This window comes from Dermacentor variabilis, chromosome 9, assembly GCF_050947875.1.
Source record: "Dermacentor variabilis isolate Ectoservices chromosome 9, ASM5094787v1, whole genome shotgun sequence".
Taxonomy (NCBI): domain Eukaryota; kingdom Metazoa; phylum Arthropoda; class Arachnida; order Ixodida; family Ixodidae; genus Dermacentor; species Dermacentor variabilis.
The window spans coordinates 28,998,666-29,142,844 of record NC_134576.1 but is presented as its reverse complement, the minus strand read 5'-3'; the positions used below and the strand labels follow the sequence as shown (position 1 = coordinate 29,142,844).

Sequence of the window (144,179 nt, the reverse complement as noted above, 5' to 3'; positions counted from 1 at the left end):
GGCGGTTTTCCACCCCTCGGCTCTCGTTAGCTGACCCGGCGAAATTTCTTCGCCATCGACCTCAATTCTCATAGCGGTCGACATATTGGGTCACTGTCCGCTTGTCAAATTACCGATTGGTCGGTAATAGACTGCGGCTCGATGCGGCCTGAGAGCAGGCCTACCGCTTCCCTTGGCCGAAGCCAAGGCCGGTGGGCACTTTTCTTGGGTCACAAAATCGGCTCTAATTACCGAAGAAATGGGCCCCTAGCTCGGAATTGGGTATTCCGGTGGTCCACGTAGGTTCATACATCCGATCGATGCACTTTCATGAAGATCCGCGTTGAGTAATCGGCGCATTTAGTGAAAATTCAGAGAGCTGACGTGGAACACGTTCATTCAGCAACGAAATGGCTCATAGTCTCCTCATGGGGCTCAAAGCACGAAAATGGAAAATGATGGTTTGCAGAATGAGACATCAATGTGCGATATATATCAAGAGCGTAATCAAAATAACAAAAGCTGGCAAGAGTATTGCATAATTTTTTTTCACTAAGAATGAACTTCTTGATCAATGAAATTAGGCATGTAACGCTCTCACACTTTACAAAGAAGTCATCATTACTTTCATCGCACCAAAAACACAAAGGCCACAAAACAATAGAAATCTAGAGTGTGTTACGTCTACGGTTTTTGTTATTATGACATTATGTAGCCACAGAAACTAGCACAAGCAAAATATGGTAAGTCGGGCCAACTGTTTCTATCTTGATCTCCTGCTCGAATTTACATCAGATAGCGACTCTGTTGCGAAACTCTTCTTTCTGGGCATAAACGAGCCCTACGAAAAACCTGCTTTCAAATTTTGATATCATGCAATCATTCCACAAGGTAGAAAACCAAGCAATGCCGCATAGGTTAACCGTTAAGTACTTTCGACTTTTGATTTCACCTTTACAGTATGTGTGTATTCATGACTTGTATTGAATGCTCGAATTCAAGTGTTTTCTTCTAGGGTAAAATAATATTGGTGCTGCTTTTCATATTGGCGCTGGGCCTCTTGGATATCAACCTCTTTCGCACTTTACGCAGTTACAAGATCATAAGTGTGTTTAGTGTGTCGAAGAGGTCGCAGAAAACACCTCTCTTCCACGGTGCGTGAACTACTTCGCGGCATGTTGAAGTCATTAGTGCTAGGTGTTCCTAGGCGATTACTATCCCACCGCTATTCCCCGGTTCAGCATTCGCAGTAGGACTGATGTACTCCACATATCACATGGCCAATAGAAACGTATTCTCCAGTCACACACTGCTGACGGGAACTTCAAGGTCAACTAATGCCAGACAATCTATATTTTTACTTTTCATATGTTGTTTCAGCAGAGGGTACCTTCATTTCTTGTGCGTTCAGTACATTACAGCTAGGTATCGACGTCGAAATGAAATTTTATAGTTTGAATAAATATGGCAGTTTTCCCCCTTACTATTTAGCCATGCACCTAATAAAAGACTTTATTGATGGCTAGATGTTCCATCACTCGAAATGAAAATATTTGCGCAGATTTGTTGTACGCAGCGAACTGAAGCATAAAATAGGAGAGCTCTGTTTCCCCCGAGCCTTTCAGTGAACTTGTATTTCTTTGGATATTCGCTTTGAACACTGCCTTCGTTCGAGCACTACAGTTTTTCAGTATCCAGTTTACTGCGACTTTAACACTACAATAGAAATGGTTGCTTTGGCCTTGCAACTCTCGGTTCTACCGCCATCAAAGAGTGGGTTTAGTAGCGTATATGTGTTGGCAGGTAAATGGAGACAAATACCGCAGTAAATCTTTCGCGTTAGGCGTGGAATAGTTTTCATAGCCTGTCAGAAAGGCAGCATCCTGTTCAGGTTCGACCAAGTGTGTCTCTATGCACTATGTCCTGCTGCGGAATGTATTAAGGCCCGCAGCTGCTTCTCCGCAGGGGCGCATTATGTGCATGTCGTAGCTGGTGGCAAGCCATCAAGTTTGTGAATTTTACTGCTGAATGCTCCTCATCCGGTGTGATGTAGGTGTACCTGAGTAATGCATAAAAAGAAAGTGGGAGCAATGCCACCCCAAAACTTCTTCGTAGTGCAATATGAAAAACACAAACGCGATCCATACTGAGCGCAATATTCTAGGAAATATAATAATTAGGGTTATAAAATTCTGTAAAGGCTGTTTATTGTGCAGTTCTGATAAACTGACCAAACTTTTCGCTGCTGCGGGATTGCTTGTTGCGTCGTAAAGCTATTCCTGCACATTGAACTTTCGTTTTAACGCCTTCCGCTGAATTAAAAATTAATAATACCCACGCTAAAGCTTTGCGCCAGAATGACACTAGCCACAACGGTGTTTAAACGCACTTGTATGTATTTTCAGGTATTCTGTAATCTGAAGCTTGCATCATAAATATATTGCCAATAGCTCTGAAATCCAGAAGGTAGTCTGCTGCCTTAGTCTGGAAACCATGGAAAGACTCATAAAAGAAACAACCAGAACGACGCGGGTTGTCATTTTTTTGCTTTCTGGTGCGAAGTATGCAAATATCCCAACTCGTGAAGTATTATAATCTTGCTATAATATCACTCGATCTAAAGGACTGGTATGTAGAGGCTCGTTAGAATGTTTCTTTTGCGTTGCGTTTTGAAAACAAGTGAATATACGCCTACGCTCTCCCTTTCGAATTTTATTGGTCTCATCTGCTCATGCGCTTTTTTTTTTCCTAGTATAGAATAAGTGTACTTTTTTTCCGAACGCCGATCACCATTTTCTCTGACAGAACAACACAAATGACGGTGCCACTGTACTTACGTTTGGCGACGAACAAGGCTGTAATCCGGACATGTTCGTCTGTGAGGCTGAGATCTTAAGCACCGCTAAAGAGACAACAAAAATATGGGAAACAGGATTAACGACCATAGCTCTTATGTATATTCTTGCCTACTTATGGCTACTTAGGGTCTTAACGCGGTTCGCGGGAAACATGGCAAAAATTACCCCTATTTTACAAGCACATTTCTCAATGGCGTGGCATTCGTCAAAACCTATTCCGGTTGAGAGCGGTGCTGCGTAGTGCAGCAGTGTTCTCGGTCAAGAGAGAGGTGCAGAAAATGTTAAATCAATGGCAAGCAGGTTATCCAGGACTGAGCTACACTTGGGGAGGGGAAAATGGAGGGAAATATTAAGAGGAAGCTTTAGCTCTGGTGCTCCTATCTAAATACATGTAAACGGAGAATTCGTGTATCTTCGCAACCACTGCACCCAATTTCACGAGGTTTGGTGATTCTAAAAGTAAAACTTAAATCTAGTGACTGCTATTTTCGAATTTTTGAGTTAGGTCATCAATTTCTTATTAAAAATTGGCAAGAATTGAAAATTTTCAAAAGATAAACTATCAAGCTTACAACTCCTTAACTTGACAACGAACTATGATAATACAATTCCGTGAATTGCATCTAGTAGTACATCTAAAGCGGACAAAATTGATATGTTACACACGAATATCAAGGAACTGAGTATTATGTAATTACAGCTTTTTCCGAACCCTGGTAAACTACGTAACAAATTCACGTAAGATGTAAAATTACATATCGAATTTGCCCGCTATTAATGATCTAATGGATGCCGTTTACAGAACCGGGATATCTGTTTTGATGCAGAGATATAAATTTGTAAACTTCGCGCTTCTATTTTTTGAACTGCCGAATATTTCAAAATCTTTTTAACAAAATTTTGGCTCTAAATCCAAATTCCGCTTGCAACAGTCACTAGAATTTAGCTTTCTCTCTCAAATGCAAATAATTTCATTAATATCGGTCCAGGGGTTATCTCAGAGAGCCGTTTTTGCCTTTAACATGTATTTGAATAGGCAGCGTCGCAGTTAGGTCCGCGCTAAAGGTTCCTCTTAAGAGAAAGTCTAGTGCGGAAATCGCCGACAAGGTAACAGCTTTCTGCTTTATAACACTGACGGCCACTCATTCCGGATAACAGAGGGTCGCTAAATCATGTAGCTTTCAAAAATAGGAGCAGCGCTTTTGTACCCTTTTGTAGCTGCGATAATGTTTTTTTCATAGTTGTGGTCCTAATGGCTTTTAATTATTTGAAAGAAAAAAAGACAGCAATTTTATTATCACACACAAATTCAGTTACTCATCAAATTTATAGTGATAGGGCAAGCATGAAAGCGAATACGCAATTATGCGAAGGAAACCACTGGGGTGATGAGTTGAGGTGAAAGTATAATTGTCGAAAGTATGGAGGAAAAGGAAATGAAAGGAAAGTCAACTTATTGTTGGTGGGAGACAAACCCACAACTTTCTCGTTGCGCGTGCATTGGATTATTAATTCTAACAAGTGTGCTGCAGGGACGACCATCAACTCGTCCACAAGCTTGGGTATTCATGTATGCTATGTCGAAACTTCGGAGCGTTAGACGGCGACACTCAGGGCCATGACAGCCGAATTAGAAGTGTTCGTTTATGTACGATGGCGCCAGGTAACACAGTAACTTAGAAGAGCAGGCACAGGCTAATAAGTTCTAATATCTTACCCATAATGGTATCGAGATATTTCAACTCTAACCAAAGCTAATTACCACTATGCTTTCTTCGGCTTCCTTGCTCGCTGGCTTACATGGTCAAAATAGTTAAAAATCTAGCCCCCCCCCCCGTTTACTTTCTTCTTGTTCATACATAGCGAGGGTGTGAATAATAATTACATACCGATATTCTGAAGCCCGGTTTGTTTATATACGTAAAATGGATTGCCAGTCATCATCATCAGCCTGGTTACGCCCACTGCAGCACAAAGTCCTCTCCCATACTTCTCCAACTATCCCGGTCATGTACTAATTGTGGCCATGTCGTCCCTGCAAACTTCTTAATCTCATCCGCCCACCTAACTTTCTGCCACCCCAAGCTACGCTTCTCTTCACTTGGAATCCAATTCGTAACCCTTAATGACCATCGGATATCTTCCCTCCTGAGAACATATCGTGCCCATGCCCATTTCTTTTTTTGATTTCAACTAAGCTGTCATTAACTCGCGTTTGTTCCATCACCCAATCTGCTCTTTTCTTATCCCTTAACGTTACACCCATCATTCTTCTTTCCATCGCTCGTTGCGTCGTCCTCAATTTAAGTAGAACCCTTTTTGTAAGCCCCCAGCTTCCTGCCCCGTAGGTGAGTACTGGTAAGACACACCTATTACACACTCTTCTCTTGAGGGATAATGGCAAACTGCTGTTCATGACCTGAGAATGTCTGCCAAACGCACCCCAGCCCATTCTTATTCTTCTCATTATTGCCGTCTCATGATCCGGATCCACCGTCACTACCTGCCCTAAGTAGATGTATTCCCTCACCACTTCCAGTACCTCGCTGCCTATCGCAAACTGCTGTTCTCTTCCGAGACTGTTAGACATTATTTTAGCTTTCTGAAGATTAATTTTTAGACCCACCCTTCTGCTTTGCCTCTCCAGGTCAGTGAGCATGCTTTCCAATTGGTCCCCTGAGTTGCTAAGCAAGGCAATGTCGTCAGCGAATCGCAAGTTACTAAGGTATTCTCTATTACCTCTTATCCCATATTCTTCGGCATCAAGTTCTCTGCATTGCCAGTGGAGTAACGTAATTCAAATGCTAGCCTTATCAGTTCCTGTACAGGATGTTCAAACGCATTACCTGGTGATTGTTAGTGTAGTCTCCTTTTGCAGCAATAAGTTCTTATTGTTCTACGAATGGCATGACACGCGACAAACAGCAGACTGCTCGGTGAAGCGGCTTCCGCATGATAATCTGGGATTCATCAAGGTCAATAACAGAATTTAATCGCGAGGCACATACTCCCAGGCACACGTACTATGCACCATATCGGCGACTCAAATGACGTCCCATGTCTTCTGTCGTGGCTGTGCGTGACGCTGACATTAAAAACGCTAAATTCAGCACACATATACAAGCGCCAGAGAAAGCAGACTAGCGTAGTAGTTCGATGAACACGTACAGCGTCGCAGTAGCACGCGTAATAGGGAAGACTCTCGTTCGTCTATCACCTTTGTGTAGTTGTGTTCCCATCCAGTTTTGCATCCGTTTTCCTAGTTTTTTCTGCATTTCACTCACAAAGAGTGAATTAGGCTAATGTTGTCTTGTGACTTATTGTCGCTGTATGCAACTGAAATCAAGCGCCTTTGTTACCTTGATTTTACTGGCTCATAGCAGTCACCATGCGCAAGATGATTTTCCGTGACTCTATTCTCTCACCACCAAAGCCAACGTAAGCAAGAACATGAGTAAGTGTCTTAAAACCTTATTTCAGACTACTCAAACGGCTTGTAAGACACTACCAGCAGAAACACTTCGAAAACAAAAGCCTGTCCACGACTGTGGACGCAATTTGTCGACACATTTTACGAGCTGCTCCAACTAATTTTTTTTACTGCCGCTTCAACCGAGATATGGTACCGTCGTTTTGAAGCGGGGTAAACCATGTTGCAGGCTGACAAACTCGGTTGATTTGCATGCCTCACAATTTCTCACTGAGACTTACTTGGCTTCAGAAAAAGAGCACACAAATCTGGGCACTTCTAGCTACCTGGGGATTTGCGGCCGAACCTTGCTCCTATTCATACTTCTGTTCTTCACCCTTAGCTGACGGAACGACTGTGCCGTGGACGCCAATCTACACGGATTTGCTGACTGCGGACCGTTCGTGGCAGCTACCTGCCGCCACGTGTTCACTAGGATCACTGCCGGATCACCAGTTCACCGCCCGTTCATCAACTGATCGCATGTGTTAAACAGTCCACAGCGCAAGCGCCATCGCTGCCAGTGGTCGCACCCCCTCCCGGAATCGCTATAAGAAGGACCGAACATCAGCTGCCGAGTGGGATTTGCGGCCGAACCTTGCTCCTATTCATACTTCTGTTCTTCACCCTTAGGTGAGTGTGACGCAAATACATAGCTACTGTAAAAAAAAATGTGTCTTGGCCGCAAATCCCAACTGTAGTTTTCTGAGCTGTCAATTCTGTTCTGATGGGTGTTGATATTTGCACATTCCGCGTCCAAATAGGTTGTTTTGTGCCATTTGGGAGGGACACTGTATCATGTTCACCATTATGGTTTCGTCCAGGCTGTGCTGCCACTAGGATATGCGTAGGCGCTCGACTGACTTTAGCTGTGTCTTGTATATGGCTCCTGCTAATCTGTGCTGGTGACGTTGAGACAAATCCCGGCCCAGCTAAATCTGATCAAGTTCTCGCTGCAATTAAAGAAATGAGATTAGTCAGTGAAAATTTTCAAAAAGAAGTTCTTGGAAAAATGAAAGATGTACAGCTGAGCATTACAGAAATCAAACGGCGCTTATCTAAGCTAGAAGACAGCTCGGCCGCTGTCACTGACATCTCTAAGGAAGTCAACACCTTGGGCGCGATGCTGAAAGAAACTCAAGACAGGCTTCAAAGCATAGAAACAACTCAAACGCGACAGTCTAGCAAGCTTGTTGGTGACCTCAATAATAGAATGCGTAGAAATAACTTGATCTTCAAAGGCATTGCTGAGCAGACAACGGAAACATGGAAAGATACCGAAGATGTGGTGACAAAATTTGTAACCACGAACTTGGTGATGTCAATTAGCGAAATCGAACGAGCCCATAGAATAGGAGAACGAAGGGAGAACAACACCCGCCCAATAATTGTGAAATTCTTAAATTTCAAAGACAAGACCTGCATTCTCAAAAATGCCCACAAACTGAAAGATCTTAAATCTGCTTCCGTTTGGATAGAAGAGGACTTTTCACCTAGAATGCAATTTATTAGGAAGCAGCTTAGAGACTTTGCTCGAAAGAACAGACATCCTGGTGAGCAATATAAACTCTTCTTCGATAAACTTCTTCTTAATGGTACCCTGTATTCATTCAACTGCACCACTAGAGAAGTGACTGTTCTTCCCAAACGCCACTATACAGGTAGGGCTGCTTTTTCAAAAAACGGTATAAAAGAAATGACTACTCCCCATGAAGGCGATGCGACCTCTCAGGACAACTGACTAAAAAATAAAGGGATAAATTCAACGTTGTCAATTTTGGTGACAAATTTCCGTAGCCTCCTTCCAAAGCAAGATCATTTCTGTTCTTATGTCGAAGCATGCTCAGCTGACCTGGTGTTAGGATCAGAGACTTGGTTATCTCCCGATGTTAATAATTCCGAACTATGCTTGTCCAGCCAGTTTTTATTATTTAGGAAAGACCGCATAACTTCACGCGGTGGTGGGGTAATAATCGCTGTAAGGAAAAGCTTGGAAGCGTTTGTTATTGATACGGAATCGTGCCTGGAAATTTTGTGGATTGCATTACGTCTGTCACCGTCTGTAACTTGTGCCGTTGGGGTGTGTTATCGCCCACCTGATTCACCCGAGGAATTCCCTGAACACCTGAATGAATCTTTAACTCACATTCAGAACAAATTTCCACGCGCACCAGTATTCCTGGCCGGCGATTTCAATTATCCGAATATTGATTGGAAAACATGCAGGCCTCTCCACGGCACAAGAAAGCGTGAATGCCAGAATTTTCTGGATGTGTTAACACTTTTCAATCGGCTCCAAATAGTTTCCACACCTACGCGTGGTCATTCGCTTTTAGATCTTGCACTGACAACGGAACCGGAGAAGACATCTGTACACGTTTTAGATGGCATCAGTGACCACATGATACTGCAGTGCGATTATACAGTAGTCAGGAATAAACCATAAAAACAGAAAAAAGTTATATTTGATTATACAAGAGCAAATGTTGACGCTCTTCTTGATGAACTATCATTATTCTGTACAGATATTTTTCACTTTTTCAATATGCGAGATGCAAATGAGAACTGGTTCCTAATTCGTGATAAACTAACTCTGCTGAAAGATAAACACGTGCCTAAGGTCACCATTACCACATCTACAGAAAGCACATGGTTCACAAGACATGTGAAACAATGCATAAACAAAAAGAAACGGTTGTACGCAAAAGCTAAACTGACAGCATCTGAACACGATTGGAACAAGTACCGCACACATGAGCAACTGTGCAAAAGTGAAATTGAATCAGCAAAGGACAAGTTTTATAACAGTGACCTTTCACACATGTTAAAAAACAATCCTAAAAATTTTGGCGGGTTGTTAATCCAAATTACAGTTCAAACTCCTCAGTATCCCTAAATAAAGAAGGTAATCTTCTTACTTCCCTTGAAGTAGCAGAGGAATTTAACCAATTTTTCTGCTCAGTATTCACCCATGAAGGCCCCTTACCTACTGACATACAATTTCCAACGCTGTGCCAAACTATGCGTGACATAACTGTCACGCCAGAAGGCATATATTCTGCCATAGACCGTCTCCCTATTAACTCGGCACCTGGCCCCGGTGGAATATGTCCTAAATTGCTAAAAATAACAAAGCCTGTAATATGCCCAATCTTAGCCGCAATTTTTCAGCAATCTATAGATACGGGCTGTGTTACTAGAACACATAATCTCATCAGCCATCATGAGCTATCTGACGAAGCATAACTTCTTTTTTGCGAATCAGCACGGCTTTCTTCACGGTCGATCTTGCGAAACACAACTGTTCGAATTAATTACTGACCTTCATCGTGCTGTTCATGCTCACTCTAAAATAGACGCCGTATTTGTAGATTTCGCCAAAGCGTTCGACAAAGATCCACACAAACGTCTAATTAAAAAACTTGACAATCTGAACATTAATTCGAAGGTTATTTTTTGGATTAACAATTTTTTGGCCAATCGCTACCAATCAGTCTTTGTTAATGGTCATTCATCAACCCTCTCCCACGTTAAATCTGGAGTACCACAAGGGTCTGTACTTGGACCTATCTTATTCTTAGTTTATATTAATGACATAAGCAATAACCTGAGTTCTACGGTCAGATTGTTTGCAGATGATTGCGTGATATACAGGCAAATAATTGAACCTTCTGGTTCACTTCAACTACAATCGGACTTAGACAAGATTAACGATTGGTGCACACAATGGCAAATGGAAATGAATACCTCGAAAACAAAAGTCGTGACATTTACCACAAAAACTGACCCAGAACCTTGCCATTACATTCTAAACGGCATGACTGTAGAATCGGTGCCGGTCATAAAATATTTGGGGATCCATTTAGCATCCGACCTTTCATGGAACATTCACATAGATACGGTCATTAACAAGGCTTCTAAAACACTCGGATTTCTCAGACGAAATCTGCGTTCAGCTAATGCAGACACTAAGTGTTTAGCATACACTACATTAGTGCCGGACAGGCCGCCATTAGTCCGGACAGGCCGCCATTGGAATCTGAACCTGGCAACGTTTAACGTTAAAACGCTATCTAGCGAGGCGAGTCGAGCAGTGTTATTGGAGGAACTAGAGGGTAGTAAATGGGATATAATAGGGCTCAGTGAGGTTAGGAGGACAAAAGAAGCATATACAGTGCTAAAAAGCGGGCATGTACTGTGTTACCGGGGCTTAGCAGAGAGACGAGAACTAGGAGTCGGATTCCTGATTAATAAGGAAATAGCTGGTGACATACCGGAATTCTATAGCATTAACGAGAGGGTGGCAGGTCTTGTTGTGAAGCTTAATAAGAGGTACAAATTGAAGGTGGTACAAGTCTATGCCCCTACATGCAGTCATGATGACCAGGAAGTCGAAAGCTCTTATGAAGACGTGGAATCGGCGATGGGTAAAGTCAAAACAAAATACACTATACTGATGGGCGACTTCAACGCCAGGGTAGGCAAGAAGCAGGCTGGAGACAAGTCAGTGGGGGAATATGGCATAGGCTCTAGGAAAAGCAGAGGAGAAATATTAGTAGAGTTTGCAGAACAGAATAATATGCGGATAATGAACACATTTTTCCGCAAGCGCGTTAGCCGAAAGTGGACGTGGAGGAGCCCGAATGGTGAGACTAGAAATGAAATCGACTTCATACTCTGCGCGAACCCTGGCATCATACAAGATGTAGACGTGCTCGCCAAGGTACGCTGCAGTGACCATAGAATGGTAAGAACTCTGATTAGCCTAGACTTGAGGAGGGAACGGAAGAAACTGGTACACAAGAAGCCAATCAATGAGTTAGCGGTAAGAGGGAAACTAGAGGAATTCCGGATCAAGCTACAGAACAGGTACTCGGCTTTAACTCAGGAAGAGGACCTTAGTGTTGCAGCAATGCACGACAATATCATGGGCATCATTAAGGAGTGCGCAATAGAAGTCGGTGGTAACGCCGTTATACAGGAAACCAGTAAGCTATCGCAGGAGACGAAAGATCTGATCAAGAAACGCCAATGTATGAAAGCCTCTAACCCTACAGCTAGAATAGAACTTGCAGAACTTTCTAAGTTAATCAACAAGCGTAAGACAGCGGACATCAGAAACTATAATATGGATAGAATTGAACAGGCTCTCAGGAACGGAGGAAGCCTAAAAACAGTGAAGAAGAAACTAGGAATAGGCAAGAATCAGACGTGTGCGTTAAGATACAAAGCCGGCAATATCGTTACCAATATGAATGAGATAGTTCAAGTGGCTGAGGAGTTCTATAGAGATTTATACAGTACCAGTGGTACCCACGACGATAGTGGAAGAGAGAATAGCCTAGAGGAATTCGAAATCCCACAGGTAACGCCAGAAGAAGTAGAGAAAGCCTTAGGAGCTATGCAAAGGGGGAAGGCAGCTGGGGAGGATCAGGTAACAGCAGATTTGTTGAAGGATGGTGGTCAGATTCTTCTAGAGAAACTGGCCACCCTGTATACGCAATGCCTCATAACCTGGAGCGTACCGGAATCTTGGAAGAACGCTAACATAATCCTAATCCATAAGAAAGAGGACGCCAAAGACTTGAAAAATTATAGACCGATCAGCTTACTGTCCGTTGCCTACAAAGTATTTACTAAGGTAATCGCAAATAGAATCAGGAACACCTTAGACTTCTGTCAACCAAAGGACCAGGCCGGATTCCGTAAAGGCTACTCAACAATAGACCATATTCACACTGTCAATCAAGTGATAGAGAAATGTGCAGAATATAACCAACCCTTATATATAGCTTTCATTGATTACGAGAAAGCGTTTGATTCAGTCGAAACCTCAGCAGTCATGGAGGCATTACGGAATCAGGGTGTAGATGAGCCATATGTAAAAATACTGGAAGATATCTGTAGCGGCTCCACAGCCACCGTAGTCCTCCACAAAGAAAGTAACAAAATCCCTATAAAGAAAGGCGTCAGACAGGGAGATACGATATCTCCAATGCTATTCACAGCATGTTTACAGGAGGTATTCAGAGCCCTGGAGTGGGAAGAATTGGGGATAAAAGTTGATGGAGAATACCTTAGCAACTTGCGATTCGCTGATGATATTGCCTTGCTTAGTAACTCAGGAGACCAATTGCAACGCATGCTCACTGACCTGGAGAGGCAAAGCAGAAGGGTGGGTCTGAAAATTAATTTGCAGAAAACTAAAGTATTGTTTAACAGTCTCGGAAGAGAACAGCAGTTTACGATAGGTAGCGAAGCACTGGAAGTGGTAAGGGAATACATCTACTTAGGGCAGGTAGTGACCACGGATCCAGATCATGAGACTGAAATAACCAGAAGAATAAGAATGGGTTGGGGTGCGTTTGGCAGGCATTCTCAAATCATGAACAGCAGGTTGCCACTATCCCTCAAAAGGAAAGTGTATAACAGCTGTGTGTTACCAGTACTCACATATGGGGCAGAAACCTGGAGGCTTACGAAAAGGGTTCTGCTGAAATTGAGGACGACGCAACGAGCTATGGAAAGAAGAATGGTGGGTGTAACGTTAAGGGATAAGAAAAGAGCAGATTGGGTGAGGCAACAAACGCGGGTAAACGACCTCTTAGTTGAAATCAAGAAAAAGAAATGGGCATGGGCAGGACATGTTATGAGGAGGGAAGATAACCGATGGTCATTAAGGGTTACGGACTGGATTCCAAGGGAAGGAAAGCGTAGCAGGGGGCGGCAGAAAGTTAGGTGGGCGGATGAAATTAAGATGTTTGCAGGGACAACATGGCCACAATTAGTACATGACCGGGGTAGTTGGAGAAGTATGGGAGAGGCCTTTGCCCTGCAGTGGGCGTAACTAGGCTGATGATGATGATGATGATGATGATGATGATGATGATGGTGACATTAGTGCGCTCGCAGTTGGATTACGCCTCTTTGATTTGGAACCCATACCAAGCATACTTAATAACAAAATTAGAATCTCTTCAAAATAAAGCCTCTCCATTCATATCGAAGAACTACTCGCGTACGGCAAGCGTCACTGAAATAAAGAAAGCTCTCAAGTTACCTCCTCTTGAAAGACGTAGAATGCTTTTCCTACTGTCCTTTTTCCACAAATTGTATCACAGCCACTCTTCCTTTGCTATATCTCGTCTCACGCCAGCGCATGGCATATTCCCACGCATTGACCACCATTTCAAAGTCGAACCCATCTTTGCTGGCCCAAACCTTTTCTTTCATTCGGCGCTCGTTCTAGCCATCCGTCAATGGAATCTTCTGCCTGGCACCATTGCATCTGTCATTGATTACGAAGCGTTTGTAACCAGCCTGAAATGTCACCTTGAGCTGTAACCTTCATTCTTCCCCTCTCCTCACTTCATACATGAGTGTATATATAGAACGCTACTCTCTGTAACAATTGAATGTTTGTTGATATGTATTTTTATATTTGGTTTTTCTCTTCAACATGCTGTTAATGGTGAGCGACTTCTGTACACATCATAGTTCTGCGTTGCTTTGTACTAACTGTTGTTCCCCCCTTATGTAATGCCTGTTGGGCCTTTAGGGTATTTGAATAAAACAGGAAAATATGTGAAAACGCTCGTAGCCATCATTTCCTTCTTTTTTTACGTCCGCATCAGCCAAGATACAATTTCCCCGTATGAAAGATGTGTAAACAATGTCCAGACTGTGAAGTTTGCGCAAGTGTAATGTTTGACGGCCTTTCGCTCAGGAGTAGCTGGCTTTAGAAAAGTGCCCACTAATATGGACTACCACGACTAATGTGGTGCGAAAGACGCATCGCGGCAGAGCAGACGACGCGCGGCGCGGGACAAAAGAGGCGACTGCAGCTGCGGCTGCATGAGAACAAGTAGTTCTCATGTTCTGAAGTTCCCTGTTCCTTTCTGCTCTATTTTGCTTCAGTTTTGGCTAGTTTGTTTACATTGTGCCTGGTCTTCATTGCTCTGGAATTCAGGGAGAAGAAGTGTAGCGACCTACGGGCGCACTGAAGCCAGGTACGAAGACATCTTTGCCTTTTCCCTAGGAGTGTCTGAAACCGCTACGGCGGTCGGCAGTCGAGAACGGCGGCACGAGCTCTATGACCGCCAGCGTTTTTTGAGGCACATGAGTGCATCGCAGGAACGCGTCCATGATTCTGCCAACACACACCATGCGCACGACATCATCAGCCGGCACGGTTAGTCCTTGCACATGAAGGCGCTGACGGCCCGCCTCCGGTTACCATGGTGGAACCTAGCGAAGGTGAGCGCAAGAGATCTCGTCTTGATGAGGCGCCCAAACAGTGGAATGAGCGTACTTCAAACAATGACATAAGCGATTATGAAACCATTGAGTGGGATGAAGAACCTTTCAAATTCGTTACCTACAAAAAGAAAAGAGGTGAAGGAACTCCGGTGGTGCGCCAACCATCAGAATAAGAGCACATTTTTTGACAAGTAAATATAATTCATGCTGCATCAGAAATTGTCTCAGCGGCAAAGGAAAAAGTTCAAACCTTCCACGTAAACAGAGACGGCAGTTTTTCAGTGACTGTTACCGCAATGGCATCTGCGAAAACCTCCTTTTACTGCACGAACTCGCAAGACTAAGAGTTAAGCCCTGCAGTCCGTCTTCGTACACTCTAAATGTCGGAAAGAATCGTCATGTGCCACTTCAGTACACTGAAGGGAAAGTGCTTGAATTTTTGAAAGATTTGTAGTAAGATCAGCCCGCCGACAAGCAAGATACTACCACCTGGTGGATGGTACAGTTGAATTGCGCTCTTTGCACAGTGTAATCCTTCACTTCAGAGATGATAAGCTGATGCCTCAGACAATCAACTGGAGCTTCACCAGCCACCGGGTAGAATATTACCTTGGTCCTACCTTGAGGTATTATAACTGTCATAGGTTTGTACGCCTGGCAAAAAACGGTCTTCAGACACGTCGATGTAAAATCTGCTCTGAGAACTATGAGCTTGCTGAATGCAAGTCTGTGAGACAGCCTAAATGTGCAAATTGTGGGATTAATCATACGGTTTCTTTCTTAGGATTTCCTTATAAAAGGGCGGCATCCATGCTACTCAAACATGAATCATTTCATGGAATGCAACCACGACTCAAGGAGCCTATTCCGAATCTCGATACAGGGAGCCCAGCTAATAATCGCGCTAATATAAAACTAAAAAGAGGACTAATAATAGTCCTCTGAGGCTTACATTAACGCAACGAAGAGCAAAAGAACAATAGTATTCGTCGGTAGTAAAGCAGCAAGCTGCGTAAGGGCCTCAGAGACAGCGAAGTCATCATTCTGCTATGGCCACTGAAGACCACACATCACAACAATATCAGCGACCTAACATAGGACAACCTCAATAAGCTTCCCAGAACACCCCTCAGCGATCACCTCAGATGGCGACTGGAACCTCGGTATTCCAGGATAACACCGCGCCAATCAGTGTTGGACAAACGATTCTACCCATGCTGTTTGCTGCAGTTAGAGCAGTTATCACAGCTGTACCTCAGGCGAACAAACTGCCGGAGGTAAAGGCACTGCTGTCTATGGAGCCATTAAAGGGTCAGCTGTCCACATCAGCGCTGCCGGATGGCAATCATGCATAGTCGTTACGAATATGTCGCAATATTTCAGTGGAACCCTAATAGCCTTTGATCCAAATCTGCTGATTTGCGCAAGTTAGTTGCACAATACAGCTTCCCTGGACTGTGCACGCAAGAGGCAGGAGTACGTGATGATTTCCGTCTTGCTAATTACGTAATATATAAATCCTCTCGTCCAGCGGGAACCAGTAGAACAATGCTCTGCGTTCGAAGAGATTTGCCCTCTCTCCTCATTTAATGAAGCTGTTCAGATTTTCCTGAATATGTAGCCTGCAAAGTATATCTCGCAAAACCACGTGTAACCGTCTTAAGCATATACCTGCAAGCATCGAGACCTAATACGAATGTTAATTTTGTAAATATTTTTAGCATCACAGTGTCAAACATTATCATGTGTGGGGACTTCAACGCACACAATGTAACATGGGGAAGTAATCACTGTGATGCACGCGGGAATGTCGTTCAATGCGCCGCGGAAAGATGCAATTTTTCAGTATTGAATGATGGATCTGTCATTTTTATGCTGGGACATCGTTACTCCCATTGCATAGACATGACACTGCGCTCTAATGATCTTATTAACGAAGCTGGGTGGACAACCGATGCAGAAATACGTGAAAGCGATCACTTCCCAATTCTTATATCACATCTGCATCTAAAAAGTGCTGCGAAACGAAGACACATGAATATAACAATCTGGCAGCTCTTTCATCAACAGTTGTACAGTGGAGTGGATTGTGAAGCTGACGTAGAAAAACTGACATCAGTGATAAAAGAAACAATGAATATGTGTACAAAACATGTGCCCATTCCTGACGAGTGCACACAAGTTGATGGAGAATATGAACATTTGAGAGCTGTAAGAAGAAGAGCGGGAAGAGCTTATCGCTGGAGTAAAAATATAGAAGTATATAGAAATTCACAGCAAATCCACTCAGTCATGCGGAGACGACTGCAAAATTTAGGGGCAAAAGAGGGCGTGAAATTTCCAATACGTTGTCTCCCCTGACCTCAGTTCCATGAGTATGGATGGCTATTTGTACATTAAGCGGCCGTGTTGTTCAAACACAACCATTTCGTGCTCTCGCAATAGCCAAGGATACTTCAGAATTATTGATTGCTGAGGAATTCTGCAAAGTTTCAACTAGAACAACAGTATCTATTACTAATGCTAAGTTTCAATGTATGGTTAAAATGGCAAAATAAAAAGTTCCTGCGTGTTTTCAGTCGTGGCATGTACAATTAAATTAGACTACGAATTCTCTATGATGGAGCTGAAATTTGCGCTTGTGTATTGTAAGACAGAGACTGCTGCAGGTCCAGATTTCATTACGTGCGGTATTTTGCGAAACATGGGACCTAAAGGTCGATTGGCACTTTTCGACTTACTAAATGACTTGTGGAAAAAGGTGTGTCCCTGGCTCTTGGAAAACGGCCCGTGTGATACATACATTGAAGCCTGGTAAAACACTTCCTTCTCTTGAATCTTTGCGTCCTCTGAGTCTGAGGAGCTATGTATGCAAGGTTATGAAGGAAATTGTCGACACTATGCTGCAATGGTGGTGTGAGCTAACAGAACTTCCCGATCACATGACAGGATTCCGAAGGCGGCGATGCACCATGGATGCAATTTGGGATATTGTTACGTATGCTGAACACAAACGAGCTAAGAAAACTGTCACAATAGCGGTTTTTCAGGCATTAAACAAACCTTCGACACAGTCAGCCTTGTTCATATTGTATGTAGCCTGCTATAACTGGGAGTTTCTGGTAGGGCGCAATGGTGGATATCCCACCTCTTGAACGGCAGGTGAATATTCATTCAAAAATGTGAAGGAAAATGTTCGTCTCATAAGATTATTGAAGGAGTCCCACAAGGCAGTGTCTTAAGTCGGTTTCTCTTTAATTGTGCGATGGCGGATTTACCGTGGAGATTTCCATCTCCACTACAGTGCTCTATATATGCGGATGATGTTTGCATTTGGGCCTCTTGTTCAAGTACCAGTCTTGTTCAATCAACACTGCAGGAAGGTCGAAACATTGTGGAGAAATTGTTTAAGGAAAGAGAAATGGAACTGTCTTACAGTAGGGCGGTGGTGTTGCCTTTCACCAGAGGACATCTAAAGGATTTTCAGCTGGGCCGTCAGGGACATCTTTTAGACATAGTCAAACAACACAAATTTCTGAGGGGTTATACTAGACAGGCAACTGTCTTGGAATTGTCACATTAAAACCCTCGAAGAACAAATAAACTCGCTAATAAATGTTGTTCGCCGGATAGCAAACACGTGGGGATGGTCAGTTTCATCCTTACTAAAAGTACCTAATGCACCTAAAAGCTTATTATAGCACATTCTTCACCTGTTCTGCATGGAATCTCCCGTTCATCTAAAGAGAGACTCCGGCGATCAATAGCTAGAACCTTATGAGTATGCTTAGGCGTTCCTCAAGCAACCTCAAGATCCTTAGTAATTGCTGAGGCACGTCATCCTCCATTTTCTGTTCTGAGCACGGTTGAAACCTGTCGACACTACTTTCGCGTTTCGGGGCAGCTCAAAAAGCATCCACTATAATGTTCACTAATTCAGAGAGACAGTGCGAACATTCTTTCTGTGATTCAGGTGCAGAAATATCTACGACTACATCACGAATTTTGGTTATCAGCTATCTCTTACCCTCCATGGCTACTCCTAGCTTCAGAAATGGAACTTTCGGTTGAGGGAATTATTCGCAAACGAGATATGTTTATGCTAGCAGCAGAACCATTGGAGTTATACCAAACATACGTTGAAGACCCTGGCTATATTCAAGCGTATACAAATGGTTCTTACCAAACAAATTCTTCTACAGCTGGCTTTGTGATTCCAGCATGGAACCGAATACAAATATTTAAGCTATCTCACGCGACGTCATCAACAACAGCAGAGCTTTTTGCAATATTGCCTTTGCTATGATAAATAAGCTCAATGCTAAAAGGGAAACAATGGGTCATCCTTTGTGACTCACAGGCAGCTCTGTCTTCACTTCACATTGACATCAGCCATCAGCTATTCATAAAACATGGTATTAGTTAACGAGATACTTATGGAACTCACAAAACCAAGTGAAGAAAATCGCACAGTTACGTTCGAATGGATACCTGGCCGCTGCAAAATCCCTGGGAATGTCAAGACAGATAAGGCAGCTGGACAAGCGCATATCAATAACGCCACACGTGGTCTGCCTCTAACACAAAGCACATTGATCCGCATAAAGTGGCATGGTTTGATCAGAACACGAAATCTTCCGATTTATTTCACATTGACCCATCTTTTCAATTTCGAATCCCGCCTACACAAAATAAAACCAAAGCCTCTGAAACGCTGATTAACCATCTGTGTCTCGGTACCACGTATACGAAACACTTTTACGTAAAATTTCAAGAGCTGATAGTGCGGAATGTGCTTGTGGCCACGCTGATGAAGATGTACAGTATATTCTGCTAGGATGTCCACGACACAACAAACACAGACAACGCTTAGCACTTGTTTTGCTGGGCTTAGATCACAGGTCCTTCAGCTTCAGGAAGATTTTAGGTTTTTGGCCAACATACTCATAGCAAAGACGAGCGGTACTGGCCCTTCGAAGATTTCTAGAAGCCAGGGACATTCTCGGAAAATATTGAATAGGGTGTTTAAATGTGATAGCGCATTCTATGTTTTTCTTTTACTCGACTTTCGCCATTCGAATGCCTAATTTTTTGTAACTTCATGAGACTTTAATCTGTCATTTCGTCTGTGCCATTGTTTCAGTCCAGCTAAGTGGCCAGCCTTGGTGCTTACTTAATTGCACATGTGTGACTAAACTCTGTGTTGCTCTGGTACCGAATTGACCTTTGTTTTAGTGTGGAATTAGTCTACTTACGTGACTGTACTTCGTGTTTTTGTGATTTGGAGTTGTCTTTCGGTTATTATGTGACATTACTGCACTTATGATGCCGGAATTAGTATTGTTATGATTTAATCCTTTCTTTAAATATCTTTGTAAAAAGGAGTACCCGGCGCCAATTAAAGACGACATCATCTCCTATATACCATATGATAAAAGAAATGTGAACATTGGTAGCGAAGAGGATATCTTCCTACACAAGAATGTGAGGAAGACCAAAAAGCTCGACAGAAAAAATTTGGCGGCCTATCAAGCTTCCCCATTTACCCGCCACCGCAAGACGACGAGGATTAAGACGCCTTCATAGGAATAATAAGCGCAGAAGACTTCGGTGAACCCAAACGAGTAGACCCAGAGTTAAAAAGCCTTGACAAATAATTGGAAGGGAGCACTGACGTTGTCCCTAGTGCATTTGAGCGAGGATTGTCTGCCGACGTCGCCCGTTACGTGAAGACATGCCGAGACTGTCAGCGACGCAAGACACCAGCGCAAAGATCAGCAGGATTACTGCAGCCGATCGCGTCTCTTTGTCGGCTATTTGAGCCGGTCGGGATGGATTTGCTGGGACATTTTCCAATGTTAGCATCCACAAACAAGTGGATCGTTGTGGAGACGGACTATCTCACCCGCTTCGGTAAAACGAAAGCTCCGCCGAAAGGTAGCAAGCCAAAATGGCGAAATTCTTCTTCGAGAACAACCTGTTCCGGCATGGCACCCCACAAGTCCTCATCACCGACATAGGAACGGCCTCTAGAGTGGAGCTTACCCGAGTGAATCTGCAGTACAGCCGGAGAAGTCATTGCAGAACAACTGCCTACCAGCCGCAGACAAATGGTCTCACGGAGCGCCTGAACACGACCTTCGCCGACATGATGGCAATGTACGTCGATGTCGAACACGACATCTGGGATGCCACCCTGCCGTACGTAACCTACATTTACAGTACGGCGGTGCAAGAAAGAACACAGACAAGGCCGTTCAAGTTGGTTTCAAACTCGATGAAGACTCTCAATGCCATGCTGCCGCAGGTCACCGACGAAACCAATCTTGACGTCGTCACCTATCTCCAGCGCGCTGAAGAAGCCCCACAGCTCGCCCATTTGCGGATCAAGAACGAGCACTGGACCGGCAGCCGACAGTACAACTTTCAAGGACGTTACGTCGAGTACCAGCCCGGTGACCATGTTTGGGTTCGGACCCCAAATCGCCGAGGACGGCTTAGCCAGAAGCTTTTACGCCGCCACTGCAGATCCCACAAGATCATCCGACGCATTGGCGCACTCCACTATTAGGGCCTGCCAGAAGGCATTTCGCTATCACAGCGGCGCCGATCACGACGTGAAGTAGTCCATGTTGTGCGACTTAAGCCGCTCCAAGCGCTTATGAACTTTGGGGCTCCACATTGCTGACATTTGAAATTTCTTTTTTCGGACTGTGCTATTTGGAAATTGTCTCTTCATTGTTTTGTTATTTTTTGTTGAATAAGTTCCTTTTTATTTGTCCATGTTACCCCTGAAGGACCTCACGGGGAGGGTTATTACATGGGGGGGGGGTGGCGATGCAGTCATTAACAACGCTGTGCATATTACAAAGAGCAACAACAATACATAGAGCATTATAAAAATAGCAATAAAAATGTAAAGCATGATACGTAAGGAAAGGATGAACAAAAAACAATGAACAAAATATTACACATTTTCAGAACAGAGAAGTAAATCTTCAATTTTTTCGTTTCTGTTTGTGTGGCGATGTGCGACGTAAAATGGTTACACTGAATGATAGTGCGAGGAATGAATGAGTTGGCATGAGAGGATAAACGTCAATTTACGCGTTAACCTTTGAAGGAATGATCACGTCGTTGAAACAAGGCACTGGGTGACTGAAAGAAATCGTCGTCAAGAAATGGATGGTGATAAAGCTTATGCAAAAGTGTTAAACAAGCAAGTTTACGGAGATACGATAGATCTTACAGTTGGGCACGCTTTTTTAGTTCTGAGAAGCTTGTAAAGAATAAATAGTCTGAAAAAATAAAACAAACAGCACGGCTCTGCAAGGATTCGATGTAGAGTTAACGTAGGCCTGATCGGGGTCTCAAATCGACGCAGCATATTCAATATTAGGGCGTATTATAGTAACGTAAGCAAGTTTTTTACGTGAATACGAGCATGTTTAAGGTAAGGTTTAAGAAGACCAATTGAGCGGTTAGCAGGCGCAAGGGTGAGGTCGAGATGGTGGTGCCATGTTAAGTCTCACTGAAGGTGCACCCCAAGGTACTTATAAGCTGTTAGTTCTATAGTACTGATATTGAAGATGTAAATTGTTGGAATATGAGCTGTACGACGAGTGAAACACATATTCTTCGTTTTATAAACGTTGAGGGTCATTAACCAGTTTGAGCACCACGTGCTTATTGCATTGAGGTCAGTGCCATTGCGTAATTTACCGTAACGTTAGCAATCATCATAAAAAAGTCGAACTCTGGACTCTACACAGTAAGGCAAATCATTAATATAGATTATAAACAGTAAACGACCGAGTACGCTTCCTTGGGGTACACGAGATATCACATGAGCTGAAGATGAGTTTGAATTTTTAACAGAAGTGAACTGAGTTCTTGACATAGAAAGTCTTTGATCCAGGTGAGGGCTACAGGGTGGATGTTAGGCTGTGCCAATTTAAGTAGAAATCTGTGATGAGGGGCCCGATAAAATGCCTTTGAAAAATCTAGAAATACTGTGTCGACCTGAGAGCCCGGGTCAAGTGATAAATGTAAGTCGTTAAAGGCAGCGAGTTGAGTGTCAGATGAAAAGCCCTTGCGGCAGCCGTGCTGATATTTGAATATAATGTTACGATCTTTGAGGTAGCTAATACTTGGCCATGAATTACATGCTCAAGAAGTTTGCAAATGATGCTGGTTAGTGAGATGGGTCAATAGTTAAGAGGGGAAAAACGCTCACCTGACTTGAATATAGGTATTACCTTGGCTACGCGTCAGTCATTGGGAATTAGCCCGCTTAATAATGATTGTGAAAACATACAGGACAAGACCGAAGAAATGATATATGATGTACTCTTAAGTATCTTACTGTTAAAACCAAGGTAGTCCGAAATACTAGTACTTTTATGGTTGTTTAACAACGCTAAAATACCTGCATCACGAATAACTACTTCACGCATGCCAATGTCAGGAAATATATTTAATTCTGGAGTTGAACTAATATCTTTGTTGGTAAAAACTAATGACCAGGTTTCATTGAAAATCTGAACACATTCAGATTCATTGGTTACGACGCCGTTACTGTCAGTAAGGAAAATTGCGGGATGAAAGCTAGGGTTTATGATGCGCAAGAATTTACGAGGGTTGTTGGTTAACAGAGATACCAAGTTACGATTGAAAAAGAGACATGGAGTGAATTTTAGGAGTGATTGGTAGTCTTTATCAAATTTCTTGTACTTTTTCCACGCGCTCAAACGAGCATTTTCTAATGCCTGTTGATAAAACCGCTTTTCTTGCTGTTCATGCGCCGAAACTTCTGACTGAACCACGGTGCACTGCTGTTACATTTGATGGACATGACAGGCACAAATAAATAAAAGTGTTAATAAATGTATTTTAAACAAACTCAAATTTTGCTCAACGGTTCGTAAGGAATACTGATTCAAGAACTCAGCAGAGAAACAATCCAATTCATAACTAACTTTATCATACTTGCTCTGTTGTAACATCTGATTTGTTTAATAGTAGATTTCTTTTCATTAAAGAAAACTACAATGCGTCCTGTTATTACGTCATGATTGAAAATGCGCTCTAAGTGAATTATGTCTGCACAAATGTCAAGATTATTTATTAGTATTAGGGTTATAAAGTTGGCGGTGCTCGATGGGCGACGCGTGGGATCAGTAACCAGTTGCGATAGCAAGAAATCAAGACATGATTGATGAAGTATATCAACTTCGCTTTCACTATCCGTAACGGATTGTTTACACTAGGGAAATTGAAATCACCGAATATGAGTAGAGTAGAGGTTGGGAAACGTGTACATATTTCACACACAACTTGATGAAATTCTGCACAAAAGTAATCATTCATATTAGGAGGGCGGTAGATAGCACCAATAAATACATCAATAGAACAGCACTTTATAGAAACCCATAGACATTCGAGAAATGAACTATAAAATAGCGGCACAGTCAGCAAATCACCTTTTATTGCCAAGAGAAAACCACCTCTTCTATGGTTTGATCTATCACATGCAAAAATATTGAAACGTGTTTCGCCGATGAAAATTGTGTTCTCTGGTAGAACAACAGTGAGCCATGTTTCAGTTAGTGCTATTAACGACGAGGAACATGAGTCGATTAGTGAGGATGTTTCACACTCTTTGGTATGACAGTTCTGATGTTAACGTAAAGGAAAAAAAAACTTTTTATCGTTATTATACATTGAGATTTGAGAAGGATGGGAAACTGGGGTGTGATCTCAGATAAAAACAGGAGCACGTCATACGTCTGTGGATCGCTGATATACGTAAATTATGCATCCAGCTTCACTGTCCCACGCATACGCATCATTATTATTGTGAAAGTAATAAATGACGAAGCGAATGTGGTCTCCGTCTTTCTTCACGGATTTGGCGTACTGCCACAGGTGACAGCGCTTCACTCGGATGGCCTCGGAATAATCACGAGCGATGCTGAAGCCTCTGTTCCTGAGCCTGGAGCCGTTTCCTATCACAGATTCAACTTCTTTATCATTGTAGAAGATAGCAGTATGGCCTCCTCGTACTCGTCGGAAAGCAGCCCAAACGATGCACTCTCACGATGGAGGTCCCCACGGCACGAAATTTATTAGAACAAGAGCCGTGTGCGAGGTTCTTCGAAGCCGCCCGAGTTTATTCGACTGTATCAGGAACGCAAAAAAAAGGAACATTCGAGCGTCTAGACCGATTTTTTAGATCGTCGACTTTGTTATGCATTCTTTTCTATGTTAGGTGTTAACTGAGACTGTGTAGATGTTGGCAATTCAATTTTCTATTGTAAATCAACAACACGATTTCTTATCGAATAGAAGTCATGCCTGGGTCAAGTGATCATTTTCTTTTAGTGCCTCTTTTTTTCATCTTGTTGTAGTGTATCTTAATCACCGCATTACTTTTTTATTTTTGGAACCTAATATTCGCTTTGTTCTTTGCTTTTTCATTATGAGTCCTGGTAATCATTGTGCTTTATGTACTTTTTTTTTCACATGTCACATGCGACATCTGCAATGTGCCTGTGTCTGACGTGGCTGCGTGCAACGTGGCTGTGTGCTTTTGTGTCGGCGTATAATAATCTATTTTTCACTTACACGAATGAAAACCTGCAATTTTTATGCTTGTTCTTTCTTCTGTACACCCCCCCCCCCCACTCTAATGCATGAAGTGGCGCTGTGGGGACTAAATAAATAAATAAATGAGGCTAATATGAACGTTAAGGACCTTAATGATTCCACGACTGCAGTGTTGCTAGTTTCCAAACATTTGACCACAAGAGTCAAATTGTATATCTTGTCCTTATGTGTCTTGGTCACGGGACCGGGATTTGATTCAACGTCGCCAGCAAGAAGTTGAGTTAGAGGCGCCAAAGGTACACTAGAGCAGCGCGAGCCCTTTTGAGATAATTGAACAATACTATGGCCACGGCCCCGTAAAATGACAAACATCATCGTCACTGTAAGAACATGTTTCGTGCAGATAAAGCTAGACAAACATCAACCGTGAGCGGGACATCGTAACTGCGACGCCGTAGCCCGGTGCATCGATGCAATTGGCGCGTTTCTGAGCTGCTAGGTCAACTAGGATGGTTGCTAGGGCTAGTTGGAAAGTCATGATAAAGAACACGTACAGCGTCAAGGACAAGGACTGCGGGAGACGACATACGCTGCGCTTACTTCCAACAATATTTTATTGCGTTAGAATGATTTGCTGCTAGAACACCCCTAGTGGCTGCCTTTCCTATCCTGCGCATGCCCCCCCCCCCCACCCGTTGTTTATATACACATGATGCGGCAACTCAATAAAATATTGTTGGAAGTAAGCGCAATGTATGTCGTCTCTCGCTGTCGTTGTCCTTCGCGCTGTACGTCGTTTTATCTGCTAGGTCAGCTGATGCCATTTCATGTTTCCAGACTGAGCACGTTGAAGCCTCCAGAGCCGGCGGTGTGAAACGCGGTGCACTTGATGGCGCTTCGCACTTCGCTAGCAATCCGGCCGTACAATTCCTCGTGGCTTTAGGACACCAAGAGGCTTTTGGCGTGACCAGCCGCAGTGGTGTCGGCGTAGGAGGAGACAGCTGGCACAAGAAAAGCAGCAGCACCTAGAAGAACATTAACGGTGAGCGTGACATTGTAACTGTGGTGCCATAGCCTAGTGCATCAATGAAATGGGCGCGTTTAGGAGCTGCTAGGTCAGCTGATGCCGTTTCATGTTGCCAGACTCAGCACGCTGAAACGTCCAGAACCAGTGGTCGGACATGCGGTGCACTTGATGACGCTTCGCACTTCGCTGGCGATCCGGCCGTATAATTCCTCGCGGCTTCAGGACACCAAGAGGCTTGTGGCATGACCAGCCTCAGTGGTGTCGGCGTAACAGGCTACAAACAGAAAAGCAGCAGCGCCTGGAAGAACATCAACGGTGAGCACTACATCGTAATTAACTGCAGTGCCTCTTAACTCTCCTGTTATCTCTAGCATCGGGTTGATGCTTTTTCAAAGGGGGGGCATTGACACGTGGTATTGTTTATGTTTTACGGTTAGCGCTTTTCACCGTCTAACTAATGTTATCGCTCAGCGCGGGACGCACTCGCATGTATCGGAAGTTTCTCTAATGGTATCGATGATTCTGTTGTTACCGAAGGTAACAACAGAATACTACTGACTACTACGAATACAATGACAATGAATACAATGACTACTACGTGACCTCCACCAGAGGTCACGTAGTAGTCACGCTGAAGAAAGCGGTAACACTGTGAATAATGAAACTTTTATTTTTATTGCGTTTTATTAGGCCAAGCTGCCCACTCAAAACAGGCAACTCTCAGAGAACAATGGTAGCGTCGAATACAGTCGGAGATCATCGCAAATCTGATAAGCGGGTCAAGCGCGTCGGCATTTTATATGAGTCATCGAATGCGCCAGAGTAATCGCTGGTGCCCACGTGTCTTCTACAAAGTACTACATAATTGGCATCGGGCAAAGAATCAGATTACAAAAGGCTCGGGAACAACAGACAGCTGATAGAACCATCGATAACATTCGAGAAACTTCACACACATGCAGGCGCTTCCTGCGCTGAGCGATAACATTTGTAACCCGTCGAAACGCGGCCACCCGATAAAGATAAGCCAGTATACGTGTCGATATATGACGCCACTGAATCAACAAGTCCTGAAGAGAACACTCTAATGCCGTCTGCCTGTCTAGCACTCCCTTGGACATGCCACCCCAAAGTGACCAACCTGACAACGCCTTTTTAGGAGCAGTAAGTGCAGATGACTTGAACCAGCAGCAGCGCGCGAACCGGAGCTCAGAACCCTTGCTAAGTACTTGCAAGATCACGCCGTCTTTCGCTGGACTATTTAGGCGCGGACTGGCTTCGTTTTCATTTCGGAACGACGCCCTAGTGAAAAAAATTTTCGCCAGCCCGCGCAAACTGCGTTCTCGTTGTGCCCACAACACTCCGGTCAGATGTTCTGCCCGCCCTACACGATGATAAGACAGCTAGGCAGCTAGGGTTTTCCCTTACGCTCGCAAGATTACAAGAAATGTCCTGACCGCCGACGTCATCCATTACGTCAAGACATATCGAGACTACCAGCCACGCAAGACACCAACAACAACGATGGTAGGATTACTACAGCCGATCGAGCATCTTTGTCAACCGCTTCATCACATCGGGATGGATATGTTGCGGCCCTTTCCGTCAACATCCGGAAACAAATCGATCATCATGGCTACCAACTACTTTACCCGCTACATCGAAACGAAAGCTCTGCTTAAAGGTAGTGCGGTCAAAGTCACTGAATTCTTCGTTGAGAACATCCTGCTGCGACATGGTGACCCAGAAGCCCTCATCCACGACAGGGGAACGTCCTTCACTGCAGAGCTCAACAAAACCATCTTGCAACAAAGTCAGGCAAGCCACAGGAGGACACCAGCCTACCACCCACAGACGAATGGCCTTACAAAGTGGCTCAATAACACCCTCAATGCGAGCTTGCAATGCACGTCGACGTCGAGTACTCTAAGCGGGATGCCGTTCTTGCACACGTAACCTTCGCTTACAAAAAGGTGGTGCAAGAAACATGAAGATCACGCTGTTTAAGCTGTTTTACGACAGAAATCTGACTGCGACTATCGACAGCATGCTACCGCATGTCACCAATGGAGAGAATCTTGACGTCGCCGCCCATCTCCAGTGCAACGAGGAAGTACGACGGCTCTCCTCCCTGCGCATCAAATACCAGCAGAGGACCATCAGCCTACACTGCAATCCTTGACGATGCTAGGTCGAGTACCAGCCCGGCGACCATCTTTGGGTTTTGACTCCGATACTCCGACGTGGACTTAGCGAAAAACATTTACGACGCTATTTCAGACTCTACGAGATCATCTGATGTTTTGGCGTACTACACTAAGGTCGTGTCAGGCGGTATTTCTCAATAGCAGCGGCGCCATGTGCGACCTGAAGTCCTCCACGTGGTTCCTCTTAAGTCTTTCTATGCCCGCTGACGTACTTGAGGACTTAGTTTCTTTGTTGCTTTGTTATTATTGTTTCTTTAATATGCGTGGTCTTGTTTTTGCTTTAGCGCTTGTATTAACGGGACGATGCTTTTATGAGGGAGGGTAGATAGACAGGTGATAGATAGCTAGACACGCGTACTTGTTTATCTTGCAATTTGTCAGCGCAGGACGTGCCTGCATGCTTGGAAAGTATCTCAAATGCTTTCGATGGTTCTGTTCTCTGTCTGTTGTCACCTAACCTTTGGTAGTCTGGTTGCACGTACGTGCGACGCAAGTAGCGTAGACAGAAGAAACGCGGGCACCAGCGAATATTCCGTAACCTTCCATGAGTAATGTAAAAAACCCGATGTGCTTGCCCCACAGATCAGATTTTTGACGAACGCCGACTGTGTTCACCCATTTATTTATTTATTTAATATACAGAATACTGCAGGCCCGAAAGAGGGCCCAAACAGGAGGGGCAAAAGTACATAAAAATATATCCGAACAACGCGCCAAAATATTAGCGTATAACAAGATCATACACCTAGCAATAAAGAGGAGTAATAATTGTAAAAGCAGAAAAATTAAAAGAAAAAGGCGCGAGGAAGAGGAGGAATGAACGCTTATTGTAAGAAACAGCAAGAAAGTGTTCTTTCTTCGCCCTAGGTGGGCAGCTCTTTTAGTCCAGAAGGCCGTTGGCTCATGCCGCAGCCCGGGCCCGGTCCATTAGTCTTCCCTGATCTTCCTGGCTCTGTGCCTCTAACATTGCTTCCCACGTTTTTTCGATCGCTTGCAGCTGTTCTGAGGCATCATCTTGACTATTTTTCTCGCGGTCAGCACCATGCGTTGGAGCGTGTCTGGTACATTACAATATCGGCATGGGTATCAGAATTTGGTGGGGTGCATTCGGCGCATGATAATTCCCCGTACATGCGTATTCGCTTGTAGTCTGCGGAGGGCGGTGGCTTCTTCCTTGCTTAATTTTGGATCTGGTAGAGGATATTCTCTTCTTTTCAGTCGGTAATGTTGCAATATTACGGCGTGGTTGATGAGCATGTCCTCCACCCTCGTCGCTTTCCGGAGACTGTGCGGCAGGAAATCCCGGCTGGTATGCTATCGGGCGACAGCATGTGCTGCTTCGTTTCCTGCCAGGTGTTCGGGCCTGGGGTCCACGCGTCGTATTTTTCGGGTAGTTCTTGGCGTCTTGTTATTTCTTTTAGAATCTTCACTACTGCAGCAGAAATTCCGTCTTTTCGTAGGTTTCTACATGCCGTTTGTGAGTCGCTCAAGATGATTGCTGTGTCTTTGCATTTGGCGATGCCGAGGGCGATGGCCACTTCCTCCGCCCTTTCTGTATTTCTGGCCGGCATGGTGGCAGCAATTAGCTCCTTCCCTTGGTTGTTGGTCACGGTAATTGCGTATGCTCTTCCACCTGGGTATTTTGCCTCATCTGTATATCTCGTGTTGGGATTCTTTAAGTATTTCTTCCTAAGCGCTCTAACTCTTGCTTGTCTTTTCTCTTTGTGGTATGCTGCATGCATGTTGCGAGGTACTGGAGCAACTGAGATAGAGTCACGAAGAAGTGGTGGCAATCGGGCTTTCGCGTGTGGGTCTGCTGTGAAGTTTTTGTTCTATACCAGTTTGCGAAGTACTTGTAGCAAGCATATGACGCCGCCTCAGGCATAATTTTCGTTCACCCCCAGACTCGGTGGCCTGCTAAGCTCGGCAGGCAACATGGGTCACCGTACCGCAATAAATACCGACAAGCACGGCTACTCGGCGGTCATTCATCGTTCAGCACCACCACGCTACACAGCGTCCGTCTAACGGAGGGTGCCTCGATTCCTCCCTCGTTCACGAACACGGGTGGATCGTCACACTGGCGACGAAGAAGGGATACTCGTCGCACTGGCGACGAGGATGGTATACTCGTGACACTGGCGGCGAGGCCCACGGATTGTCCCACGCCGCCGCGAGCGGCGAAACACCGCCCCCTGTTGTTGCCGCCATGCTGCTGTGCGGAAGGCTCGAGCTATTCGAGGGAGATGGGTCCGCCCGGCAAATTTACGAGGCACAAGTCCACGTGTTCTTCAGAGCAAAAAAAAACACCCGAGGCCAAACAGCGGGACATTTTCCTGGCCAGCTGGGGGACCCGCGTCTTCAGCCTCTTGCTCGACCTTCTCAAGCCAGCCACGCCGCACATTAAGACGCTGGGCGAGCTGCTCACCATACTGCGCTTGCATTTCAACCCATTACCGTCCACACTAATGCAGTGTTTCCGCTTCAACTACCGGAGCTGCCGGAAAGGAGAGACCCTCGGGCAGTTCGTTACTGCATCGTCATCATCATCAGCAGCAGCAGCAGTAGCAGCAGCAGCATGGTAACGCCCGCTGCAGGGCAAAGGCCTCCCATACTTCTCCAACAAACCCGTCATGTACTAATTGTGGCCATGTCGTCCCTGCAAACTTCTTAATCTCATCCGTCCACCTAAATTTCTGCCGCCCCTTGCTGCGCTTCCCTTCCCTTGGAATCCAGTCCGTACCCCTTAATGGCCATCGGTTATCTTCCCTCCTGATTACATGTCCTGCCCATGCCCATTTCGTTTTCTTGATTTTTACTAAGATGTCATTAACTCGCGTTTGTTCCTTCACCCAATCTGCTCTGTTCTTATCCCTCAACGTTACTCATCATTCTTCTTTCCATAGCTCGTTGCGTCGTCCTCAATTTAAGTAGAACCCTTTTCGCAAGCCTCCAGGTTTGTGCCCCATAGGTGAGTACCGGTAAGACACAGCTATTGTACACTTTTCTCTTGAGAGATAATGGCAACCTGCTGTTGATGATCTGAGAATGCCTGCCAAAAGCACCCCAGCCCATTCTTATTCTTCTGATTATTTCCGTCACATGATCCGGATTCGCCGTCACTACCTGCCCTTAGTAGATGTACTCCCTTACCACTTCCAGTGCCTCGCTGCCTATTGTAAATTGCTGTTGTCTTCCAAGACTGTTAAACATTACTTTAGTTTTCTGCAGAATAATTTTTAGACCCACTCTTCTGCTTTCCTTCTCCAGGTCAGTGAGCATGCATTGCAATTGTTCCCCTGAGTTACTAAGCAAGGCAATATCATCAGCGAATCGCAAGTTACAAAGGTATTCTCCATTAACTTTTATCCCCAATTATTCCCAATCCAGGTCTCTGAATACCTCCTGTAAACACGCTGTGAATAGCATTGGAGAGATCGTATCTCCCTGCCTAACGCCTTTCTTTATAGGGATTTTGTTACTTCCTTTATGGAAGAATATATTGGCTGTGGAGCCGCTATAGATATGTTTGAGTATTTTTACATACGACTCGTCTACACCCTGATTCCGTAATGCCTCCATGACTGCTGAGGTTTCGACAGAATCAAGCGCTGCCTCGTAATCAATGAAAGTTATATAGAGGGTTGGTTATATTCCGCACATTTCTCTATCACCTGATTGATAGTTAGAATACGGTCTATTATTGAGTAGCCTTTACGGAATCCTGCCTGGTCCGTTGCTTGACAGAAGTCTAAGGTGTTCCTGATTCTATTTGCGATTACCTTAGTTAATACTTTGTAGGCAACTGACAGTAAGCTGATCAGTCTATTATTTTTGAAGTCTTTGTCGTCCGCTTTCTTATGGATTAGGGTTATGTTAGCGTTCTTCCAAGATTCCGGTACGCTCGACGTCATGAGGCATCGCGTATACAGGGTGGCCAGCTTCTCTAGAACAATCCGCCCACCATCCTCCAACAAATCTGCTGTTACCTGATCCTGCCCAGCTGTCTTCCCCATTTGCATAGCTCCCAAGGCTTTCTTTACTTCTTCCGCCGTTACCTGTGGGATTTCGAATTCCTCTAGACTATTCTCTTTTCTATTATCCTCGTGGGTGCCACTAGTACTGTATAAATCTCTATAGAACTTCCCAGCCACTTGTACTATCTCATCCATATTAGTAATGATATGACCGGCTATATCTCTTAACGCACACATCTGATCCTTGCCAATTCCTACTTTCTTCTTCAGTGCTTTTATGCTTCCTCCGTTCCTGAGAGCATGTTCAATTCTATCCATATTATACTTCCTCATGTCAGCTGTCTTGCGCTTGTTGATTAACTTTGAAAGTTCTGCCAGTTCTATTCTAGCTGTAGGGTTAGAGGCTTTCATACACTGGCGTTTCTTGATCAGATCTTTCATCTCCTGCGATAGTTTATTGGTATCCTGCCTAACGGAGTTACCACCAACTTCCATTGCACACTCCTTAATGATGCCCACAAGATTATCGTTCATTGCTTCAACACTAAGGTTCTCTTTCTGAGGTAAAGCCGAATACTTGCTCTTTAGCTTGATCCGGAATTCCTCTAGTTTGCCTGTTACCACTAACTCGTTGATTGGCTTCTTATGTACCAGGTTCTTCCGTTTTCTCCTCAAGTTTAGGCTAATTCGAGTTCTTACAATCCTATGGTCACTGCAGCGCACCTTGCCGAGCGCGTTCACATATTTTATGAAGCCAGCGTTAGCGCCGAGTATGAAGTCTATTTCATTTCTAGTCTCGCCACTCGCACTCCTCCACGTCCACTTTCGGCTATCCCGCTTGTGGAAGAAGCTATTCATTATCCGTATATTATTCTGTTCTGAAAACTCTACTAATAACTCGCCCCTGCTATACTTGGAGCCTATACGATTTTCCCCCAATGACTTGTCTCCAGCCTGCTTCTTGCCTACCTTGGCATTGAAGTCGCCCATTATTATAGTGTATTTTCGTTTGACTTTAGGCATCTCCGATTCTACGTCTTCATAGAAGCTTTCGTCTTCCTGGTCATCATGACTGGATGTAGGGGCGCAGACCTGTACAACTTTCATTTTGTACCGCTTATTAAGTTTGAAAACAAGACCTACCACCCTCTCGTTAATGCTATGGAATTACTGCATGTTACGTGCTGTATTCTTATTAATCAGGACTCCGACTCCTAGTTCTAGCCTCTCCGCTAAGCCCCGGTAGCGCAGGACATGCCTGCTTTTTCGCACTGTATATGCTTCTTTTTGCCCCCTAACTACACTGAGCCCAATTATAACCCATTTACTTCCGTCTGATTCCTCCAATAGCACTGCTAGGCTCGCCTCACTAGGTAATGTTCTAGCGTTAAAGTTTTCCAGATTCATATTCCAATGGCGGCCAGGGATTCTTAGCACCCTCTGCTGCGTCGCTGGTCTGACCGCCGCCGTGGTCAGTTGCTTCGCAGCTGCTGGGGACTGAGGGCCGGGGTTTGATTGTTGTGTTCCTATAGGAGGTTGTCAAGTACTGCACCAGGGTGGCCAATCTTGCTCTGGTGAGGGAGTGCGTTACCGGTTCTGGTCACTGGGATCAGGCCACACTCCAGGCCTGTTTATGCAATTTTATCAACACGCGGATCTTTTCTTTAATGCGGTGCAAAATTGCGCGGAACGGGATTCGAACCACGGACCTCTTTCACGCGAGACGGGTGTTCAACCTCTACGCCACCGCTGCACTTACTGCGCTACGAGGGTTAGCGATTGCCTGCGTTTTCGCAGACCTGCTGAACTCGCTGCTCCGGGGCTGTTTCGTCTGCGGCAACAACTACGCCATGCAGACGCGGCTCCTGGAGCTTCCCGACCTCTCGCTGGACGACGCCTTGAAGGCAGCGCTGACAATGGAAGCTGCCGCCAAGGACGCCGGAGAGATTTCCCGTGCGACTGGCGCACCGTCGTCGGAAGCGACGATAAACAAGCTGGCAACAATGGGCAGTACCTGTGGTCGCTGTGGTCGTGCCCACTCCCCCTCACAGTTCCAGTTCTCTCAAGCACAATGCTTCACGTGCAGAAAAACCGGGCACCTGACATGTGTATGCCGAAGGGGGAGGACGAACAGCAAACAGCAGCAGCAGCCTGATTCAAGCCCAGGTACCACACAAGCCCGCGGCTAGGGTAGCCGTGCGGCAACAGGCTGAAGTTCTTCAGCGGCCGGGCTCCACGTCGTGGCCGAGAACCCGCCGATTTTCGACATGTGGCACACAGGCTTTGTACGGTCGTCTGTGCCGCCGTACATGCTGACCGTCGAAATCTGCGGGCACCCCATTTCCATGGAGCTGGACACAGGGGCCAGCGTGTCAGTAATAGCCGGGAAACTCTTCAAGCGTACTATCCCCGGCGTGTCCGTCGAGGCTTCGGGCGTGATGCTGCACAGCTACTCCGGGCAACTCTCCCAGGTCCAGGGTCAGGCACAGGTCAGCGTTCGCTTTGGCGACAGGGAGGGAACCCTTCCCCTTAACGAAGGGGTCGTCGCCGATGCTGCTGGGCTGAAACTGGATTCATGCACTGGGCGGTTTTCTACCAGAGTACCAGAAAGCCAGCGTGCATGTGGTGAAATACATCCCCAGCCTTCTCACCGAGTGCAAGTCCCTCTTCAAGCCAAGGGTGGGCACATTTGCCAGCACGACGGATGGCATCTATGTACCTGAGTTAGCCCGGTCACGTCGTTTTCAAGCCTCGCCCACGGCCTTACGCCCTGAACGACGGGGTCACCCAGGAGCTGCAACGGTTACAGCGTGAGGGCATCCTGGTACCTCTCAATACATCTAAATGGGCCGCTCCCATCATACCAGTCCTTAAGCGAGACGGCAGTTTCAGGTTCTGCGGGGATTTCAAGGTTACCATCAACCCGGTCGCTACCGTCGAGAAGTACCCGCTGCCCCGTATTGAAGATCTCTGGTCAACATTTTCCGGTGGAGAGAAGTTTACCAAGCTCGACCTCAGAGATCGTTACCAGCGGCTGGTGCTCCAGGATGCCTTCCGAAAGTGTGTAACAATGTCGACAACTTTGGGACTCTTTCAGTCCACGCGCTTTCCGTTTGGCGTGGCCTCGGCCCCAGCCATATTCCAGAGGGAGATGCACAACCTCTTCGGGGGCATGAGGCACGTGGCCGTGTGCGTGGACGACACCCTGGTTACTCGCAGCGACGACGGGGACCACCTGCAGAACCTGTACAACGTCCTGGCATGACTGCAGGACCCCGGCCTCACGCTCAAGCTGGAAAAGTGCGTTTTCCTAGACCCCAGCGTTGAGTACTTGGGACATGTCATTTCCTAGGCAGGCCTAGCCCCGGCTCCCCGCAAGGTTAATGTTGTGCTCCAGGCACCTATTCCCCAGAACAACAAGGAGCTTCAGAGCTACCTCGGCCTCATCAACTTCTACGGGAGTTTTCTGCCGAACCTGACGGAGCATCTACAGCCGCTCCATATTCTGCTTCGAGATGGTCAGAAATGGGTCTGGAAGAGGAACAGGACCGGGCCTTCAAGCGCAGCAAGGAGCTAATCACCAAGGCTCCAGTGCTCGTGCACTTCGATCCTGCTAAACCTGTCGTCCTTACCGTTGATGCGTCGCCGTACAGTGTGGGAGCCGTCCAGGCACATCAGGACAAAGATGGCCAGGAACGTCCTGTGTCGTTTGCTTCTCGACGGCTTCATGTTGCAGAGCAACGTTACAGCCAGCTGGTCAAGGGAGGTTCGGCCCTCATGTTCGGTGTCGAACGCTTCCACCAGTATCTGTGTGGCCGGAAGTTCGAGGTGGTCACGGACCACAAGCCGCTGTTGGGGCTGCTGAGGCCTGACAAGGCAGTTCCTGTGCAGGCATCACCTCGAGTAGTACGCTGCGCCTTGAGGCTGGCAGTTTACAGTTACCAGCTGGTTTACCGTCCGGGAAAGAACCTGGGACCCGCTGATTCCCTGAGCCGCCTGCCCCTGCCAGAGGTGCCTGATGCTGTGCTAGAACCTGCTGAAGTGTTCATGCTGCAATACGCGTACCCGGAGGTGCTTTCCAGATCTGCGGTATCTCAAGCGACCAGCCGGGATCCAGTCCCGTCTCAGGTGTTCACGGCGGTGTCCCGTGAAGAGCAATTGGTGCAGAAGGCCTATAGCCACAAGGCCGCTGAGCTGAGCTTGCAGCAGGGCTGCATATTGTGGGGTTCTAGGGTGGTGATCCCAGAAAGTCTCCGGTCCAGGGTCCTGCAGTTGCTGCACGCATGTCATCCTGGCCTAGAAAAGACCAAGATGGTGGCCCGGCCCCGTGTTTGGTGGCCTTGCCTGGACCAGGGCATCGGTCACTTGTTAGTGTGGAAATCATTCCCTGGCCGTTCTCACAAGGACCCTGGTCCCGCCTACATGTGCATTTCGGGGACCCTTTAAGGGCCATTACTTCCTGGTGGTGGCGGATGCTTTTTCGAAGTGGGTCGAGGTTCTACCTGTCACCACTCTATCAGCAGGCGCGACGATTGCAGCGCTACGACAGGTCTTCGCCACCCAGGGGCGGCCGGATGTCATAGTATCCGACAATGGTGCTGCTTTCGGCAGCACAGAGTACCTGGCCTGGCTGACGAAGAACGAAATCCGCCGGAATATGGTTCCGTCTTATCACCCTGCTTTAAAAGGTGCAGCTGAGCGGGTGATGCAAACCATCAAAGAGAAGCTCAAGAAGAGCAAGACTAGGGATTTCCGGACGCAGATTGCCCGGATACCAGTTCAGTACCGGACTACGATGTCACTGGCAGCGCCCCCTGTGAGCTCCTGCTAGGTCGGATGGTCAAGACACCCTTGGACGTCTTGCATACGGACCTCCGATCCACAGTGCTCTTGAAGCAGCTGAAGGAGAAGCTGGCTGCTGGCCAAGGGTGCCGTCCTGGGCCATTGCCAGAGTCGTGAGCTCCAGTTTTCACCAGGAACTTCCGTCCTAGCCCAAGCTGGTCTGCCGGACAGGTGGACTCCTGCAAGCGCCTCAACGCTGCACGTCCGCATGCCAGGCGGGGCCATGTGGCACAGACACGCCGACCATGCCAGGCCTTGCCTCGGCACCTGGCCAGCACCCTCGACTGCCACTTCTGAGTTCCAGCCCACAGGAGGACTAGCGGCAGCACCAGTCGCTTCCAGCGGAGCACCACCCACCTCGGAGGCGGTAACCGTTGCCAGTGGTGTGGCACCCGTTGGACCGGTGTTAAGCACGGCACCACTCACAAGGCCAACCACTACGGATCCTCCGGATGGAGCCAGGCTGGCTCAGGCAGCACCCGGCGTTGCCAAACCCGACCCATCAACACCGGTGCCCAGGCGGAGTACTCGACGACGGAGGCCACCGGACCATTACTCGCCTGGCTAGCAGGCAGCGTCCACTCAGCTAGTGTGCAGGCAGAGCCTCGTTTTTTGAACATGGACGTTTGTTTCTTTTCTTTAACAAACAAATTCGGAGTAAGAAGGTGTAGCAAGCATGTAACGCCCCCTCAGGCATAATGGTCGTTCGCCGCCAGGCTCGGTGGCCTGCTAAGCACGGCAGGCAACATAGGTCACCGCACCGCAATAAACACCGACGAGCACGGCTGCTCGACGGTCAGTCATCGTTCAGCACCACCACGCTACGGAGCGTCCGTCTAATGGAGGGAGCCTCGAGCACTCCCTTGTTCACGAACCCGGGTGGATCGTGACACTGGCGACGAAGATGGGATACTCGGGACAGTACTGATCTGCCTGTTTGAGTCAGTGTAAGGCGTTCTAGCTGGCTGGCTCTGTCGCTTCACTCATTTCTTCCCAAGTGTTATGGAGGCCAAGTTTGGGGAGTGTCGTGGTTGAGGTCGTACTGGGGAGCCCTAGTGCACTCGTGAGTGCTTTTCTGATGATGATGCTGAGTTTTTCAATTTCAGCTTTCGGGTGGAGTAGATACGGGGTGCCATATGTGACCCTGTTTATAAGGATTGCTTGGAGTAATTGGATGGTTTCTTGCTCTTTTAGTACTCTTCTTTGGGTGGTTATACGCCGAATGAGATGGGTTACTTCCGTTAGTGTCTTGTAGCTGCGACAGAACCTTCTTTATGTACTTGAGGCCAAGGACGCGGAGGGAGCCAACTTGAGGGATATTGATTCCATTGAGTCTGACGTTGGGATCTGGAGCGACGTAGTCTGGTAGTCTTCCCCGGCTCCTTGCCTTGAGTTTAAGTAGCTCTGATGTTTTAGGGGCGCACTGGGTACCGCATATTGAGAAGTGCTGTTTTATCTGATCGATTGCCTAGAGGGTAATTTGCTGTTGGCCGGTTGTGGACGCTTTTGTCCATAATGTTATGGCATTGGCGTATATTGCATGGCTTAAATCTTCGATGGCATAGAGTTGTTGCGGGAGCTTAATCATGATGACATTGAACAGCAAAGGTGAAATGACTGACCCTTGTGGAGTTCCCTTGTTGCGCATTTCGAACTTGTCGCTTCAAATGTTGCCGATACCCACCGTACCCGTGCGATCTTTGAGAAAGTCGTGTACGTACTGGCAGGTCCGGACTCTGCAGTTTGAGTTTTTGATACTTTGGAGGATTGCTTCATGCTTCACATTATCGAAAGCTCCTTTTAAATCTATTGTTAAAATAAAAAAAACTTTTTTGGCGTTCTAAGCAGTCCAAGAAGTCTTTCTTGAGCTGTAGTAAGATATCTTGTGCTGCGAGGAGCTGTCGGAAGCCAAACATTGTGTCGGGCATGAGTCCCTAGTCTTGGAGGTGTGCGTTGAGGCGATCGTGAACCATGTGTTCGAGAAGCTTTCCAATGCAGCAAGTAAGGGAGATGGGCCGTAGGTTGCTGATTTGTACCGGCTTGTTGTGTTTTGGGATCATGACTTTTGCGTGCTTCCATTCTGCCGGGAGCGTAGCTTTTTCTTAGCAGTTATTCATGTATACGAGAAGTCCATTTATGGCCTTGCCTGGGAGGCTTCGTAGGATCTTGTTGGTCACCTTGTCATTTCCTGGCGATGTGTTACGGGCCAATTTGGCAAGGGTGGCATGGAGTTCAGGAAGCGTGAAAAGAATGTCGCGGGTGAGGTATGGCTCGCCTTTGTATGGTCGGGGATCGGTAACCTTGGGGGCATTGTCTCCGACAAATTTACGCTTTATTTCTTCCAGAATTTGTTTCTCAGTTTCTGGATGGGAGCTAATAATTTTCTTGACGTCATGTCATTGCTTCTTGGTTCTGGTGGTAGCTAGAAGGGCTAGCCGTGTGCCTTGAAGTTGGTCGCACTGCTTAGGCTAGGTGTGCCTGATGAGTTGATCTCCATATTCTTCTGCTTGCTTTGTTATGTGACTGATCCGTTTCTGCAGTTTGCGGTCAAGTTTCATCTTTTTCCACCGCCTCAGTAGTCCTCTTCTGGCATCCCAAAGATGTAGGAGGTGAGAGTCCACGGCCGCCGTGTCCATCGTGAGTTGGATGACTTTAGTGTGCTTCTCAGCCTTCTTGACCACTTCGGTGAGCCACTCTACAATATTTTCGATGTTTGCTTCTATATCATATTCTCGGAAGGCCTTCCATGTTCTCGGAAGGCCTTGCCGTTCCGGTTCTGCTCGACTTCTTATGGTACTGGATTTGAAGCTCAAGGATGTGGTTGGTGGTCGCTGCCGAGATTTCGTTCCAGTCGGTTCCATTCCATCTTGCATGTTCCTATTGTAAAGGCGAGGTCGGGACTTTATCCCTGGACACACTATTGCGTATTCGAGTCGTTAGTTTAGGATTATTCCAGAGGGTGAGGTGATTCTGTTGCGCTGAATCGTGCACTCGCGCTCCTTTCTTGGTCAGGTGCTAGTAATCCCATGCAGTGAGTGTGGGGGGCATTAAAATCCCCTATTATTACGAGTGTATGACCTTTAGATAGTTTTCTGGCTTGCGTGATGAAGTTTACAAAGCCGGACAACGGATCCCTGGGTGGATATATAAGCATAGTACGTATAGTCTTTGGTGTGTCTTCTTCTCAAGTACCACTTCCACTAGGGTGCGTTCCACGGTTGTTCCCTGCATTGTGCCATCTTCCGTGGTGAGATTTTGCTTCGTCAGTATGGCTGCTCTCTGAGATGCGGTGTGTGTATCATATGCTGTTTGCGCAGTTTGGTGTGATGAGTTTCTTGGATAGCGGCGATATCTGGTTGTTCCAGTTTGGTCAGTTCTTGGAGGTTTGTTATTTTGGTTCCGATAGAGCGACAGTTCCATTGCCACAGCTTCATTGGGAGGTGTTTCTTTCTCTTCTTGGTATTACTCACCATATTGTTCGATATCATTTTCTTCGCACCGGGCCATGGATTCTCATTTGGCTGCATTGGGGAGGTCTTTACGTGCTTTCTTGCGCGCCCTGTGGGTGTTGTTAGGCAGCTTTTCTGCTGTGGCTTTCGTTACGTGGTTCTGCTTGGCATAGGACATGAAGTTACTGAGGTCTTGGAGGGTATCATGGATAGGCCCAGCTCCGTGGCCGCACTCCTTACCGCGTCACGGTCAACCAGTCAGAGTGCTCCGCAGTCGCCTATGAAACCCAAAATCTATGTTGGTACCATCGCAAGTTCAGCAATGCTGCACGCAAATGCGTACCACCCTGCGAGCTCTCGGGAGACGCCCCGGGCAGGCGCTGAGGGAAACCAGCGTTTCCGCCACGCAAGACCGTTGCTTATCAGTCTTTTTCTTAACCGACCGCAAGAGCGGTTTCTGCTTCCTCGTCGACACAGGCGCCGAAGTGAACGTACTTCCAGCACAGCCCGCGGACCGAAAGCGCCCGAACACATCGCCTTTGCAAGCAGTCAACAACACGGCCATCGCCAAGTATGGAAACCGCTCTCTAACCGTCAGTATGGGCCTGCAGAGGACGCTACGACGGCTTTTCATAGTCGCCGACGTGAAATTCGCCATTCTCTGGGCGGAGTTTCTGCGCCACTTCGGACTGTTAGTCGACGTGTGTAACCGGAGGTTACAAAACCCTGTGTCACAAAGCGATTTAAAAGGCAAGCCTTCAAGACATACGCCGTTCAGCCTACGCTGACCAAGCCAGCAGGCCCTGTTCGTTTCACTTCCATACTGAGTGAACTTTCTGACCTGACACACCAGCGCCAAGGGGGATCCGCCGTAAAACGCGTGTTTCACCACATTACTACTACTGGACCACCGGTTCACGCTCGACCACGTCGATTGTCGGCCGAGAAACTGGTGGTGGCACGACAGGAATTCCACAATATGTTTGAGTTGGGTATCATCCAACCTTCTCCTAGTCCTTGGGCATCTCCCCTTCATATGGTTCCTAAGCGATCACCGGGTGACTGGCGTCCTTGCGGGGACAATCGAGCGCTGAACTGTGTCACAACGTCCGACAGGTACCCCTTGCCACATATTCACGACATATGGGCAGGCGTGCATGGCGGCAAACTTTTTTCAAAAATTTATCTCGTGCGAGCATACCACCAAACACCTGTTTCACCGGAAGACGTCCCTAAGACTGCTATCACTACACCCTTTGGTCTATTCGAATGCCTACGCATGCCATTCGGCCTTCGCAACGCGGGTCAAACGTTCCAAAGGTGTATCGACAGTGTTCTACGGGGCCTCATATTTTGTCATGCCTACCTGGACGACTTGCTTATCGCGAGCACCACCCGAGAAGAACATGAAGAGCACCTGCGAATTGTTTTTCGGCGCCTATCTGAGCACAGCGTTGTCGTCAATGCGGCCGAGAGTGAACTCGGCGCGGGGGGGGGGGGGGGGGGTGAGGGGACACTCCCCGGTTTCGGTGGCACAGGAAATTGGCGCCATCTCTGTAATGGGCGAACGCAACAATCCGTTTCCCTTGGGCTCGTAGATGGCCTCGCGCGCACGCGCGCCGATCCAGGTGGCCAAGCCCTTCCCCCTCTTCAACTCCTCTCCCTACGCCCTCTCTCGTAACGCCCTCGCAACTCCCTCACCTTCGGCTGTCTACGCGCCCGCGCCGCCGTGCCGTCCCCGCCGGCCCGGTGGGTGCTTAGTCCGCTACGTAACGCTTTTTTGTTATCTACTGTCATCGAGATGCGTGCGCCGCTGTGCGTTGACCGACGTGGCTAGTTTCGTCAGTTCGGTGGTCCTCGGTAGCTGTGTGCTCATGCTCCGTGATGTTTCACCCGTTTCACGACTCGTACCACTCGTGCATCGTGCAGTGGTGCACAAATACCACATAAACAATTCCTGCAATGTTGTTCCGAATGCCTAAAGACAACAGGTGAGCGCTCAGACCCAAGGACATCAGAAGGCGCATGTACACGAACACAGCCCTGTCCATTTGTGTGCTCCATGAGTCTCCGGACCTCGTTGCGCCTTGATTGTGCTACACTTGCCTCTTCCCGGTAGAGAAAGCTGACAAATAGATGTTCCTCCTCATCGTCACCTGTTCTGTGACTGATGTTTTTCTGCGCCAAGTCTCATTCTGCAACTTCAGTAACTTGCCCAGCTTTCCATACCGCCCTCAGTGCTTTTTCTGTGTATCACGTTCTACAAACCTACTAACAGCTGAAAAGTTACTGTTAGTGTTTGTGTACTATCTCAGTAACGCCCGATGGGAAAACCACGCGGACAACCTTCATGTGTATGCATGATACGCTTTTTTTTCTTGTGGAAAGCATGAGCATTGCAAGTGTCCTACATGCAGATTTTTGCAGTTCGTGTTTATTATACAAAGGAGAGCCCAGTAGGTACGACTTAGTGCCTTAAGTGACGTAATTTTATTGCTAATCATTGCATTCGGGTAGAAAGAAAAGTCGTGTTGGCTTGTTTTACATGGTCTTTCATTGAGGAATAAGCATTTCTACGAATGTTTTCTATGTGCTGCTGCAAAAGCCGACTACCTTCTGTTCCCCTTGCCACCGTTACTTAAGTTGTGGCCAAGTGCGAAATAATGTGCTAACGTGTGTTTCAGTTTTTAGCGCAGTGTTATTTTTTCTGCCATGTTTTTTTCAATTTGTTCAGCAGTAATGAACATGTCACGCATTTCATATACTTTCGTGCAGAGTTATAAGTAAGCTTTCTTTTGGTATGGCTCTCAATCAAACAATGTTAGTATTTTATTCTATCTTTCAGGTATTTTGCGTGTCATTGTTTTTGCCATTACCAGTGAGTTTTCCCCTTTTTATAGTTGTCATGACTATGTCATACACGTCAGCCAATTTTGTGCAATCTTAGTGCACCATATCAGGATCTCGTCTACATTTAGGTCTTGAGGACGTTATATAAAAATCTTGTTTTTTTATGTGTGTACATGAAACGGCCTTCGCGTTTTCTAGAGCTTTCTTTTGTTATTTCACCATCTGTGAACTTTTGTCTTTAGTACTCTTGTATATGTCATGCACCTTTCACTTTTGCTCACTTTTTGAGCATGTATCACACCACATTGTAGATATAGGAGACATAATGCTTAAAATAGTGGCGGCCCTTTATAGGAACTGCCTATCCCCTTTAAGAGTCACAGAGAACTGGAAGAATGTCAATATTATACTAATTCACAAAAAGAGAGACGTTTAAAAATTCAAGAATTAGAGGCCCTTTGGTATACTTTCAGTATTGTATAAAATATGAACGAAGGTAAATTCCAATAGAATGGTAATACTGGTCGTCAGTCGACCAAGGGAACAGGCTGGCTCAGAAAGGTATCTCCACAATGGACCACATCCATGTAATCAATCAGGTAATCAAGAAATCTGCCGGGTCGAATCAAACTCTCTATATCGCTTTCGTAGCTTGTGAAAAGCCACTTGATTGAGAAGAGATACCAGCAGTCATAGAGGTATTAATCAAGGAGCACAGCACGTCAAGGAGCACAGCACGTCATATACCTTGGAAAATATTTGCGGAGTTGGCGCAGCTACGTTAATTATTCACAAGAAAAGAAGATACCTACAAAGAATAGGGTCAGACAAGTAGACAAAATCTCTCCAATGCTCTTCATTGCGTGCTTAGAAGTATTCAAGCTGTTAAATTGGAAAGGCTTAGGAGTGAGGATCAATGGCATATAGCTCAGCAACCTTCTGTTTGCAGATAACATTGTCCAGTTCAGCAACACTGGGGACTAGTTACAAGAAATGATTGAGAACCTTAACAGAGAGAGTGTCAGAGTGAGGTTGAAGATTATTATGCAGAAGACAAACATATTGATTGATAGCCGGGAAAGAAAACAAGAGTTCGAGATGGCCAGTCAGCCTCGATAGTATGCGAAGGAATACGTTTACCAAGGCCAATCACTCCCAGGGAACCCTGATCATCAGAATGAAATTTACAGAACGAAAATGGGCTGGACCGCATACGGCAGATAATGCCAGCTCCTGACTGGAAGCTTACCATTATTATTGAAAAGAAAGGTGTACAATCAGTGAATTTTACCGGGGCTGAAACTTGGAGCCTGACCAAGATGCTTGAGAACTAGTTAACGACCGCATAAAGAGCGATATAACGAAAAGTGTTAGGCAGAAATTTAAGGGACAGAAAGAAAGTGGTTTGGAGCAGAGAGCAAACGGGTATAGCCGATATGCTAATTGACATTAGGAGAAAAAAATTGCGCCGGGCAGGTCACGTAATGCGCAGTTTACATAACCGGTGGACCATTAGGGTTACAGAATGGGCGCCAAGAAAAGGGAAGCGCAGGCGAGGGCGGCAGAAGACTAAGTGAGGCGATGACAATAGGAAATAGGAAGTAGATGCTGATTGAAATCGGTTAGCGCAGGACAGCGGTAATTGGAGATCGCAGAGAAAGTCCCTCGTCCTGCAGTGGACATAAAATAGGCTGATGATAATGATAATGACGATTTATCTGTTGTAAATCTACAGTTGTAACATAAAACGAAATACACGTATTTAAATATCGCAGTGCTATGTTCTCCATACATTGAACTACACCTTACAGCACCGTGATAGCAACAGCACAAGCCCGTTACCTTTCCTCCCATTCGAGCGTATACTAAGCCACTGACAGCTTCGCAAGACAGGCTGGCATACATACGTGAGCTGGAAAATTGTGGTGTATATTGAAAATTGCTTTAATGCGGTGGTAGATAACGGCTGGGTGCAGGTCGCGTGGACCACTCTGAAATCCGACACAGTTTATGGCAACAGCTGTTTCATTCCGCACCCAAGGCAATCAAGAACACAGCCATGCCTTGTTTCAGTGCGCGGCATTGCGCTATATTTCATATAAAATCAAAATGGAGGCGTCGGTGAAAGATTTGTTCCTGGTTTTGGATTCAGTGTTACTATTTAACACCCGCATTTTCGAAAGAACCTAGCCTCGAACCTCTTTTCCTCCTCCACCAAGTTAACCACAGCTGTAGATCCACATCTAGACTAATGAAGACGCTACACTTCTCAAGAATTATCTGGATGAACATGAATAACAATGGCCCCTTCTGTCTACAGGTGGCCTTGCTATCCACTTCATTGGAGTCTAGGTAATGTGTTCAGTGGAGGAACGTTAAAGGATACGGTGACAAATCTTCATAAAGCGTGCACTGAAGGAATCACAATCACATCGCCTTAGTATTGCACATTAAAAAAATGATTGCCCGACACAAACGGCTAAGCAGTGCGGATTGCTGTATTGCGGAAATTTGCCGAATGATGTCTGAAAATCTTGTAATGAAAGTGGAAACTGCTTCTAAAGGCGAAGAAGTTTATTATGTAGCTCCATGCATTTTCATCCACTACATTAGATGTTGTTTTGTCAAGTTCACGGTTTCTAGGAAGCGTGGTATTTTATCAAAACTGTTAACCGAACCACTCGAGAGGTTGAAAGTGACCGCATCGCACGGCTTCTACTGCGGATGCGATGGCGCGAGATTGCAAAAAAAAGAAATCTGAGGTAATGTGCATCACTTTCACATAAAGTAAAATTGATATCGAAGCCAATTCTGATTGCTCTTATGAAATCATAACAAACCTCATCAATGCAATTGCAATACTGCCACCCCACCGATTTGAATGAAATTAGTTGCATATGAGTGAAAAGGTTAAATTCTAGCAAAACTTCTAAGCAAGTATTTCATTTTGGACCTTGGACATTTTTTAGATGCCAAATACTCATAACCTAAAAAATCAAACAGGAAGTTCAAATATCGGTTACTTTCTAGAAAACAGATATGGCAGTTCTGTAGAATACAACTATTACAGCATCTCAAGCGGAAAATTGCGAATTGTGATTTTACAACTGGCGTGAGCAAGTTACAATTTCCAGGAGAGTTTTACAAAAGCACGACTCAGCATTTTGTGACATATTTAGGAAGGGTGTAGGATACATCAGTTGTGCCCACTTTTGTAGGATTAGTAGGCGCAGCTTACAAAAAAAAATGTTATGTCGTTTGGTTGCTTTGTTGCTGAGCTGCTACTTTATACTTGAGATTTCTGAAATTCTTTAACTTCCAAAATACAACAAGAAATGTCTAACATAAGGGTTCCTACAGGTACTACATTTTACCATCGTTAAAATGCAACAAATTTAATCAAAATTCGTGTTGTTACAAAAAATACAAGGATTTCTCCGTTCCCATGAATTTGGATATAAGGTCCGGAGCGATAGCTTCATCTATAAAAGCGCAGTGAACTAGGAAGCCGCAGCAAACTAGGCAACGGCATTCTTGGGATTCTGCGAAGCATTGGTGTGGAACAGTTCTTTTAGCTGCAGAAAAGATGCCATTTCCTCAGCTGTGTCATCGTTCTTCATTTCCTCAACGTCGTCATCAATGGGCTCCTGCCAAAGAAAAAAAAATCAGTGCTCTAGTTTTAACAAATAGCCAACACCCGCCCCTGAAAAAAATTCTAATTTGCCATTATAAATAATATTTATATACCAGATGCAGTTTCTTCACTCCAGGTCCAAAATTAAAAGAGTACGCCAACAGACCAGCGTTGTATGCTAATAAATGCATAAATTGAATGCACTTCTTTGGAAATTAATTTATTGGAACTGGTGATGCCGAGAAAATTCGTTCCAAGTGGAGCCACCTTGCGAACTGAGTGGACATAATTCGTCGAATGACATGTGTTGTGTAAAGTACATAATTAAAAGTTAATTAGCATAATTATGTAAATTATTCAATTCAACGTTTTTCCCGTCTCGGATAAGTAATCGCCTTCTCATAGAATAATTTAGAACAAAGGTTAGAATGGTGATATCTGTGAAAGGCAATCTTTAAAAATTGGGTGCAGCTAAATGAAAAACGGTTCTTTTTATATAGGCACTCCCAGGGTTAGCACGATTTTCTATGCGTCATCCGAGGTCCTGCATCTCCCTTTATATATATATATATATATATATATATATATATATGGATGCTGCCGCGGAGATTAGAGTAACCTAAGAGGATAGGAAATTGTAGTTACGGAATATACACAGAGAGAGGCGGCTGCAGGCTAGTTAGCAGAACAACAACACGAGCACTACTCTGGTCGTCGTCTTCACCATATTTCTGGCGCATTCTTCTATGCTCTGCAGGATGCGTGCTTTAGTGCGCGGGAATAACAGATAACCTAGAACTCCCGCCGGCGCTCTCGCCGTCTCGGCGCTTAAGCAGCAGTAGGATCGAGTCCGGGAACATAAGGCTTAAGCCGGGAGACGTGCACAATATCAGTGGCGGATGCAGCCGATGATTCACTGTCCAATGAAGCGAACTCGTACGTGACGTTAGTGATCTGGCGGAGGACCTGGCAAGGCCCAGAGTAGCCGGAAAGAAGCTTGGACGACAAGCCAACGTGGCGGCAAGGCGTCCAGAGGAGGACCAAAGAACCCAGAGAGTAATTAACGAATCTGTGATGGCAATCGTAGCGGTCCTTCTGGGACACCTGGGAGGCATAAAGACGATCCCTTGCCATCTGACGAGCCGTTGCAGCCCGAGAAGCGGGCGTAGTCTCTAACAAGGTGCAGAGTAACAGGGTGCACAGGGTGCACCGTCACTAACAGAAGCGGGCCTTGCGGACGTTGTATGTAACAGGGTGCACAGGTGATGGTAAAAGAGTCTCGAATGGCAACGTAGGATGGCGGCCAAACCAGAGATAGACGGTAGAAAACCGAATGGTTTCATGGCGTGACGAGTTGAAAATAAATGTCACATAAGGCAAGGTGCTCTCGCAATCAGGGTCGTCTTAGGAAATGTATGTACATGGAGAGCTTGGTGGTCAGCGTGTGGTTGAGCCGCTCGAGTAAGCCCATTGGTTTGCGGATGGTAGGCAGTGGTTAGCTTGTCACGTATGGAACACGAGTAAAGAATGTCGTCGACGACTTGGGACAGAAATCAGTGACCACGGATGGTCAGGAGCTGTCGAGGAGCGCCATAGTTAAGAATAACGTCGTAAATTGTAAATTCCGCAACGTCAGTGGCACAGCTTGTCGGCAGTGCCCGCGCGATAGCGTATCGTGCCGCGTACTTCGTAGCTACGGCAATTCACTTGTTCCCAGTCAGAGATGTTGGGAATGGCCCGAAGAGAACAAGGCCGACGCGGTAGAACGGGACAACGGGAATATGTATGGGTTGAAGAGGACCAGCCGGCGACAAGGCTGGATGCATGTGGCGCTGGCAGGATTCACAAGCGGCAACGTATCGGTGCACAGAGCGGTGGAGGCCTGGCCAGAATAATCGACGCCGAACGCGATCGTACGCGCGCGTTTCTCGGAGATGTCTAGCGGTTGGGGCACCCCGAAGTTATTCGAGAACAGTGGAACGGAGTGTTTCGGCAACAACCAGTTGAACTTCTGGGCCATCGGAGCTGGTGTTGCGCGTGTATAAGATTGCGTCACGAAGCACAAATAATTGTAGGCACGGGGCAGAGCGATGACAGGGTTGACGGTGGATAATTGACCGCAAATTGGCAGGGTGAAGCTGTTCGCTGCGTATGTCGGTTAAATCGGATATCGCGGAGACACGCGTCCGAATCGTGCGCTGACAAGTCGGGAAGGTCCACTGGATGACGGGATAGGCAGTCCGCGTCCAGGCGCCGTCCGCCAGACTTGTAAGTGACGTCACAGCTGTATTCTTGTAGTTTCATTGCGCAGCGACCAAGTTGTACATCGGTATCTTTGAGGAAAGACAACCAGGAAAGCACATGATGTTTTGTGACGGCCGAAAACGTTCGACCGAACAAGTGTGGCCGAACTTGCCGACAGCCCAAACTAGTGCAAGACACTCGTGCCAGTGATCGAAAATTTGCACTCTGAAGAAGAAAGAAGGCGAGTGGCATCGGCGATGATGCGGTCTCGTCCTTGTTGCTGCTGGGCCAGAACAACCGATGCCATTTCCACTGGCGTCGGTGCAGAGCTCAGTGGGGGCTGACGGGTCAATATGGGCCAATATGGATGGTGACGTAAGTAATGTCATGAGCGTGTGAAACGCAGTGGCCTGTTCAGAACCCCAAGAAAAAGACGTGTCCTTCTTCAAAAGTTGCGTGAGTGGACGGGCAACGTCGGCGAAGTTCCTGACAAAACGTCGAAAATAGGAGCGCAAGCTGACGAAGGTCCGTACGTCCTAAGTGCAACGCAACATAGGGAAGACTTTGACAACGCGAATATTTTCTGGGTCAGGTTGCATGCCTTCAGCACTCACATGGTGGCCAGCACAGTGATTTATGGGGGGCCAAAACAGCATTTGGCAGGGTTGAGCTGAAGGCCTGCTTGCCAGAAAACTGCAAGAGCTGCCGACAAGCGGCTGAGGTTGCTTTCAAATGTCGGTGAGAAGACGATGACATGGTCAACGTAACAGAGGCACGTTCACCACTTGTATCCGCGAAGGAGGCAGTCCACCATCCTTTCAAATGCGGGTGCGGTATTACACAGTCCAAACAGCATTACCTCAATCTGGTGACGCCCATCGGTTGTAACAAATGCGGTCTTTTCATGGTTATTTATCGTCGACGGATATCTACCAGTATCCTGACCTGAGGAAGAGAAGAAGGCAGAGCCGTGTACACAGTCGAGAGCGTTTTCCATCCGCGACCGAGGCTAGACGTCCTTGCGCGTTACTTTGCTCAAGTGACAGTAGTCTACGCAGAAGTACTACCAGCTGCCATCTTTGTTCTTGACTAGGACCACGGGTGATGCCCATGGACTGCATGAAGGTTAAATGACATCCTTGATGAGCATCTTCTCGACTTCACGCTTTATTACTTTTCGCTCGGCATAGGAGACGCGATAAGGACGTCGTCTCATTGGGCTGGTGTCCCCAGTATTGGTCTTATGAGTGGTCACAGTTGTCTGTCCCAAAGACGGTCATTAAAGTCAAAAATGTAGTTGTAGGACCTAAATATCCGCCGCATATCTGCTCTTTGAGTAGGAATGAGGTCAGACGCTATCTTTTCAAAATCACAGTCCACGAGAACGTGTGAGGAAGGTGAAGGGGCAGAGGACAAAGAAGCGTTGGTGACGAATACAGAAACGTCACGCCCATCGATAGAAGTGATGTGGGGTATAGCCATGCCACCTGGGATAAGTTACGTGCAGCAGCTGAAGTTCAATATGGGTAGATACGTTCGATTATCCGTAACTCTAATAAGGGTGTGAGGAAGAGCGACGTTTTTGGCGGATAAGACGTCAACAATCGGGATCAAGATGTAATCACCAGCGCGATCGGGCGAAAAATACCGCAAAATCAGAAGTATAAAGGCTTGAGGTGGTAGACGAACGGAATACACTGAGCACAAGCGCAGTTGGCGTACAGTAGGAGCGTCATGGTAGCACGGTAGATCTAGTTGAAGCAAGCCGGTTCCACGGTCAATAAGGGCAGAATGGGCAGACAGGAAATCCACACCAAGGATAAGTTCATGGGTGCATTTCTCGAGCGCAGCAAGTAGCACACTGTCGATCAGTCAGCAACACTTATTCGAACGGAGCACATCCCTAGCACGAGAAAGGTTCCGCCAACGGCGACGCGAATGAACGGTACTGTGGGTGGTGTTAGGACCTTCTTAAGGTGACGACGAAGCTCCGAATTCATTACTGAAATTTGTGCCCCAGTATCCACTAGGGCAACTGTATTTGCGTCATCCTGTTTAATGTCTATCAGGTTTTTTTTCTCTTCTGGAGTGTGGCCAGAGGATTTGGCAGGCGAGTCGTCGATGCAGCATCGCCTGTGGGAGCTGCATCATCTCGTTTTCCCGAGGGAGTCGTTAAATCGGTGACATAGGGCTGCGCAATCGGCGCGAGCGCAATAATTAGCGACGAGACAACGGCCAACGGCAATGTTGACCACGTGGGGATGGTGAAAGATGATACGGCATGGAAGGAGCGTCTTCACCGGTCATTTGAGGAGGCCCGCGGCAGGGCTGAAATCGGCCATGATCCATGTCGAGGCGGCGGCGGCATCCATCGGGCAACTGATGCCAATCCCACAGGCTCTTACAATGCCGGGCAACATGTTCAATACGACGGCAGTTGAATCAAATGGGATGGTCATCAGCAGTCCTCCACTCGGCTGGATTGCAAGTACGGAACGGCGGCCTTTGGCCTTGGGCGTGCGAAAGTGAAGAACAGCGATCGATCGGCTGGCAAGGAACTGCGGCACACGCAGAGTCAAGGCCAGCATTGGAAAACGCCTGACGAACGATAGCTTGTGCTAGTGGCATCATCTTGGAGACATGGTCCCATGTACGGTCACACGTAGAAAGAGGAGACACAGGGTCAAGTTCATGTCGCATGATCGTCTTCACGTGTTCTATTGTGAGCGGCGCCGACGGCTCAGGTACGTCTTCGCACGACCACGTCGCTGCCGTGTTCGGAAGCCGAGCGAAATGACGGGCAATGCGCCGACTTCTGGCGGCCTGAATGGGCTTGCACTCTTGAATGATGACATCGACGGTGTCGCAGTCTTCGCAGATTAGCAGATTGAAGGCATCATCTGCTATGTCCTCTAACACGTGGCCTACTTTCTCAGAGTCCGTCATGCCGTCGGCTTTGCGGCAAAGGGCAAGCACGTCTTGTATGTAGGTCAGGGATGGCTCTGGCACTATCTGGGCACGAGATTCGAGCTCCTTCTTTGCTGCTGCCTTCCTTCTTGCAGACTTGCCGACCAAGGAATACAACTCTTCCTTTCATGCATCCCAGCTCCCCATTTCGTCTTCGTTATTCTTAAACGACACCTTCGCTGTTCATTTCAGGTAAAATATGTTTGCCAACATGATCTTCTCATCCGAGTGATTGCAAGCACGTACAGGGATAGCCAGTCCTCCACGTCGATATTGTCAGTCCCGCATAGTGTGCCTAGGTCTTTTATCTGAGTTAGGACGACCGTTGTCGTTGCACTCGCCTCAGTGGTTGCCCCGCCCTAAAGCGCCATCGTGGAGAAAGCCGAGCGTCGGCCGCTGCGGAGCTCCGTTTTACCGTGGGGGTACCCCGCACCTCCCACCAAAATACCATGGGGATGAGAATAGCCAAAAGGGATAGGACATTGTATTTAGAGCATATATACAAAGAGAGGCGGCTGGGGGCAGGCTAGATGGTCGAACAACACGAGCGCTAATTTGATCGACTTCACAGTCGTTCAGGCGCTTTCTTTCATGCTCGGCAGGATGCGTACTTCATTGTGCGGGAATAGGGCGTTACGATATATATACATATATATATATATGTATATATATATATATATATATATATATATATATATATATATATATATATATATATATATATATATATATATATATATATATATATATATATATATATATATATATATATATATGCACATTTAGACGCATGCATATCTGAGAAATCTTGCGCTGTACAATGCGACAGGTTCGTGCGGACAATGTAGCTACGTGATCTGCTACATGATCCGCCACAATGGCTTAGTGTCTATGGTGTTGCGCTGCTAAGCGCTAGGTAACGCGATCAAATGCCGGCCGCGGTGGTCGCATTTCAATGGGGGCGAAACGCACAATCGCGCAACTCCGGTGCATTGGAATCACGTAAAACATCCCCTGCTGGTGAAAATTAATACCGAGTCGCCTGCAACAGCGTGCCTCATGATGAAATTGTGATTTTGGTGTGCAAAACGCCAGACTTCAAGGTTTGTGAAGATTTTGAAAACGCCGGTCCTCGGCCGAAACGTCGTAATGAACTCGTTATTTTGATAGAGTATTGCTGAAACACCAATACAGTTATGTCTTTGTGTATGTGTGTACCCAATACTTACATGTGGGTGTCTGTGCGTGTGTGCTTGTGTTTATGGGTGCACCTACGTGTGTGTGCGACTTCCTGGATTTCAGCACATAAAATAATATCTGTCTGCCGAGACATAAAATAAAACATGACCTATAATTGAGAATGAAAAATCTTGTATCACATTATGGCAGAGAAGTCGGCATATTCGACTGAGGCCACGACTTTTCTCCGTCTAGGAAAACAATTTATAGTGACCTTTAACTTCGTAAACGCCGGTGACGCGCAAGCGCATCGGTGGGGTTGGGTACTTGACGCTATCGGCCCTCGAGGCTCAGCACGCCTGCACTATCCTAATCGCAGATCGTATTTGATACAGGGTTTGCACAGCTGCGCCGTACGCAGCAGGCGATGGAGTAGAACGCCCCCTTCTAAACAATCGCTTACTAAGTAAATTAACTAGCATGGTGTCAGCGCGCACAAGTAGACATGAGCATTTCACTCCCGATCATCGCGGACTCTCGCTGTCGTGAGGAACAGACGCTGGCGTGAGGAATCGCGGCACCAGCAGTGGGCGAAGTGACACTTCAACGGAAACTGAGGGGTAAGAACACTGCGGACGCAAAGCTACGAGCCGTCGGCCCACGTACACTATGCCACAAAGCAGATTGATTTCAAGTTAAAGCACGTGCGACCGCGTGCGGCCGAAGTACAACACCCTGCCTCACTGTCCTCCCTCGGTGTCATGCGCGCGACTGAATATGACACGCTTTTCCCCTTGCCCATGTGATATTGAGCCACCATCGTCGGCTCACCATCGCACGATTTAAGTCGAACACACAGCGTACGGCGTGCGAGGACGATGTTATTCCAGTACGCCTGCATCGCAAGCAATACCTGTAGCAACTGCCTGAGGAGGCCAACCCGGCTTGCCTCTGCTCACCTTCATCCTCCGTGCCGCCTCGCCTGGTTTCTCCAGCCCCACTTACTTCATCGTTACCTACACTTCCCTCTAGGCGGCATTACTTCGCCGCGCAGTCACGCTTATTCGTGCTTTCCCCGCAGCGCAATTTTCTTCACGCCGAGGCGCTTTTCTCGTTGGCTCGCTTTGCGGTTTCAGACAGACACCGCCGATTTGAACAGCTGGACAGTTACGCTTGCGCCTAATACTTCACATACAACGTATCTAAATTTTTATATTGAAACCTTCAAGCGTCTCCACTTCGCTGTGCGGCTAACGAGCAGGCTTCACAATAGGCAGCAGCGGGAGGCGACGTTGCTCTTGACTACATACTACTTTAATAATAACTTAGTTTATTACAAAATGGAAGATTGGCAGCCCACGTGCTCGCACATACAGTCAACTTGCCCGGCATTCCGATAACTATCCCCATCTTAGACTCGTCCACGAAACACATCTGCCACGCACCTGAGCTCTTCACACCATCCAAAAGCAGTCTCCATCTGATTGATTTCTGCTACCTGCTTTTGTATTCTCAGCCACGCTTGATTGCAGAAAGAAGAAACATCACGTGACCAAAGTGTCACCAAGGCAGCAGTAATGTATGCAGCCGCATGCGGTGTTGGCTGCCAGTCGACGTTCGGGAGAGCAGTGAAATATCTTGGCAAGCCTGCCATACTGTCCCACTCCAAAAAGGAGGTGGCTTTTGAACTGAGCTTTCACGCTCTAGTCACTACAGACGAAGACGAGGTACAATATAATTCTTCGATCGCCGTTTTTTTATACATGCGGCTCTGAACGAAGCTTGCGTCAGCTTGACAGCAGCGCCAATTTGCAAAATAGAGTTTCACAAAATAATTATTAGAGGGAACTCGGGTGTTCATGTCCAAGGGAGCTGCAAGCGGGTCGGTTCAGCCAGCATGGGAATGATGGGCAGTACATGGATTTGCCTAAACTACGTCCTTCTGGGTGTGAACGGCTTTGTGACTTAATTATCTTCAGGTACGTACTGCGTAATTAACCATTATTAACAATTTTAATGATGGAATTAACACTTTAACCGATGGGAGACGACACTCAAACACAGTAACTCTGGTACAGAAGCCCGATATTGAAACCATTGCTCCACAGACGCATGCATGGGCAAGCGGCATAGAACGCCCTTGTGAATTTCTCGCTAGTAAGCCAGTGCGTTGAGATGCTTGACAGGTTTCCATTTCGCAACCTCGACAGGCTAAACCACTGTAATTAGTAGCGTATGTACGTGTTCGCAGATCCATCTGCACTTAGAAAAGTAATAAAGTCTCAGAGTCTTCGGATAATAAAGCAAGATAAAAGAAGATAAAGCATAATAAACAAATCAACAAGAGTGCCTCAGTACACAAGCACGAAGATAACACAAATCCATGCTGTGCCCATCATTCCCACGGTTTCCGGACGATTGCAGCGTCTTGGTTTCGTTTAGTAATTAATGTAGGAAACTGTAAGCTTTGTTCTTCAACAGCGTCTTTTTCACCAAAGTTGGGAGAATCGCTTTTCTGGTTTGCGGTTAATATTGTTCGACCTGTGCAGCGAACCTGGGCTCCCACAGTAATCGGACCACTGGATTGCGCCTTTGGCCAGGGCATTTTCGACCGCAGGAAAAGGGCCCGAAGTTATCGTGAAGGCTTCCCGGATTTTGTGCTGCCCATTAGGCATGTTGCACTTATTTAAACCGTTACCCTAAGTTACGTCTTAGGAAGCGTGTTTAGGCAGAACACCTTAGCTGGTGGGAACGAAGGTTGAAGCAGGTTTCACCATCGCTGTGCCTACTACTTACTTGTCTCGTGTGCTTCATGCGTTATCTTTGCGTTCATCCTTGTCGTAGCCCTATTCTCGCACACCTTTGCCTGGTAGCGGTGATGGGATAGTCACGGTTAAGCCAGCGTGGGTCGTTTTGCCGTAGCATTCAGGCACTGAGCATTGGCGTCACGCCGTTATGTTTAACAAGGCTTGTTGCTAGGGAGTTGCTAGACTTCTGTCAACCAAAGGAGCAGGCAGGATTTCGTAAAGGCTATGTAACAATAGACCATATTCACACTATCAATCAGGTGATAGAGAAATGTGCAGAATATAACCAACCCTTACATATGGCTTTCATTGATTACGAGAAAGTGTTTGATTCAGTTGAAACCTCAGCAGTCATGCAGGCAAAATGGAATCAAGGTGTAGAAGAGCCACATCTAAAAATACTGAAATATATCTGTGAAGAAGTACGCACAATGTACCGAGCGCAAGAGCAGACGACATTGCGACCGTCCTCAACAAGAGGAAAAATTGGAGGCTTATCAAGGTTAAGCCGAGTGGATGCTTCGCATCCACTGGGCTTAACCTTAGCGTATCCTTAGCGTTTGGAGGCATCTTGACCGCATACACGCCCGGCGCAAAGACGCTGGCGCGGTTGCGGGCACAGAGACTGACGCGACGGCGGGCGCGCGCCGCTTCATCCCTGGCGTGACGTCACATATTACGTGATGCAGCGATGGTGGCGCCGCCGCCGCGTCGCGCGCGACGGCGCGAACCGAAGCGTGGAGGCCTCCGCCGGGCGACGTCCGACGGCGCGATATGAGGCCCCATCTGCAGCCGGTGTGACGTCATCACGTGACGTCACATCATGTGATCTCACTTCAGGGTCAATGGTGGCCACCGCCGGGAGGCGACCGACGGCGCGATATGAGGCCCCATCTGCAGCCGGTGTGACGTCATCACGTGACGTCATGTCACGTGACCTATTTGAAGGTCACTTGAGGTCGATGGTGGCCACCGCCGGGAGGCGACCGACGGCGCGATATGAGGCCCCATCTGCAGCCTGTGTGACGTCATCACGTGACGTCATGTCACGTGACCCCACTTCAGGGTTAATGGTGGCCACCGCCGGGCGTCGCGCGAAGGCCCGAAACCTACATTAATATGCTTCGCATAAAAGAAAGACGAGGGAGGCTCTTGCAGCGCATGAGAAGGGGGCTCGCGCAACGGAGATTGTTGGAGCGCCGGCACGACTAGGGCCGCCGGGCCTACGGAACCCACATCTACTGGTGAGGTTCACTTGACCGGGCGTCCGTCTTCGGGACAAGGAACACCTCGGGTCGTTGTACGGCACGAGACGCCGCAGTGCCCTGCTGACATCTTGGAACCCGCTTCTACGCGCAAGGTTCGGGTGACCGGGCGCCCGTCATCGAAACGTGCGCCTCGGGCCGTCTTTTTGCTCGAGACTTCGGAGTGCCTGTTCCCGACTACGGAGATGTGGACCGTCCGCCTTTTCTTGCCCCTTGCTGCTGCGTTTGCTCTTCCACGCCGGTTATTACCCTACCAGCGAGTGTCCCACCTCAAGGACTCTACGCCTCACCACATTGCGGACTTCAACCGCAACCTCGTGAGACTATTTTTTCCTGTTTACGAACAACCGTCTATTTGTGGGGCTAGTTTAAGATATTCTTCGTGTTTACGTGCCGTCTAATATAATTGTCGTGTGTTTGCTCATCATGCACCGTCTCCTCCATCTTGCTCGCATCACATGCTTTGCAATGTGACGATCCTAACCACATAACAATATCTATAGTGGCCCCATAGCCACCGTAGTCCTCCATAAGGAAAGCAGCAAAATCCCAATCAGGGAGATACGATCTCTCCTATTCACAGCGTGTTTACACGAGGTATTCAGAGGCCTGGATTGGGATGGATTGGCGATAGAAGGTAACGGAGAATACCTTAGCAACTTGCGATTCGCTGATGACATTGCCTTGCTTAGTAACTCAGGGGACCAATTGCAATGCATGCTCACTGACCTGGAGAGACAGAGCAGAGAGTTGGGTCTAAAAATTAAACCGCAGAGAACTATAATAATGTTTAACAGTCTCGGAAGAGAACAGCAGCTTACGATAGGTAGCGAGGCACTGGAAGTGGTAAGAAAATACATCTACTTAGGACAGGTAGTGACCACGAATCCGGATCATGAGACTGAGCTTGTCACAAGAATAAGAATGGACTGGGGTGCGTTTGGCAGACATTCTCAGATCATGAACAGCAGGTTGTCATTATCGCTCAAGAGAAATGTGTATAACAGTTGTGTCTTTCCGGTACTCACCTACGGGGCAGAAACCTGGACGCTTGCGAAAAGGGTTCTACTTAAATTGAGGATGACGCAATGAGCTATGGAAAGGAAATTGGTGGGTGTAATTTTAAGGGATAAAAAGAGAGCACATTGGGACAGGGAACAAGTGTGACGTAATTGCATCTTAGTTGAAATCAAGAAAAAGAAAGGGGGGGGCATGGGCAGGGTACGTGACGAGGACGAACGATAATCGATGGTCATTATGGGTGGCTAAGCTAACTAACCTAACCTAACTTTCTTCCAGGGGGCGGAAGAAAGTTAGGTGGGCCGATGAGAATAAGAATGCTGCAGGGACAATCTGGCCCCAATTAGCACACGAGCGGGGTAGTTGGAGAAGTGTGGGAGAGGCCTTTGCCCTGCAGCGGGCGTAGCCAGGCTGATGATGACAATGTTGCTAGAGTAGCTAGTTCATGGTGCAATGTAAAATTAAAAGCACACCGAAAAATACAAGGACCATGCACAACACCTCACAAGATTTAACAAGTTATAAACGCTTGTTCTTCAGCCTTGTCCGTGTGTCGTTCATGCTCTTTTAATTTTGCGTCGTTATGCCCTGCAGTAGAGCGCCCAGCCTCAGTAGTACCTTTCCTTTTGTCTTTTATTCAATGTCATTCCTGTGAAAGCACTCGTCCTGTGCGTTCAGAAGGTTTGCAGGCCCGTCCATGAACTTGCAAAGTCCAGTTCCTAATTCGACGTTCTGTTTCTCACGAAGATACTGCTTGCAGGCGTTTTTCTAAGGAGATGCCTCTGTAGGTGAAAGGGGTCCTCGCAGCCAGCGACATTGGGCGCCTGATGAAGCGTCGTCGCTTGGTTGTGGAGCTCATGGGCCATCTTCACCAATAACCAGGAGCCGCCGAGGACGGCGTCGCTCAGAACGAATTACTAATTTATAATAACTTTGTCTGCAACAAAATGAAAGCTCGGTAACACACTAGTTCGCACATAGAGCACGGTTGGCCACGATACCAATAACTGTCATCAGACTAACCTTGTCCTTTGCGGGGCACATAAGCTATGCGAGTGCAATCGTCACGCCCTTCACGAGTTGTCTCCCCCGAATTTTTCCGCCACCTGCTTCTATATTGTCGGCCATGCTTGTTTTTACATAGCACAAGTGTCATGTGACCAATGTGACGCCGTAATCGCAGCGATATATTTAGCGTTAAATGCAAGTCCATCGTGCGTGAGCGCAGTGCCATACTGTGGCAATCCCCACAACTTCAGTAGCATAGTAAAAGGATTGGGTCGCTGTCATAATAAGTACAGTTCATGTATATTTTCGTATCCTACTGAGCATTTGCTCGTATTCTTCTGCGCCTTTGAAAAATAACCCGCCGTTGATACCTTAGTGGCTACAGTGGTGCACTGCTGAGCGTGAGGTCGCGGGTTTTATCCCTGCCGCTGAGGCCGCATTTTCATGGGGCCAAATTGGACAACACTCATATTGGAACGTGAGTCAAAATGAGTGCAATTCGGCACGGCTTCTAATCAAATCATCGTAATGACACGTAGAAACCACAGAATTTTGTACAACCAATGTGTGCAAAATTACCGTATAACCAAAGCACCTGCCGGAATCAAAATTAGGCGAAGCTTCCTGACTGTCCGTAGCTAAATGCCATTGGAAAAGACAAATGATGCACGTAATCAAGTTCTACATCAAGATTGTCTGGCTGTTTACATCGCTCGGCTAAATGCAGACGCAACTTCGACAGCTTCATGGTAAGAGAGTGACGCCACAATGGCTTGGAGTATAATGCGAAGTTTTGCGAATGCTAAAGCAATCGTTGTGGGTTGTGTATTTAAGGAGATGCTTGAAGTAGAGCACTGTCCGTTGAACGCTTCAACGGTTCTAAACATCACGAAATCAGCCACGCCATCGCTTTCCGCGCCGCAGCTGCTATGTGGGAGACTTCCTGCTTGGCCTACTCGGGTTGACACCGCCGCCAAATTCAGGAAAAAGGCAAGGAAGCTATGTCCTTATGCCCTACCCGAGTGACTGTGAGGGCATAGTGGTATTTTAATAGTACTATCTGCAATATTATATCCCTGTATAAACAACAGTGGTGCTCTTGCTTTGAGTTTTCTTTAATATTTGTATTTATGAGAGCTGACTTTACGTCCGGATGTGAACTATGGCCACTTTGGTTGAGATTTGCCTGTATTTAAATAATTTGAGGTCTCATTATGCTATATTGTTTTATATGACGCATTTTATGATTTTCATTTTTTACATTTACGCGGGATAACTTCATGCTTCTTTGAGTGTTATGTGAATGCTCTTGTGAACTGTGTTCACCGTATATTGCACCTGACCGAGTAAATTTTTTATTCTAATTAACTTTCTTTTGCTCAAATCTCCATTGTTATTTTACATTTAGTATATATTTGGTCTATGTGAAAAGTATAGCTAGCGCCGCTTAAGGATTAAATGCACTTATAAGAATACTGCAAGGACACATATTGTGCTCCGTTGTAGAGATAAGCCCACCATGGTACTCAGCATTGGTTGCGCATTCCGCGGTATTGACCCAGTTTACTTTTATACTGCCTCCGGGATTGGCCCGTTTTGCACGGCAAGAAAGTGACCGACAAAAAATAGAGAGGAGGAGTGGATGTACTCAAACACAGCTTCGCTGCGTGGCAGCTACATCATACGCAAACAGACTACCATCCAGCAGGCATGTTTATGCCGTTTTTACAACAGCGTAGTCAGTAGTTCGGCAAAATTGTGCACCTGTCCAGCTTAGAGAACTCAACGCTAGTCAAAACTCCTGCGCGGCTTCATGCCGCTTTCTGGCAGATAAACGAGCAATGAATGGAATAAATGTCGAAGCTTAGAGCAATTCTTTTTTCTCCCATTAGTCCTTGCTTCCTTGTCGCCATTATTTCCCAGCGATTCTTACGCCCAGGGTAAGCAAACATGTCCCAAACGGAGGAAGCGAAATGATCTTCGAAAGACAGCGATGCCTGCGTGAAATTTTGCGACGAGTTATGGGGAGCTACGGTTGGAATTTACGCATGTTCCCAATAATGCGCAGCAGATGTGTGTAACAAATAAATTATTGAATGCGCACATTAGACGCAAAATAAAACGTTGAAACCACGGTATTGAATCCCTGCCACGGCGGCCGAATTTCGATGGGGGCGAAATGCGAAAGCACCCGTGTACTTAGATTGAGATGGAGGGTAATGAACCCCATATGGCCCAAGTTTTCGGAGTCCTCCACTACTGCGTGCATCATAATCAGAAACTGGTTCGGGCACGTAAAACCCCATATTTTAATTAAAACGTTGAAACGTGTACTTGTGTTGCGAAACTCAGGACACTTGCAGGTTGCGTCGCCAGAAAAAACGAGGCGGCGAGACACCCAACAAAGCCTTTTACTGGCGAGAGACGAACACAAAACGTATCATGAAGATGATAAAGGGGCGCGCTCTTCTTGGCGCCAGGCGCGGAGGCAGCAGCCCACGATCCTTTATTTTTCTTCGTTGTCTAATAATTTCCGACATCCTCCGGGGCCCCAAATGTGGTGACATCTAGTTCTAGAAGATGTAGCTTATGTACTGGCCTCTTGATGGCTTTGCTTCCCTGTAACCGGAATAGGCAGGCGCGCACAAATCCGTCGGCGTCTCGGTACAACTCTTGAACCCGGGCTAGTGGCCAGAATAATTTAGGCGTGTTAGGAATGTCTACTATTACGATGTCGCCGACCTTTAAATTTCTTGAGTGAAGCGTAGTTGAGCGATGAGCCGATGGTAGTCGCAGTAAATATTCATGTTTCCATCGCTTCCAGAAGTTACTCATCATTTTTGTCGATGTTGAAAGCGTCGTTAATAGTCGTTGCGATTGCGGCTGGTTACTAGGTCTGACAATTCTTTCCTTCTGACAAGTTCTTAAGTTGCTGGCTCACTAGGAAATGCGTTGGCGTGAGGGCTACAGACTCGCCTGCCTGATTATCAGAATACGTTAGAGGCCGGGAGTTGAGCTCCGCTTCAACCTCAGTATTAATATTAGAAAGTTCTGCGGCGCACAGACAATTTAGACCTAAAACTTTGCAGAGTGCCATTTTTACGGTTCCGACCGACCGTTCCTACCAGCCTCCCCATCATGGGGCCGCTTCAACGATGAACTTTCACTCAATTCGTAATGTAAGCCTGGAAGTCGTCTTGTCGTAGTACTTCCCAAATTTTTTGTAGCTGCCGCAACGTTTTCAGGTTAAGGCATTGTCGGAGTAAATGGCACTTGGGAGCCCTCTGCTTGCAGTGAAACGCCGTAATGCCAACAGGAACGCAGGTTAAGACATATCCGAGGCCAGTTCAAAATGCAGTGCTCTTTTTAGTGCACCTGTGAAAAGTACGATGTACATTTTCCTGTCGGAGCTCTCGGATGACTTCGCATACAATGGTCCGGCAAAATCAAGTCCTGTACTGTTTAAAGGTTTCGTCCTTTCGACCCAGCAGACTGGAAGCGGCGGGTACGGCGAGACAGTGGGTTTCGTACGAAAACGGACGCATAGCAGACATCGATTGATTGATTTCTTTGCCACTTTTCGTGCTCTTGGGACCCAGAATTGTTCGCGTTCGTTGTGTTTCATCGCCGTTACTCCGCGATGCATGACTCGACGATGAATATCCGCAAATACCAGCTTGGTGAAACGATGTCGACTTGGAAGTAGCAATAGATGCTTCACGTCTCGACTGTCTGTGAGGTTTTGTAGTCTTCCTCCGATGCGTAGAAGGCGTTCTCGTCGAGAAATTGGTGTAGTTCTCCTACCCCTGAATTACTGAGCGGACGTTCCTCCAGCAGCCAACTCCTCTCCTCAGGAAACGATTCAGTTTGAACATGCCGGATCCAATATCTATCAGCTGCCAATATTTCTTCAGCAGAGATAACTCCCGCCTTTTTAATTTTGCACTTAATGTTGGAGACAAAGTGCTGCACCTATGCTGTGACACGGAGTAGCTTGTGCAGTGAACTGAACTTCATGGCGTCTAGCAGTGGGATTAACTGCACTTCGTTTCCTGTAGAGTGAAGCATCGTTGATTTTCTCGCTGTTATCCCTAGAATATCGTTTATTTGTGGCAGTGAATGCTTCACAGCTGGCCATTTTTACGAGTCCTTAGACAGCCAAGCTGGTCCTTGTCACCAGTCTACCTCGGTCGCCAGTGCGTCTAAGAAAGCACCTGGGGTCAGCATATCAGCAGGATTGTTTTCACCTGGAAAATGCCGCGAGCTACACTCCGAAATAATAGACAGAATTTCTTTGACTCGGTTCTACACAAAGACAGCTAAAGTCGAAGGCATTCGCTGTAACCAGCCAAGCACTATGCTTGCGTCAGTTCAAAGAAAACATCGCGCTCTTGGCATTAGATCTCCGCAGGTGTCCACCATATATTTTAACATCCTGCCTCCTGTTAACGCACCCATTAGCTCTAGTCTCGGCAAGGATAGAGCTTTCAGTGGGGCTATCCTTGACTTTGCTACAATGAGAGTGCTAGCCACGCTCCCATTCACAACTTCTAGACGAAGGTATGCATACAAGCTCCGCACGCTTTTGTGCTAGCGTCGACGAAAACGTGTACCTGAAGGTCACGCGGTTCTGCGACTCCGCTCATGAGGTGACGGAGAAGGTTGACTTTCGACAAATGGATGAACCCGTTTAGCCAGTCCTGCCGTTCTTCCGCAATGTGGTCAGGAAGACATTCGTCCCAGTCGGCCCATAACTGCTGCAGCAGTATTTTTTTCTCCCACTACATTTGGCGCGAGAAATCCTAATGGGTCCCAGATTCTCGACACTGTCTGGACAGCAAAACGCTTAGTGTCCTTTGCCTTCTCCAAGAAAGTAACGATGTTCTCCGGGTTGCAGATGAAGGCGTCTGTTGCTTTCGACCAACCCATTCCTAGCATTCTCTCTTGATGTACGGCATTCCCATAGGCTAGAGGGGTAAGAGCATCATTGGAGTCGAACAGTCGTTCCAGTTGCCTACAGCGTGAGCTCCATTTTCTTAAAGGCATGGCAGCATAGTTCATCAGCTCTTTCGTGCACTTGCAAAGAGTCGCCGCTGCTTCTAAGTCATTCGCTCCAAATATGAGGTCACCGACGTAGAAGGATTTCCGAAGTAGCTGTTCTACGGCCCTTTTCTCGGGATGAACTTGTGTCTTCAAGTGATGCTATATAATAGCCGTAAGCATGAATGAACTTGCTGTAGATACAAAGCGTACTCTGGTCATACGCCAAAGCTCTACCACATCTTCCTTGAAAGGAACAGCAGGACTTTTGTTAAACTACAGAAATCTGAACAGGTCACGGTCCCCTTTTCGCATCTCCACTTGAAGGAACGCCTTCCCGATGTCTGCTGTCGTGGGCACTAGGTACCATCTGAATTGAAGGAGAACCTGCAGTAAGTCAGGGTTTAGGTTCGGGCCCGTTTCAATGCAAGTGTTCAGAGATCGCTCTCCTTTGGCGTGAGATGACGCATCAAAAACCACGCGGAGCCTGGGTGTGAGTGAGTCCTCACGAATAACCTCCCTGTGTGGCATGTAGTACGCTGGGACATCTATCTATTCCTTGTGAAGTACAACTTCAGCATGGCCAGAAACAATGTACTGACGAATCGCCGTATTGTATCTCTCAAGCAATCTCTCGCGCTTCGAGATGCGCTTAACCAGATTTTGTAAACGATAGAGCGCGACGCTGTAGTTGTCTTGTAGCAGCTCAATATCCGGTTCTTTACACGGCTCAGCTACTTGGCGCCACTTTCCAACCTTCAAAATTTTGCGTTGGAAAATATCCAACATGTCTGCATGCCCATGAGTTGCTTCCTTTGGCACAATTCCCATAGCATCCAACGTCCAAAAGGACTCCAGTGTGATTTGGTGTAATTCCTTAGTTTCTCCAGACTGCACTCACAGGACGCAGTTTATCATTGCGGATGTTCTGCTTAGGAAGCTAGTTTTCATGAAAGGACCTTGTAGCGTCCAGGAGAGAGTGGTCTTGAGCAGGACCAATCCTTGTACTTCCGTGTTGCGCATTATGTGGCGGCTCAAGACGTTCCACGGTTGATCAGATCCCATGAGCATGCTAATGCGTTTCTCTCCATATCCTCAAGGCAGAGTTTGATCATCAACCTGCCGCTAACTTTGCTCGCGTCATTTGGCTGCGAAGGAACATTCCATAGACGGGCCAGGGATGTCGTGGCAAAATACTTGCATGGCTGTCGCTTCAATGATGTGCACGCTGTCTTGAAATTGACTACGTAGACGAACTTTGACGACATTGCAATTTCTCATACGAGAAGCAGCGTCTGACCCAAACATGTCCACCGCTAGGCATGCGCCTCTAATTATTTTCACTCCCAACCGCGCTACCAGGTCCTCCTTAATTAACGTGCGTTGACTGCCTCCGTCGAAGATGCTTCCGATATAAGACGTCTCGTTGAAACCGATAATCCAGGAACGAAAATTCTGTAAATTATTGGCCTCGTCAAGTTGACAGCTTGTAACGGCAGTCGACCGCAGACTATCTGCCTTCATTGGCTTGGTAGCATCAGACACGACGTTGGGTGACTTCTTGCCCCTTGTCGCTCGATAAACTGGGTCGCACATTGTTGGAGCTGCCCTGCCTTTGCATGCCGCGCACACCAACTTTCGGCGGCACTCGTTTGTGCGGTAGCCCTTTATAGTACATCGGTAGCATCGAATAACTTGAGCCAGCTGGCTCCTGTTCTCTGCTATGGTCAAGGTAGCGCTGCATGCCTCGGTTGCATGTCTTGTAGATTTGCAAAAGAAACAGTCGTTGCGCATTTGTTTCGATTATTCCGATGCATACAGGACTGACGACGATAGCATATTCTTTGTGTAGGACTCACCGCATTTGAAGGAGGATGCCGATGAAGCACACTGCTTTCCTGTTTGAAGCTCTATCTCTGTATATCGAAAGAGCTGCTCGAGTTTCTTGCAAGAAGTTGTGGTTGCCTCCCCTGAAACAGAGGATGCCATGCCTTGTGCGTCATCCTGGCGACAGCTGTGGCTATGGAACGCCAGGAGGATTTCTTGCGGCAGGGATTGAAGTAGAGCGCCGTAGAGCATCGCCGCAAAACTACTAGTTTGAACTTCTAAGACGTTGAGGCCGCGGACATTCAGCTAGACTCCGTTCTACAGCCTGCGCAACGCCCTCGTATCCGGTGGAGACGTCACGGGCTGCAGTTCGCGGAGCGCTCTGAAATGATGCTGTACAACCCGGCTTCTGTCCCCGAACCTCCGCTTTAGCAGCTGGATGGCACTCTCATAACACACTTCAGTCGTTGGCAGTCCAGCAATGGCAGCTGCTGCTTCCCCTGCCAGGTAGTTGCGGAAGTAATTGAATTGATCCATCATGCGCAGGGTTGTGTTCGCGTGGACCACACCACTGAATCGTTCCCATGAACAACGTACATTGACACATGTCCCCATGGAAAGGCTTGATGATTAGCGCTGGGAGACGAGGTTCGAAACTCTGCGACGCAGCTGTCCTTGGGGCAGGTGGCGCGTTTAGCGTCGTTAAGGGAAGAGTCTGCACCGTGCGCCTGACGCTGAGGTCTGCGAGCTGGCCCCGGAGGCGTGTCAAGGTTGCAAGCGTCTGGTCGTCATAGTGCGCTGCAGCCTTGTACTCGCTTTCAAGATCCTCGACGGAAATCACGTCTTCAAGCTTGGCATTGATCTTCCGAAGCTCGTCACGGCTGGCGACGAGCTCGTATATAACCTTGCTTAACGCCGAGTGGTCGTTGCAGCCGCTCTTCAGCAGCGTCGCCGCCTCATTCATAATTTTCGTTCATAGGGTTCGTATAGCAGAGCGTTTCGCTTTCAGGCAGTCCATGTTTCGTGAGGATCGCGGCTTACTTGCTCGTAAGGTAGCCGTTTCCGCGCGTTCCTTCTTTGGTTGCGGTCCCAATGAGGATCAGGTTGCTCCAGTTGCTGTTTCCAGAAGGAACTCACTGGCGCCGTCACTCGTTGTCCACGTCGTTGGGATCTGCTCGTTGCCCCGGTTTCGGCACCACATGTTGCGGGACGCAGGCCACTTACAGGTCGCATCGCCAGAAAAAACGAAGCCGCAAGACACTAAACAAAGCCTTTGGTTGGCTAGAGACGAACACAAAAGGTATCATGAAGATGATAAATGGGCGTGCTCTTCATTGCGCCAGGCGCGGAGGCAGCAGCCCACGAGCCATTTTTTTCTTCGTCGTCTGCTAATCTCGGACAACTTGTTTATCTTTCATTGGGTGACTGCGTTTAACCGTCTAACAAATGTTATGGCTCAGCGCAGGACGCGCGTGCATGTATCGGAAGCTTCTAGACTGTGATCGATGGTTCTTTTCGCTGTGTGTTGTCACCGAACATTGTGTAATCTGACTTGCATGTATGCGCTACGCGAATCGTGCGGTATTTTCCAGAAGGCACATGGGCACCAGCAATTTCTCTGAAAACTTCCGCGGCACCTGTATAAAAGTCCACGCACGTCATCGTCTCATCACGTTTCCGACGATCGCCCACTGTGCTCGCCACTTATATTATGGTTTCATTGTCCTTTATCTTTCTGGGGACAAGCTCGCGCAATAAAAGTTAGTTTCGCGATTTAGTTTTCCTTCTGTGTTATAACGGTCACTACAAAGTGACATCTAGTTGAGGTGCTTGTGTCTCCATCTACCGAACGTCCCCGCAAAGCCGCGATCCAAGCCCTAAACCAGAGGACACCACAAAGTGGACCCGGATCATCGAGCAAGCCTCATGCTTTGAAACCGTATGCCTCGAGTACAGACATCTTGCCGAGATGACTAGAAACTGCAAGGCCACGACAGCTGCAACGATGGCAGCTTCAGTTTCACCTAGACCGATGATGTTGCAGCAACCCAGGGAAGCACCGACCTTCCACGAATTGACATTTGAAGACCCGGAGCGATGGCTGGAAACGTATGAAAGAGTCGCTACGTTCAAAAGCTATAACTAGCATGACAAGCTGCACCACGTTTACTTCTGCTTGGAAAACGCCTCGAAGACGTGCTTTGAGAAGCCGCAACTCCACCCTGAAAACGTGGGACCTCTTTCACGGCAGCTCCTTGAACAGTTTCGCGAGTGTCGTCCGCAAAGAGGGGGCTCAGGCAGAACTGGAATCTCATGCGAAGCTCCCAAGTGAGAGTATTACGATTTACAGGGAAGAGATTGTCCGCGTGTTTCGTCCGGCCAATCGGACATGTCTGAGGAAAAACGGTTTGCTTCCTGCTGCATGGTGTGAAGTAAAAGATTTTCGTCGGAATGATCCGTACAACGTTGAAACCATAGCTGAGTCTTCGATAGAGGCATCGACGATTGAGAAAACCCTCGAAATGCGCACCAGGCAATACAACCGCCAGGTGCCCATACCGCAGTGCGCCGTCCAAGCACAGGGCTCCACTGACCTTCAAGAGACCATCAGGACCACTGTGCACGAAGAACTGTACGAGCTATTGCCTTCATTCCAACCTCAGATGGCCTCGGTCACTGACATGGTAAAGGAAGAACTAGAGCGATCACTTGTAGTTTCTTCACTTCGCCGCAACCCCATGTAGAAACGATGACATACGGCGTCGTCGCCTTTCGCCATGATACCCCTCCGCAGCCGCTCCACGGACCCACATCGCCGCAGTTCCGTCGTCCACCGCCGCCACTGGCAGCACGTCCAACCGTTGCTCGGCACAGCCTTCCAACGAAGTACGACGTTTGGCACATCCCGACAATCGTCTGCTCTGCTATCACTTCGGAGAAGCGGGTAACGTCTACCGCCGGTGCGCTGACCATGAAACTGGAATACGAGGGTTCGCTGTCAGCACTCTGCGCCGGCCGCGAGGTTACCGTCTTTGCGACATCGCTGTCTATCTCGCCGCCTCTCAGTGAAGCCCTCGATTACAGTCACGTCGCTTCCCCGACCATACATAGGCCCAGCCCGGCGCCGGTACGTCAGCCCATATCCGGAAAACTGAAAACAGCATCTGACGGAGGTGCGGTTGCTGTTCGTGGAACTGATAAGTCCTCCTCTAGCGACGAAGACGCTGGAAACACTGTTTTGAAGACATATAAACAAGACGCTGTCATCCCGACCAAGCCTAGAAGCAAGTAATACGTCATCAAAAGAAGACCTGATGACTCGACGTTTCAGCCACAGGTAAGCACGACGCAGCAGTAATCCGACGCCAAGTCTCAACTGCAACGCAAGACAAAGAACCACCAACCTCGAGGTGCTTCTCGACGGCCACACATTACTGACTTTAGTGGACACAGGAGCGTACTACTCCATGATGACTGGCCCTATTGCTGCCCAGTTAAAGAATGTGAAGACTTCATGGGAAGGCCCTCAAATTCGGACATCTGGAAGACAGCTAATGACACCGAACTAAATCTCCAACGCAAGAACTACTGTACATCACCAAACATGCCGGGCCGCTTACCTTATCATCCAAGAGTATCCTCCCAAAACGTAATTCTGCGAATGCAATTCCTGAACCAACATGGCGCAGTCATCGACCTGAAGTCGAAGTCGATAATGCTAACTGAAGGTAGCGCGACACGGCCGTAGAGCTCTCGTAGTCACCACGCCTTGAATGTGATCGAAGATGAAGTGACCATCCCTCCTCGCTACAGCATTTTCATTTCAGTCAGCACCGACACACCCGCAGATACACAACACGTCATTGATAGTGACCAACGTTCACTGCTGGACGGTGAAATTTGCGTCGCAAGAGGGATCGCTTCACTGCCCGGAGGAAAAGTGAGTGATGCTGATCAACTTCAGCAAGGAGTTCAGTATCGTCAACAACAGCACGACGATCGCATGCATCAGAGACATGTTCGAAACCAGCAATGCGTTTATCCTCTTGGACTCTACCGCCTCTACACCAACCACCATAGTTTCCAAGCCATACCTGCGACAGCAATTCAAGTTTTCCCATTAGTAAGGAGCAACAGCTCATAAGCCTTCTCCGACGATACAACTACTACTTTACGACGTCATCGAGGATTCGAGAAAAACATCGAGTTGCAAGGCATCGCACTATAACAGAGGAGTGCGCTCGACCAATCCGCCAGACATCCGACCGAGTTTCGACTCGAGAATATGAAGATATAAGGCAACAGGTCGACGAAATGCATTGCGACGACACCATCCAGCCGTCAAAAAGCCCGTGGGCAACTCCTGTAGTCTTGGGGAACACAAATGACGGAACCCTACGTTTCTGTGCCAATTACCGTCGACTGAACAAGATCACTAAGAAGGACGAATGGGCAGACGATGCATTCGATTGGCCTTGGACCACCAAATACTTCTCGTCGATGGATGTCAGCTCTGGCTACTGGCAAATACAAATCGACGAGTAGGATCGCGAAAAAGCCACCTTCTTCACGCCAGATGGCCTCTATGAGCTCAAGGTCATGCCATTCGGACTATGCTTCGTGTCTGCAACGTTCCAGCGCGTGACGAAAATATTCTTAGCAGGACTGAAGTGGCAGACCAATCTTGTTTACTTGCATGATGTTGTCGTCTTCGCATGAAATTTCGACGATCACCTTGGGCGGCTTGCGAGAGTACTAGAGGCCATCAAGTCATCAGAGTTCTCTCTCAAGCCGCAAACGTGCCGCTTTGCTTACGACGAGCTTGAGCCACTGACACATAACTAAACGAGAAGTCCAGTTCGAGTGGGGAAACGCAGCAAGCCAAAGCATTTCAAAAACTCAAACGAGGCATGCCATTCGCCACTAATACTCTCGCACTTCGCCGAGGACGCCGATGAAAAAATCCGCACCGATGCGAGTTGCCTTGGCCTCGGTGCCGTCCTAGTCCAGAGGAAAGACGGACATGAACAAGTTATAGCGTATGGTAACTGGTCGCCGTAAAAAACAGAAGGCAGCTATTCTACGACCGAAACGGAATGCCTCGTCATCATTTGGGCAACAGCAAGAGTGCGCCTTTACCTATGTGGCAGGCCGTTCAAAGTCGTCAGGAACCATGACGCGTTGTGGTGGATTTCAGGACACCTGGCGCTGCGGGGACTTCAACTGCAAGAATATGATATCTATGTAATCTACAAGCCCGAGGAAAACTGTGATGGGGACTGCTTGTCTCGCTTCCCATTAACCAGCAGCACCAAGATGACTAAGACGAGGACGCCTTTTTTAGGTACACAAAGTGCAGACGATTTTGCCGAGCAGTAGCGAGCCATCTCTGTACTCAGAAGCCTTGCTGAGTGCTTGCAAGACAAGACCGACATTGTCCAGACAGTATTGAGGCACAGATTGCCTTCGTTTTTCTTACAAAAGAATGTCTTGGTGAAGAACGTTTCGCCCACCCACGCAAACTACCTTCTCGTTGTGGCGGCCGCACTCCAGTCAAATGTTCTGCACGCCCCGGACGACAAGACAGCTGGGCACCTCAGTTTTTTCCTTACACTCGCGAGAATACAAGACAAATAGTATAGGGCGCACCTGACCAGCGACGTCACCCGTTACGTGAACATATGTCGCGACTGCAAGCGACGCAAGACACCACCGACAAGGCCGGCGGGATTACTGCGGCCGATCGAGCCAACTTGCAGACCGTTTCAGGAAATGAAGATGGATCGGTTGGAATCCTTTCCGACGTCAACGTCAGGAAACAAGTGGGTCGTCCTGGCCACTGACTATATTACCCGCTACGCCGAAACGAAAGGCCTGCTCAAAGGTGGGGCAGCGGAAGTAGCCAACTTTGTCATCGAGAACATACTGCTGGGACATGCTGGGCCAGAAGTCCTCATTACTGAGAGAGGGACGGCTTTTGCAGCTGGGCTTACTCAAGCCATCTGCCAGACAAATCGAAACATAGCAAGGAAAATCAACGGAAGATCACTGCCTATCACCCGCAGAAGAATGGCCTATGGCAACGACTGAACAAGACGCTTGCCGACATGTTAGCGATGTACTTCGACGTCAAACACAAGAGGTGGGAAGCCGAGCTCCCATTTGTGACATTTGATTACTATACGGCATTGCAAGAAACAACACAGATGACACCATTGAAGCTGGTTTACACAAAGTACCCGATGACGTTTATTGAAGCCATAGTGCAACGCGTCACCGACGAAGAAAATGTTGATGCGGCCACCTATCTCCACCACGCCGAAGAAGACTTACAGCTCACCCGCCTGTGGACCGATAGCCAGTACGGCTTGCAATTCCTTTTTCAAGAGCGGACGCCAACAGCCTCCGCTCCAGTGTCATCCGAAAATTGACAGGAAAGCATTGGAATAATCCTGATAATCGCCACAGACGACTCCAGGGATTGGGCACTACCACGAAATTTAGGCTACCCCCGAAAATGCAACGCAGCTGTGCCAGTCTTCTGCACAGATTGAGGCTGGGCGTAGCGTTTACGCGCAGATACCTGCACCTCATGCGACGTACCGAGTCTGCGGACTGTGAGTTCTACAATGTGAATGACACTATAGGTAATGAGCTTTGTGAGTGCCCTTGGTACGTGGAAGAGCGTCAAAAGTGTAGCAATGACCTTACGCGTCTCGACAGCCCACCGTTGTCAGAAGGCGTTATTTTAGGCCCTTGGCCAGACGCTCAATCGAGTTTCAAGGCTATCCAGGCGATACTGAACTTTTAAAAAAGTACGGCCCCGCACTGTTAGCTTTGAGCATGCCAAATTGCTTGCCATATATTTTACATTCTCCTTCTCTCTTCATCGTCATCTATCATGCGCCTCTTTCTTCCCTCTTTCTTTCTTTCTTCCCCTTCCCCCAACGCCGAGTAGCTGGCTAGAGGAATACACCTCAGGCGGACCTCTCTGCATTTCGTATCATTAAAATTCTCTCTCTCTCTCTCAGCGAGCAACTATTGCAATGCTATTTGGGACCCTACAATATCATCCGGCGTATTGGCGCAATGGACTATGAGGTGGTGCCAGACGGCATTTTGCAATCACAGTGGTGCCGTGCACGGCCTGATGTTTAATGTTTCAGTGTTTAATTTTCCAGCGATGGTATAGGACAGGCCATTTCCTCAGCCCGGTGCACAAATCGCTGATCTCTTTGTTGATGTTATAACGTATCATGTCCTAACGCAATTAGTAAAATAACGGACGCGCATACATAATGGCTCGGAATCTATCTTAGCAAAAGTATGCTTCCTCAGGTTTCGGGACTTAGCGTCGTCAACGACATATCAGATCACAGTATGGTATGTCTTACGATGTGTTTCGACCATGTCGCTAGGGTTGAGCATGAAACGGGTTCAGTGTTTGTTTTCTCACGAGCAGATGAGGTACATATATTAGATGCACTGGATTTATATTTTTCCAACTTTGTTGTTTTTTGTCCCAGTCTGCTTTAGGCTCAGTAAAGCATCTTTGGCAATACTTTAGAAATATTGTGCTGCAATGCGTGAATATCTATGTACCGACTAAAGTAATCATTGTCCGCAAGACCCGCCCATGGATAACAAAAGAAATTGTACGCTTCGAGCCAAAGGCGAAGAAGAGTAGAAACCAACATCGGAAGCCCCCCTCTGAAAGCAACATGCGCAAACTTTGAGCGCTGTGCACTCATTCAAGTCAAAGCATTAAAAAGCAAAAGGCTACTACCACACTGTCACTATGAATCAATTTCTAATTTCGCCCTCCGCAACATACTGGCGGCATTTTTCTTCAAAATCAACAACGGTGCCCAGCCTCTGCATTAATGAAGAATCACTATCGGGGGAATTACTAGTAGCAGAATCCTTCAACAACTTTTTGTTCCGCGTTTACAGTTCACATCGGTGAAAGGTCCATATTTTCGACTTTGCAAACCGTTCCACCAATTAGTGATGTTATAATAACGGAAGAAGGTGGCACCTCTCTCTAGTAACATTACAATAAAGACCTGAAAAGTCAGTCAGACTTTAGGTTTGTACGTTTGCAACCAGCTCCCGTGGGGAATTTAAAATTGCGAAAACTGAAGCGGGAACCGCTTCATCGTCACTTCATCGGCACATGCAGCTGAATAGCATCGGTGGTACAACACTAACACGCGCTTTTATTAATCCGTGCATTTGGTGACTTCACTGACTAGTGTACGCGTTTGCATCAATAAATTCGCAGTTAATCTTCTTAAGGCGACTTTGACTGCACTTATTCGACAATGTCAAATGTATTCATCTGCAAAAAATCACAACGAAATACGAAGAAATCGCACCATGCCGATTTGCTCGATATAAGTCTCCACTAACGACGGGTGCTTATTATTGAGGTACAGAAGCAGCATTAGGGCAAGGATAGAATTTAAAGAAAAAGCAACGATCGAGAAATTGCATCAGTCAACAAAATTGATCGGTTAGTTAACATGAGCTCCACTTCATGTAAGTGGAGTTCATGGCATTTGTCTGCGTTTTGCATCTGGCACGTATGTGGACCATGTTGTCCCAAGCACCGGTATCATCGTGTTCATACCCGCGCCAACAGAGGTCAGCGTCTTCCCTACAGCTGTCACCGCAGAAGAAGCAGTCTGGCGCCCGAACAAAGGAGAAATCGCAGCCGCCAACTTCAGCCATCCTTGCTGCAAAGGGTTGTCATCTGCTACTGCTCCCGCGCGTATTGTTGCAATCCTGACGTCACTGACGGCCATAGGTGGCCGTCAGTGACGCCTCTATGGCGGTGCACTAGGCGTATACCGAGGCTGTCGCTCGTCGATCAACTAGGTCTAGCCGCGCTAAGCAGCTTAAAGACTACTACTGCAATACAGAAGCGTTTAGAAATTCGTGTTTTCCCCGAACCATTAGGGAATGGAATGTACTTCCTGCTGCGGTGGTTGCCTGGGACACCGTTCAATCATTCCTAAAACTGCTTAAAGAAATTGTGTATATGAGCGCGGTATATTAAATTTATCTGATAAGATGTATGTTCTGAAATCATCTGCCATGCGTTGTATGCATATATTCTTCTAGTTTTCTGTTTTTCTGTGTCGTTAATCTTTGTCAATTTAATCCGAAGGGCAGTTTGCATTTTCCTATTTTCTGGAATGGTTTCACATTGGTAGCGCTAAATGCTACGTTTTCGCAAATGACACGCTGACAAGTCATTCCTGCCTCTTGCAATTGAAGAATGGAATTCATTACCAGACCATATTGTAATAGAACGCGATCCATTTAAGTTCCGGCAATTGCTGACGTCCTATTTGAAAACATGATGTGGAAATTATTGTCTTCTTCTGTTTGCCTCTGTTTGCTTTACTGTTGCTATTTTTATATTTTTATATGCTTAAAGGGTTCTTGTACTCTTTTTTTCTCTATATACCCTGCTGATCACTGATCGTGACAATGTTTTACAGTGACCTGCGTTGTTGTGTTCAATGTTTCCCCCCCTTATGTAATGCCCCTTCCAGGGGTCTTTAAGGACCAATAAATGATGATGAAATGATATAAATAATTAAAGTGTACTTTCATTTTGCTCACGCTTCGCGCCTGGTACTTATTGTATTGTTCGTGATGTATGTAACCACTCCTGCTTTATGCGTCTAATCAGAGGCTGGCAGTACTTTTGAAATAAATAAGTTGTCGTGAAGCACGTTGGGCAGTAGATGTTCGCGACTAGAATGATAGAGCAGCAAAGGGTAATACAGCCGATCGAGCACTGAAACAAGGTAAGTCTCCTCGTCGTCGTTCTCTTACTCCAAACCACAGCCCCACTACTCTTTAGTTTACAGTACAGTTATCTCCCTCGCGGAAAAGGAAGCCGTTTCGGAGACCTACGGGTAGGACAACACAGGCGGGTCATAGTACGGCTTTAGATGCTGGACATGCACAACTTCAAGTCGTCGACGGCACCCGCCGTGGTTGCTCAGTGGCTATGGTGTTGGGCTGCTGAGCACAAGGTCGCGGGATTGAATCCCGGCCTCGGCGGCCGCATTTCGGTGGGGGCGAAATGCGAAAAAACCCGTGTACTTAGATTTAGGTGCACGTTAAAGAACCCGAGGTGGTCGAAATTGCCGGAGTCCTCCACTACGGCGTGCCTCATAATCAGAAAGTGGTTTTGGCACGTAAAACCCCATAATTTAATTTTTTAATTACGTCTTCGACGGCGATGATCCAAAGGTAGCTCGAGGGGTTCCACGATATTGTCACGTGGTGGTGACGTTGAATAACACAGTAGGAATACCGTGAACGACAAAACTAACTTTTATTGGGCGAACCTGTGTCCATAAAACAGGCCACACTTATAGCACAATGATAGCGGCGAACACGGTCGGTGATCGTCGCAAATCTGATAAGCGGGTCAAGCGCGTCGGCTTTTATAAAGCAGTCGTCAAATGTTCCGGACTAATCGTTGGGACCCACGTGCCTTCCACAGAGTTCTACACCAGTCACGTCAGGCGATGAAATCAGATAACATAAGCTTCGGCGACAACAGACAGCGGATAGAACCATCGATAACGTTCCAGAAACTTCGGATACATGCAGGCGCGTCCCGCGCTGTGCAATAACATTTGTTAGGCGGCGAAACGTGGTCGCCGAATATAGATAAGTACACGTGTCAATGCCCCCCTCTTAAAAAAGCGTCAACCCGATGCTGCAAACAAACGAAAGTAATAAGGAAGCACTCGTAGCAAAGAAAACAACATAAGGAAAGTTCGTCAGCGTCCGAGAAAGGGTTTAAGAATCACCACGTCGACCACTTCAGATCGTGGGTGGCACCCCTGTAAATGCGAAATGCCGTCTGGCGCGACCTTATAGTCCAATGCGTCAATACGTCGAATGACCTTGTAGGGTTCGAAATAGCATCGAAGTAGTTTGTCACTGAGTCCTCGTCGGCGTATCGGTGTCGAAACCCAAACACAGTCACGAGGCTGGTACTCGAAGAAGCGTCATCGGAGGTTGTAATGTCGGCTGAAGATACGCTGCTCGTTCTCGATACGTAGGCGGGCGAGCTGCCGGGCTTCTTGGGCCCGCTGGAGAGGGCTAGCGACGTAAACATTCTCTTGGTCAGTGACGTGCGGCAGCATGGCGTCGAGCGTCGTCGTCGGGTTCCTGCCGTAAACCAGCTTAAACGGCGTGATCTGTGTTGTTCTTGCCCCGCCGTTGTATGCAAAGGTTACGTACGGCAGCACCGCATCCCACGTCTTGTGCTCGACGTCGACGTACACTGCTAGCATGTCGGCGAGGGTCTTTTTGAGGCGCTGCGTGAGGCCATTCGTCTGCGGGTGGTACGAAGTTGTCCTCCTGTGACTTGTCTGGCTGTATTGCAGATTGCTTGGGTGAGCTCTGCAGTAAAAGCCGTTCCTGTGTCGGTGATGAGGACTTCTGGAGCACCATGTCGCAGCAGGATGTTCTCGACGAAAAATTTCGCCACTTCGGCTGCGCTGCCTTTCGGTAGAACTCTATTTTCAGAGAAGCGGGTGAGATAGTCCGTCGCCACTACGATCCACTTATTTCCGGAAGCTGATGTCGGAAACGGTCCCAACAATTCCATCCCGATCTGCTGAAAAGGTAGGTAAGAAGGCTTGATCGGCTGTAGTAATCCCGCTGGCCTTGTCGGTGGTGTCCTGCGACGCTGGCAGTCGCGGCATGTATTGACGTAACGGGCGACATCGGCGGTTAGGCGCGGTCAGTAATACCTTTCTTGTATCCTCGATAGCGTCCGGGAGAAACCGAGGTGCCCAGCGGTCGGATGGTCATGTAGGGCGTGCAGTACTTCTGCACGCAGCGCCAACGGAACAACAAGAAGGTAGTTGGCGCGGACTCGTGAGAAGCTATTCTTCACGAGTAGGTTGCTTCGAAGCGTGAAGGATGATAATCCGCGCTTAAATGCCTAGGGAAAACGTCTGTGTGCCCTTGCAAATACTCAACCAGGCCTTTTAGCTCCGCGTCTGCTCGTTGCTGTTCAGCGAAGTCTTCCGCGCTTATTATTCCAAGGAAGACGTCGTCATCCTTGTCATCTTGCGGCGGCGGGTCAATGGGAGCGCGTGATAGGCAATCGGCATCTGAGTGTTTTCGTCAGTACTTGTAGGTTACAGGGATGTCGTATTCTTGTATTCTGAGGCTCGACCGTCCAGACGTCCTGAAGGGTCCTTTAACTTAGCTAGCCAACACAACGCGTGATGGTCGCTGATAACTTTGACTGGCATGCCATATATGTACGGGCGCAATTTTGCTGTTGCCCAAATGATGGCGAGGCATTCCTTTTCCGTCGTAGAATAATTGCGTTCCGCTTTTGACAGAGACCGGCTAGCATAAGGTATGACCCGTTCATGGCTGTCTTTCTTCTGGACTAGGACGGCACCGAGACCCAGGGGTCTGGCGTCAGTATGGATTTCGGTATCGGCGTCTTTGTCGAAATGTGCAAGTAACGGCGGCGAATGCATGCGTCGTTTTAGTTCTTCAAGTGCGTCAGCCTGCGGCGTTTGCCACTTGAACTCGACATCAAATTTGGTTAGATGCGTTAGCGGCTCAGTGATGCGTGAAAAGTCCTTCACAGAGCGCCTGTAGTAGGCACACATACCAAGAAATCTACGCACTGCCTTCTTGTCGGTGGGATGCGGGAACTTTGCGATGGCAGCAGTTTTCCGCGGGTGGGGGCGCACTACGGATTTGCTGATGATGTGGCCTAGGAACAGAAGCTCATCGTAAGCGAAATGGCACTTTTCAGGCTTCAGAGTGAGGCCTGATGATTTGATGGCCTCTAATAGTGTCGCAAGCAGCCTAAGGTGGTCGTCGAAATTTTCGGCGAAGACAACGGCGTCATCCAAATAAACAAGGCACGTCTGCCACTTCAATCCTGCTAACACCGTGTCCATGACGCGCTGAAACGTTGCAGGCGCCGAGCACAGTCCGAATTGCATGACTTTGAACTCGTAGAGGCCGTCTGGCGGGATGAAGGCGGTCTTTTCGCGATTTCTGTCGTCGACTTTTATTTGGCAGTAGCCAGACTTGAGGTCCATCGACAAGAAGTATTTAGCGTTGCAGAGCCTATTCAATGCGTCGTCTATCCGAGGATGAGGGTATACGTCCTTCTTCGTGATCTTGTGCAGTCGACGATAATCGACGCAGAAGCGCAGGGTTCAGTCCTTTTTCTTCACTAGTACTACAGGAGAGGCCCACGGCCTTTTCGACGGCTGGATGATGTCGTCGCGCAGCATTTCCTCGACTTGTTGCCTAATAGTTTCACGTTCTCGCGTCGAAACTCGGTAAGGACTCTGGCGGAGTGGTCGAGCGCACTATTCGATTAATATGCGATGCTTTGCAACTGGTTTTTGTCGAATCCTCGATGACGTCGAAAATCAGTCTTTGTATCGTCCGAGTAGACTTCTGATCTGTTGCTGCTTACTCATAGGAAGACTTGGATTCACATCGAAGTCTGTTTCGGGGACTATGCTCATCAGGGTAGATGCGGCTGAATCCGAGGACAAAGGCATTGCTGGTTTCCACAATTTCCTCGATGTATGTGATTGTCGTGCCCTTGTTGATGCGCTTGAACTCTTGGCTGAAGTTGGTTAGCATAACTTCCACTTGCCCTCTGTGGAGTCGAGCGATCCCGCTTGCGACGCAAATTTCACGGTCGAGCAGTAGATGTCGGTCGCCCTCGATGATGCCTTCTACGTCAGCGGGTGTTTCGGTGCCGACGGAAATAACAATGCTGGAGCGCGGCGGGATGCTCACTTGATCTTCGAGCACACACAAGGTGTGGTGACCACCAAAGCTCTCCGGTGGTATCGCTTGATCTTGCGAAAGCGTTATCAATTTCGACTTCAGGTCGATGATTGCGCCGTGTTGGTTCAGGAAGTCCATGCCAAAAATGACGTCTCGTGAGCACTGCTGGAGGATAACAAAGGTGGCAGGGTAAGCCCGCTCATGAGTGGTAATTCTTGCCGTGAAGATTCCAGTGGGCGTAATGAGGTGTGCTCGAGCGGTGCGAATTTGGGGGCCCTCCCATGCAGTCTTAACCTTCAATCGGGCGGCGATGTGTCCACTCATTACGGAGTAATCGGCTCCTGTGTCGACTAAGGCAGTGACTGCTGGGCCGTCGAGAAGCACGTCGAGGTCGGTGGTTCTTTGTCTGGCGTTGCAGTTGGGTCTTGTCGACGGATCACGGGTGCGCCATGTTTAACTGAAGCTGGAACGCCGCGTCGTCAAGTCGACTTTCGTCGGTGTATTCTTGGCTTCCTGACTTCGTCGAGACGGCGGCGTGTCGTCATTAGGTCGTTGAGATGGTTTCTTCGCCGTCTTCGTCGGCGGCGGAGGATCTTCGTCACTTCGACGAACAGCAACCGGTGTAGATGCGGTTGCTGTTGTTTTAGTTTTCCGGATATGGGCTCGCAGAGCGGCCCCGCGCTGGGCCGGTGTATGGCCGGCGCTGCGGCGACAGGTAGCGGCCTGGTGACGGTGAACGGGACGGTCGTCGAGGGCTCCATTGAGTAGCGGCGAGGTAGTCGGCGATGTCGCGTGGGCGCTCTCCAAGGTGTGGTCGCGGCGCGTTGACGGCGAACCCTCTAAGTCCCATGTCGAGGTAATGGCATCGGCGATACACATGGCCGGCTTCTCCGCAGTGATAGCAGAGCGGGCGGTGGTCGGATGCTCGCCCAATGTCCATCTTCCTCGCGTAGGTGCACTGGGCGACGGGTGGGCGTGCTGGCGGCGGCGGCGGCTGCGGACGACGGAATTGCGGCGTTACAGGGCCCTGGCGCAGTCGCGGAGGGGGGCCGTGACAGCGTGCGACGGCGGCGTAGGTCATCGTTCCTGGCTGGGGCTGCGGTAACTGTGGTTGCACCTCAGGAACTCTAAGCGATCGCTGAACCTCATCTTTCACGATGTCGGCGATCGAGGCCACTTGAGGCTGTGACGAAAGCAGGACCTTGGGCAGTTCTTCGCACACATTGGCCCTGATGGTGTTTTGCAGGTCGTCGGAACCCAGTCCTTGGATGGCGTACTGCGGCGTGAGCCCCTCGCGGTTATGTGACCGGGTGCGCATCTCCACAGTTATCTCGATTGTCGATGCCTCTGCAGAAAACTCAGCTACGGTCTTGGGCGGGTTACGAATAAGTCCGGCGAAAAGTTCTTGCTTGACGCCCCGTATCAGGAAACGGACTTTTTTCTCCTCCGACATTTCCGGGTCGGCGTGCCGGAAAAGACGGACCATCTCCTCCATGAAGACCGCGAGCAGCACTCTGGTTTCTAGTAGTGCTTGAGCTCGCTCTTTTCTCACGACGCTTGTAAACGTTTGCAAGAAGCCGCTTCGGAACAGGTCCCACGTCGTTAAGGTGGCTTATCGATTCTCGAACCAGGTCCTGGCGGCGTCTTACGATGCGAAATACCATGCGGCGGCTTGTCATCGCTGTCCCAACTGTTAAACGTAGCGACCTTCTCATACGTCTCCAGCCTGCTTTCCGGGTCCTCAAATGTGGAACCGCGGAACGTCGGTGGCTGCCTGGGCTGCTGCAGAACTATTGGAGCTGATCCGGCTGCCATTGGGGCTGTCTTCTTGGTCGTCTCTGGACGAACTTCTCTGGCGATCTTCTTGGTAGTCTCTGGTAGAATTCCGTGTTCCGGGGGCAGCTGCTGTAGCCGTCGGCTTGCTCGATGTTCCGGGACGGCGCTGGGGTTGTCTTTGTGGTCCGGGCTTGGATTACGGCTTGTAGGGGGCGTCCTGTACATGAACGTAAAGCACCTCCACCAGATGTCACGTGGTCGTGACGTTGAATAACACAGTAGCAATACTGTGAACGACAAAACTAACTTTTATTGGTGGAACCTGTGCCCACAAAACAGGCTACACTTAAGGCGCCAATACACTTCGACGTGACCCGGCGCGCGCGGTGGTTGCGCTACGTCACGCCAGGTCGGCTACGCCGCGTGAGGCGTAAATCCGTCCCCCTACAGTGCAGCGCCGCGCCCCTGCCGCAGATGAAGTAGCGCATGCGTAGAACACCGCGCCGCTCCGTGGCGCCTGTCGTGGAACATCGAAACAAATCTTTCGCGCGCTTTCTCTGTCGGTAGCGATTACGACCGCGGACCGGACTGTTGCTCGGTGATGGCACGGATGCAGACACATTCCGCAAGACGAAATTAAGCAGGAGACACACGGTACGATTCGGCGTCCGATCCGACGTGCGGCGCCACATGCACCGGCATGCGGCATACGACGATTCAGGGCACACGGTGCGTGTATCCGAAAGATTGAGCAGCGCGTAAGCTCCGCCCAGATACAGCCCCCCAGCTTCACTTCATATCCACATCGAGAAACACAATACAAACAACTCTGCACAACACTGCTTCGCTTTACACGAACACTGTCAATAAAATTATGCCCCTGCGAGTGACGGAACACTTCACAGCGGCGCGTTGTCTACTGACGGCTCCGCCAACAACCAGTGATAGGGCCGGTAGGCCTAGCTAGGCGGACGCTGCGGCCGACGGCGCTGGCGATCCAACGCGAGCTCGTCAAAGAGCGCTTATTTTTGCCAAAACTATTAACACTTTACATTTAGGTCGCCCGTAATTAAATACAATTGGTTTACTCGACGCAGTCGTTGCGAAGGGCAAACGTGCAAGCGAAGCGAGCATCCTCCCTCAGACGGTCGGTGTGTGCTGTCTGCCCGCGAAATGCCCTCGCGTCACGGCTCCCGATCTCGCCAGTAGCTTGGTGCTAGTGTATTAGGCGCTGCTTTGCATAACAGGCACACCTTCGAGATAATTTTACTGAACTGGTAACTATTTCGTGTCGGAAACAAACTGCAGCAGGCAATGAAAAAAAAATAAGAGACTGCGAGAAACCGGCCAGCCAGCGCCGCCTCCGTGGAGGGAACGTCAGAGAGCGTCACATGCCAGCCACGCTGTCATTGGCTGCGGCCAAACGACGGTGCGGTTGTCGGACGCGTCGGACGATGAAAATCTGCCCGGTTTGTCGCACGCCGGACGTCCGATCAGGCGCTTCGGCACGGCAAAACACCTCGATTGCGGCTGCCGTTCCGGTGCGTCGGACGCCGGGTCGGACACCGAATCGGACCGTGTGTCGCGTGGTCTGCGTCGAAAGAGGAACAGGTCTCTCTACATAACGCAGACACGTAGCCGCTGCCACTCCTTTTCGTCGCTTCAACAGCTTTCAGTTCACGAGCATAGCGGTCCCTCAGCCGCTTCCATAGTTTCAGGCAAAAAGGGAAAACAAGACAAACAAACAGGCGCTGAATGAATAGCATATCCAGAGACGTATACACACACGTGTGTAGCATTGACGCTCCTGTTGAGAGGTCAGAGTACATGCGCATCTGCTCCCGCGCGTTGATTTCCCGCTCCGCATCCCAGTAGTTCATTCTTTTGGTGTCGTAGAGACACGGGTGTTGCTGGGCGACGTCCAGAAAGCTTTCGATTTTGGAGCCGCACAGGTCGGGCAAGCTTTCTTGCGAAGAGGCCATCTCGTTCTGGCTCAGCCTGCCGAGTAGTGAGTCTCACCTCGACGAGAGAAGGCGCTAGGCGCTAACTTGCTCGGAGCGGTCGGCGCGAAATGCAGTCGGTTGCATTCGGCGCCGGACGACGTCTGAGCGCGCCGAATGCCGCCGGTCGCGTCGGCGCCAGATGCCGCTGGACTGTAGAGGGTCGTGTTTTCGCAAACGTAACGTCGCTATGACGAGCGCGCGCGCGCGTTACGTCGGAGTGTATTGGCGCCTTTATAGCACAACGATAGCGGCGAACACGGTCGGAGATCGTCGAAAACCTCATCAGCGGGTCAAGCACGTCGGCTTTTATAGAGCAGTCGTCGAATGCTCCAGACTAACCGTTGCGACCCACGTGCGTTCCACAGAATTCTACACCGTTGAGGTCAGGCGATGAAATCAGATAACACAAGGTTCGGCGATAACAGACAGTGGATAGAAGCATCGATAACTTTCCAGAAACCGGATACATGCAGGCGCATCCCGCGCTGTGCGATAACATTTGTTAGGCGGTGAAACGTGATCGCCCGATAAAGATAAGCACACGTGCCAATATAGTTGACTGGAGACGTTTGGTTGATCATGCGGTAGGGGCCCTGGTATTTCAACGCCAGTTTCGGTGACAGTCAAGAAGTAGGGGCTGGGACCCAAAGCCACACTAACGAGCCAGGAGCATAGGATACAGGGGCATGGGAAGTTTCTCGATGGTACTTCTGGTGTTCCTGGTCTTCTGCCGTAAATATACGGAATAGCTTGCGACACTCTTCTGCGTGTGCAACAGCTTCGGATAAGGTAATGGTTTCCGTGGTGTCAGGGCGGTACGGAGTGATAGTATCCATTGTGGAAAAAGGTTCGCGTCCGTACAGGAGAAAGAAAGGCGAAAATCCCGTGGTAGTCTGCGTGGCGGTGTTGTAAGCGTAGGTGATAAATGGTAGGACATGGTCCTATTTGCTTTCATCGGATGCAACGTACATGGCGAGCATGTCACGAAGAGTGTGATTAAAGCGCTCGGTCATGCCATTTGTCTGCGGATGATATGCAGTAGTGGTGCGATCAATGATGCAGCATTCTTTGAGGAGAGCCTCAATGACGTCGGAGAGGAAAATGCGGCCTCTGTCACTAAGTGATTCTCTGGGAACGCCGTGGCGCAGGATGATGTGGCGCAGGAGAAACCAGGCGACGTCACGTGCAGAAGCGCTGGACAGAGGCGAAGTTTCCGTATAGCGCGTAAGCTGGTCGATGGCCACGATTGCCCAGTGATTGCCGTCTAATGTGGTTGGCAGAGGTCCATAAACGTCGATGCCTGCTCGATCAAAAGCACGTGTTGGGCAAGGCAACGGCTGCAATGGGGCGGTTGCACGACGAGGGGGATCCTTGCGGCGTTGGTAAACGATTCAGGAGCGCACATAATGGCGGATGAATAGACACATGCCCCGCCAGTAGTAACGAAGGCGTAGACGTGCGTATGTCTTTAGTACACGTGCATGCGCGCACTGGGGGTCATCATAGAACGCTGCACAAATATCCGAACGCAGATGCTGAAGGATGGCAAGCAACCATTTGCGGCCGTCCGAGAGGTAATTACAATGGTACAAGAGCCCGTCGCGAATGGCAAAGTGATGTGCTTGGCGACGTAATGCTCGATTGGTAGTGGGTGTCGGTGGAGTGGACAAGAAACTTAGCATGGACACGATCCAAGGGTCTTTCTTCTGCTGCAGAAGAATGTCCGTGGCAGCAAGGGAAGACTCGGACAAGGAGGCCTACGGGGAGCTAACCACGTCTTTTAGTGGGGAACGAGACAAGGCATCCGCATCCGAGTGTTTTCGGCCAGAACGGTACAGCACTCAGATGTCGTACTCCTGCAGTCGAAGGGCCCATGAAGGAAGACGACCAGATGGTTCTTTTAAGGACGACAGCCAGCACAGGGAGTGGTGATCAGTTATAACGTCAAATGGGCGTCCATAGAGATACGCACGGAATTAGGTTATGGCCCAAATTATAGCCAGGTATTCTTTTTCTTTTACGGAATAGTTTGTTTCGGTTTTAGTGAGTGCACGACTGGCGAAGGCGACGACGTACTCATCGAAGCCAGCCTTTCTCTGAGCGAGAATGGCACCAAGGCCGACGCCACTGACATCCGTGCGTATCCGTTGGTCGAGGAAACTGGGCAACAGCTTGTAGTTTCGCCGGATCAGGGAGTACACCTTCTTTCGATGCGACATGGCCGAGGATGACCAGCTGCCGGGCGGAGAAGCGACACTTCTTCAAGTTAAGCTGGAGGCCAGCATCGGTGATGCACTTGAGGACGCGTTCAAGTCGAAGTAAGTGTGAAGGAAAGTCCGGTGAAAAGATTACGATATCGTCCAGATAACACAGGTATATCTGCCATTTCAGGCCACGGAAGATGTTGTCCATCATTCTTTCAAATGTGGCAGGCCCGTTACACAGGCCAAATGGCACCACGGTGAATTCAAATGAACTATCAGGTATGATGAAGGCCGTTTTTGGACGGTCTGACTCGGCCACTGACACTTGACAGTACCCGAATTCTACGTCTAAGGATGAGAAGAATTTGGTTCCTTGGAGGTAATCTAGCGCGCCGTCAATACGCGGTAATGGATAAACGTGCTTGCGGGTGATCTTATTGAGTCGGCGGTAGTCCACGCAAAAGCGAATTGTGCCATGTTTCTTTGTGACCATCACTACAGGAGAAGCCCAGGCACTGTGCGAAGGTTTTATGACGCCGCGTTGCAGCGTGTTCCCAACTTGCTCAGCGATTACGCTACGCTCCGTCGCGGATACACGATACGGCCTGTGGCGTAAAGGCGCATGGTTGCCAGCGTCGATGTGATGGACTACTGTGGAAGTACGGCCTAAGCGAGATTGTTGTAGGTCGAATGACGTGCGAAAGCGGTCAAGGAGATCGACCATCTGGGCGTGCTGACTTGGAGTGATGTTGGGATCAATACACAGGGAAAATGTTGGGTCTCACGGTGGCGTGGGAGGAGAAACTTGAAGGGCCAGAGCATCAATCGGAGGAGAAGCCTGGTAGTCAGGCACATCATGAAGGAAGCTTGGTTCGATTTCGTCAGCATAACCAAGACACTCGCCGTGGAGCAGGCTACCAGGGCAAGGAAATAGGTTCGATACATAAATTGCGCTGGAACCTTGATAAATCGCAAGGGCAAAAGGAAGCAAGAAGGGATGACAGCAGGCAACAAGCTTAGACGGCGTGAAAATAACTGGAATTGGAAAACCGAACGCAGGAAACGGGCACAAGTGCGGCCGAGTATGGAGGAATCTCGGTGCCGGAGGTGACGAACACACGACCGGAAGCGTCATCATTGTCTTCAAAAACGGTGTGACCGAATGGCGACAGCGCGAGTTCAGCACGGGCACAGTCTATAACGGCGTGATGAGAGGACAGAAAGTCTCTTCCTAAAATCATGGCATTGGAGCAGCGAGGCAGAACGAACTCAAAATGGTATAAGGTGCCGCTTATAACAACACGCGCGGTACATTTCCCTAAGGGTTCGATCGGCGCAGAGCTTGCTGTACGTAATGAAATGGCCGAATATTACGTCGCGACTTTTCTAAAGTTAAGACTAAGCTGGTCCGAAATCACTGATATTGCTGCTCCCGTGTGTACAAGCGCATGAACGGCAATGTCTTTGGCATAAGCTTCAACGAAGTTCGCAGGAAATAAATCAGATCTTGAGGAGTTCGCTCAGATCACAGTTCTTGCCTCCGGAAGTTCGGTTCTTAGTTTTACTCTCTGATAGCTTCAGGGCGACGGATAAGCGACGACAGAGAACGCCGACGGGGAGACGTAGACCAACAGGTATTGAAGGTTCGGGAAGTAGGAGGCGAGGTTTCTAAGGGCTGAGCGGCAGAAGTGGAATCGGTCAGAGAGTCGAAACCGTTGTCTTGTGCCCTCGGATAATCCGAAGGATGCCATCCGAGCCGGCGGCAAAGCCGTGCTACATGCCCAGGTAGGCCGCACGAATAACAGATAGGCCGGTTGTAATGGGTGCGCCATGGATTGAGAACAGCGGGCGGTGACTGATGGAAATATTGGCGAGGTGGGTGCACGGGCTGCTGTGGCGGCCAGTAGCTGCTAGGAGGTGTATATGTTGCAGCTGCTTGCGGAGGTGAGGGAAAGGCGCTGGTAAGTCTAGGTTGAATAGCTGCAGACAGAGGACTTGGATTCGCGACAACGGCAGCGTGCGTAAGTGGAACAGGCATAGGAGCCGCTCGATGAGCAAGTGGTACGGCGTTAGCGACTTCTTGTATCACCTGACGGAGATCGGGAGACAAGGGCGACTCTGACACGGGACTGACTGGCAGAAGAGAGAGTTGGAGTACCATTTCTTCTCGTACAAATTGCTTGATTTGCTCGAACATTGCTGAACTGCAAGAAGTAGCACTGACGCCATCACTCAGAGCTGAAAGCGCGACGTCCGGAGCGAGAGCGCGGCGCGTAGGATGCCGTTCTTTGCGCAGCTCCCCATAGCTCTGGCAAAGCGTTATGAGGTCGTTGAGCGTCTGAGGATTCTTTGCCAAGATCATTTTGAAGGCGTCATCTTCTATGCCTTTCAAGATGTTCTTGACCTTGTCATCATCGGTCATATCTGGGTTGATACGCCGGCAAATGTCAACTACATCTTCAATGTAGCTCGGAAAAGTTTCGCCCTTTTGTTGGGCACGACAGCGAAACTTTTGTTGAGCCCGAAGTTTGCGCACAGCAGGCCGACCGAAGACTCCTTGAAGTGTCGTTCAGAATGCTGTCTAGGTGGAAAAATCAGCCTCATGGATCAATCAGCCTTATAGGATCAGCCTTATCAATCAGCCTTATATGATATTGTTACTTCGTAGTGAAGATGAAAAGAACAGTCACAAAACTGGGAATTACGAAACATTTATTGAGCGAACCTGTGCCCACAAAATCAAGTCACACTCAAAGCACAATAGTGTCGATCACAATCGGCGAAAATTGAATTTGTGTGACAAGCGCGTCGGCTTTTGTACACGAGTAATCGCAGGTTCCAGAGTAATCGCTGATGCCCGCGTGTCTTTCAGAAAGTACTACTCTATTCACTTCCTGGATACAATCAAATTACAGAAGGTTTGGCGGCAACAGACAATGGATAGAACCATGGATAACACTCGAGAAACTTCCATAGATGCAGGCGTGACCTGCGGTGAGCAATAACCTCTAACCTTTGTTAGCCGGTGAAAAATGGTCACGCGAGAAAGATAAACAAGTACACGCGTCAATATGAAAAAAAACGGAGCGGGACGTATCAGAGGCATACAAAAATCAGACAAAAAGGTCTAAACTGCGTGCGCATGACACCTGTGTCTTTTGTGTATAATAGAATGATGTACAATCATTCTTTTTGAATGATTGGCTCGGCTGACACTCTTTTGAATAAGTGTAGCTCATGTATCAGTTTTGCGTGCTTTGTATGCTGGTGTGAGCTGTGGTGATTATGTTCTCTCTGTCAACAGAATTGTCATAAAAAGAAGCTTATGTCTCTAAATAAATATAAGTAAGTGGCACCTCTCTAGTTTTATTCGTGTTGTCTTCTTCCTTAAGCTTCAATATATGCTTTGCTTATGCGGAACCAACTAGCCCACATAAAGATACTGTTTGATTTTTCATATGGGCTGCACTTTCGAGGCTGGATTATTATGAATTATTATTATTATTAGTTAAAAGATTAATAAAGGATATGCTTAAGCATCACTAAACCGCAGCTGACTTCCGTCAGTGTGAGGTCATGAATGCCAAAGTATTTTGTGTGCGTGTATATGCGGCGTGGGCGCACATGTGTATATTTATGTGTGCTTGTGCGTGAGTGTTTATGTTTGCTTCCTCTGTTTTGCCGACAAAAATATCTTTAAATATCTCCTGGACCAAGTCACTTACAGTTCTCTGAATTTCTTAAGCGCATTTTATCAAACCAGGTATCTTTATACTAGTAATTACTATCGCTTCACGATAACTCAAGATACGAGCCTCGCAGTCAGTTGTGGTATAATTACATTGTAAACCCAAGGTTCCTCAACTACCCAGCGAGCACATTTTCTTTGCTGGAGCCATCATAGAGCAAGCTTTCGCGGGAGCACATGCGACGCCATTCGGAAAGGGATAAAACTGGAATGGCGGCGCACCTCTGTGAGAAGGCCAAGTCTCCTCCATAGCCGAATAAAGATAGGGCTGCAAAGATGCAGGTTTCCTTCTGGCTCTCGCTTGTCACCTGGAATATGGGAAAAAGAGAAAGCGCAAAGAGACAGCATTTATTAGGATGGAAAAGCTAGTGCAATTAGGTGGTACAAAGTTAGCCCGAATGAACATTCTGGCCTAGTACTTAGCATTGGCAAAGCAGTATGGGAATAAACAAAGAACGAGATGAATGGAAACAACTTTATTTTAAGAGAGAGATGCGTTTATGAGCAAGACTACACTGGTGGCTTGACTAAGCAAAAAAGCAGGCTGGGCTCACTGAACATTTCAAGGCGTACATAGTGTCACCCAGCGTTTTGACTACGAGTGTACAGTGGGGAATGAAGATAAACAAAAAATTACCAGCTTTGCTTCAAGTGTCAATGTGTATTTATCACCTGTGATGATGCCCTACACTTTTGAATACTGGCATGCACATTTAAGCGATATGGCCTCCTCTGGGTTGTACAACTATGTGTAGCGAACTTCATCCTGTGTTGCATGCAACTTTATAAACTATTTAAATGAAGCAAAACACACACGAAGGCTATCTGCTACCCATCACATTTTAGTCCATAAGGATGCCTCTGACGATGAGATGAAAGGCCCTGCACTGTTCCAAAAACCTTATATTATGTGTTCATCAACGACAAGTATTTCGTGGTATTGAGGGAAGCTTGTACTATGCAATGGGTGTAGGATACAATATATCGCTTATTATGCTGTGCGCTGTCTTGAATTTTCGCATGCATAGCATCAGGCGTAGACGATGTCGCTTTCTATAAAACGACAAAAATATATTTTTTTAAGAAGTAACAAAAAGTAGAAGACAACGCTAGGTAAGATCCAAAATGTGACCGGTCCGATTAGCTTTCTGTTGACCCCAGTGGTGACATTGGAAAACGCATGCGCAGGAAGGAAGCAAGGAACAAATAGCTGGAACAATATTTTAGGATTCTTGAACGATGCACAATAAACAAACTGGTTTATTGTGAACCACGTCTGTTCACCGAACATGCTTTTCGCTCCCCTATGACCAGGAGTCACGCCGTTCCTGACGCTCTTCTAATGGTGATTCATTAAGGCGATTGGAAGTGTACCTCAATGGATAACTCGTAAGTTGTATGTGAAGGAGTCGCATTATTATTGTGGGCAACTACTTGAGACCATGTATTAGGTCATAAGAATTATAAATCTTTTTCTATTGCAATGATTTTGTTGGCGGGACATGTTCAGTTTGACTTTCCGCCGCAAAGGGCCTTCGTATACGGTGCGGGCAAAATATTTGCACTAATGGATAAAACAAGCACGATCAACCATGCAGTAAGAATGCTACACACTATGGGTGATGGCATTCTCGCATGATATTCACTCTTGAGGCGCTGCCTTCGCGCTGACCTCCGGAACGCCAACCTCGGGGTAGGCACTGAAATGTTCTTTTCGCGGGCATACATGGCAGTCACGCACGTGAACCTTAAAAGCAATTTTTCCTTGAACGTTTACACAGCACTATGTAGCCTTGTTTGGCGTAAATAAAAGCAACCAGTCTCGTGGAACCGGTTTTAAGATGGCATATATGGGCATGAATAAATTACTAGGCCAGGGTTGCCCGCTAAGAAGACTGAATCTTGCTTCGATTAGCTCTAGTCTCATTCCACGTTCAAAGCCTCCGTCAAATGCTTTTGTATCGCGTGTTATAGTAGAGTATCTCAATTATTTCAAATTTTGTTGGTGCAGCGCTTCGACGACTTTCGTGCTCAGTCATTTTTGCAGAAGAGAGCCGCGTACAAATACAGTAACACCACAAGGCAACCGGTGTGCTATACTTGAAACTGCTGTTTGCCATAGCGATATTCGCATGCGTTCAAAGCGGCTATCAAACAGCAAATTCCAAACAGATTGTGAAGTGCCAGAATGATGGGCGTTGGACATGGAAATATGACAGTAACTTGTGCTTTCTCTTGTGCCAATTGGTCTCGAGCCTTTTTCTCCGTGTTGCCACACGAACGATATTCATTATATTGCTTACCTTTGTCAAAACAACCCTGTAGACTCATTTACTGTGAGGCGCTGACCATTTGCTGATTGAGTTCTGAATCTTTGTTACCTGGTATTTCATACAACATTGCGCTGGTGAAATCACTTTAAATCTGTGAATAGGAAGTAGTCTCACTTGATTTAGTAAATGCGTTTATGTAGCTAGAAACCCTAAATCACATCAACGTATTCTGTCTCAGCGTTTGACAGGTGTTGCAAAATGCAAAGCCTTGGTTTCATTATTTTGGTTTATCTATTATCTTTTTGGTGCGAATGTGGAGCCTGCATTGTTTTTGCCCTGCCAGAGAAACTGTGGCTAACAATAAACACAGACCTGCAATTTGACGCTCACCACGCAAAATGTATTGGCCGGTGGGTAGAATTCCCACAGTGATGTTCTTATTCGTCTAAATTTGTGCATGCCTGGCAAAGGTGTTATAAAATCATCATATTTTATGGTGAACTGAGCAGTCTCTAATAAAGTCCATTCTAACTAATTCTGGTATTTCGGTGCAAATTGTCGGCATGCTTTATGTGTACAATACGTAAGCCATCGGTATTTATCGTGTGGTTAATGGACATCAAGTAGATGGAATGGTATTTTTTTAAACAGAGTATTCGCACTGCATAGTGTCTATATTTGTAGTGAAGTAAAGATAAAGGGGTCCGGGGTAAAAATAAGCACTCGTTTTTCTTACCCAGAATGAAACTGAACACAAGACTCAGGAAAACTGTAGCTACAAAGGCGATGAGGGAAACCCAGTAGGAAGACAGGTGGTAGAGCAGGAATGAATCTTCGTGCATACTGCAAAAAGAGAAAAAGAAAAAAAATACTGCCATGCCTTTTAACGCATGCTTTTTGTGAACAAACGCAACAGGTTTTAGTCTCATGTTCAATGCCTTCACATGCTGTAATGGTGTTTAAAATAAGAATAATAACACTTATTATCTGATATCCTCCACGGTCTCCATTTGCATCTTGAGGTCAAAATGAAGAAATCTGCCATCGTGAGGTGCGGAACTGACCTATCTTTGTACGCACTGTGCCTGATGCTGGTGAGATTCTTGGTCCACGCGTGCTCAGTGGGAACGCGCCCCATATTGAAGATTAAGGCACCATCTGTGGTGTTTTGAGGGCAGCGAAGCAGCGTGGTGTTCATCCTCGGTGGTTCTGCTCCAGACAGTGTCCGGCCCACTGTCTGCCACAGTACAAGCGCGAACACTATAGAAGTAGCAGCTGCGGTACCCTGCAGTCATTTGACAAAATAATAAATAAGCAGAGGTTATGGAGCGATTCAGTTGTCGCTTAAGAATAAAATATGCAGTAATTATTTTCCACAAACATTCGTTCTGGAGAAGTACGCGAACAAATGGTAGAAATAATAAACTAAGCATGATGCGCATCCATTTTTCAAAGATAGAAGCTTGGGCGATGTTACAATAGCTCGTGGCAGCATTTATTTGTTCATGGTACGCAAATGACATTAAAAAAAGATCACGTAGAAAATTGAGCGAACCTTCCCTCTCATTACCCTAAGCAACCCATGCGTTCAGAAAAACACCGCCATATATATCTAATCTACTGTGTAGCTTAGCGAACACTTATTCGAGCTCATAAAATATACAGGAATGAACAAGCCCAAGAGCTTAAGTTGCCAAAACTAGACAGCAGGTTTATAGCTGACATATCTCGCGACACAGCAATGATCACTATTTATATAAGCACGACATAAATTTTATGGTGGCAGCTCTGAGAAAGTGTTGCAATGTAAGAAAGAGTGCGAGAAAATGCCGCCTTACAACTTAAAACTGCCAAGGCGCCTCTCCATTATCATGTACGTTGAACCTTAGCACTTAGACTTAGAAGAATTGCGGTAGACTTTTGAAATGTTGATGACGGACGCTCCTATGCATGCGCTAATTTTATTCATGTTGTAAATACGAAAGGCTCATAGTCGATATTGTGGCGCACTCTATGTTACTAGAAAGAAGTATTCCAACAGAGCTCACGCCACAACCAATGTGGGCATCAACGCGAGTAGCACCGCAGAAACAAAGCCACACGCATGCAGCCAGCGAAGAAATTGCTTTTCTGTAAGGCACGTGTGAAGGCAGGCTTCTTTCACATTTCTCTCCGGACACGGAGCGGTGTCTACACATCGGCGGCGTCACCGCGAATTCCGGGCGTAGTGCTCAATGTCGGGCAATATTGGCTGAATACATGCACACGTACAGGCCGGGTTTGATTCCGCCCAGCACCGCACAAGCTCTTAATATATATTTTTTTTTTCATTGAAGAGCAGCACATACCCAGTCGCACATTACCAGTGACCCAAAGTAGATACAGCGAGGTCAACTGAAGAGAAGCGCACTCCCCCAATGGCCTATACCAAGTGACCAAGTTGACGTCAAAGAGGTTCGTGAAAGAGCAGCACAGATTTCAAACATTATGGGTTTACGTCAAAGAGCGGTCGGCTGAGAAAATGTTAAACGATCGACACATTTCGCAACATTTATTCGTAATACTGCGTCGCCGGTGACATTCGTCAATGTCTCCTATTTCCATACGCATGAAACATGCTGTGCACGCATGAAACACATGCCTCATTCTAATCACGAGTAGACGCGATTGATCAAGGACAATTTACTACGCACAATATATCATTATGTCGGAAGTGCACGTCGCGGAGATTCAGCAGTAGAGAAATGATGTTACGAAAAAAGGCAAAAATAAAATTCACCCTGGTCTTTGCCCGCGGCAGGCAGATGGCGACAGCAATCAGCCCCGCAAAAGGTCCCGATGCTCCACTGTACAGCGTCATCAGAACCTGTGGTTGGGAAGGTGTTCATGTAAGCAATGTCAACTTCATGCATGTGAAAAAAAAAAGCTATCAGTGACATATGATTTGAGACACTCCGGGGACATTAACTATGAAATACCCTATAAGACTGGTATGAAATTCGAAATATCGAAAGATGGAACATGTAAACTGGTGATCCTAAAACGATTGTTTACTGCATAGTAGCATTATATACAGGCTGTTCCAGGCAACACTTCATATTTTTATTTAGCCTATGGCACATTGACCAATGCTAGCTCATGAGCGGGCCTACCCGAAGAGGCGGACATTATTGGAAACAAAACTTTACGCGCGTAATATACTTGCTGCTAAAAGTTCAGAGGACGGTTATATGCTTTGCCTTTAAGAGTTGAATGCGAAAGCATTCAAAGATATCTGAATGCTCCTCGTGCTTCCGGGAAATTGCAGCTTATGTAAACGTATTGGTTACCGGGAAACGCTGGCCGCGAATGCTATGCATAATGACGAGCTTTGTCATTCTTTTGTTGTTGTTGTTGATGTGCAAGCAACAAAGGGAGCCGCGCCGCCCCTATTAACCCAGACCTCAAACGGCAGCTGGAAAACGCTGTCGCGTTAAGAGGGGTTTGTGTTTAGTTTGCGAGTTTCCGCGTAACAGAATTATGCTTCCCCGTATCACCAAATTAAAATTAAATTAAATTATGGTGTTTTACATGCCAAAACCACTTTCTAATTATGAGGCACGCCGTAGTAGAGGACTCCGGAAATTTCGACCACCTGGGGTTATTTAACGTGCGCATAAATCTAAGTACACGTATATTTTCGCATTTCTCCCCTTTCGAAATGCGGCCGCCGTGGCCGGGATTCGATCCCGCAACCTCGTGCTCAGCAGCCCAACACCATAGCCACTGAGAAACCACGGCGGGTTCACCAAATTACAGTCCAATGGTGTCATGTCTGTAGGTTGCGTGTAAGTCGAACTTTACAATTGTTCTGACGCATTTTACTTCAAGAAATTTGATTAGTTTAGTAACTTCTTTGGGCTACACGGAGGGCCGGCGTGTTTCGGTATTCAGGGTTTGGAATAATTATTTCCGAAACGACCGTCGACGAGACACACCCGACGCTGGATTTTCTGCGACACGGTGTCCTTAACCCTACCACGTTAAAATTCACTGATGCAGTTTATAACTAATGATGGTATGGCCTAAATTGTTATTTACAAATTCGAGCGGGTGCGACAGCAAGGCATATCCTCTTGGAAAAAAATGTGTGGATGACATCATTTACGATATATGAGCCTTCAATCTTGCAGTAAAAATGTTTTGTCGTTCCACTTAATTTCTTAAGAAAACGTAGTTCTATGCGTTTATGCACAAAAGTAACTGGAACGTTAACGCATTGCTCCTCTAAGTTCGGGAAATAATATCTCGAAGCTGGTGTGATCCTGAGAATTCAATTCAAATGAATTCACCTTGCCAACTCTGCGGCTGGAATTCATAAATTGCAATATGTGCCTCAAGGTAATTAATTAAAAACCTAATCAGTACAACTGTTGATTAGCAGATTATGCATATAAATTGTTTGTACAAGTCATGTCTGTCCATTCGAGTAAACAAGCTCATGGAAAAGAATTGTGCTATCTGCCATAGGCAATTTCAAAACATTTCTGAAAGTCTACGATGAAACACTCGGTATGCCTTACAATGCTATTCAGGTGTTCATTTATTTGCTTGAGGACCACGCCGCGTGAATGAAACTCTAAGACAGCCTTTTGATAGCTTTCCGAATGCGTTTTTTCCTGCATGCCGGTGAGGGAGTTTATACGCGCACAATTTTTTTTGTAACACATGCTAGCAGTTTTGATGCGAAAGCATGAAACGCCCCATTGAGCAAAAAAGCAGGCGTCTGGAGCAGCGAAATGGCGCCTAAATTCTGTTTCACTGCGACACCACTTCACGTGCGTGCCTCGGTGGAGCAGAGCGGGTGAAAGGGAACACCTGTTGCAGCGCTGGCGCGCCACGTGCTCTGTGAGGGGAAGGGGCATAAACGGGGCACTACGACAACCTTGCTTGTCAAACAACGGTTATCCGTGCGTTCCTCATCCCCGGAAGCCCTCGCCTGCGGTCAAAATTCGGCTTGGTAGGCGCTGTAAAGAAATTCATGTATAAAAAATAGAATAAATTTAAAGGAAAAGCGTTGGCGGTAGTCGGTCGGAACGTTCAACCCCTTGCTCAGAAGCAGAGTGACTTATCCACTTGGATAATCTAGTGCGTCCTAGATAGCAGGCCTATGCCCTGTGCATTATGACACCATGCCACTTGTACCTAAATTTCCATCGCCACGCCCGGCGTGAAAACAGTATAGCATTAATATCACTGTGGCTTACTCGGGAGGGTCCCCAATAGACTCTGACAGTCGGGCAAGGTACCATGACGTCACCAATCGAAGTGCACTGGCCTTGTTACCTAGAATGTGTTGGAAAGGCGTCTAAACGTGCACGCTTGCCCGCGATGTGTTCAGTAATTGAAGTACCACTCAGCGGTGTTTAATTGGATATCAATGCTTTCGCATTTAAAACTCATAAGATGTACTTAGGTGTCCTCAAATTTTAAAAAAATATTATAACCCTTCAAAATGAAGTTTAGATAACGAATTATGTGAAACCTTTGTACCTAACGGACTCATGCTTACAATGATTCTGAAGAAAATGTTTAATTTGTCGTTAAGAAAAGAAAAGCACTGGTAAGCTGACATAGGCTATGGCGTGTGTTCTCGTGAGCGGTGCGGACGATGAGTGTGCAGTCAAAGAATGCGTCTAATAAGACTTCAAACTTAGTGTTGAATGTTTTTCTATGCATAGTGATGCGAGTAGTCGTGCTCTGACTATTGTATTAGATGCCGCCTCAGCATTTTGTTAGTGGGTTCCTTTCGGATAGCCTACAAAAGTTGTTCCACTGGGACAGGTGGATTTGTGATATGTGCAACTCAGTTGGCTAGCTTCATCAGTAGTAGAACAAATTGCTTTTTAAACATGAACGAAACTCGAATCTGTATTCCGAAAGAACATCTCAAAGGCAATTAGATGTACAAGCTTCTAAGTAATCATGGTTGACACGTCAACTGATAATGGCGTCTAGATTCTCGCCCAAGCGACGGCACTCAGCGAATAACGGAAACCAATATCGAAGGCTATGCCCTAATATAGAGGACGTCCTAGCTAAATTTAGCCAGAGTTTACAAATATGGGAATGCCACGTGGGTGGACAATACCAAGATAATGCTGTTTACCGTCGCTTGGAGAAACTGAAATTTCTTCATCGTTCCACTTAGTTAGATAATTAGACCTAATTATTTAATCAAATTCTCAAATATATTACTACGCGAAGGATGAGTCAGTAAGACGAGCAACTATTTACAGGTTATATTTACAAAAGCGGTTGCAGCGCTGAATGGTTAGATTCACAGTGCGAGCCCAGTTCATTCTTGCTCCTCTTTTCTGAAGTGATGGCGCCCACGCGCCTCGTTTAAACAAACAAATACCACACGCGTGTAGCGCAATCCCCGGTGGTAGAAGCGACGTCCCGGAGCGTCTAAATGGCATCACTGGGACGGTGGTACTGCTTCAGTCGTGTAACGTGCACGATATTACTGGACTGGGAAGCAGATGGGGCCTCAGGGTCGATGTCGTCGGTGACGGAAGTCACGGCACGAAGCACTCGGTATGGGCCTGTGTAACGAGACGGCAGTTTTCCTGACAGGCCGACCTCACGTGACGGAGACCATAGAAGCACTAAAGAACCACGCGGGAAGTGCGCGTCTCTGTGTCACCGGTCGTACAAATGTCTTTAACTCTCTTGGGATTTAAGAAGGCTGTCACGGGCAATGTCCCTTGAGTGGGCACAGCGGGCGATGGCGTCAAGTGCATATTCAATGGTCGGTGCCACGTGAACAGGGAGGGTTGTGTCGAGGGGCAGTGCTTGTTCTCGGCCGAACAGAAGGAAAAAAGGTGGTATAACTGGCGGTTTCATGGCGCGAGGAATTATAAGCAAATGTGACAACGGTAGAGCGAGTCCCAGTCAGTGGGGTCTGAAGAGACATATTTCGCGAGCATGTCTGTCAGACTGGGATTGAGACGCTCAGTGAGGCCATTTGTTTGCGGGTGGTATGACGTGGATAGCTTGTGCCTCGTGGCACAGGGCTGCAGGATGTCCGCGATAACTTTTGATGGAAACGTCCGGCCGCGGTCCGTGCGAAGTTATCGCGGAGTTCCGTGTAATAAAATCACGTCACGTAGAAGAAAATCGGCGACATCTGTAGCGCAGCTAGTAGGAAGCGCTCAGGTGATGGCATAACGCGTGGCTTAATTTGTGACCACAACGATCCAATTGTTCTCCGAGGTACAAAGAGGAAAAGGGCCAAGTAAGTCCAAACCAAGCAGAAAGAATGGTTGCGCAGGAATGTCGAGTGGTTCAAGGTAGCCAGCAGGGAGCGCCGATGGTGTCTTGCGTCGCTGGCGTTTCTCACACGCAGCTACGTAACTTCGAATGGAGCGAGGAAGCCCTGGCCAAGAGAAGCGTCGGCGGATCCTGTCGTAGGTATGTTACACACCCAGATGACCGGCAGTGGGGTGGCCATGAGGTTCGTGGAGAATAGCCGAGTGAATCTGTTTAGGGATCACAAGGAGTAATGCAGAGCCGTCGGGGTGAACGTTCTGGTGGTAAAGTACGCCATCTTGAAGTGTGAATAACCAAAGGGAACTGCCGGCAAGTGACGATTCCAAGCGGCCAGTGATGATACGCAAGGACGGGTCACGGCGCTGCGCGTCGGCGACATGGAGCAGTGGAAAAACAGAGAGAACACAGGCGTCGGTTGTCAGTATCAGACGTTGACTGATACTGGGTAGTGAGAGAGGTAATCTACGCCCTGGTGTTGGCGTCCAGACGTGTAAGTCACTCTGTAGGGATATTTTGTAGTCGGAGTGACCAACGACCGTGGCGGCCAGTGGGTCCGTGAGCAACGAAAGCCAACAGAGCACATGATGGTCTCTGATTACTGTGGAGGGCTTGCCATGTAAGTATGGGCGGAACTTTGAAACAGCCAAGACAAGGGAAAGACATCCGCGCTCTGTAATCGAATAGCTGTGCTCTTCGGGTACCCGGAGCCAGCTAGCGTAGGCTATAATAGGGTCGTGTCCGTGTCCGCGCTGCAATAATACGCGCCGATCCCATAACCACTGGCATCGGTTCAGACCTCTGTATGTGAGGACGGGTCAAAGTGGGCCAAGACTGGTGGATTGGTGAGAACCTGATAAGCCGTGAGAATGCGGCAGCCTGAGGGGAACCCCACATAAAAGGCACGTCTTTCTTCAGAAGTTCAGTGAGTGGCCGAGTGATTGCAGCGAAATCTTTCACGAACCGTCGGAAATAAGAACAGAGCCCCGAAAAACTCCGGGCGTCTTCTACAGACTGAGGTACAGAAAAAGCCGTTACTGCTCGAACCTTCTCCGGGTCGGGTTGTACTCCGGAATCACCGACTAGATTGCCTAGCACTGTAATCTGTCGGCGCCCGAAGTGACACTTCGATGAGTTTCATTGGAGCCCAGCGTTGCGAAATACGGCAAGGATAGCTGCGACGTGCTCAAGGTGCGTCATAAATGTAGGAGTAAGCACAAGAACGTCGTTGAGGTAACAAGGACAAGATGACCGTTTGAAACCTTGAAGCAGAGAGTGGATCACCCGTTCGAACGTGGCGGGGGCATTGCATAAACTGAACGGCATACCCTGTATTGGTAGAGGCCATCTGGAGTGACGAAAGCGGTATTTTTTGATCTTGCTCATCGACGGAAATCTGCCAATAACCAGGTCGAAGGTCGACGGACGAAAAGTACTTGGCACCATGAAGAGAATCAAGAGCGTCGTCAATTCGTGGTCAAGGGTAGACGTTCTTTTTAGTAATTCGATTGAGGTGGGGTGGTATTCAACGCAGAAACGACACGAGCCTTCTTTCTTTTCGACGAGCACGACCGGCGACGCCCAAGATCTTGATGAGGGCTCAACAATACGGCTGGCGAGCATCTTGTTTACTTCAAGCTGAAAAACTTGCCGCTCTGCCGTGGACATGCGATATGGTCGGCGGTGAATGGGAACTGCATCATCAGTGTTTATCCGATGCTTAACAAGGGACATCTGACGAAGTGGTCGACTGTCAGCGTTCAATATGTCGCGGTAGGAAAGCAGAAGGCGATATAGGGCGGCTGCTTGGTCAGGTGTGAGGTCCGGAGCGACCGAGGGAAGTAATGGGCCGTTGAGGTTCAGGGCCTCTTGCGGGTAATCAGGAGGATCTGGAGATCGCGTCGGCTGCAAAAGCAGTGACATGTTCTTCTGTCACTGACCGGAGCGTGGCCACAGCTATGCCTTCAGGTAACACTTGCTTTGTCAATCCAAAATTGATAACGGGGAGACACATGCGATTAGCGGCAAGGTATTACGACGGAGTGTGGCACAGAGATGTCGCGCGCCTGCAGGGCATCACGAATAGATGCGACGACGTATCACCATCAGGCACGGTTGCCGTTGAGGCGAATTCGACTAAGATTAGGGCTTCTCGAGGTAAGCAAACAAATGCTGTAGTGCAGAGGGTGTTCGGTTATTCGGAGCGAAAATCTGAAATAAGAGGAAGCTCGAAGCACAGCGTACCGGTGGAACAGCCGATGAGGGCCTAACGCTTCGTGAGAAAGTCGAGTCCCAAGATTAGGTCATGAGGGCAACTGGTCTGCACGGCGAACACGACTGGAACTTATCGGCCAGCAATTCATATGCGAGCAGTGCACATAGCCCTGACGGCAACAGCGGCGCCGTTGGCGACGCGTACGGCTCGAGTCATGGCAGGCGCAAGAACTTTTTTGAGGAGACGACATAGGTATTAGCGCTCATTATAGATTCTTGGGCTCCAGTATTAATTATTGCCGTCAACGGAACACCATCTACGTCTACTTCCATTAGGTTCGTGTTTGTGAGGAACGTCAATGAACCATTTTGACAGGACGAACGTGATGCAGCAATACCTCCAAGAGCTGCATAGTCTAGTTTTCCGTCCGGGATAGTCCATAATTGGTCGGCGACGAATAGCGGCGTGGATGGGGGGACGGCGCTCAGGTGACGGCGACTGAGCAGGACGACTGTCATCGACTGATGCGTCAGAGGTAGGAGTCATACGGCGAGGCAAGTAACGACGCGGGTCTGCATATGGGCGAGGAGACGGGGAAAGGAGCCCGAATGTGGCGACGTTTAGGGGGTGGGACAGTGGCGAGCGACGTGGCCAATGCGGAGGTAACGGAAGGAAATGGGCTAGTCGGCCGGAGTTCTCCACTCGGCAGGGTTGCGGTATCTGGGAGGGGAATACAGATCGCCGTGAGGCGGAGCCGTCGGCAGCTAGGGAGTCAGGTCTGGAGACCGAGTAGGCAGCAGGAAAACGTAGGTTTGGAAAATCTTGCCGTACAATTGCCTGAATGAGGGAGATCACTGGGGCTGATTGGTCAATGATGGGTTCAAGTGGGTGTGAAGGGAATCGCGCAGCACTTGTAGCCTCGAGTTCGCGGCGAACAATACCTGTGACATGCTCATTTAAAGGTTGTGAAGCGGTAAGGTCAACGCAAGACGACGTCGCAGCCGTGTTAGGGAGCCGGGATAACTGTGGTATGAGGCGGCGGCTTTTGGCGAGCTTGAAGCAGTGGCATTCCTTTACAGTGACGTCGATGGTGGACACATTGTTGATGACCAACAAGTTGAAGGCATCGTCCGTGATCCATTCAAGTATGTGGCCCACTTCGTCAACCTCGGCCATTTTCTCCACGACTTTCCGGCAAAGAGCGAGCACGTCTTGCATGCGCGAGACAACTCGGGTTGCAAACACTTTTCTAGCAGCCAGCTGCCGCCCGGTGGGATTTCCAAAGAGGTCGACGAGCTTCTCTTTGAAAGCATCCCAGCTAGAGATCTCGTCATCCTGTGTCCGGAACCAGACACGAGGGGTTCCGCCCAAGTGGAGTAGGACATTTGCAAGCGTAATCGTAGGGTGCAAACGGTTCTTTTGCCTAACGAGCTCATACAGGTTGAGGAAGTCCTCAACATCGATATTATCTTGGCCGGAGATTATGCCAGGTTCGCGGGGAATTTTAACCGTAACGTACATTGCTGTCCGGGTGGCAGTGGTAGAAGGAGACGAGGTGTCGTCACCGAGAGCCATGGCGGAAAGCGGGACGGTGCGGCCGCTTTGGAGCTCCGTGGCGAGGAGGGGAAACGTTCCGTCTCCACCACAATGTTATGCGAAGGATGAGTCAGTAAGACGAGCAACTATTTACAGGTTATATTTTCAACAGCGGTTGCGGGGCTGACCGGTTAAATTCACAGCGCGAGCCCAGTTCATACTTCCTTCCGTTTTCTCGAGTGATGGCGCCTACGCGCCTCGTTCAAACAATCAAATATCACACGCGTGTAGCAATAATAATTAAATGAAAAGTGCCAATGTGAAACTTGGGGACCAACATAAGAACTCCCAATAGAGCTTTCTGTTGCTCAATACATGCTATTATGAAGTGTTTTTCGGAGCGTGAAAGCAGCCAGCGCATACGCGCAAAGTGCCTTGAGCGGCCAGTCACGCGGCAATTTTCGATGCACTTGCGGGCTTCTTTCATCCTCGGTAAAACGCTGTTATGTAGCACGTATTGAGCAACAGAAAGCTGTAACTGGAGTTTTTCATGTTGGTCTCCAATTTTCTCATGACACTTTTCATTTAATTATAATATTCTGGAAGTAAATTAATTATTTACTTATTTCTTTATTTCCAATACTGTTAGCCTTTGTGGGCTGTTACTGAGGTGGGGAAAAACAATTTCCTAGAGATACGTAACGCCAGTTCCGCAACAAACAAACAATGCATTCAGAAAACACAAAATGAGAGTTTACGCTCAAAATATTCAGTTATGTGTGTTTCAATAAATACATCTGCGTTAAGGCTGTTCCAATCGACTACAGTTTTCACAAGAAAGGAAATTTTGAAGGCATGAACGCGTGCCACATAGGGCATTACAGCATGAGGCTGACCTGTACGCAGGGACACTCGTCCTGGGCGACGCAAGTATAGTCTGGAGTACTAATTGAATTTATTGTTATACTGGCGGTACAACAATTTCAACTTAGCCATTTTTCTGTGAGTTGCGAGTTCGAGCAAACAGGCACGAGATAATACCGCAGTTACAGACTTCGTTCTTTGGTAACCATTAAAGATAAACTGTGAGGCTAGTCTTTGAATACGTTCTAGTTTATTTATCAAGTCCACTTGGTGCGGATCCCAGACTGTACATGCGTATTCAAATGTGCGCCGTACAATTGTTTTGTACGCCTTGAGCTTTACCTTGGGTGTAGCATCTTTCAACTTTCGCCTTAACAGACCGAGTTTGCTTTAACCAGATCCACAAATGTTTTCTATGTGTTCGTCCCAATTCAAATTGTCAGTGATTGCGACCCCTAGATACTTAAGCTTACGAACATTTTGAAGTGAGCCATTATTTATTCTTTAAGTAAAAAGGAAAAGAGTTTTCTTGTTAGATGCAGTCATGTAAGCTGATTTATCGAAATTAATTTTCATGTCCCAAGTAATACACCAGTCCGAACTTCTTTGCAGGAATTCGTCTAACAACACTTTATCGTGGCCACTTTTAACGCGACAATAAATAAGGCAATCATCCGCAAATAGCCGCAGTTCTGTGTTAGGAGGCAAGTCATTAGCAATGTCATCTACATATAATAGAAACAATATTGGTCCTAAAACTGAACCTTGTGGTAGACCAGATAAAACAGGTAGGGAGGATGATCGTTTGCCTGCTATTTGAATGTATTTATTTCTATTTGTAAAGTACGCATGGGTTCATTTCATAATTTGTGTATTAACTCCAAGCTTACACAATTTCTCAATACGTTTCGTGTGACACAACCGATCAAAAGACTTCGAAAAATCAACTGGTATAACTTCAATTTCTCCTTGTTGTTAATTGCGACGCCGAAAGCATGAGACACTTCAAAAAGATGCGTCACTGTTGACAAACGTTGACGAAAGCCATGCTGCTTCCTGTATAATAAGCTGTTATTTTCCCTTTAATCAACTAGATGTCCGATATTATGTATTGTAAAATTTTAGACGTGGTGCATGTAATGGAAATTGGCATATAGTTTTCCGCTAATAATTACCCACTTTAAAAATAGATGCAATGTGTGCAAGGAGCCCATCGTCTGACACACCTCTGATACGTAATGACAGTGCAAACATTCGAGACAAAATTATGATATGCATTCACAATAACGCCTCAAAACTCATTGGGTATTTCATCGGGGCCACAAAATTTTTTGGGATTCAGTTTTACCAACAACGCTACAATGCCATCTCGAGCAATCACAAAAGCATTTGTACTTTCACATGGCAGCAAACCATCGCTTTTATCTATGGGGTGCCTATTCCTGCCAGGTGTAAATACAGAGTTAAGCATACTGTTAAAAGCCTGTGCGATCAAAGGTGGCCTACTACAGACATTTACGTCTACCTTAATTCCAATAACGTTGCACATAGAACCAGATAAGTAAGTCCAGAATTTTTGAGGCCAGTTTTGCAAGTATTCCACCAGTGTTCTTGAAAAAAATGCCACCGTCGCATCTTTTAGTTCTTTTGTAACTTGCGTACTGAGACTGGCTATTCCTGCACGAGGCCTTGGCATCCTTCTACGTGCACGATTCAGTCGTCGCTTTAAATAATGTTTCTAGTTACCCATGGACTGGGTTTTCCTATGGGCTTGATTTTCTTGGGCACATATCTTTCTAAACAGGCGTGAGCAACTGATAGAAAAATATCTCCAAACACTATTTCTATCATTATCGACCGGCATATTATCAAGAGCACATTCTAAGTTCTAAGTTCTAAGCTCTAATTTTAATCGTGCCGTCACCCGATTAAAATTACTACAGAGGGCTTTCTATCGAATTGCATGTTACCTATACTTAAATTTCTACAACTGTCTTATGATTTGATACGCCATGCTCTATGTCGACACTATAATTGAATGTAGCGTCAGTCAAAAATAACAAATGTAGCATGGATTGATTTTGCCCTGCGTCCTGGTCGGCTCATTGACTACCTGAGCAAAGCTATGCTAAAGCAAGATCTCTAACAATATATCAGTGCTGGGCTTTTTAATTAGGACTAATTATGTATTTAGGTAGAATGAAAAAATAATCTGAGTATCTCCAAGCGACGGCAAACAACATTACCTTTGTTCTGTCTAGCTAGGTGGTATTTTCATAACTTGAAACTCTGGCTAAAGTTGGCGGGGACACCCTGTATACATGCGTCGGAAGCAACTGCAAAGCAGTAAACACATCCTGGTCGCTATGTTTTGAACACCACCTATTGTGTCAAGTCTCCTAGCGAACGCTCGTTTCCGCTGAGAATTTAATAATATTAGTTATGCGGTTTGCGGCATTACTTCTAAACTTGGCAGCAGCTCGGCCCTTTTGTGTTACTGTAGAATGCCGAGAAATTAGTGGAATAGCGAGTTAAAACCGAGCATAACGGATGAAAACGTCCAGTAAGCAGCGAAACAAAACGAGTGCTAACTTGCTACGCGAAATAGGCCGCAGCCCTGCACTTTGTAAACCTTTCATTTGACACATCATTCAGAAGTGGAAAAGTCCGCGAGAGATTGCAATCACATGTCCGCTAGAAGTTCTTAAGTTGTTAAATAGAGTGGAGTGCCTTGTTTGTATTTATCATGTACATTCTTGTATGGTCACTCAGCATAAAACATTACGGTTTCTTTTATAAGCAAAGAGTATCAGCTCATTTTTTTGTTTCCTAATTTGAGCCTTCTGCACCAACACTTGTAGCGACTTGGCTATGGTTACTAATAACTGCTGCTATGCTCGTCCATTACAACCGCGTTAGTCAGTGCTTTATAATTCACGCGTAAATATCTTTAATGGATGTCTTGTTTGCACATCTGGGGATGCCCTTTGAAAGGAGAACGCACTGAGGCACCTATATATTTTAGACTTCCTTAAATGTGCTGAAATGCGGTGCTATCACGGAAATGTTGCTGGTAACTTATGCAGCTGCAGACAAGACGCCCTTCTTTCAACAGGAAAAGCAAGAATGATCAATTTCGTTTACACTTGAAGTCTTACCCTGATCGCTGTACCCATGTAAGGCACCACCAGGGAGAACACTGTCATAAGCCCACCACTTGTAGCCTCTGTAAGCACCGATAAATATGGATCGAATGAATTTTCACACCGTAAGCTAGAATAATAATTATTTCGACTGACGAGACGACAGTCTTGGCGTAACCACGCAAGCAATAGCACGACAACCCTCACAATAAGTGGCAGTATCGCCCTAACGGCGAGGAATTAACAGCAATAGGAAAAGTATTAGACGCCTACGTGAAATTGGTCTCATAGTCTTATCAGCGCTATAATTTGCAGTAAAGATTAGCTCAGTGACGAAATAGCGAAACGACCATACATGGTGTCACGTGAGTATAGGAATACATGAACAAATCTCACTCACTGACCGCGAGCCGTAGCGGTCGGAATGCTGGCGCTTTGAAGAGCCGCAGGCAGAAAGGAGCGAACGTTTCCAAAATATTGATAGCTTAGATTACGTGATCTATTTTACAAGATGCGCCGAAAAACATTGCACATAGAGCAACGAGCCATTAATCTTGCCCTTATCTTTGCACCCACCGTAGGTTACCTCCGAAAAGCACGAGCGGGCCACCTATGTGCTCACCGGCGCGGTCAACCATGCAGCGTCCGATAGAGGTAACGTGCAGGAAATCATATTGATGAGTGAAGTTCCCAATTTCTGATGACGAGAGGTAAGCTCGGTCGTCTTGCATCGCTTCTTCCGGAATGCCACGACGTTCCAAAATAGATATAAGGTGATTTACGAGTACTGCATTTGTTAGCTTCTCTAGGTGCAGCAGTTCGAGGGATCTTGAAAAGTGTTCAGTGAGTATACACAACCACGTCTCTTCGATGTAAAATGCGTTCATAGCTAAACGCTACCATGTCATGGTGGTGACCTCATTGCTGAGCATTGGCATATATCTGTTGACGGTAAATTTACCACACTCCCGTTCATTTTTTAGCGGAGCTCTTAGGCACCCGTTCCTGCGGCGAGCGTCTGCGCTGTCCCTGGGCGTAACCAACCAAACGCGCACAGTCAAGAATTAAGAGCAAACGCGCAGCGCTGCGGGCTATGGAAGACGACCGCACATCCGCGGCGACGCCGGCACAGCGCGGGGAAGAAAGTCAAACAAGCAGAAAACACGCCTTCTCGCATAACGTTCGCGGCAAGCGTCTCCCAATAAAGATTATGGTTTCATAAGCTGCAGTTGCCAGGAAGCGGCATCTGCGTGGCCAGTCCGTATAGTGTAGCGCCGCACCTCGCGGCACTGCCAGTCGGTGCGGTGATCGGTGCGGTGCCTCAATATACTGCGAAATGAAAGCATGTATAGAGCTGCACTCCACTTTTATATTAGGGAGTATCGTAAATATTGGGGAATTTTTACTCTCAGCGTTTTGCCGCTTCCGTTAATTCGTCACCAGGGCCATTTTTTTCGCACGTGGCTGTGTCTTGGCAGGGTGAAAGTTCGGGCTAGCGGGTATTCCATATCCTAATAATATTTTAAGCGTGAACACTCGTCGTCCCGTCTTCGTTTGCACTTAAAATATTATTAGAATGTCTCGCGGGAAGCGGCCCGCATACTCCAAATTTCTGACGACGGCGACTCGTCATCGCCCTCGCAACCCCGAAATTCTACGGTCCTCCTCCTCTAGACCCCGGCAAACACCGATGCTCCGCTCGCGGGCAACGAGACGGCCCCCGCCACGGCTCGAGGTCTCACACGCCGAGCCGCCGCTGATTATGTGGCCGCCTCCGCCCCCCGAGAGCGGAGCATCGGATCTGCCGGATCGGGACACTACAACAGAGAGCCTCTCCAAACGATGGAAGCGCCAGAGATTAAACCGCAAACTTCGCCTTCGTATCGCTGCAGTCACGGAGGAGGCTGCACAATATGCCACCCAGCTTGCTCAAACAAACTGGGCCAACTTTTGCGGCACACTGAAAGGAACGCTGGGCACAAAACGCACTTGGAACCTCCTGAGGGCTCTTCTCGATCCCACTTCCACCAAAACCCATGCGGACACTACTACTCAAAAGCTGATTTACTTAGAGGAGCAAAAGGGCACTGATATTATGGCACACATCAAAAATCTGTATATTCCACAGCCCATACCTACACATCCGAACGCAGCCCCTTTAACACCCCCTGATCCAGACGAAAACCTGGATTCAGATGTCACACTGCCGGAGGTGAAACAGGCCCTTGGCTATATTACCAGGGACACTGCACCAGGGCCCGACCGGATAACGTACAAAGTCCTCCGAAATTTAGATGACATATCTTTGCAGGAGCTCACGGATCTCTTTAACGAACACTGGCGAAAGGGCACACTGCCTGGCGATTGGAAACACGCCCAGATTAATCTTATTCCGAAACAGAATAAATCGTTACTGCTTCAGAATTTACGACCTATCTCTCTCACGAGTTGTGTAGGCAAACTTTTTGAGCATGTGATTGTCCGGCGACTACAACCGCACTTAGAAGCTAAGCATTTCTTCCCCAACACTCAGTTTGGCTTCCGCCCCAACCTATCGGCGCAGGATGTCCTCTTGCATATTAAAGAGACCTTATTAAATCCCAAACGACGGACAGCCCGCACCAGAGCCATCCTAGCATTAGACATACAAAAGGCCTTTGACAATGTAGGACACGACCATATCCTCAGGACCCTTGCCACCACAGGTTGCGGCCGTAGGATCTGGCACTATGTCAAAGCTTTTTTGGAAAATCGTACCGCTGAGATTAGATTAGGTCCACTCACATCGGCCGCCTTTGCCCTTCCAAACAGGGGCACACCCCAGGGAGCAGTCCTATCACCACTATTATTTAACGTAGCCATGGCCCCACTCGCCAGAGAGCTCGCAGGTATTACTAAATTGCACCACGCTTTGTATGCTGATGATATGACTCTATGGGTGTCACAAGGCTCTATTGGGGAGGCCCAAGATGTCCTACAAACAGCTATCAACGTTATCGAACGGCATGTTCGCATAATGGGGCTCTTCTGCTCGCCAGAAAAGTCCGAATTGCTCACTATTAAACCCCACAAAGGCGACCCAGGCATACATCTGTTCATACACGGTCAACAAGTGCCTAAGGTACATAGAATCAGGATCCTTGGTCTGCACATCCAATCTAACCTAGATGCGGGTTTTACACTGAACCTCCTCGATAAACAAATAAAACAAATCTCAGGACTGGTTCGCCGGATTGCGTCACGCAATCACGGCCTGTCTGAAAAGGACACCATGCAAATGATTGAAGCTTTAGTGGTCAGCCGCCTTGCCTACCACCTCCCGTATCACCACCTCACTCAGAAACAAATGGATCAGGCTAATCGTCTAATCAGACGGGCGGTTAAGACCGCACTGAGGCTGCCGATGCGCGCTAGCACTACCCGCCTCCTACAGACTGGTCTCTATAATACCGTCCAGGAAATCATAGAGGCACAGAGGAGTAATCAGCTTCTACGCCTCACCCGAACACCCACTGGGCGAAACCTACTCCGAACTCTGGGGTGTGAGCCAAGCGGCACGATCCCGATGGAAGAGCCGTGGTTCCCCATTCCTGTAAGACTCACAGCTAACATGCAACTCAAACCGTTGCCACGAAACATGAATTCGCACCGCTATCCGGGTCGACGTAAGGCGCGGGCTGATTACTACACCCGACGTTACCAAGATCGCGAAGACGTCCTTTATGTCGACGCCGCGGTCGGTCCGCTCAGAGGAACGGTCACGGCCGCTGCCATGACGGAGGACGGACGCATTAACATCTCTGCCTCGATTAAAACAGCGCGCACCGATGTGGCTGAGGGGGTCGCATTAGCCCTAGCAGTGGCGCATGCGGCTGGGGATTCTGCCATTACAGAAATCTGCACCGATTCCCAAAGTGCATACCGTTACTTCCTTCAAGGCGTAGCACCTAAGACAGTCACACACATTTTGCAAAACATTCCTTCGCTTCCCCACCAGGTGACTATCACGTGGGTACCTGGGCATGAGCGTGTCCCCGGGAACGAGCGCGTTAATGCGCATGTCCGAGGTCTTTCCCTCCGGACCCTGGACGACCACTCACCCAACCCCATGGAAAAGCCAGGAGAGGGGATCTGCACCTACCACCAGATTACCACGTATTACAGGGATGGCAGACGAGATTTACCTCCCCCTCACCATTCCCTTACCGCTCATCAGAGTTCAATCTGGCGCCAGATCCAGACCAAAGCATTTATTTCTCCCTATCTGGCACATTTATTTCACCCTGGTCTCCATAATCCACAATGTAACACCTGCCGAGCGCCCCGGGCAGATCTTTTCCACTGTCTGTGGAGCTGCCCCACGCCCATGGCGGTAGAGCCTATTCCCAACCCTTCCTTTTCCTCGTGGGAGGCCGCTCTTCGGGCCACTTGCTCGGATGACCAGCTCTGGCTGGTGGACCGCGCTTGCCTAGAGATGTCGGCCAGGGGGCTCCCGGACGTCTTGGAGCCCAACCACATTCAAATAGATTCAATAAAGTTTTATCCATCCATCCATCCACTACAACAGAAACACAGCAACAAGAAACACACTGGGCGTGGGGCGATCGCCTAACCACGTTCAGAGACCTCGCCCAACACTACAGACTCGAAAGGCGCACATTCCCGCCACCACACGATAAATTTAACAGGAACGAGGCCGTAACTTTACGCTTGCTCCAGACACACAACTACCCTAGCCCCGCTATGTTACACCACTGCTATCCGCGTTTATACCCAACAGACGCGTGTAAAACATGCGGAAAAAGAGCAACGCTGCGACACATGCTCTGGGAGTGTGCCGGCCACAACGGTAATCAAACCAGCTCCCTTCGCGAAGCGTCCATATTCGCGGCCGTTGCCAGAGTAGGAGAAGGCTCGAGCTCGCTTCTTCCCGACGCCGCCCCGGATGCGGGAGCCGCCGGGGACCTTCTCCGTAGGCGTCGCCGCCGCTGGGAGGCGGCTATCAGAAGTTCAGAGCTGGCAGACCAGCTGTGGGCCGTCCGGCAAGCCGAAGATGCCGCTCGAGTCCAAGGACTTCGAGCCGTCAGCTGTGGCCACCACAGCAAGAACTGCCGGACTATTCTTTAATAAAGTTTCTTCTTCTTCTTCTTCTTCTCTTTCTTTAGATGTCTTTCATGTAGTAGACGTGGAATATACTGTCTCTTACGCTTGGGAAAGGCTACATGAATACTACACCACAGGAGCTGATCATCCACAGAAAGGTGATGTTTGTTCCCAAAAAAGGCTTTTAAGTCAGGAGAGAGATCTTGCTGCGATGGTCATTTGCCGTTACACAGCTTGCGCGATTGTTGGAAGCCTGGATCCGACTCCTAACTCTCACTAAATTATTTTATGCAATATCTCTTTATCGGAACTGAAATTTTTAATCAGCAGTTCAAATTTCTCAACCTCTTGCTACAGGCCTGAATTATTTGTGTCGGGAAGTGAGACTTTTAAAGGTGTGTGAACGGGTTCGAGTTATTTGCCAGGAACATAGACAATGTCTTTACCTCATAACCATCATTTTGAGGCTTTGTTACCTGGGAGTAGGAATATAAAAACTTTCGTTGTGACGATGCGTACAGTGGTTTTTTGTTGGTCTCCAGAAGGAACGTTCTTTTCCGATGAACTGTCCGAAGGCCCACGCGAGCTCAAAAGCTTCTTTTTCGGTTGAGCATAGGGCTCTTTTGTCTCCAAACGTAATCGCGAAGAGTAAGCAATGACTGCGTATTGCGCATACGTTTATGTTGTAGCACTGCTGCAAGTCCGAAAGATGATGCGTCATGAGAAATAGTCGTCTTGCTTGCAGGATTGTGGACGGCTAACAGTTCTAGAAGGCAATAAGCGTGTCCAGGTGTCACATCGTCGTCGCTCTGACCAGTCACTGCGAAGGCTTGTTTCTCTGAGAACAGAGGTTGTGGGACTTCTGCAAGGTTAGGCACAAAACGTGCATTATAGGTAGCCATTGTTGGAATAATTTGCAAATACGTTTTCTTTATAAGACTTTTCATCCACGAAACAGCTTTCACTGTATTTCCATCTGGACGATTGCCACTTTGGCCAAGCCTATGACCCAGAAATGACAGACATTGCGCTCAAAGAACCGGTTTTTAGCATTCAGGGCCACTCAAGCATTGGTTAAGCGTTGCAGTAGAGAATAGCTCATTGTACTATAAATCAATTGAGCCCCACAGATGAATACCGTCCATAAGGCGCACCACTTTATTGACTCTTTGCAGAAATTTAGAATTTGCTTTGGAAATATTCTAACACTCATGTGATCGCTCATGGCAGCCTCATAACAAAACATCCAACGGGTAAGGTGAAGGTGGTTGGCTTTTTGTGTTTCTCACATAAAGGTAATTGGCGACTTCAGTGACGCCATCAATCAGTGCAAGTGGTGGCTCGACACAAGGTATTGGGTGGCGTTCGCTTATTAAGTCGCAGTTAAGTTCTGTAATATACGCTCGGGTTTTGACATTTCCCGTGCTTTCGAGAGCAACTTTAGTGGGAACGCAACACTCCACAGGTTAACTAACTGGTTAAATTACTCTATAACTTCGCATCTGCTGTTGCTTAGGGTACATAGAAGAATCAGAATGCGGCGAGGCAAGTTCAAGGTGAATGGCTGTGCTCAGGTATGCAAGCAAATGTGGTGCTCCATATCGAAGTCGTCCAAGCAAAGCTGTGTGCACCATCCAAGATTTAGACGTCTTTGGTAGCGGAAAGATTTTTGCATGCAAGCTTGTGTTTGACTATTCTTTTGGAAGTCAAAATATTGCAGTTCTGCCCGAACAGATGTTGCCATGCCATTGAGCTGAGGATGGTACTGTAGCATCTCGAAGATTCCGAGAGGTAGTACAGTTTCTTCAGCAGCTTTGTCCATCTCGACCTTGATCGGCTCATCCTGGGCGGTGACGATCGTTTCACAGGACGTTTCACACATCGGTACCCTACTATTTATCAATGGCGAAGTACGCTCTTTCATTCCCTTTTTTTCTGTGTCTCGAAGCAGTCAACTGCTCGAGATATGCAGGCTGATGCGTAGCAGCTTTTTCTCTCGTATTCCGCATGTTTCTGACTAAGCTGAGGAATGGGAACGAGGATGTCGGTTGCATCCGCACCAGCCGCACCATTTTTCAGCACTTGTTTTGTGGGAAAGTAAACGCTCCTGTTCTCAGTTTGGCATGAAACCTTGATTGTGAGCCACTCCTTAAAAAATTTTCTTCCCTTGTTTTGTGTTGCTATCAGACCCAATTTCGCTGACAGTCTGCTCCTTACGGTGATATTCATCTTGTTCTCGAAGTCTCTTTGTCTGTCTCACCACTGAAATAGCTTTAGGTATAGTAAGGTCACTGTCGACTTGTAGCTTTGCTGATTGCCGTGTCCAGAGTGCTGACAAAGAGGTGGTTGCACATGAACTCTTCCTGAATGGTGTCAAATCCAGTGATTTTAGAGACTGTGGAAGAAATTGATGAAATCTTCTACTGGCATACCTTGACGCGGAACTTGCGTGTTGGAATAGATGTGTGCGAATGTGTGGTTTTGTCGTGGAAGGAAATACTTATCAAAGTGTTGGACGACTGGCGTGACTCTGTTGGCGTCGTCTCCGGTAACGTTAAACGTGGCAGAGGTTAATGCCGCTTCATCAATCATGACGTGCAGGTGAGTCATCACGTGGAATTATTCGGACTTGCTACCCAGTCCAGAGGAATTGCTGCAGCTTTCAAAGCATTTCTTCCACTTCGGCCACTTATTAGACACGGGGATTTTGAAGACAACGGGTGGCTGAGTGGTGAATGTTTTCATTGATAGCGTTAGTCCACACTGCTATGATTTTTACACAGTGACCTTGTTTTTCTCTAGGGTTTCCATACTTGGCAAGATTTCTTCAGGATGAGGGTAGCTTTTACCTTTTCCCGACAACTCCGTATCTTCTGGCACTTGTTGTAGGTAGTAGTCTAAGTGTAGCCTAAGAAAGCTAATAGTCTAACGATCAAGCGACACGTCTTCACTACCTCGTGTTCGACATTTGAACGCCAGTTCCCGGAGGAGAGCTCCAGAAGTAGAGCCTCCGACAAAGTAGAGCACGACCGTCGGCAATATACAGGGTGTCCCACCGAACTTTAGCCGTGTTTTAAAAAAATGCAAATGCCATATAGCTGGTCACAACGAAGGTAAGGTTCCTTGGCGTCTCTTGGAGACACTCAAACTATTTTTTTCATTCTAGCTAATTAGAAAATTTGTCTCAAATAATTAATCAGCCTGTCAATTATTATAATTAGATTAAAAGTTTCAGTGAGAAAATTGTAGAGCGACAAGAAAAACTCCCTATACAGCTTGCTATTGCTCAATACGTGCTACATAAAAGTGTTGTTCCAAGCCTAACAGAAGCCCGCAAATTCACGCAAAATTGCCGGGCGACTGGCTGCTCGAGGAACTTTTCGCGTTTTCGTGGGCTTGTTTCACGCTCGAGAAAGCACATTTATGTAGCACGTATTGACGAAAAGAAAGCTGTATTGGGAGTTTTTCATGTCGCTCTGCACTTTTCTCGTTGACACTTTTTATCTTATTATAATATTTGAGTTGAAAAACAAATAATTATCCATATGAGCGGAATCAAATAAATGAATATCTCCAAGCGACCGCAAACGTTATCTTTGTTCTGTTCAGCTACGTGGTATCTGCATATTCTTACACTCTGGCTAAATTAGCTGGGACATCCTGTATATTAAGCTTCGTATTACCTTGTTCAGGCGCTCGTTCTCACTAATGACGCAGTGTACCAGATTTGATTCTTTAGTACACTCAAAAACACACAGAGAAGCAGGGATATAAATATCCTTCTCAGTTCACCAGGGTATCTCGTCAGACAATGTACTGAACCAAGCTGTGATTGAGCAGGTTAGACTACCAGAGGCCGATCAGTGGTGTGAAAAGAAAGTAAGTAAGGCCGCCGGTAGAGCTAGTTTTCTACTGCTTCTTATTCAAATTCATTGATCGGTTGCGCAACGAAGTACGCGGCACTGTTTGCGTTATCGCAGGAGTATATAAGCAGGGTGTATTTTGTGATGGCGGGAAAGACCACTGTAGATCTATTGCTACAAATGATTACAGGATCTACCACGGTCACTCGATGTTGCTCCTGTTGTCCTCTGTGGGGTGTTAGATGGAAGAAAAGCTTTTGTCAAGCGTCCGTTGTTCTGATTCAATACAGGCAAGCGTGTCACTCACCCAGGACGTGGGTCACCGTGCTGGCTTGCCGGGCGGACATCTTAAAATGCGGTGCCACAATGTCAGTGTAGAAAGTAGCGGCATGAGAGTTGATCACCGACGACACTGTACTGGAATAAAAGCGATAAAAAAGCTGCTATGGGAGTTGCACGTACAGCGTTGTTCACAACGCTGGTGTCCACAAGTGAATCATTCTTTTTCGGGGCCTGTTATCTGTTGCGCCCGTAATATTGTTGGGTGCCTACAATCCCTAAGAGCTAAAAGAGCCGTAAATAATCGAAAAGTTCTATGGCGCAGCTTGTGCTCCCTGTTGGTAGATGGTGATCAAAGAAACAGGTGCATAGGTCCTTCTAAATGTAAGTACTATATCTCTTGGAGCGGTTTACTTTCAGCGAAGATAGTCAATAATCGTACGGTAAATGAGCCGCAGCCAGTGCACATTCGCTGGACAAAATATCATGCCTGAGTAGTGCAGAATTCTGTGAAGATTTGCAGGCAGAAAAATTGACAGTCAATTAGGTATCCTTACGTTATTTCAATACGAAAATATTGACTTCTATAATTAATTCGTTGTGTCCATGATACGTGACCTTATACATTGTCGCATGTTCTAAACAACGCCACTTTTATCCACCTTAATACACCCTTGTCCTAATTTTTATTAGCCTCGACCCATCATAATCCGTAATAACTTTTATTATTTTACACTAGTCCTCCGTAGTAAACATTGCTCTCATTTGTACGAACCTTATACCACATTAATCCACTTTATTATACTTTAATCCACCTCAATTTGCCCTAATCCACCTTGCTCTATTTTGTACGAAATTTAATCAACTTTAATCCCCTTCAAATCACTTTGATTCACTTTAGTTCACCTTAATTCCCTTATGCCATCTTAAGTGAGATTACTATAACTTGTTCTAACCTTAATTATGCATTACTACTGGCGTCATATAAGACGCGAATGACGTCACGGATGATGATATTTCTTACCACTCGTTGCGTACAAAGGCGGCTTTTCTATTTCAAGGGCCATATAATGTTTTCTCATTGATAATTGCAACAGAACAGAATATTGCAGTAGTGAATAAGTCGAGTCATTTTGTCTTGCATTCAACGGAAGCAGTGAACGAAAAACATGAAATTGCTGAGAATTTTTCATCATGGAAACATCAGGCAAAGTTCAAGCAATCTGATGTAGGTTTTATGGAATTTAAATGAAGCGCAAACTGATGAATAGGGCTTTGCGTTTCGATGGTGTGCGTCAGCGACTTCTCTGGACATTTCGCATATTTCTTTTTTATTTATTTGTAAGTTTCAGATATCGTTCAACTGCAAGGGGCAGTATTTACTGAGTTGTCGAATGTGCCGAGTGCTTTCAGACAAAATTTGAGTGACAACCACTACCTTTCTTTTCTCTTTCGCGCTGCCTCTTTTCAGCGCGTCTTGGTCGTACATTCCACTATATGCACCGAAGAAAACTGCCTATAAGCAGCTATCGTTTTGTAAAATCGCATACTGAAGGGAATACCTACTCCTGCTTACTCAAGTAATATTTTACTAAGCCAAAAAGCTTAGTTGATTTATCAGTCGAAAAATTGACGGTCCGGCGTTGTGCCACCAATATTCTAGTGCATGCGCCACTATATTTTATCAATAAAAACATCTCTGTTATCATTGAACCAAAAGAGTATCTGCGTGTAGTCGTCCTGTTTTGTTCTTTACCGAACAATGTCGACATGTTCTATGACGTTATAATTACGCCTGCGAGAACTAGAAATACATCTGTTTTGAAAGTTAGTGCTGTTTCTTTGTGTAATTTGTTTTTGCGTCTCCCTCTCACTCTGCCTGCGCTACAAGAAAATAGAAGGCACCATATTGCTACCAAGCACAGCCACAGAGAAAGCTGAGGGCGGTAGAGAAGGTGATGAGACTCGCTGATGTCGCGTGGCCTCTCTTCCATCTTGTGGGCTAGGGAATGCATTGTAAATAGCGTGTACATATACTTAAACCTCTCTTCTGCCCTTTGCATTTTGTTGTAGTTGCGGGCTCTGCAAGACGCCGTACCCCTATTTTATTTTACGTCTTGGTGTAAAAAAAGAATCATCTTAGGGCTTCATCGACAACTCCCGCAGCTCGGGAGTTGTCACAGGCTTCGCCGTTCCTAACCTGTGACTGCTGGCCGAGTGGTCCCGTATACGCCCTACGTGGTCCCCGCAGCGTATTGGACGTTACTTGAAGCGGGTATCAGGGCGGAAGAGGAACCGAGAAGGTAGGTTGTGCCATGCGCGTGGCCTGGTAATGTTACACTAGTAGACGGGCCGCAGGGAAATGCATGTTTATTGCCTATTTACGCGCGTAGTAGTGCGCCTATTATCGCGTTTCTTAGAACTGAAATCTCACCTAAGGTGCTTAAATGTTATCAAAATGTAAAACTAAAAAAATTGCTGTTATGTGCATTAACTAGGCATGAAAACACTTTAACGCTTTCTGGTCACAGTGACAGAGACGCGGCGAATCCACTCTCGCTATGGCATCTTTTTTGCTTAGTGTAACACAAGGCAGCGAACATTCTTTGTCCTGCTTACGCTTCTCATGCTAACGTGCGAAGTTCGGTGTGTAAGTTGCTGGGATGTAACCCATGCTTTGTAGCAAGGCAGGGAAAAGTGACCGCTGTAGAACGAATGAATACGCGTTGTAGTGCCAAACCTGCAGATAAATTTAAGAGTGGCTGCAGCAGATGCTGCTGCCTAAGATTCCAATGTTATTTCATATAACTAAACTTTTTTTTTCTTTTTCGTCTCTAATCATCGTCAGAAAGCCACGTAGCGCTGGAGTAATTCTGGCAGAATGCACCTCACGATGAATGTCGACGTTAGTGCCATTAGCTTTGAAGCAATCTAGGGACAGCGCACTGCCATCACCAAATCGCGTCATGCATAAGAAGTGTATGCAGCCAGACTCCTCTCTCGACAGACGGCGCAGTGTTCTAGCAATGGCGCGTGTCTGAATATACAGGGTGTCAGACATCCCACATAACTACTGTCCAAATAAAACAAAAATGTACCTGCCACGTAGGTGGGGAGAACCAAGGAAATGTTGTTGCTCTCGCTTGGACCAAGTAACACTATTTTTTATGTATTTTACCTAACTAAACAAATCTTTACAAATCGACCATTACATTATCAAACACTATAGTAAAAGCAATATTGTCAATCAGAAAATGTTAAGCCACTATGAAAAAACCCCATTCCATCTTTGCCTTGCGTTATACGTGCTTCATAAAAAATTTTCCACGCATTGAAACAAGCCCACAAAACCCGTAAAAGTGCCACGCAAATATAGACGTGCCACCGATCGCGTGATTTTCCGGGCCTTTAAGCTTGAAAAAAATATTTTATTTGGCTCGTATGGGATGACAACAAATGCATGACGACGATGGCACGGCGACGACGGTATGACAACAGTCAGTCATATGAGAAGCAATGCATAATTGCCTGAGTCTGTCGACGACGCAGTGATGACACTGACATGATCACGAAGGCGTAATAACGCTTCAATCCCTACACCATGATTAAGAGATAGAACGATAAAGCTTGACTGACATCGACAGAAAGACGAATGCAGTATAACGAATGCGCCATGAGAAAATGGGCTGACGTTACCGAAGTGATGGCAACGTTAAAACTACAGCGTGACCATAACAGCATGACGAATGTATGACGACGACATAATGATGAGAATCGGACGTAGAAGAATGACAAAGTTTAATGACCGTGACGTCAAAATAAGGATGCTATACCGCACTGCATAATTACGACTGTATAACGATGATTGCATTCCAATAGTATCAAACAAATTCTCAGTGGTGCATCTGGCTTCGGTGCAACTCATCCATGCTCTGCCAGCCCAATCAACATCAGGATCTGCTCCCCTCAGGTTGAGTGGAACGTCTCTCTGACCTTCAGCAGGCACAGAAACAGTGCCCACTGAAAAAAAATTTTTCCAAACTTGGCTTCTACTGTTCGCATATATGTGGAAAAGTTTTCATGTGTGTCGAAAAATTGGATGATCCATATTTACTTCAATTCCTGCGCCCACATGCTATTTGCGAAAACTTTTGCAAGTGTTTTTCGGTGTGATTTCTGCTCTTGTGCTCCGGGGACGTGGAGAAAAACCCGGGGCCTTCCGTAGAACACCTTCCCTAGAACTCGAGTCTTTGCTTGACCGTCCTGCTGAACAAACGAAAGTCATTCCACTTCCGTGAGAACGTAGGTGAAAGCGCAGGAGAAAGCTCAAAGTGGCGTCAGATGTTAAACCTATAGAAATAACGATAAAAGCACGGACTCTAAAATTACTTCCACCTTCTTCCCCCCCTCCTCCTAAAGAAATACTTCACAATTATAAGAAAAATAGGAGATGCCGGATGGTTCGAATGTAGAGCTAACCATTCTGCTAAACTCGATTAAACAGCTATGACATCGCGAAGACACTATGTGATCATGCCTTGCTGACTACGAGGAGAGGTCCAGACGCGACCATTTAATCTTTTTTGGCCTTTCTGACAGTAAACAAACCGGAGAATAACGTGAATTGAAGTTATTACGCATACTAACCACCATTCTAGATCCATTCTCACCTGATTCGATCATTTACGCAACAAGTGTCGTCCATTACAGCCAATCACAGTAGCTTCCAAATAAAAGAATAAAAAGTGTGTTTCCCGCAACGCACTAACACAGTAAGCGATCAGAATAATTGAAGACTACTGCGCAGCAACTTCCTTGTTATGGATTACTTTGTGTAACACGAAAACTCGTTCAATGCCTTTTTTCCTACATCCCAAGAATGGAACTACCTTCCTGCTGACATGTGTTGCAACGTTAACCATGCCTTTACCCAAAGATTAGCTAACATTGTATAAATAGTTATGACTTGCACTATGCACTGCATATGGCTTATTACTCTCTTCATTAGTTTGTGATTAGCTGTCAGCTTACATTTCTCGTTTTTTAGAAAAAAACTACCGTTGTGTTAGCAGCCAATTTCTCGCATATACCTTAACCTACTGTCCATCTGATCACTTCTTGTTGCTTGTGTATTCACTCCCCTCTGTAATGCTTTCGGTCTTGAGGGTATCACGAATATATATATATATATATATATATATGTATATATATATATATATATATATATATATATATATATATATATATATATATATATACATATATATATATATATATATATAAACGAGAAGAAAAGAGGTTAACCGAGGGGCCCGATTTTTATTAGTTATATCATGAGAAGCCAACAAACACTGACACGAAGGACAACATAGGGGAAATTACTTGTGCTTAATAAACGGAATGAAGAAACGATAAATTCATGGAAATTAAAGTGGATGAAAAAACAACTTGCCGCAGGTGGGAACCGAACCCAAAACCTTCGCATTTCGCGTGCGATGCTCTACCAATTGAGCTACCGCGGCGCTGTTACCCCATCCACTTTCTTGGGTATTTATGTGTACTAGTAGAACCCTGGGAGTGTTAGCCAGCGCCACCCCTCACAGACCTTGGCGGCGGACGTGGAACGTCCTTGTTGCCACAGTCGTCACGATTACGTCCGCCGCCAAGGTATGTGAGTGGTGGCGCTGGCTAACACTCCCAGGGTTCTATTAGTACACATAAATACCCAAGAAAGTGTATGGGGAAACAGCGCCGCGGTAGCTCAATTGGTAGAGCATCGCACGCGAAATGCGAAGGTTGTGGGTTCGGTTCCCACCTGCGGCATGTTCTTTTTTTCATCCACTTTAATTTCCATGAATTTATCGTTTCTTCATTCCTTTTATTAAGCACAAGTAATTTCCCGTATGTTGCCCTTGGTGTCAGTGTTTGTTGGCTTCTCAGGATATATATATATATATATATATATATATATATATATATATATATATATATATATATATATATATATATATATATATATATATATATATATATAATGACATACGAATACATAAGGCGCGTGGCTTCAATTCTGTGTCTTACTGAGAATAATTCAAGTATTTTTTTTTTTCAGTGGAAAGCTGCACAGTGTCTGTGGCACATGCTCAGTGATCCAAGCTGTTCCAGAGGTTGGTTTCCAACACCCAAATACACAGGGACAAACAATTGCCCAGTGACACAAATTGGCACTAGCATAGCCAGAAACGACTATAGAAGCACAGATACCGGAAATTACGTGAAGAATACTACAATGCTAAAGGCAACTATGCATTTGTCAATCTGTAGCCACGATTGCCCTCAGTCTAGTGGTAATCACGAGAATGAGGTTCTGATGATGTCCTTCAATACATCATCAGAACCAGTTGCGAGATTTTGGGCAACATAGAGTGGTACCACCTGTGAAGGTAAAAAACGAGCACAAGGGAAGTTCAGATATTACACATTGTCATGAGCTCCTTTGATCTCGGCACCACACTCTATAATACTTGTGAGTCCTTTCTTACAACTTCGTTTAGCTATAGTTAAGTAGCTTAGATTAAGGACTGACGAACACATGAAGTTCCCGTTAAGCATTAGATCAGTCGTCGTTATCAATGCTTCTAGAAGTTTGTTTCAATTACTGAACGAAATCGCAAATGCATAACTTACACTTTAGTTTCATTTATCCACGGTTGAAGCAAATAACGGCCTGTTATACTTATTTATGTAGCTGTCGCAACGGGAAAAATATAGATGAGGGCGATATACCTGACAGAAGCGCCTACGAGTCCTGCGAGAAACAAACCACGCAGGCCAGCAACAGTTGCGAGATTTTGGGCAACATAGAGTGGTACCACCTGTGAAGGTAAAAAAAGAGCACAAGGGAAGTTCAGATATTACACATTGTCATGAAAGGCACATATCTTAGTGGAATTTAATATCTGTATAAACCGACTGATCTAGAGGATGCTGCACTTTCGAAAAAAATATTTAGGGTGTAGTATGTATGCGCTAGTGCCTGCGTAGCGAGCGGAAGCCTGGACAGACAGCGCCGTGCGGTTTAAAAGGTAGAATATGAACTCTTGTTCGACAAGCTAGATTTTCGACAAAATTGAATCAACCAATCTCAACGTCATGAGCCCGTCCTCATTTTCAATGTTTTGTGGAGTGTCGCTTAAGTAGTTAAGCTCCCCTCGCTGTTTCCTTAACTTTTCAACTGGTTTACTGATGCACTGCCTCCGACACTTCCTTCTTTTAATCAGCATCAACAATGGTATACATAACACCGTGCATGAAGAATGTCTCCTCACATTCTGGAAAAGTGGTAATTTATCTTCAGGATGTCTACCTAGTTGATATTTCTAAATTCCCTGGGTTTTACATGTTTTCCGGTAGTACCCTTGCAAAATTCCCTGAGCGAAGTTGAACAGAACTTCGTTTTATGTCAAGAAGGGCTGACACAATGTTTTCCGATGCTGTAACTATCTAGCAAGCATGCTAAAAATAAAAATGACTTCATCCAATTTCGATGGTAAGGAATAGCGTTTGTTTTATTGAAAAAAAGAAAACAGGAGGATGGGGTTACTAAATTCCTCGGCGAATAAAATACCTTCAAAAAGAATAGTAAAACTTATTGCGAATCGGGTTGAACCTTCGCGAAAACGAATAAAAAGGAGATGCATATCGAGGGAAATATTTCCGAATATGAGCTGTTTCTATCAACAGATAGCAAGCTCATTGGTTTGAGGCCCGAACTTTGTCACAAGTGAGATTCTCACCCAACAACTGGTAATTACATCAACCTGAAGTGTCTTGACATACTCTCAGTCCCTACAACACGCCTTGGTATTGCATTTCACTGATTTAAACGGTTTTTTTTTGGTCTGGATGAGGGACACCTGTTTCTCGCCGTCAGCCAACACTTTATTTTTGAGCTCCAGCTCCCCCATTAAGGTGGCGGCACGCTTCCTCTCGCGTCCATTTCTCAATGCACCTGCGCTTTCTGTTCTCGTCCTCCTTCTGCCGCGCATTCGCCTCACGGACCATTTGAAGCACCCTCTTAGTGGTACAGTAAACGCCCGATTTTTCGGACTCCCTAGATGCTGCGAGAACGTCCGAAAATCCGGGCAGTTCGAAAAAGGGAGGATCACAAAAATTTATGCAAGTTTTTTACTCATCTTAAGGGCTCAAAATCGCTACAGACACATCCAAGAAAGCTTTTCACTTATTAGGCATATCCGTGCTCGTACTGTGACAGGAGATGGTGGGTGCACGCTTGTATCATTAAGGAATACATATTGCGTCCCGTGACTATTGCCCCTCCTCACGTATTTATGCTTCTCCGCAATGCTTTTGTGCATGTTTAACTGCATAAAACTGGTGTATGGGGACGAAGCTATTTATCAGGACCCAGAGTTATGCAACGCGTCGGGCTTTCCGAGCTTCGAAGCCCATCGCGAGGACCAGAAAGGCGCAGTCGGTGCCATTGCTGACAGCGTGGAATTCTTTCAGAGGAAATCAAGGCACCGAACGGCAAGAAGCTTAATAGCGAATGTCGAAGCAGCTCGGCCTAGTGTTGCCGCGGTGGTGGCTACTGCTGCCAGAGTGCGAGAGCGCCGGTTCAAGGCGGCGAGATAATGAACATAAAAGGTGGTGGCTTTGATTAATACCTTTTCGCACCCGCAGTCACGGCAAAAAGTCCAAACAATCGGACGGTGAACGATTCTTGCGTCCGAAATTCCAGACGTTGCTATTGGCGGCGAGGAGTTACGGAGTCACCATCTGTCGGAAGCGCCTCACTTGCGTAGTATGCGGGATCACGCGACGCCCAACAAGTATTGCTCCTCATAGGTTTAGCTTACGGCGGTCAATAAAAACACCACGCCGCCGTCCTCCTGGGCATTTATGCAGGTACTTTTAAAACGGGGAAGTTTTTGACTGCCGATATAATAATCTTGGGCAAACTGAAAGCACAGAATCGTTTACAGACGCTATCTCTTTACCGAATACATACAGTACGTGAACGCCACTGCACGCGGTCGCCGCGATGGAGTCTTGCGAACCGCCTTCTTGCGTGAAAGGCAGGCGAACACTGAGAGTAAATTGTGTGAAATATGTTCTTATACTGGGCTGTTTATATAACCAAATGCGGCATAACAGAATGGAGCCTCACTCGAGCGATCACACGAATTCGCAGCGACCGACTGCGCGTCTACATGCATGTCCATGTACAATGTTTTTCTTTCGCTGTGAGGGCGTTTTCGCACCATGCCGTGAGATTGAGGCCGCAGCATATGAGCATTTGACAGTACACTAGCAAAAATTCTTGCGTGAACGCTATCAGAACTGTTCAAAAATAATTCCGTTATAGACATTTTGACGCCTAGCTACGGCGACTGCGATGTGCCGTCGCAACGATTCAATTATTTTTTGTCTTCTAAATTCTTGGACATTTCAATATTATTTCTCAAATTGCATCGCACTGTATGTTTGTCGGTCCTCTCAGCATGCGATTTCGCTGTTTTTTTTTTCGTAATTCAGGGCATTAATTCATAACACAAACATTACCATATGCCACGCCTTTTTTTAATGCGCTTCTTTACACCGCTCCCTTTCCATTCCAGCGCACTCGCCAGAATCTAGTATCAACAAGTTCATAGACCTAATAAAGCGTCATGACATTAGCCGGGCAGCGGGCGCGAGCGAGCGTCTCAGTGCACGTTTTCTGCTGCTCACCGAACATCGCGCTTTTCCGGCGCCGTAGCAAAAATGTTCCTCGCGTCTGTGCTTGCTGCATACCGGAGCCGTAGCCGATGGCTGTCTGCCTGTTCTAAGTTTTGCCAGCCAAGCTTCACGCAGCTCCTTGCCCTGTGGCTACGTGTGAATAAGGCTGACACCGGGCTCCGTTGCGTACGTCCGGCACTGCGGCACCGAGCTGTAGCCTACCATCCTGCACGCCTCCAAAGGCAGCCACTACCGATTATAGTACTTTCAGGTGTTGTCAAGCAGACAAAGAAGACGGTAAAGCCTCACCACTTAATCAGAACTGTGGCGCAGGTGGGCCTTTAAACTTTCGTTTTCAGCTCGCTTGGGCCCTTCCGAACCAGCCGACGTGGCCGCTGTGTCCACACGATCCCTAATGCCCCGTCACGCCGAAGGTGGCGCTAGCTTTTCCAGTGGTCGAGCTCACCGCCAATACACTGACCCTATGCGGTAGGTGGTGACGCCGCGAAGCCGTCCGATTTATCAGAAGTTTGAAAAGTGGCTCGCTGACTGCACAATGACAACTCCTCCAGCCGTTGAGACGGCGTCAAAGACTATTCGTTACGATTCCTCTTTGTTACTGGAGCCAGCGTTACCCTAGATTTCGTTCCTTTTCAATAAAATTAAAGCTATTTTTTCTTTATAGAAGCGAAATTCCCTGTGTTTTTCCTGAGTATTTCCAGACTATTCAAAGTACCTGACAATTCCCGGTTTTCCCGTTTTTTTTTGTTGGTAGAAACCCTCATTTGATAGGTGGTGCATTAAGTTGACTTTAAGGGGGAAAATGGAACTGGGCAGGTCATGTATTGTGTGGAACAGAACAGGGCACTCCAGACGATATAGTTTCAAATGCCGCCTCAAGCAAGTAAAAAGTCCATGTGGGGGATGTATTATTTTGAGGCACAGGGCACAGAAAGCCGGAGTACACGATAGGTTACTTAAAATTACAGTGCTTGTTTCCAAAAAGCCGCTTTCATTGCTCGTTATCGCTCACGGCAAGTAACCTGCCATAAACGACGCTTCATTTGGGAGCACCTAGGTCATTGCTCCGTCAATTCAGGCTATTATTGGAGGGGAACGTACCTGGTCATACCGTGTAATAGAGCCAACTAGCATGGGGTCACAGTCCCTGTACCAGTAGATCAAGGCGAGTCCTGTCATCGATATTGTAGTTACGTAAAATATTACCATGCCGGTTCCAGCCCAGACAACCCTGTTTGAAGGTAAAAGACAGCGAAAGAGCAAGTCATTATTGCAATTAGCATTCCCTGGGAACTTTACACACTTTTCCTAATGTGGCTATCTAACTTCATCTAGGCATACTTCACCCACTGGGCATGTTACTGAATGACCAGCTCCGGAATAGAAGCAGGTCCTTGGGTAAATTCGTCCGGCCATATGCCACTGTGAATGTGCAAGAATACACAACTCGTGCCACTGGTTATGAGCAACTGTGCATATTCCACAAGGCCGGTGCCCGAAAAGAGAAGGTGGAACACAAGAGGTAACGTGTAGTTTATTATGTATGTTAGCATGTTTCCGATGCTTTAGAGTACATATTGGCTTGGTTAAGATTCTCTTTGAGGTGCCGGTATGTAGCTGTAGACATTAGCCCTTAGTTTTTGTTTCTAATTTTCTAAAGAAATGTAGAATGAAGAACAAAGAAAAAAATAAAAAAAGTCGGGAACAGGAAACTGAAGTCAGCTACAAGAAAGTGATAAAGTGCGCGACAAATGCAGCCGAGTCTGGAGGAAGGAGTCATGTAAACAGATGGGAGGAAAGCGTGTAGTATCGACCGAGGGGCTTTCAGCTACAGAGAAGCGGAGGTGTCGTTACCACAAAATTGACGATGTTGGCTACACGAAAGTGAAGAATTCGGCAGTACGCTGTGTGGCTACGTTGCTTCAATTGATGAGCGGAAAACGCTCATCAATTATTTAAGAAAGATTGAGTGACAAAATTTTCACGTAAAGCTCGTACATCAGTTATATAAATATCAAGACCTGGTTTCAGAAACAAATTTAGAAGTGTTGATAGTGTGTATGATATCTTTTGTGTAAAATAATTGGCACGCGTAGTGACTACCTTTCACTGTTCCGTACACCTTGTGATGTGAGAATGTGTGTTCCTGGTGAGATTAGATAACTCATGATGGAAATTTATGTTCTCTTTTACCTCCCATTTCAAAGCTTGACTTAAGTTGTAATTATAAAGGTTAAACACGGGTATTATATTTGCTTTCGGAAATAAGTCATGTTTGGGCATTGTAAGGCAGGTTAAATAATACTCGCAAAAATTTTTTCTGAAGTATATGTATCTTTTCCAGATTCATACGTGATGTGGTACCCCACACGAGCAGACAGTCATAAAGTGTAGAAAAAATAGGGTGTTATAAACAAGAACTTTGATTCTGTAAGGTAAAAGAAGTCTCAGCTACACTATCATGCCAACTACGAGATAATTTGCCCAATATCAATTCTATGTGCATGTCCCAAAGCATATTTTGTGTGAAAATAACTGCAAGTATTTTAAAGCTATCTACAATTTCTATGTTTACATCGTCATAAACAAGGTTGATGGAACTGATTATTTGCTTAGATTTGGGCTTAAAAATTACTGCTTTTGTTTTGTTTATATTGATTTGTAGACAGTTTTGTTTTGACCATACATGAAGAATTTTCAGAGCAGTGTAAGCTTTATTCTCAAAGCCACTACTAGAGTCAGGTGATGAAAAAATATAATGGCATAGTCTGCGTACATTAGGTATTTCGCATCTTTATAGTTATTTACTAAGTCATTTATATATACGATAAACAGGAACGGGCCAAGAATACTACCCTGAGGAACGCCTCTGGTGATATGTTTCAAATTTGAGCAGCTATTGTTTATTTCAACATATTGATAGCGATTATCAAGATAAGATTTTATAAGGCTTCCACAGTGCCCTCAAATACCGTACGTTTCAAGCTTATCAAGTAGAACCGAGTGAAGGATGCAATGAAATGCTTTAGTCAAATCAAAATCAATATAAATACCAAGGACAATGTTCTGCATTTCAAATTGCGATAAAATAAATTGTTTTTGATGGATTAATGCTAATTCTGTAGGCCGTCGTTTTCTAAAACCAAACTGGGCTGGAGAAATTAGGCTGTGCTTGTCAAAAAACTTCGAAACCTGCATTAGTATTAGTTTTTCTAGACCCTTCGAAAAAACAGGTAATATAGAAATGGGTCAGTAATTTTTAGTATCGTTGACGTCACCTTTCTTGAAAAATACCGACACTCTGTCTATTTGCATCCGTTTAGGAAAGATAGCACTTGACAAAGACAAATAAAAAATATATAAGTAATGTACGGCGATATGATCTCAAGCACATACTTGATAGGGCGAACCTGCATGCCTTCTGCATCGCAACTTGAGCTATTTTTAGTGAAAGGAAAACTGATATCAGCTCATGCTCAGTAAAGGGGTGAAGAAAGAGTGAAGATGAATTTCTGTTTGGCATAAATTCACTGATATCAGACGACGCACTACCACCAGAAATGTTTACAAGGTAATCATTAAAAACATTCGCAAGAGCACTTCCCGATACTTCGTTTCCACCAAGTATGAGAGTTTGTATTCGCGGAGCTGATTTTCGACGATTTAAGACATCAGTTAACTTTTTGCATAAGATATCAGGTTTGTTCAAAGAACCCTAGAATTCTGTATGAAAATGGGAATTCCTATGCAACTTAGCTCCTTATTGAGCTTGATTCTATACGACTTGTATTCCTTTAATATACTTGGATACTTAGTCTTGACGAACTTCTGATAGAGCGCATTTTAAAAATTAAGTTATTTTCACAATTCGGGGGTTATCCACGGCTTCCGTAATCTTTTACCGAGCCTGAGCTTCTTTTCTGGAAAATGGTTCTTATATATTCGAGAGACTTCATTAATAAGCTTGCCATACGCGATTTCAACGTTATCTATGTATAAAATTTGTTTAAGGTCGCACCGTATAGAAGTTCGTCTCTGAAGCTGTCTAGACGTGTTTGAGTAATACTTTGACATAGGATATACTCATGCTTCCGGTTTTTTCTAAAGTTGTGTTTTCTTATAAAAAGAAATACTGGAAGGTGATCACTAAGATCGTGTGACATCACCCCGGCAGTAGCATTTTCAGTGTCAGCATTTGTAATGAGCAAGTCCAACAGTGTTTCACATTCGGTTGTAATCCTTGTTGGCGTACGGATTAAATTTTCATAACCATTTGAAGCTAAATATTTAACATAGTCTTTTCTGGTACAGAAGTGGTCAGCATGTCCATATTAAAATCACCAGCTGACACCAAGGAATGGCTATTTTCTGCAGTAAAAGACAGCAGCTGTTCATAAAAAGAAAGCAACTGAAGAACATTTCCATTTGGAGGCCTGTAGCAAACAGAAAACTTGTACTCATTGGCACGAACTGTTACCATTTAAATATCTTCGCAACAAGCACGAAAGTCGGGAAGCAATTCACAACTTACGTGTTCTTTCAACAGCAGCAAAACCGCCGCCACGGCGGTTTGTTCAGTTCACACAAAACGATTGATAATGTCTAAACTTAGGCACGTCACGACCATCTCTGCACCAAGTTTCACTGAGCATTACAGCATCAAACAGAAAATGAAAACCATTAGATAAAATCATCGATATCTGTTTCTTTCTTATAGAGTGAACGAACATTAAGGTGAAGACACTTCAACGAACCAGCATGTTGATTTGAGACAATATTATCTACCTCATGCGGAAAGAAGGGACTATCAGTAGCCATCTTTAAGCGGGCAAGATGAAGTTCAGTGCGCTCACAAGAGAGCAGGCTCAGTAAGGAAAGTCTGATCTGTGACGCACTACGATCACAGAGTCGCCCTCCGTCTTTCGCAGCAAGATCTTTCCATTCCTGTGCCACGCGAATTTCTACCTATTAACTTTCGCCCAGTCTTTAGCCTCTTGAAGCAGTTGGCGGTTGTAACTGGTCATGTTTTCCTGAAAGAACACCCTGGATTTCTTTTCCCTTAGCTTTGAGCGGCTGTCCAGCCACTGGTCTCGAACAGATTGCCTGAGATACCTCACAATCATACCAGGAATGTGGGCGGCTTTGCATGGAAGGCGGTGAATGGCAGTGACATCGGTTTCACTAAGTACAGGGACCTCAATCAATGTGGCAAGAGAATTCACTTTCTCAAGCAAATTTTCATTGTCAGCTGCACTAACCCCGTGAATTTCTAGGTTTGAGCTGCGGTTTCTCCATTCCAGCTCATTTAAATCCGCCTCTAACTTCTTTGTCGCATCGTCATTAGCGTGAGAGCTTTGTTCAAGGTGTTCAAACCTTTTCCGGATTTCTTTCGTGTCCTTTTCTTGCGCGGCCAATCGTGCCAACATCTCGTCATACTTATCAGACATTAGTTGTACCGACCGCTCAATGCTAGCCACAGTCTCTTTGAGAGGCAACAACTCATCCAACTTTTGACTTATGTTCGCTAAAAGCGACCTTATATCAGTTAGTTCATCAGCTGACAACTTCCCGCTTGAGCCTTCAGTATCCTTTCCTGCAACTCTGCATGCAGAGCAAGTCCACTTTTCTTTAGCCGATTCAGATTTTTCTGATATTGTTTATCCAATGCGCCAGCACATGTTCCAATGTGGAAAAGCCCCTTACATTCGCCACATGACACAGCCATTTCATGTGAGCTAACAGCTTCACTGCATGAGCAACAGGTGCCTACAGTTGCCATGGGAACATGATACGGAAACACAGGGAAGCAGACTCGAGTGGCAGCAGCAGTGGAGTAGACAACATGAAATGAACTAAAGAGCGAACGTTACAAGTCGTGGACTAACCTGCGTAAAACAGGGGAATGTAAGCCAATGTGCCACGGTCGCTACCGCTGCTGCCAAATTGTCGTCTTCCACGTCGGCGGCTTTTATAGCGAGGAATCGGGACGACAGTGCCGCCCGGTGGTAGAAATCGTCGACGCTATCAGCTGTAGATAGCAGCCAGGCTGAGGAATCCGCACTTGTAGGTAACACGGGAACGATGCAGCATTAATGACGAAAAGGGTAGGTAGCGCCACAAAGACTACCGCCGGAGACAAAAGGGCCGTCGAAGAATCTGCGTAGAACAGGGAAATGTAAGCCAATGTGCCACGGTCGCTACCGCTGCTGCCAAAGTGTCGTTGTCTTCCACGTCGGCGGCTATTATAGCGAGGAATCGGGACGACAGTGCCAACCGGTGGTAGAAATCGTCGACGCTATCAGCTGTAGATAGCAGCCAGGCTGAGGAGTCCGCACGTGTAGGTAACACGGGAACGATGCAGCATTAATGACGAAAAGGGCAGGTAGTGCCACAGAGACTATCGCCGGAGACACAAGGGCCGTCGAAGAATCTGCGTAGAATAGGGGAATGTAAGCCAATATGCCAAGGTCGCTACCGCTGCTGCCAAAGTCATACTTCCAATTTGTAGACGTTATTTATTTCACTCTCAGTTATTGGATTCATATATATGCTGGTAGAATTTCTCGAGATCCCATTTACTGCCTCCGAAGAATGAGAGCTAGTGACTAGATTTATGAAGTAGTGATCAAATTCTTCCGCTAATTGATCTCCTTGTTTAAGTTGATTGTTCAGTGTTATTTCACCAACCTCTGCATTTTTGGTACCCAATTTTGCATCTCATTAATTTTCTACACATTAAGTCCAATTTCTGTTTTCTCCCGATATCGAAGTAACTGTAGAGATGGTTTCGCTTTGTATTCCGTAATAAGGCATTAGTTTTGTTTCTGTGTGTCCGAAATATGTCCCAGTCATCAGTGTTACGCGTTTGGAGGAACCTGGTAAAAAGCTTATATTTATTTTTTTATTATATTTTATATTTAGTCCGGCAGCAGTGCACCCAGCGAGCAGGGCGACTAAGGGATCCTGTTTATCGTTACAGCCACGCGCTTCTTGGGGCCTTGGATCAACGCTTCGGCTTGCCATCAACGACGCAGGCTTCCTGAGCCCTTTGGTTACCGTGAGGCCCGTGCATCCTACTGCGCATCCTCGTCTCTGCCTACGCTGACGGAGCAGAGTGCCCGGCTGCCTACATAAGCCCGGAATCCCTGCTTCGCTCTTCAGTCCGGCAGCAGTGCACCCAGCGAGCAGGGCGACTAAGGGATCCTGTTTATCGTTACAGCCACGCGCTTCTTGGGGCCTTGGATCAACGCTTCGGCTTGCCATCAACGACGCAGGCTTCCTGAGCCCTTTGGTTACCGTGACGCCCGTGCGTCCTACTGCGCATCCTCGTCTCTGCCTACGCTGACGGAGCAGAGTGCCCGGCTGCCTACATAAGCCCGGAATCCCTGCTTCGCTCTTCAGTCCGGCAGCAGTGCACCCAGCGAGCAGGGCGACTAAGGGATCCTGTTTATCGTTACAGGTAAGAACAAACGACCTTGACACGTTATAGTAATTACCTTGCTTGCTGCACTGCTGCCGGACAACCAAAAATTGATATATATTTTGTATTTTGATTGCTTTTTGACGTGGGCACACGATGTCAAAGAAAGAAGAAAAGGAACTCGCAAGTGCGTTATCAGACTTCCGCAGGGAAATGCGGACTGAAATGAGGCAAATAAAAGATAGTCTGCGCTTCTGTAGCGACACCTGTGATGAAGTTAAGGCAATTACTGGTGACATCAAGGCGTTACATCAAGAAATAAAAGCGTTAACAGCTCAGAATCAACATCTCAAAGCGGAAAACGAGAGACTTGAAAAGAAAGTGGACGAGCTCGAACAATATCAGCGAAGTAATAACCTGGAAATCAGGGGTGTGCCGGAGGAGCTCGACTCGACCTCAGTGATAAAAAAGATCGGTGAACTTGTTGGTGAAGCGGTAACTGATACTGATATCGACATTTGCCACCGGGTGCCCACGGCCCGCAGAGAGGATAAGAACATCGTTGTACGGTTCATATCACGAACCAAGCGCAACACGTTCCTTGCCAAGTCAAAAAAAAAGAAGCTGTCATCTGAAGATGTGGGATATAGGGGCACAGGCATCACTGCCATTTACGTGAATGAGCACTTAACACGGCAGAACAAGCAACTTCTTGGGGCTGCCCTTGCGGAAAAGAAAAAAGCCGGATGGAAATACGTCTGGGTCAGCTCGGGTAAAATTTTGGCACGGAAAGATGAACAGACCGACGCCATTCGAATTGCAAACAAACAAGATATCGCCCGCATCAAATAATCTTAGACGTCATTGTGTTAGTCCGGGTTTCTAATTTAATCAGTATGATGCTCAACTCATCCTCTTTCATTACTGAATCGTCCACGCTCAAATCAAATCTTCAATATTTACACCCATATTTTTCCTTATTACACTTAAATGTCCGTAGCATGAGGCACAAACAAGATGAGCTGGACATTTGGCTGAAATCCCTGCAAGTTAATTTTGACGCATTCATGTTCACAGAAACGTGGTTAAGCAAAGATGAGCCTTCTCCTTGTTTTACTGATTACATTCCAATACGATTAGACAGAACAGGTAGAGGTGGTGGCCTGATTATTTATCTACAGCGAAAGTATGCATATCATATTGTTGATGAGTGCACAGTTATGAATAGGGATATAGAGTGCCTAATGGTGGAGACCAGCACGTTTTTAATTGCTGATCTGTACAGACCACCGTCTGGATACAAGCGGCATTTCCTACAGCATTTAGAAAATGTAATAATCTATTGTATTAATACTAATAAGCTGTTCTTTCTCTTGGGAGATGTAAACATCGACACGTTGGCCGACGACTCTTCTGCGCGCGACTTGATGAATCTCTTATCCTCTTATGGGTGCGAAAATGCTATTTCTATGCCAACCCGAATTACTTCACAAAGTTCTACTTCCATAGATATATGTGTTTCAAACCTGAATGCATCAGATTTCAAAGCAGGGGCATTATCATGCGACATCAGTGACCACCTGCCTATATACTTTGCCACACAACACACCCTAACGACGAACTATAAACGCAGCAGGCTTGAACATAGGGTGGTGAACGACTCCTCCTTAAGCTACTTTCATTCTTTAATTGAGCGGGCTGACTGGTCAAATGTGTACTTACAGCATGATGCAAATTCAGCGTATGAGGTTTTTCTTCGGATCTTTCTTAGTTGTTACAATGATGCTTTTCCACTGAGAGAATATAAGAAATGCAATCGGAAAATAAAAAAGCCCTGGATTGACAGCGCCCTGCTAAAACGCATCAAGAAGAAAAATAATATGTTCCACAAATTCATAAAATGCAAAGACGGTGACTTGCTCAAAGAATTTAAAAAATATCGCAATCAATTAAACGCCGATATAAAGAAAGCCAAACTTGCATATTATGAAGCAATGTTTGCTAGGATAAGAACGGATCCGGCAAAGATCTGGAGACAGGTAAATTACCTTACTGGAAGGAACCAATCACCGGTTAAGGCTGACCAAATAGTAATCAATGACCCTATGGGAGGTAAGACGCTAGCAGATGAAATTAACGAGTACTTCATTAATGCAGCCGTACCCCAGCCGTCTATTCAACAAAGTGGGCTCTACTGGCCTTCTCGTCTAGTAAATTCATTTGTTTTGGATGCCGTTACCGAAAGAGAAATCAATGGCCTTATAATACGCTTAAAGAATAATGTCGCAAGTGGGTATGATGAAATTAAAGTTGAACCTGTAAAGCGAGTATCATTAATTATCAGCCCTGTCCTAGCCTATCTCATTAGTCTCGCATTTTCTACTGGAGTCTTCCCAGATAAATTAAAGCTGGCCAAAGTAATTCCAATACACAAAGGAGGTAGAATTGACGATATTAGTAATTACCGGCCAATCTCAGTGCTACCGGTGTTTTCAAAGATTTACGAATTGTCAATCAATAACAGACTGTCAAAATATATAACCAAGTATCATATAATATCACCCTCACAGTATGGTTTTCAGAAAAACAAGACAACTCAGGACGCTCTTCTTGCCGTCAAGCAGCAAATAATCAGAAATATTGAAGATCAGCTCTTCACCCTAGGCATATTTCTCGATCTGCGCAAAGCTTTTGATTCCGTTGACCACGAAATCTTAGCTATAAAATTAGATTGCTATGGAATTCGAGGTATCACATTGGACCTTATCAAGAGCTACTTATCGTTTCGGCGTCAGTTTGTTAAAATAGACTGCAGTTCTTCAAAACAGCTTGACATTAAACTAGGTGTCCCGCAAGGTTCGATATTAGGCCCGTTACTTTTCCTCTTATATGTTAATGACATTACGGAACTACAAAGAACACCCACAATAACCATGTTTGCAGATGACACTAGTTTATTCTTTACAGGTAGAACACTGCATGACATTGAGCATTCGGCCAATCTGTATTTAAATGATTTATCCGCATGGTTGCAACAAAACAAACTTCACTTAAATGCAGTAAAAACAAAGTACATGATATTTAAGCCAATCAATAAGCATACAAAAATGATTAACTTACACTACAGAGGACATAACTTAGAACAAGTAAGTGTACAAAAGTTCCTTGGGGTATGGTTTAGTGAAGAGTTGTCTTGGACCCCCCATGTCAATTATCTGCTCTCCGAACTCGCGATGTCTGTTGGATGTATTAGAAAAATAGCTCCTCTTCTACCCCTTTGGCTAAAGCAATCACTATATTACTCCCTGTTCTATTCTAAACTTTTGTATGGCATTCTGGTCTGGGGGACAACGACAAAAGGGAACTACGATAGGCTACAGCTGCTGCAAAAACGTGTCCTCCGGATTTTTGTGAACCACACCGGCCCTATTAGTTTGTTGCCGACACAACCACTTTTTCCTAGATTTGATGTTTTACCTGCAAATAAAGTATATTTATGGACACTGGCACAGCGAATATATAAACAGAAACTCCACAGTATTTACACACCTGTCTTGGCGCAATATGACATCCGTAACCCCAACCGCAGAAATAAAAAAGTCAGAACAAATTATGGAAAACAGGATCTGGAATATCAGGTAATAGACATGTTAAATAACTGTGCTTCTATTCTGGATTTCTGCCTACCCAGAAAAACTTTCAAACGTGAACTGCGGCTCATTTTGTTTTCCGTCGACTCTGTTTTTGGTTGAAATTGTTAAGTTACAATGACAAATGTAAATTTCCATTTCAATTGTTTACTTCCTTTTAAGTATTTTTGTGATATGAGCGAATCTTCAATGTGATTTTTAAAAAATAAACTGTCCGTAGTGTTTAAGTACACCCATATTGTATAGAATGTATGATGTAGGTTGTGTGCGTGTACTATTTGTAACGCCGCCTCTCTTTTGTTACCAGCTCTCTGCTGTACTGCTGTAGACTGCTCCTTTTGTTACGGGGGCAGAGACCTCGTCAGGCAATCATGCCTTTAGTCTCTGCCACCCGCAGGATGATGTGATTTTCCTGCAAATAAAAACTGACTGACTGACTGACTAATACTTTTAAGGCATTCCTTATTTATCCAAGGCTTGCGCGCTTTTTTACATTTTGTGTACGATATATGAAAATGACTTCATGTACGCATCAAGAAATAGACGCAAGAATTCGTCATATGCATCCTCAGATGTGTGAGGCATGTATACGGCATCCAATTCTAGTTTTATAATCTGATTGCGAAAGTTCTGCAATATTTTTTCGCAAAATATCTAGAATTTTCTTTGTTTGTGAAAGTGTCGTACGGCCTCTATTAGGCACTTTTGCCAACAAAAAAAATAGGTGACTGGTCACTAATGCTTGATGCCAATACACCACCACTAACTTTGTGCTCTGGTAGGTTTGTTATAAATACGTCAATCGATGTATTCGTTGTCTTTGTCACTCGTGTAAAATCTCTAATTACATTAGTCGTACAGTGTGAAGATAGCATTGTCTGTAACTTATGTTGAGAATTTGAGTAATTCAGCATGTCGATATTAAAATCACCCCCCAGTATTAGTACCAGGTCGTTTTCACTTGCATAATTCAATAAACCTTCCAAATACAAAATGACTGTATCAACAATTCCATCTGGAGGGTGGTACATTACAGCTACAATATATTTCTGTGATACAATAGCAACAAACTCTGCATCATGTGTCATAAATGAAAATTCAGGAAGTAGGTCACAAGTAATGCACTTTTTGATATTCAGTAACACTCCTCCACCGCGTTTATCTTGGCGGTTTAGACGAAAAGTCTGATAATTATCAATCTGTATTGCATCGCACTCCGATTTAAACCACGTTTCGGTCAGCATAATTATGTCGAATTTAACGAAAAATTGGACCAAGAAGACGTTTAACAAGTCCTGTTTGTGGTAGGCCGATCTGCTGTTTAGGTCGAAGCATGTTAGTCCAATATCGTTTTCAGAAGCAGCAAGACTGTTAACGTCTTCTGGTTACAATGCCATGATGGATAGTAGTGATCTTCAAAAGCGTGGCGCCATTCACTTAAACTATTTTAACGATGTCACTTTCAGTGCTTACGCGAATCACTGCGGACTGTTCATCCTTTCGAGCAAACATCTTAGCGTCTCTTGTCCATACGTATTTCCATTCGCATGCCATTTCTTACTGATTGCCATTCCAAGCAATTTCTTGAGTGTAGGGCAGAGATGCTCATTAAAAAAATATTGGCTTATTGCTTGAGCGACCGAAGTCATTTGTCGAGAGCCTAGTTTTCCTTGCTTTGAGCAGAAATGCGTCATGCTTTGTGTGGCTCTTAAATTGCACTATTATGTTTGAACAAGAATCATTCCTGGTTTTCACTCTGTGGCAAACATCAATGTCGCTCACGGTTACTGGTTTATTCAGAGCTGTACCCACGTGATTCAGTATTTCATGCAGATTTTCATTCCTATCCTCCTCTATCCCCTTGATTTCCACATTACGGTTGCTAGAGTATTGCCCGCTTTTTGGGATCCTTGATTCATGATCTGCAAGCTTTTTCACAGTGTTATCACATTCTTCTTTGAGCGTTAGGTTCTATTTTTTCAGAGCATCATTCTCTTTCTGCAGCATATCCTTTTTCACTTGGCTTTCTTCAAATTTCAGACTTAGGAAGTCAAGAGTTTCTTTGACTTCTCTCAAATCCTTCCTCAGATCACGTTCCATTTTAGATTTTAATTCTTTCATTTTTTTCCTGATATCTTCTTCGAAACATATAGACATGGTTAGGCAGGGTACCAAAGAAACAGTAGGCAATTATGACAACTGCAAAGCAGCGAAAGAAAACTAAAATAGAAAAAAGTGTTTTGGGGAGTGATATCCAACCTGCGGCGACAAGTAAGACGTTCCAGGCGTGCTCTTCGCTGCCCCCGCTGCTGCCAAACAGTGCGGCGCACGATGATGGCCAGTTTATGTAGGCTTCGATGGCCCCTGGTGGCGGTACAGTGGTGAAGATTCCAGAAGATACTGTTGCCACACTCCCAACGTAGGCACGTGGATCCACGGCAAGCAGCAGATGTGGCTTGTTTGATGGGCTTATCTGCGGCGACAGGAAAGACGTTTCAGGCGTGCTCTTCGCTGCGCCCGCTGCTGCCAAGTCACGACGCTCACAACTCCTCCTGTTCTCATCCATTTTGACGCCTCCGCTCTGACTGAAATCCGCACTGACGCCAGTGGCTACGGCATCGGCGCAATTTCAGCTCAACGCCAATGTGGGAATAACCGTGTTATCCCCAAAGCCAGCCGCTTCCTACCTCCTGGCGAGGACAATTACTCGATTACCGAGCGCGATTGTCTCGTCCTCATTTGGGTGGTGGGTAAATTCAGGCCATACATATACGGTCGATCCTTTACATTTACAATCAATCACAACGCCCTTTGTTGGTTTCTTCCCTCAACGATCCCACCGGACGCCTCGGTCTCTAGGCCCTATGGCTGCAGGAATGCACACACTGTGTATTCAATTCGGGTCATCTACAACAAGACGCCGAATGCCTGTCTCGTCATGCCGTGGATTAACCGGACGGTTTACTGGATGTCGCACCGATCTGTGTTCCTTCGTTTTCCGCCTTGAAATACATTGATGGGGTATAACGACGCGATGAAAAATTACGACACATTATCGAACGCCTGCTCTCCGAACCGTCTGACCTATCCCTTCCTACGTTCGTGCAACGAAATGGCATACTGTATCACCAAAATATGCATCCCGACGGGCCCGAGCTCCTCACGGTCATTCCATAGCATCTTCCACAGAATGTACTCCAGCAACTGCACGACGTTCCATCCGCTGGACAACTTGGTGTCACTCGGACGTATGACCGAATTCGGCGATGGTTTTTCTTGCCCCGTCTCAGCCGCCCCGTCCGGCGCTATGTTTCCGCGTGTGACTCGTGTCAACGCCAAAAAAGACCCGCTGTGCATTTTGCTGGTCCGCTGCAGCCTCTGGATATGTCGATCGACCCTTTTTTCGCGTTGGCGTTGATCTTCTCGGACCATTCCCAATATCGAATGACGGAAATGGGTGGATTGCCGTCGCTACGGACTATAAAACTCGCTATGCCATTAGTAGAGCCCTACCGACCATATTCAAGGGGTGTATGGTGGCGCGATTCAAACACGGGACAAAAGAACACTTTGTGTTGTGTGTAGTGCGCGACATGGGGCGGTGGTCAGAACGGACAGAAGCTGACGACATGGAGTGCGCGCGCCAAGGCGAATTCTGTGCTGGAGAGAAAACGACAACGCCGAAAAGCGTCCGGCACGTGAACGCGCAGCGCAAGAAAAGAAAACAAGAAAATGCCAACCAATTAGGAGAAACCACGGAGCGTCCAACAGCCAATAAGAAAACGACTAATCGGCCAGAGCGGAAGAAAAAGCGAGGCGCGGTGGCAGAAGTGGGGGAGACGCCGGGAGAGTTCCAGGAAGCGACGCCAGGAGAAGGTCGGCCACTGGACCAGAAGTTGAAGACGGGCCGTCGGGTTCCGGACCCGAGCCACCAGGACTTCACCCGACCAAGGCCTCCTGCCAACACGTTCCTGGGCGTCGCAAGTCTACCCGAGCGTGCCGCCAGCTGCCCAAGGCCGGTGAGCTTCTGTGCCTGTGGGCAGGACGAGAGCAGTCGGGCTACGAGCCCGAGTTCTACGTCCCGTTGCCCGGCCAGAACGCCCCGCCATCTACTCGTGCCGCCTGCTTCCCGAGGCAGGCGTTCGAGCTTCTGTGCCCGTGTGCAGGACGAGAGCATTCGGGCTACGGGCCCGAGTTCTATGCCCAGCTGCGCGGCCAAACGCCGCCGCCGTTTGCTCGTGCCGCCAAGCCGCCTACCCTCTATCTCCAAGCCAGAGCTAGGGCGCTCCGGTCACCCGGTCAACCACACTATACCCCGACCTTTGGTGAGACCGGCGCAACTCCTTTCATCAACTTGTCGCCGCGTATCCCCGTCGAGACTGTTATGCATCCCTGCCGTCGTGGCAAGCCCGGACACGCGTATTGTTAACGTCATACTAGCCCCAAGTGTGTTTCTTACGGCCGTGATGTCTGTTTGAGTTTTATTTTATGCTTTCTATTTCCTTCTATTTTAAGCCTCTTTCGAGTTTCATTAATAGTTTGTGTGTGTGTTGTCGAAACCAGCGGCTTTGTCCTCAATTCGGTTCTCGGAGGCTCCGCCTAACAGAACCGTCAGAACCTTTGAATACAAGAACCTTGCATCACACACACACACAGGGACACACATAGAGCGAAGTTTTTCTTGCTCCGTCTCAGTTGTGCTACAGACGTCACTGACTTCTTGCTTCACGACTTAATCTTGCACCACGGTGCCCCTCATCAACTTCTCAACAATCACGGCAGATACTTTCTTGCGCATGTCATAGACGACTTACTTCGGTCATGTGTTACTAAACACAAACTTATAACCGCTTACCATCCTAAAACTAACGGTCTTGCTGAACGCCTGAACCGCATATAAACTGGCATGGTAGCAATGTATGTTTCCGCTGATCATCGCGACTAGGACACTGCTCTACCATTTGTCACGTTCGCTTACGATTCCTCCCGCCACGACACAGCTGGATACTCAGCCTTCCATCTACTCTTCGGCCGTGGGCCCACTTTGCCTTTCGACGCTCGCCTTTCGACCACACTCATCTCGCCGACAGGGTAGACTGGGGATGTCATAGCTACAGCGACCCAAGCACGCCAGGTTGCCTGCATTAGTATTTCTACTGCACAGACATGCCAGAAGTTGCGTTACGACCAGCGCCATCATGACGTGGAGTACTAACCATGTGCTTTCGTGCTAGTTTGGTCTCCAACTCGGCGTGATTGGCCTTTCGACAAACTCCTCTCCCGATACTCAAACTGTACCACACCGTATCGTCTCAAACAGTACCTTTATCGCATCGATGAGCTGCACCAATAAGGGGCTTTTTCCGACGGGGGTGTTATCACAGTCTATAATGTGGGAATAAGAGGACGCTGATAGTGGCCTTGACGAGTTAGGTATTTGTCGCTGCTCTAAGCTTGTAGGCTCCACCATTAAAAGCCATCCTTGAATAACCGTACGCTTCTTCCTTCATGTAACAATATTATAATTATTTTCATGATACTATAAGGTGAAGCTATCAAAACGTACCCGAGGAGGTCCTTTGCTGTTTTTCAGCTGAAAGGAATTTTCTAAATGCCGGTCGGAGCTGGTTTAATTTTTATATGTTCTGGTGATTACGTATGACCGAAACGTCAGTGGTACAAACCACAACGTCCACGTAGCACCGTAAAACGTTCACTAATAATTTTTAATTACACATTTCTGTCATATCTTACAATTGCCGAAGTAATTTCGAGGCAAGATAAGCCTTTGTTTTTACAACAGAAATATAAAGATCAGCACCAACTTCGAGATACCCGTCTTGAGAATATCCTAAAAAGTATAGTGGGTCCTGCAGTTCATAACTTCGCGTACTGCTGGACGCACGCTCTTGGGAAACTGTTAACACCAATCAACATTAAAATATGGCATTCTACTGGCCAAAACCTCTATCTGATTATGAGGCACGAAGTAGAGGGGAATTCTGAAGATTTGGACCATCTGGGGTTCTTCAACGTGCACCAGAATCCAAGTACACGGATGTTGTCGCATTTCACCCAGATGGAAATGCGGGCCGCTAAGAATTGAGCAACCACGGCGGCTTTAGACACCAACGTATTTGTAGCATATATTAAAGACGGAAGTGTGATAAATGACACTGGTTCCAGAATTTCTGCTAATAAAACTTCATTTCAGTAACGCTCAACGTTAACTCTGCAGTCGCAATATGTGCCGTGAAGTAAATTAAACGCATAATAGTTTTTCTTTCTATATATCAGTTGAGGTAAAGTTAATTAGTTGGGCTACTTCATAGAGGAAGGAAAGGGTAGGGGACGTACCGGCAAACATGAACGTGTTGGAGAAAGTGTGGCGGAAGTAACGTGTGGGGGTCCACGCAGTGGGTTTGAGCCACATCTGACGTGGTTAACTCGGCTCCTGCCTTTTCCCAACATTTTCGGATGTTTTTCGAGTGTGTGGACTTTTGTGACATTTCTTGCGGTTTTTCTTTCGACTATGCCGTGACTGCGTGCTGAACCTAGTCGTGTTATGGTTCGCGAGGCGAGGCATCGCTCGCCCATTTCTTCTCGTCGGAGGCTTCGCCACGGACTTTGTGATGTAGTGTGAGGTGGAAGGGGAGTTTTTACCTCCCGAGGACTTCACTAAAGACTCC

The 144,179-nt window shown here is 46.8% G+C and overlaps 1 protein-coding gene and 1 non-coding gene across 2 annotated transcripts; one reads left to right on the top strand and one right to left on the bottom strand.

Annotated features, from left to right (window-relative positions):
• Window positions 1-46,769: 46,769 nt before the first annotated feature.
• Window positions 46,770-127,645, bottom strand: LOC142557966 (putative sodium-dependent multivitamin transporter). The gene is made up of 9 exons (XM_075670142.1): window positions 127,522-127,645; window positions 123,445-123,533; window positions 116,687-116,796; window positions 107,429-107,496; window positions 95,124-95,210; window positions 93,409-93,629; window positions 93,081-93,187; window positions 90,294-90,379; window positions 46,770-47,172 (listed from the first exon to the last, which is right to left on the bottom strand). The coding sequence occupies exons 1-9, from the start codon at window positions 127,627-127,629 to the stop codon at window positions 47,044-47,046; spliced, it is 1,005 nt and encodes a 334-aa protein (XP_075526257.1). The 5' UTR covers window positions 127,630-127,645; the 3' UTR covers window positions 46,770-47,043.
• On the top strand, window positions 122,409-122,481 carry TRNAS-CGA (transfer RNA serine (anticodon CGA)). Its single transcript has one exon. It is a non-coding gene; the product is annotated as a tRNA-Ser (tRNA).
• Window positions 127,646-144,179: the final 16,534 nt, after the last annotated feature.

Coding starts and splice junctions, on each gene's coding strand:
- LOC142557966 (XM_075670142.1), bottom strand. CDS start 127,629: ATGGTAATATTTTACGTAACTACAATATCGATGACAGGACTCGCCTTG. Junction 93,630..95,123: donor TGCCGCGGGCAAAGACCAGG/GTGAATTTTATT, acceptor AAATGACTGCAG/GGTACCGCAGCTGCTACTTC. Junction 93,188..93,408: donor CACAGTGCGTACAAAGATAG/GTCAGTTCCGCA, acceptor CTCTTTTTGCAG/TATGCACGAAGATTCATTCC.